At 42.0% G+C, this 136,941-nt stretch overlaps 4 protein-coding genes across 4 annotated transcripts in view; all 4 read right to left on the reverse strand.

The window, feature by feature from the left end:
* Window positions 1–26,268: 26,268 nt before the first annotated feature.
* LOC108443534 lies at window positions 26,269–44,870 on the reverse strand. The gene is made up of 9 exons (XM_037543346.1): window positions 44,807–44,870; window positions 43,639–43,734; window positions 43,043–43,366; window positions 42,223–42,264; window positions 37,179–37,289; window positions 36,754–36,788; window positions 36,199–36,407; window positions 26,946–26,993; window positions 26,269–26,365 (listed from the first exon to the last, which is right to left on the reverse strand). The coding sequence occupies exons 1-9, from the start codon at window positions 44,868–44,870 to the stop codon at window positions 26,269–26,271; spliced, it is 1,026 nt and encodes a 341-aa protein (XP_037399243.1).
* Window positions 44,871–80,019: 35,149 nt separating this feature from the next.
* Window positions 80,020–94,312, reverse strand: LOC108414634 (CMRF35-like molecule 8). The gene is made up of 8 exons (XM_017687526.2): window positions 94,146–94,312; window positions 91,956–92,062; window positions 91,486–91,785; window positions 90,872–91,195; window positions 83,526–83,576; window positions 82,734–82,832; window positions 81,420–81,466; window positions 80,020–80,976 (listed from the first exon to the last, which is right to left on the reverse strand). Exons 2-8 carry the CDS (start codon window positions 91,993–91,995, stop codon window positions 80,479–80,481), a joined length of 1,359 nt encoding a protein of 452 aa, XP_017543015.2. The 5' UTR covers window positions 91,996–92,062; window positions 94,146–94,312; the 3' UTR covers window positions 80,020–80,478.
* Window positions 94,313–107,771: 13,459 nt separating this feature from the next.
* LOC119264704 (polymeric immunoglobulin receptor-like) lies at window positions 107,772–118,444 on the reverse strand. The gene is made up of 5 exons (XM_037543347.1): window positions 118,307–118,444; window positions 114,390–114,499; window positions 110,998–111,303; window positions 110,254–110,577; window positions 107,772–107,935 (listed from the first exon to the last, which is right to left on the reverse strand). Exons 2-5 carry the CDS (start codon window positions 114,460–114,462, stop codon window positions 107,772–107,774), a joined length of 867 nt encoding a protein of 288 aa, XP_037399244.1. The 5' UTR covers window positions 114,463–114,499; window positions 118,307–118,444.
* A 12,138-nt stretch (window positions 118,445–130,582) lies between these two features.
* Window positions 130,583–136,941, reverse strand: part of LOC108416505 (CMRF35-like molecule 8) — a 7,796-nt gene continuing 1,437 nt past the window's right edge. Inside the window, exons 2-9 of the mRNA XM_037543133.1 lie at window positions 135,958–136,052; window positions 135,489–135,788; window positions 134,875–135,198; window positions 134,307–134,351; window positions 133,010–133,054; window positions 132,362–132,445; window positions 131,667–131,707; window positions 130,583–131,077 (exon numbers count right to left, since the gene is read on the reverse strand). Coding sequence (XP_037399030.1) covers window positions 130,733–131,077; window positions 131,667–131,707; window positions 132,362–132,445; window positions 133,010–133,054; window positions 134,307–134,351; window positions 134,875–135,198; window positions 135,489–135,788; window positions 135,958–136,018 — 1,245 coding nt within the window. The 5' untranslated portion in view covers window positions 136,019–136,052 and the 3' untranslated portion in view covers window positions 130,583–130,732. The remainder of the gene's footprint in view (window positions 131,078–131,666; window positions 131,708–132,361; window positions 132,446–133,009; window positions 133,055–134,306; window positions 134,352–134,874; window positions 135,199–135,488; window positions 135,789–135,957; window positions 136,053–136,941) is intronic.

A 136,941-nucleotide genomic window follows, 5' to 3' on the forward strand; every position in this document is an offset into this window, starting at 1 on the left:
CACAATTCTGATAAAAGGAGACAAAGAGACTTCTTTAATTTAACCCGTCGTATTCCTGATGGTTCCCCTCTGCCCTGTGATAATCAGAGATGTCCAGAAAGGCAACATCTCTACATCTCACAGAATAGTTTAACCCAAACCTCTGAAATACCGTTTAGACCATTTCAAGCCTGACAGACCACCTGGGAATTCTGTATACACATTCCATTCTTTTCATTCACTGTAAGTATTTCATTTGATAATGTTCAGGAATGATTCACATGTTCAAATGTTTGTTAGGTTTTCTGTTTCATTTTCATTTGTTCTGATGACTGAACTCACTGTATTTTGCTGCATAATATGCGGAATGCAGAAAAATCAGCTTTGACCTCTTGACATAAGCCCCAAAATGAAAAGCAAAATGCTTCACATTGCTCACGTCATGCAGAGCATGTTTTATAATAAAATAAAAAGTAAATTAATATTGATACTGTGGCACTGGTGAAGACGGGGACGCAATAAAGGCAAATGCTCTTTTATTGAATAACAGCAAAGGAGAACCGCTTCCCAGTGCTGACTAAGCGTCTGGGATAGCAGACAGGTCACTTTTAGCCATACAATTAGACACTAGACCCACACAAACTACCCACAAGCCAAACCTGAACAAAGAAACCGACATTTACACACATTCAGCTACAAACAGCAGCTAAAACAGTGAATATTAAAGTCTCTCCTACAGCGAGCGAAGCACCTCCCGAGAGCCACTCTGTATGGTCACTCTGTATGGTCACTTTGTGTTTCCTGCCCAGCTTGGCCAGTAACAGATGTCAGAATATGACCAAGTGACATTATGAGCAAATCACGTACCAGGAACATCTGCTCATGACGTTAGGAGACGACGGCAGAGCAAAGCTATCACATTATCTACTTCATCACAAAAGTGAATGACAATGAAAATGAAATATGTTATTAATCATTTTCAGATTATGGAGTTTTCAGAAAATGTGTTGATGTTTATTTCAGGTCATGTGTTCTTCAGTGTTTATTCTAGAGGTTGCTCTGCTAAGATCTCTAATTCTGAAGGCGGGGCTATTCAGCCCTGTGGGAATGTATCTGGTACAACGGTGTGAGCTGAGTCAGTGGCTCGGATACAATTAATGAGGAAGTAGCCAGAGAGTCTCTCAGCCTCGGCCTGAGCGAAAGCTTGAACTGGCTATAGGTCTGATGTCCCATTTGTGCATGGTAAAGCTGTGGTCAGTACAGCTGTTGAGAACAGTAGCAATAAAATAATGAATCTCACGTGTGACCTGCAGCTGAATCTCTGTGTAGAAGGACTGATAACTGACTGACTCTCCTCCTCTCCACAATCCACAGTAATAAACTCCTCCATCATCTTCTCTCACATCACTGATCCTCACACTGACAACTTTAGATCTTCTGTCCTCAGAGATGGAGAATCGGCCTCTCTGAGTCTCTGTGGTGTCCATCATTGTAGGAATATGATGACCATCAAGTTTGTAGAAGAGCTTGTTGTGACTCTCAAACTCCTCTGGATATGAACAGCTGATGGTGACATTCTCTCCCAGATAACCAGACACAGTCTTTGACCCCAAACAACACGGATCTGTTCATCACACAAACTGAATTAATATATTAATATATTTACTGATTTGTTTTGTCAAATCTTGACTGCAGGAAGGAATTATGCACAACATGTGAAGGATTGGCAAAATAACTGGATTTCACTGGAAATTTGCTTCAAAAAATGGCTGTGGCTCAGTATGTCTATTGGAATTTACTGACTCTGCTCAGTCTGGAATCATGAAAAATGTACCTTTAATTTTTATTTAATGTGTTTATTTTAAATGGTAGACGCATTTAAACAGAGTCTGAAGGTTCTCACCTCTGACCACTCGGAGGTTAATCTGATGACTCCAGCTCCCAGCCTGTCCACACTGATATGTTCCAGCATCCTCTGAGCTCAGCTGTCTGATGGACACTATAATGGTTTTATAAGAGTCATCAAAGAGCTCAAATCTGTCTTCCTGAATCCACGTGTTACGCTGTTCATACTCAGCAACTATAATATAGTCACACTCAGCTTGTGTTTTCATTTTGCAAAAAGACGTCTCGCTCCATTCGTAGTCACTGTGTTTGAAGGTGATTGTAACTCTTCCCCCTAGGAAGCCGATGACATCAGTACCAGCTGCTGCACCTGCCAATGACATTCAGCATTTCACTGATCTCTCTGATCTTATTAAGAACAGCTCCTCCTCCATCATGTAAATCCTGAATCTAACTCTGGTCAATATGACCTGGAAATATCTCTGTTCTGTAGTTTAACCGTCTGTGGTTTCTACTTTATTCTGAAACAGTGAATCTGACCTGAGATCAGGTGGAGGGTGAAGATGAGGAGAATCTTCATTCTGGTCTAAACTTCAGTCTCAGTGATGTTCATATAAACTCCAGTCCACCGTTTTCCAAGGTCAGTCCTGTACCGTTCAGAGGGAAACGGCTTCTTTCAGTGTTACACCAAGACGGTTGCGTCTCTGGCTGTTGTTGGTCACTTCCTGTTTCTTTAAAATGAGTCATACGTATTCGGCTTCATAGCTCCTCCCACCAACACCACTAACCAGCTTCACAGCTCCTCCCACCAACACCACTAACCAGCTTCACAGCTCCTCCCACCAACATCACTGGCCAAACACCAAGAGTAAGAGATAAGGAGGGGCTGAATGTTGGTGTATAGTGTATAGTGATATATAGTCTTACTTTATAAGGAGAATGAACCTAATGTCCCTTTTCACTGCTCCCTGGTCTAAATAGGTACAGTCCAGCCTCACTGACCTCACCAGTGTAACCAGAGTATAAGACATTCCCACAACAAAAACCTGTCACACTTGGGTAATGAATTAAAAGCACATATAATATTGGTGTGGTCAGTCCACTGCAGGTCTACTGTATATATCCACGATGAATTCAGTACAGTGATTAGACACTGTATGTAAAAACTACAGTAGTTATTATATTTAGCTTTTCTTGCCCTTCTGCCCCTTCAGTAAGTGGTCATATGTCCAATTCACATATTTACACTTCATTTCTCTAATGAACAGGTTTATGGGGCAGTCGTGGGCTGGAGGTTAGGGAACCAGCCTCATCACCAGAAGGTCGCCGGTTCGATCCCCAGAGCCGACAGCACATGACTGAGGTGTCCTTGAGCAAGACTCCTAACCCCCAACTGCTCCCCGGGCGCTGCGGATTGGGCTGCCCACCGCTCCGGGCAAGTGTGCACACTGCCCCCTAGTGTGTGTGTATTCATTAGTGTGTATGTGGTGTTTCACTTCACGGATGGGTTAAATGTGGAGGTGAAATTTCCCCGTTGTGGGACTAATAAGGGTCACTTAATCTTTAATCTTAATGATTGTGAGTATCGTTTAATGGTGCAGCATTCTTGGCCTAATGGCACACAGAGGAAGCAGAGCTGGGAATGACTGTAGTAACCAAAGCTACATGAGAACCGACTAGTATTGATGAATATTGGTGGATTTTCTGCTATTTAAAGGAGACACACAGCTTCCTGCATGACCTATATGCTTTACTAAAGGCTGTATTGGCCACAGCCTTGCTGTACAAATAAACAAGGCACCAGGCTAACGGCTAACGGCTAACGTCTTTCTCTAGCGTAGCTCAGGTCTGCACTTCTTCACATCCGAGCCCTGACTGAGCAGTACTTCCTGCTGTACAGGCATAAACACAGAGCAGGCAGCCCACCTTCAAGATAAGATTCTTTATAGAATAAACTCAGTGAATAGCGATTATAGAACAAATGACCCAAATAAATAAGCAGAAATGTCCTGAATATGTCAGACTACACCTGCCTTACAATAGTCCTCGTCCCCGAGGACCACAGGGTCTTTGGACAGATCTGGGAGCTGCCCTCTTCTCCTGGGCCATGCTGGGGTGGGGGGGTCTATCTAGGCTAATGGCGACAGCTGAACACCAGCTCTGTGGCATCGTCTCCATCAATGCACTGGTGTAGAGATACTGAAGTGGGACCTGTGACTGCTGCAGAGGCTCGTCTGAACCTTAGCAGTACCAGTGGCAGCAGTGGTGCTCCTCACGATCTTAACCTTAGCAGTACCAGTGGCCACCGTTCACCTCCACCTTCAATGATGCTGGATGGGGTGCTGCTCTGCCCTGGAGATCCTACAACCATCACTGACGCTGCATGTTTCCCACATTTTATGTTACAGCCTTATTCCAAAACTGATTAAATTAATTTCTTCCCTCAAAATTCTACACACAATACCCCAAAATGACAAAGTGAAAAAAGTTAGTTTGAATATTTTGCAAATTTATTAAGAATAATAAACAAGCCTAGCGGTAGGAGAGCTGAGGCTTCAGCCGGAAGGTTGCTGGTTTAAATTTCACTACCTGGTTGTGTCGCCTCCCGTTGCTCCAGGTGTCACTGTGCTGGTCTGCTCCTCGATTTGGGCAAAGTTCAGCAGCAGAATGACAGATTTCCTTTGAACATGACGTCAGAATATGACTGATGCCCTCATGTACACCAGCGCATGGAGCTCCTTACTGCACTGCAGCTCATCTCTGCACAGTTGAAGTCTGATGAGGATGTTTGCCCCACCACAGTCCCTGTTTGTTCACTGCTGCTGCTGTTCTTCTTGACGTCCCCCTCAGTGGTAAAGCTTGTCTACTAGCTGGCAATAGTGCTTGCAGTTCTGCCTCGACCACTTCTGCTTAATTAAATGCTGTATCTACAAAAGCCACGCTGCACAAATCAGCAAGGCTTCAGACAGCTGACCGGTACTTCCCGTTCTACTGGCCTACACACAGAACAAAGCGACTAGCCCGTCTTCACATAAAGAGAAACTTAAAGAACAACCAACCCAAAATAAACCTGCTGTTCAATCTGAATAGAGGTACACGTCCTCGTTTCTACGCTCACTGTCCACTTTATCAGCTCCACTGACCGTATAGTTCCACTCTGTAGTTCTACAGTTACAGACTGTAGTCCATCTGTTTCTCTGATACTCTGTTACCCTGTTCTTCAGTGGTCAGGACCCCCATGGACCCTCACAAAGCAGGTGCTATTTGGGTGGTGGATCATTCTCAGTACTGCAGTAACACTGACGTGGTGGTGGTGTGTTAGTGTGTGTTGTGCTGGTATGAGTGGATCAGACACAGCAGTGCTGCTGGAGTTTTTAATTAAAACGAATGAAATCCTAGTAGTGAAGGCGGGGCTCCAGCGTGCAGGTACTGGACAGCACTACAGTGGAATTAGTTTTGAGCTTGTCCTTCATAGTTGTGCCCTATTCATGAAAACAACTGACCTTTTCTTTTCTGTCTGAGTGCAACATTTAAAAGAACGTGAAATCGAGGAGCGTTGACTGCCGTCTGTTTACCAAGAGATATCAACCTGTTTACAGGCAGTACAAAACAGAGCGTCCAATAAAAACACATGCAGACAACATTTCAGTCTGGACGGCTATGAAGGTGACCTGCAAGCAGAGTTGTGGTCGTCAGTTTCAGTTCTTTCAAATTCTGTTTCAGCGCTTTTAGTTATAGTTTATTCATTCTTTACTTAGATCTGTGATGGACTGGAGACCTGCTCCAGCACCTTCCAACAACCCAGTAGGATAAGCGCTTTAGAAAATGTATGTATTCATTACTTATTTACTTCTTCTTTTTTAGCTGTTTGTGTCATGGAAGTTCCATTAAACAGCGGTTTGATCTAAACGTCCACAAAGAACCTTTTTCTAAAAATAAACTCTTACTCAGAAAATTTGAAACGGAACAAAAGTTTCAGCTTCAGTTTTATTTATTAAACTGAAAGTAAGAAATGAAAAGACAGCAAAATTAGAAACAAACAGCTCATAGAAACGTGACCATATAAAAGACCCTGAGATATAGGAAAGCTCATTATTCACCACAAAGTCAGAACTTACTAAAAATGACAGCATCTGACTGACGTTCATTTCAAACAGACACTTCTAATACAGTCAGAGAAAACACGGCACAGTGAATAAGAGCACAGCATGACATCATAGGAGGGTGGAAAGGTAATTCACGTTCTAGCTGGAAAATATTTATAATAAAATAAATCATTAAAAATCTCTAACGTATTAAATGTAATACACTGTGTTTACAGATCTACAGTTGAGTTTAACAGGTTTCCTCTGATTTCCACACGTGGATCTGAGTGGAAAGCCAGAGCTGGAAGGTGTGTCATGTTTTTTTCATGATCAACACAGAACAGAACTGCAGTCTACTGCTGCAGTGATTTGGGATTGAACAGGTTAGACAGTGGAATCTGGAGGAGCTCAGTAAGTGCTGGAGTGTCAGCTCTGGTAGGGTCAGTCTGGCAGCTCTGTGTGAGAGTCTTTTGAAGACCAAATGATTTAACAGGTGGAATCAGGTGAACTCCTGTTTATTTGGAATGAAAACATACAGCCACACCAGCCTGTTGTAGGTAAAGCAGAATACCCTGGTTTATTGTTTAAAATTGACTCAGTATTTGGTAATAGGGTCTAATTCTAGTAGATTAATTCTGGTTTATTTATGTTGGGGTTTAGAAACTGGTAGACTGAATCTGATTGGTTGGTGTTGGGGGTTACACTCTAGTAGGCTGAAACCCATTGGTTGATGTCAGGGTTTAGGGTCTGGTACACTGAACCTGTTTGGTTGGTTTTGGGGTTTAGACTCTGGTAGACTGAATCTGATTGGTTGGTGTTGGGGTCCAGGCTCTGGTAGACGGAATCTGATTGGCTGGTGTTGGGGTCCAAGCTCTGGTAGACTGAATCTGATTGGTTGATGTCAGGGTTTAGGGTCTGGTACACTGAACCTGTTTGGTTGGTTTTGGGGTTTAGACTCTGATTGGCTGAATCTGATCGGCTGGTTTTGGGGTTTAGGGTCTAGTTGGCTGCATTTGATTGGCTGGTTTTGGAATTTAAGGTATGGTAGACTGAATCTGATTGGTTGGTGTTGGGGTTTAGACTCTGGTAGACTGAATCTGATTGGTTGGTGTTGGGGTGCAGGCTCTGGTAGACGGAATCTGATTGGTTGGTTTTGGGGTCCAAGCTCTGGTAGACTGAATCTGATTGGTTGGTGTTGGGGTCCAGGCTCTGGTAGACGGAATCTGATTGGTTGGTGTTGGGGTAGACTGAATCTGATTGGTTGGTGTTCGGGTTTAGACTCTGGTAGACTGAATCTGATTGGTTGGTGTGGTCCAGGCTCTGGTAGACTGGACCCATGCTGATGTTTTTTTGTAGATCATTTTCGTAATCAGCATCAGTCTGAAATCAGAGTAACACACATAGTGGAAAATAACTCAAACCTTTGGCCTCACATCACATTAATGCTTTCATTCTTAATACTTCCCCACATGACCATGACTCCAGGGGCTCCCAATCTGATTAGTTGGTGTTAGGGTTTAGGCCCTGGTAGACTAATTCTGATTGGTTAGTGTTGAGGTCCAGGCTCTGGTAGACTGAATCTGATTGGTTGGTGTTGGCGTCCAGGCTCTGGTAGTCTGGTGTTTGGGTTTAGGCTTTGTTAGAGAAACCCTCATTAATTATTTTGGGTTTAGACTCTAGTAGCCTAAGTGTGACTGGCTGAAGTTGGAGTTTTGACTCTGGTAGACTGAATCTGATTGGCTGGTGTTGGATTTTAGATGCTTCTAGACTGAATCTGATTGGTTGGTTGTGGGATCTGGAGGACTGGACCCATGTTGATGTCCTGATAATCATTATCAGTCTGACATCATAATAACATGTGGGCACTGCTTCCCATTGAGTACACTGACTATGGTTAAAACAAGACCATTATGCATAAAATGACAATGAATTAATAAAGTTTCTGTTCAATAATCATCAAATATATAATCCATGGCCTGATCACAAACCTCAAAAAACACAATTTATAGTTACAACGATACATTTACTGACAAAGGACTGAGCAGCTCTAAGTGCTAAAAAGAGCATTCCTAAACATTCTTTTTTCAAAAACAATGCATTAACAAATCCACAATAGTTTAAAGGTGTATTTCACTTTCTTTACTCACTGTGTTGTTTGTTGGTGGTCTGGTGATGACCGAGGCTGTAGAATGAGAGAAATCAGTTAATCACATCGTTCTTGTGCACCATGAAAGTGTAATTATTCAAAGGCAGAGGTAGACTTTGAATATCTGATGAAATAAAAAATGAATGGTCAGAATCACAGCCAGAATCTTTATCTACCTGGTATTTAATGTGGAAACAGACAGTGCATAAACAGTCTGTGGGTAATATAAAGGATGTTAAACCGTAGTATGGAGTTACAATCACGCAGTAAAGTGAATATAGACAGTATGGCCAGCTACAGCTGAAGATGTGACCAGTACTCTAGAACATCATTTACAAGCGATGTGCATGGGACATGGGCACTTCCCTGGACATTATCATTGAAGGGATTCTGAGGGCCTTTGCTGCTTTGAACTGAAATAATTCTGACATAAATCGGCTGTACATGAATAAAATACATTACAGCAACAATTCTTGTCAGAAGTAAGTAACATTTCCGTCACTGTATAATCTTTTGGTCATGCGACACCAGTGTTTACATTTGAACAAAGTAAATTCAAAGCAATGTTTGTTTTAATGTAACAATTTTCATTCTCCAGCAGAGGGGGCCAATGGAGCTTTCATGTCCAGTTGAGGATTACTGTGACAATCTGCAGCACAGGGTGTTCTCTAAAGCTTAATAATTAATAAAAACTACTAATAATTACTGAAACATCTGACAGCAAGGATTTCTCTATGGTCAAGCAGACGAGGGAGGTGCACTGGAGTGCTGGTTAAACTTCAGCAGCGTGGACTTCACGCTCCGCTCCCCAGCATTCACTTGGCGAATGTTCACTCCTTAGGCAATAAACTGGACGAGATTTCCCTTCTAAACAGGACCACCAAGGACTTTTCTCTCCCTGCTGTGCTGCGCTTCAGTGAGTCCTGGCTCACTGAGTCGACCCCGGACAGCACGCTCCAGCTCCACGGAGCTCTCGGGCAAGAAGAAAGGCGGCGGAATCTGCTTCTACATCAACCAAGGCTGGTGTACGGATGTCACAGTGTTAATGAAAACATGCAGCTCTAACCTGGAAACACTTTTTCTAAACTGTAAACCATTTTACACCCCTGGGGAGTTCACGTCTATCGTACTCACTGGAGTCTATATTCCACCCCAGGTGTGCACGAGGTGCTGCACGCCCTTGCGGACCAGGTCACCAGCGCGGAGCTCAAACACAGATTCTGGTTTTATCATTTTAGGGGACTTCAACAGAGCCCAACTTACCAGCGAACGGCCTAAATACAGACAGCATGATACCTGCCCCACCAGGGAGAGTAACACTTTAGACCACTGCTACACTGTGTTAAAGGGGGCCTATCGCTCTGTTCCCCGTGCTGCTCTGGGCCTCTCCGATCACTCGCTAATCCACCTCCTTCCAACCTATAGGCAGAGGCTCAAGTGTGCCAAACCTGTAGCCGGCTCTGTGAAGAGGTGGACCAACGAGGCTAAAGAAAGGCTTCAGGACTGCATGGAGCTAACAGATTGGAGTGTGTTTGAGGAGCTACAGGAAGTCTGGATGAATATACAGACACTGTGACATCCTACATCAGTTTTTGTGAAGATACCTGTTTTCCCACCAGGACCTGCATAAAATATAACAATGACAAGCCCTGGTTTAATGCGCTGGTCTAAAGAAGCAGCGTACAGGAGTGGAGATCAGGCTCTGTACATTCAGGCTAGGAACACACTTAACAAAAGCAATCAGAGCTGCAAAAAAGAGCTACTCAAACAAGTTGAGTAGCATGGTCTCCACAAACGAGCCATCAACCTTCTGGAAGTGCCTGCAGAACATCACCAGCTACAAAAGGACACCCCCCAGACAATGGGTGACCGTCAGCTGGCTGATGAGCTTAACGCCTTTTACTGCAGGTTTGAAAAGCCCAGCCCCGCACCCTCCTGTCATTCAGCCAAACATTCAATGACTCTTCAGGAGACAAAAAGTGAGGAAAGCACCAGGACCAGATGAAGTTTCACCCTCCTGTCTGAGGGTCTGCACTGACCAGCTCGCACCAGTCTTTACAGCACTCTTTAATAAATCACTGGAGCTGTGTGTTGTACCTTCCCGCTTCAAACGTTCCACCATAGTACCAGTTCCCAAGAAAGCAACCATCACAGGATTGAATGACTATAGACCCGTTGCATTGACCTCTGTAGTCATGAAATCCTTTGAGAGGCTGGTGCTCTCCCATCTGAAGAACATCACAGATCATCTGCTAGACCCCCTGCAGTTTGCATACCAGGCAAACAGGTCGGTGGACGATGCAGTGAACATGGGACTCCAGTTTATTCTTCAACAGCTTGAACACTCAGGAACATATGCAAGAATTTTATTCTTGGACTTCAGCTCAGCCTTTAATACAATCACCCCAGGACAGCTACACAGCAAACTACTCCAACTCAGCGTGCCAAGCCCCACCTGCCAGTGGATCACCAACTTCCTCACTGGCAGAGAGCAGCAGGTGAGGTTGGGAAAGTTTACCTCAAACACCCAGACCATCAGTACAGGCGCTCCACAGGGTTGTGTCCTCTCACCATTGCTCTTCTCTCTGTACATGAATAACTGGACCTCCACGGACCCCTCAGTAAAAATATTGAAGTATGCAGATGACAGTCATTTGTCTCATCCGAGATGGTGATGAGTCTGCTTACAGACAGGTGGTTGATCAGGTGGTCTTTTGAAGCAGCCACAATAACCTGGTGCTGAACACAGCAAAAACAGTAGAGATGACAGTGGACTTCAGCAGGAGCCCTCCAGCCCTGCCAGCGCTCACCATCCCGGAAAGAACTGTGGTGGCAGTGGAGTCCTGCAAGTTCCTGGGCACAACAATCACCAGGGACCTGAAGTGGGACAGCAACATCAGCTCCATCATCAAGAGAGCCCAGCAGAGGATGAAGTTTCTGCGTCAGCTGAGGAAGTTCAACCTGCCCCAGGAGCTGATGGTGTGGTTCTACACAGCCATCATAGAGTCTGTCATCACCACGTCCATCACAGTGTGGGGCAGCTCAGCTACCAAGCATGACCTCCACCGCCTGCAGCGCATCATCAGGTCTGCAGAGGACAACTGGGGTTGAGTTACCTACACTGCTGGAACTGCATGCCACCAGAACCAGGAAGCGTGCAGAGAAGATCTCCACAGACCCCTCTCACCTCAGACACCACCTGTTCCAGCTCCTTCCCTCAGGCCAGATGAGGATCAGGACATCCATGCCACAGAGGAGCTTCTTCCCACAAGCCATCACTCTATTGAACAGTTAAAATATCACACAAAACAATTCCAGCTTCAAACTGCACTTCTAGATACACTCGTATACAGTATCACTCCATCCTCTGGAACTGCTGCTCAAACCAGGGTTTATTCTAGCATCTTCTCACCTGCCGTATTACCCCACCTGTCTGACTGTGACCTCATTGACCCCTTTCTCTACCACCATACACCCTTTAACTGCTGCTGCACTCAGCACTTTAACTTTAGACTCATACATCGCACAATGTAGGGTTTACAGGTATGACCGTGTGTGTGTGTGTGTGTGCGCGTGTGTGTGTGTGTGTGTGTGTCTGAGTGAGTGAGGTAGGAATGCAGGTTTTTATTTTACTTTATTTGGTATTTCTTTTATCTTATTCCTTATATGTGAATGTCTGTCTGATACTGTGCTCTGTGAGCTCCTGTAACCAAAACCAAATTCCTCGTTTGTGTGGCATACCTGGCCAATAAAGCTTGATTCTAATTCTGATCTAGAACCCTTGCCTTCACAAAAGAACCCTTGAAAAAAACTCATCTTTCTTAAGAGTGACCTTGTTATTTCTCTACCCAGAATATAGACAAGTCCTGAGCTAAGCTCCCCCAGTGAGTAAGACTGTTAAAGCGTGGGCTGAAGAAGCAGATTAGTGTGGTTTGGTAGCTCCAGCTGGGAGGTCATCAAAGATGCTGCTGTACAAGAGGATGGTGCTGGAGGAATGTCTCCTCTAGTCCTTGTGTTGAATATATGGGGAGATTGTGAGCGCTGATAGGTGCACGAGCAGTTGTCTGAAGTCATGTGATTTCCTGAAGTATTGTAGACAATGGAGTCCGTCATGCACTCCGAGTCTGAAGGAAGTCGCTCTGTCACGTGATCTCCCAGTAGAGTCTGGGAAATGAAGTCCGTTTCCTTCCGTGAGTCATCCCAATGCGAGACAAAACCCCAATCAATAACCCAGGATAGGCTATGAGGTTCAGTCCATGCTGTGTGCCTGACCCACTGCATTTTCTCAGGCAGCAGTTATGTCTACAAAAAGGCCTGGTATGACCTACGTAGATTCAGTCAAGAGATAAACAGACTTACACTGGAGCATCACTACAACACCAGAGACCAGGCGCATGTAGAAAGGCCTGAAACTGCTCACAGATTCTCAAAATAAACATAGAGGAGTGGCCACAAATCAACTTCCTCTCTGCTCTGCTGGATGAGCTGAATGACCTCTATGCTCACTTTAAAACCCTCAAGACAAAACCACAGAGGAGGTTTCCGGTGGGCAAGCAGACGCAGGGGCCAGCTGCAGCACTGAAGAAGAGTCAGCAGAGTAAACCCACGAAAAGTAACAGGTGGTGGTGCACTCAGGTTATGTGCAGCAGAGCTGGCTGATGTCTTTAGTTCAGACATATTGGACCTTTTTTAGCACATGATCTAATTCACACCTGCTTTGAGACAACAACCATTGTGCAGCAAAGTAAAGCCGTCTTGTCTTAATCCTCCTATCGTCCTTGGGGTCAATTTGACCCCATTCAATGTTTATCATTCAAGAAATAGTAGGTAAGTTTTTTCTTTTGCTTTATATTTCATGACATTTCCTAATTTGATGGGGTCAACTGATAAAGCATAAAATTGTCATGATGATATTTTTTCAATGTGCTGAACACGTATTGCACGCATTGGTCGTCCTCAGGGGTCAATTTGACCCCAAGCTGTTTTAGCTGTTAAAACTTGTCTGTCAGTGTGTGTGACCTAACATGACCACACCTGCAGGTGCAGTTGATACATTTGAGTTGATATATTTCATATTTATATGAATATGTATGAAATATATTGATATCTATCATGAAACGTGGCAGGTGTCAGGTCTGTCCGACCCAAACCGATTGTAAGACCAGCATAACCTGTTCAAAATGCAAAAATTATGTCTGCAAGGAGCAGAAACTCCACACATCCTGTGTACAGCAGTGCAGACGAACAGCTTCACTGTGGGCATAAAGAGCTGTTTCAGGTTTTGACGACTATCAAGTTCACACTGTTTCGCGGAGGACAAGTGTGGAGGGGTGAGCGAGACCTTAAAGTAACTGGCCACAAATATATTACAAAAAATAGTAAATAAAAAATATGTAAATAAAAAAATAAGCAAATAAATATGTTTATGAGAGGAAAGGGGGAGTCACCAACATTAATCAACATGGTCATTCTGTGAGAGTCATGAATGTGCTCTCAACCTGAAAGTTTTACTGATGGTGGCGCTACAGTAAAGGTCCTGTCCACCATCACCAGAACAAGACTTGTGGTCATTAATGTTGAGAAGTAAATTTGAGAAGATTTGTATGAAAAATTCAAGATAAATTAATTCTAATTTAAAGGTTTGGCCTGATGGTGGCGCTAGAGGACAGGTCAACTCACTGATTTGTCAAAGTGCCTGTCACACAAACGTGGTCAACAATATTCTGTAAGTCATTTTCTGAAGGTAAATGTCCCCGGGGTCAGATTGACCCCAAGGACCAAATTTGTTATTATATTTGAGGACGATAGGAGGTTTAAGAACTACAAGCCAGTTGCAGAGACTCCAGTTGTAATGCAAATCTTTGAAAGACACATCTTGGCTCATGAACAGAACAGTGTACTGGATAAACTGGACCACCTCCAGTTCGTGGATCTGTAGAAGGTACTATTTGCAATGCCATCCATACAGCTTGACTACAGCTTGGCGTTCAACACCACAACACACCAGCATGGACTGGACACAAGCTGGGGCACAAGCTTGGACTGACACCCTCCTTGTGCACCTGGGTTTTAGATTTCCTGATGGGCAGACCCCAGTCTGTCAGGAGTGGAAACTACACATCCTGCACATGGATTATGAGCACAGGGTCCCCAGAGCTGTTAAAAATACAAAGGAGATGATTGTGGACTATCCTTCATAGGTGGTCAGAGGACTGATTCTCAGTCCAGCAGCAACAGTGAGGCATCTAAAATCTCCAGCAGCACTGCTGTAACTGATCCTCTCACACCAGTGCAGCACACCACCAGCGTGTCAGTGTCATTGCAGTGCTGAGAATGACCCACCACCCAAGTAATACCTACTATGTGGGGGTCCAGACCACTGAAGATCATGGTGACGAAGTATGCAAGAAAACAGATGGACTACAGTTTGTAACTGTAGAACTACAAAGTGCCCCTGTAAGGTCAGTGGAGCTCATTAGATTTAATGAATGTAGAAACAAGGTAGGTGTACACACACACACACACACACACCCCACACACACACACACACACACACACCCACACACACACACACACACACACACACACACACACACCCCACACACTCTAAGCCGCTTATCTTTCTCATTTGCAGGAGGACCTGGAGCCTACCCCAGCAGTAATTGGTCATAAGGCAGGATACACACTGGACAGGTCACCAGTCCATCGCAGGGCCGACAGACAATTTAGCCAATGTCCAGTTGGCCTGACTGCATGTCTTTGGACTGTGAGAAGAAACCCACGCAAACACGGGGAGAACATGCAAACTCCACACAGAAAGGACCGAGGTCACCCAGCCAGGGAATCAAATCCCCAGGCCCTTCTTGCTGTGAGGCGATAGCGCTACCCACTGCATCACCTTGCCACCCAGGTGTATAACATAATATAAACATACAATATAATCGCCAAAAGTATTCGCTCGTCTGGCTTCACACACATATGAAATTGAGTGACATCCCATTCTTAATCCATAGGGTTTCATATGATGTCGGCTCACCCTTTGCAGCTATAACAGCTTCAGCTCTACTGGGAAGGCTTTCCACAAGGGTTAGGAGTGTTTATGGGAATTTTTGACCGTTCTTCCAGAAGCGCATTTATGAGGTCAGACACTGGTCACTCCAGAGAACTCGTCTCCACTGCTCTAGAGTCCAGTGGTGACGCTTTACACCACTGCATTCCACACTTTGCACTGCGCAAATGAGAGTGACCCATTCTTTCACTAATGTCTGTAGAAGCAGTCTGCAGGCCTAGGGGCTCGGCTTTATACACCTGTGGCCATGGAAGTGACTGGAACACCTGAATTCAATGATTTGGATGGGTGATTGAATACTTTTGGAAATATATGTATATATGTATATATACACAACATAATCATGGCAATTTTGGCACTAACTATGAAAATCAGGCAAAGAAAGATAGAAGAACCACAAACCACATCTTAAGTTAACAAAGTGCAACAACTAATCAACTTAGCCCTGGCTAGCCCTAGCATTCGCGTGCCTAAGCTTTGGAGGAAGACTGAAGACTGGGGCTGTATTTGTTTGGTTGTTTCAGAACAGTTTGCTTCATCAAAATGGATGACCTCCCCTACTCCACTACATTTCAGAGTCTAATATCCGACTTTTTCCTCCTACATTCTGAGAAATCTGTCGTTCCTTTTGGTTTCTGTGTGTATAAAAACGTAAGATGTCAAAACGAAAGAAGCGCAAAGCCAGAGCACCAATCAGGGCCCAGCGGTCACTTTGTTTAGAGCTGGTTTTGACCTGTCGGTCATACCGACCCAGTGCAGCACGCGGTTCAACGTCAGCGCAGCAGCGTAAAACTTTGGGAGAGTCTGTTCAACATAAATGATGAACTAACCTAACTTTGTGTAAATAGAGCTCAATATAGAAATATGTCCACATATGCAGTCGAGACTGACGCGGCTTTTTTCTGAATTTCTACAAACACCATTTCATTTTATAGTAAATGAGTTTGGGCTGGTTTATGTTTATGAACAGAGGCCTACAGATCAACATAGTAAAGGAGCTCATCTGTGATCCTGAGTTTAAAGCCAGTTTTTATTCAACTTAAACTTGGAACTAAGTTGTAAGTAAATCTGAAACTGAAACTTTGCTTGTGTGTAAAAAGTGATTTCAGAGCCACTCGGTTCTCCCTGATGGAAACTGTTTACCTTCAGTGTTTTGTGCTTCTGATCATTTTAATAGACGTCAGCGTCACTAATTAATGACGTTCTATTAAAAGACTGGTTTACCAAGAGAGACGCTGGAGGACTTTCACCTGAAATGAGTTCATGAAGCCAGTCTGGTTATAAAAATGATAACAGGACATCAGAGCCAGAATTACTCTTTTAGTACTTTTACTTTATACTTAAGTACATTTGAAGGTAAATACTTTAGTACTTTTACTCAAGTGGAGGTCTAAAGGGAGGAACTTCTACTTTAGGAATATTTTACCTTGGGTGTCTCTACTTTAACTCAGGTACATGATTTGTGTACTTCGTCCACCTCTGCTTATTGGTGTAGTGTAGGGTGTTTACCCAGGTGGGGGATTGAACCCTAGTCTACAGTGTAGAGGGCAGAGGTGTTATCCACTACACTAACCAACCACTAACACATTTTGACTTGTTTCAAGCCATCTGGATTAGTAAGAGACTGTGTAGCCACCTCTCCTCTTTTGAGCACTGAATGGAAATGCCCTAATTTTGTGGAGAGTTCACAAAGTTTCACAAAAAAAAAAAAAAAGATGTAGTTTTTATGTCATGTAATGGGGTTTATGTTATCTGGGTGGCAAATTCATTCTTCTGTGATAAATGTGGTAAAAAAAAGAGAACTTTGTTTTGATTGTTGAGCATTGATAGGTCAATTAAAACCAATACAGTGCAGTAGAATACCTAAAAAAGAAGAACATTAACTTCATTCATATCAAGGTGAATCGATGTAGTTAACCCAGAATGTGTGTGCAAATGAACTGAACCTTTTGCCTGGATGCATCTGAGAAACATCAGTGTTAATCCTCCAATCAGCAGCAGCAGCAGAGCCACACAGACACATATAGTGATGGTGTTAGAGGAACCTGGAGAGACACAACAGACAGAAAATCCTGGAATTGAACACAACACATATTCCCATAGACACAACAATGACAAAAACAAATCTTCTTCTTCTTCTTCTTCTTTCGGCTGCTCCCTTTAGGGGTCGCCACAGCGGATCATCTGCCTCCATCTTGCCCTATCCACTGCCTTTTACACCAACCATCTCCATGTCCACCTTCACTACATCCATAAACCTTCTCTGAGGTCTACCTCTTCTCCTTCTACCCGGCAGCTCCATCTCCAACATTCTTTGCCCAATATATCCACTATTCCTACTCAACACATGTCCACACCATCTCAACCTGGCCTCTCTGGCTTTATCTCCAAACTGCTCCACCTTCACTGTCCCTCTGATCTGCTCATTTCTAATCTTGTCCATCCTTGTCACTCCCAGTGAAAATCTCAGCATCTTCATCTCCGCCACCTCCAGCTCAGCCTCCTGTCTTTTAGACAGAGCCACAGTCTCCAAACCAGACATCATAGCAGGACGCACTGCTGTCTTGTAAACCTTCCCTTTCACTCTTGCTGCCATCCTTCTGTCACACATCAGCCCTGACATCCGTCTCCACCCACTCCATCCTGCCTGCACCCTCTTCTTCACCTCTTTTCTACACTGTCCATTGCTCTGGATGGTTGACCCAAGATATTTGAAGTCATCCACCTTTACGACCTCTACTCCTTTCATCTTCACCTTTCCACCTGCCTCCCTCTCATTCACACACATGTATTCCGTCTTGTCTCTACTGACCTTCATTCCTCTCCTCTCCAGTGCAAACCTCCACCTCTCCAGATTCTCTTCCACCTGCTCTCTACTCTTACCACCATCATGGTCCATGGAGCCTCCTGCCTGACCTCATCTGTCAACCTGTCCATCACCATTGCAAACAAGAAGGGGCTCAAAGCTGATCCCTGATGTAACCCCACCTTCACCTTGAAACCATTTGTCACTCCAACTGCACACCTCACCACTGTCTCACTATCCTCATACATGTCCTCCTCTCTCTCTCATTTTCCTCATTCATTAGTTCTTCAAAGTACTCCTTCCATCTACTCAACACTCTCTGTTCACTCACTAGTACATTTCCCTCTCTATCCTTTATCAGCATAACCTGCTGTACATTCTTTCCAGCTCTATCTCTCTGTGGATTAACTCTCAATGGATTCTAATAGTCCTCTATAAATGTGGCTGCTGCAGCTTGGTGTATGCAACAACTGAGGACATTAGAAGACTGAATGTTTGTACTGAGTGTTTTATCGTAAAGTTTATTTTACACTAGAAGGACGCCAAGCATGGCCTTCTCAGCTGGCATAGTTGTAACACTTGAGTAACACAACACGGCGTTCATCGCTCCACCATTTCCATTTAAATAAATGTTTTACTATCTTTTATCAGGTCCGATTACATCCCTGGTCAGTTGATTGAAGAATGAGGCCAACTGATTAAACAGCGGAATAAGGTCTGCTCTTTCTTTTTGGAATGGAGGTCTGCATCCACACTTTTTGTGGATAAACTTGGTGAACAGTGAACTTAAAAGCCTCCACATAACACTGACATAGCCATGCCATGTGCTTCATGCTGTCAGGGTTTTTCATGACAGATTATGTCAAGTAATATCACAGTCATTACCAGTAATTGTCATGACAGGTGCTATAATGTTGAATGCCATGAATAGATTTTTTTCACATGCTAAGCTTTGCTCAGTGTACAATCCCATTTCCAGATGCTCTGCAAAATGGAAATACAATCAGAATGCAATGATACTTAAATCATTGAAACCCTGTGTTTGATTGAAAATAGTAGAAAAACTACATAAATGTTTTGTTGGGCACAAGAACACTTCAGAAACCCATTGTGAACATAGTTCACTGCTGCAGCCACAAATGCAAGTTAACACTCTACCATGCAAAGAAGAAACCACACATATACAGGATTCAGAAATGCTGCCGCCTTCTCTGGGTCTGAGGTAATTTAATATGGACTGTTGAAATTCTGTTTGGACACTGTGTCCAGCAGGTTAAAGAAGAGAGGAACCATCCAGCTCATTACCCATGCAAAGCTCAAAAGCTAGCACCCGTGATGGTATGAGGGTGCATTAGTGCACATGGCATGGGTGACGTGTACATCTGTTTTGGAGCCACATGTCCTGCCATTCAGACGACGTCTTTTTCAACAAGAGAATGTCAAACCACTTTTGCCCAACAGCATGGCCCCGTAGTAAAAGAGTCTGGGTACTAAACTGCTCTGCCTGCAATCCAAACCTGTCACCACTGAAATAATTTGCTACTTAAAATCCTACACCTAGCAACAATGGGAAAACATTTCACTTTGAAAACTACTGCAGTTGGTCTCTTCGGTTCCCTGAGTGTTGTTAAAAGAAGAACCGATATAGCACAGTGCCCCAATTTCTCAGTTTCAATCAAACATGTTGTGTTTGTGCTATTTTTATTTAAACATAGGGTTTAAATGATTTGCACATCATTGCATTCAGTTTTTACTTCATCTACACCAATCATGATGGAATTCATTCTAACCATCTCCCTGTGACAGACTGAGGGAATGTTATAGGGAGATTGCTGAAAAATTTTCCTGTTTATTCTGGCTTTCCAAAGATTTCTCCTCAGCTGGCTCACCTCTTCAGACTCACGATGCCAGAGAGCCAGGATGCTATAAAAGTTCACACCATTCAGGATTTTTTGTTGCTGTTTTTACAACAACCATGAACCACACAGCACACCATGGATGGAATTTGCCTGTCGGGGTGCTTTATGGACTAACAGTGTACAAACAGTGGCTCCCAGAACATGTCAACAGTATTTGGGCAGCAACATGTGTGAAGTTAATCAAATACTTTATATTGTTTTTCATATGACTTTTATTTTGACTGTGACAGTAGCGAACTGTGACACTTAAACCATGGCCCTCTGACCCCCCTCCGCTCCTAAAGTACTGCAGAAGTGAAGAAAGTAAAATGAACATGATAGTTCAGCTCTAGAAACCCAATGAACAAATAGCCCAAAGAGGGTTATCAACTAAACAAAACTGCTAATTTCTTGGGCAAAATGAAAATCCTCCTTACAAATAATCACATCCTTGTACAAGTTCTGTTCTGAAAATGCAAGACAGTCACGGCGTCCTACCACGCAGAACCAGCAGCGTTTCATACAAGCCTTCACATCACAACGGCGCTCACAGCAAAACAGCCATGAGAGTCAGAGAGTCAGAGATGACTGCTTTCTCAAATGACCCTCCACATTACACAAACAGTGTCCGTAACGGGCAGAATAAAATCAGCTGGCACGGCGGAGTCATAACAAAGTCCATCCCCCTGTCCTTTTGGTTGGAGTAGTTGATGGAAGGCTCACACAACTGATTCCTTGCTTTTAAATTAATCAACAATTGCTTCCCAAGGATTCTGATAACAATGGGCCGACTTGGAAAAACTTCCTAAATCACACAATCCCTCTCTGGCCCAAGACCCACTCGCCGGACCACACAGCAAGCAATCGCACCCTGTCGTTCAGGGGTATCGTGGTGTAATTGCTGGAGTTCAAATGGATCTCAAAAGCCTCCTTTGTACCAAATTAAGCTATAGTGTAAGTCGTCCTTTCCCGATTAACTCCAACTTTTCGCTTAAAGATGGCAAAGACAATAAATTCACAGTGACATCTTCCTCACTGGCATTAAAGTTCCACCATCATCCAACAAGCTAGCTAGATTTTTTGCCAGCTTCATCTACAAAACCTGCATGTCTCCACATTGGGCAGAACTTGGCATAAAGCTAGCGATGACAAAGCCCACCTCTTCAGAGGAAAGATATGATTGATCAATTGTACTGTCATTTAAAATTGGTCTCTCATTGAATTAATAACGCTTGGCCTTCTGTAAATTTATAGCTGGACCACCAATCACCAGCATTCTTTCCAGCAACAGCAGATACGGCACAATTCTGATAAAAGGAGACAAAGAGACTTCTTTAATTTAACCCGTCATATTCCTGATGGTTCCCCTCTGCCCTGTGATAATCAGAGATGTCCAGAAAGGCAACATCTCTACATCTCACAGAATAGTTTAACCCAAACCTCTGAAATACCGTTTAGACCATTTCAAGCCTGACAGACCACCTGGGAATTCTGTATACACATTCCATTCTTTTCATTCACTGTATGTATTTCATTTGATAACGTTCAGGAATGATTCACATGTTCAAATGGTTTGTTAGGTTTTCTGTTTCATTTTCATTTGTTCTTATGACTAAACTCACTGTATTTTGCTGCATAATATGCGGAATGCAGAAAAATCAGCTTTGACCTCTTGACATAAGCCCCAAAATGAAAAGCAAAATGCTTCACATTGCTCACGTTATGCAGAGCATGTTTTAAAATAAAATAAAAAGTAAATTAATATTGATGCTGTGGCAGTGGTGAAGACGGGGACGCAATAAAGGTAAATGCTCTTTTATTGAATAACAGCAAAGGAGGACCGCTTCCCAGTGCTGACTAAGCGTCTGGGATAGCAGACAGGTCACTTTTAGCCATACAATTAGACACTAGACCCACACAAACTACACACAACCCAAAACTGAACAAAGAAACCGACATTTGCATACATTCAGCTAGAGTCAGTGGCTCGGATACAAGGAATGAGGAAGTAGCCAGAGAGTCTCTCAGCCTCGGCCTGAGCTAAAGCTTGAACTGGCTATAGGTCTGATGGCCCATTTGTGCATGGTAAAGCTGTGGTCAGTACAGCTGTTGAGAACAGTAGTAATAAAATAATGAATCTCACCAGTGACCTGCAGCTGAATCTCTGTGTAGAGGGAATGATAACTGACTGACCCTCCTTCATTCCACACTCCACAGTAATAAACTCCTCCATCAGCTTCTCTCACATCACTGATCCTCACACTGACAACTTTAGATCTTCTGTCATCAGAGATGGAGAATCTGCCTCTCTGAGTCTCTGTGGTGTCCGTCATAGGAATATGATGACCATCAGGTTTGTAGAAGTGTTTGTTGTGACTCTCAAACTCCTCTGGATATGAACAGCTGATGGTGACAGTCTCTCCCACATCAGCCGCAGTCTTTGACCCCAAACAACACGGATCTGTTCATCACACAAACAGAATTAATATATTAATATATTTACTGATTTGTTTTGTCAAATCTTGACTGCAGAAAGGAATTGTGCACAATATGTGAATGATTAGCAAAAAAACTGGATTTCACTGGAAATTTGCTTCAAAAAATGGATGTGGCTCAGTATGTCTATTGGAATTTACTGACTCTGCTCAGTCTGGAATCATGAAAAATGTATTTAAAATTTTTATTTAATGTGTTTATTTTAAATGGTAGACGCATTTAAACAAACAGAGTCTGAAGGTTCTCACCTCTGATCACTCGGAGGTTAAACTGATGCTTCACCCGTCCATTCTCTTCATACTGATATGGTCCAGCATCTTCTGAGCTCAGCTGTTTGAAGGTCACTGTAAGTGCTTGGTGAAAGTCACCATAGAGATGAAATCTGTCTTTCTGAATCCATCTGTTACGCTGATCATAGCTTATTATTTCACACTCAGCAGCTTTGCAAAAAAGCACCTGTCTCACAGGGTCATAGACATTGTGTTTGAAGTTGATTGTGACTCTTCCTCCCAGGAAGCCGATCACATCAATACCAGCTGCTGCACCTGCCAATGACATTCAGCATTTCACTGATCTCTCTGATCTCATTAAGAACAGCTCTTCCTCCATCATGTAAATCCTGAATCTAACTCTGGTCAATATGACCTGGAAATATCTCTGTTCTGTAGTTTAAGCGTCTGTGGTTTCTACTTTATTCTGAAGCAGTAAATCTGACCTGAGATCAGGTGGAGGGTGAAGATGAGGAGAATCTTCATTCTGGTCTCAGTGATGTTCACATAAACTCCAGTCCACCGTTTTCCAAGGTCAGTCCTGTACCGTTCAGAGGGAAACAGCTTCTTTCAGTCCTACACCAAACACTGTTGCATCTCTGGCTGGTGTTGGTCGTTTCCTGATTCTATAAAATGAGTCATATGTATTCTGCTTCATAGCTCCTCCCACCAACACCACTAACCAGCTTCACAGCTCCTCCCACCAACATCACTGGCTAAACACCAAGAGTAAGAGATAAGGAGGGGCTGAATGTTGGTGTATAGTATATAGTGATATATAGTCTTACTGTGTAAGGAGAATGAACCTAATGTCCCTTTTCACTGCACCCTGGTCTACATAGGTACAGTCCAGCCTCACTGACCTCACCAGTGTAACCAGAGTATAAGACATTCCCACAACAAAAACCTGTCACACTTGGGTAATGAATTAAAAGCACATATAATATTGGTGTGGTCAGTCCACTGCAGGTCTACTGTATATATCCACGATGAATTCAGTACAGTGATTAGACACTGTATGTAAAAACTACAGTAGTTATTATATTTAGCTTTTCTTGCCCTTCTGCCCCTTCAGTAAGTGGTCATATGTCCAATTCACATATTTACACTTCATTTCTCTAATGAACAGGTTTATGGGGCAGTCTTAGGCTGGAGGTTAGGGAACCAGCTTCGTGACCGGAAGGTCGCCGGCTCGATCCCCAGAGCCGACAGCACATGACTGAGCTTGTCCTTTAGCAAGACACCTAAGCCCCAACTGCTCCCTGGGCGCTGTGGATTGGGCTGCCCACCGCTCCGGGCAAGTGTGCTCACTGCCCCATAGTGGTGAAATTTCCCCGTTGTGGGAGTAATAAGGGTCACTTAATCTTTAATCTTAATGATTGTGAGTATCGTTTAATGGTGCAGCATTCTTGGCCTAATGGCACACAGAGGAAGCAGAGCTGGGAATGACTGTAGTAACCAAAGCTACATGAGAACCGACTAGTATTGATGAATATTGGTGGATTTTCTGCTATTTAAAGGAGACACACAGCTTCCTGCATGACCTATATGCTTTACTAAAGGCTGTATTGGCCACAGCCTTGCTGTACAAATAAACAAGGCACCAGGCTAACGGCTAACGGCTAACGTCTTTCTCTAGCGTAGCTCAGGTCTGCACTTCTTCACATCCGAGCCCTGACTGAGCAGTACTTCCTGCTGTACAGGCATAAACACAGAACAGGCAGCCCACCTTCAAGATAAGATTCTTTATAGAATAAACTCAGTGAATAGCGATTATAGAACAAATAACCCAAATAAATAAGCAGAAATGTCCTGAATATGTCAGACTACACCTGCCTTACAATAGTCCTCGTCCCCGAGGACCACAGGGTCTTTGGACAGATCTGGGAGCTGCCCTCTTCTCCTGGGCCATGCTGGGGTGGGGGGTCTATCTAGGCTGATGGCGACAGCTGAACACCAGCTCTGTGGCATCGTCTCCATCAATGCACTGGTGTAGAGAGACTGAAGTGGGACCTGTGACAGCTGCAGAGGCTCGTCTGAACCTTAGCAGTATCAGTAGCAGCAGTGGTGCTCCTCACGATCTTAACCTTAGCAGTACCTGTGGCAGAAGTGGTGCTCCTCACGGCCACCGTTCACCTTCACCTTCACTGATGCTGGATGGGGGGCTGCTCTGCCCTGGAGATCCTACAACCATCTCTGATGCTGCATGTTCTACTAGAGTGCATCTGGAAAGTATTCACAGCGCTTCACTTTTCCCACATTTTATGTTACAGCCTTATTCCAAAACGGATTAAATTCATTTCTTCCCTCAAAATTCTACACACAATACCCCAAAATGACAAAGTGAAAAAAGTTAGTTTGAATATTTTGCAAATTTATTAAGAATAATAAACAAGCCTAGCGGTAGGAGAGCTGAGGCTTCAGCCGGAAGGTTGCTGGTTTAAATTTCACTACCTGGTTGTGTCGCCTCCCGTTGCTCCAGGTGTCACTGTGCTGGTCTGCTCCTCGATTTGGGCAAAGTTCAGCAGCAGAATGACAGATTTCCTTTGAACATGACATCAGAATATGACTGATGCCCTCATGTACACCAGTGCATGGAGCTCCTTACTGCACTGCAGCTCATCTCTGCACAGTTGAAGTCTGATGAGGATGTTTGCCCCACCACAGTCCCTGTTTGTTCACTGCTGCTGCTGTTCTTCTTGACGTCCCCCTCAGTGGTAAAGCTAGTCTACTAGCTGGCAATAGTACTCGCAGTTCTGCCTCGGCCACTTCTGCTTAATTCAATGCTGTATCTACAAAAGCCACGCTGCACAAATCAGCAAGGCTTCAGACAGCTGACCGGTACTTCCCGTTCTACTGGCCTACACACAGAACAAAGCGACTAGCCCGTCTTCACATAAAGAGAAACTTAAAGAACAACCAACCCAAAATAAACCTGCTGTTCAATCTGAATAGAGGTACACGTCCTCGTTTCTACGCTCACTGTCCACTTTATCAGCTCCACTGACCGTATAGTTCCACTCTGTAGTTCTACAGTTACAGACTGTAGTCCATCTGTTTCTCTGATACTCTGTTTCCCTGTTCTTCAGTGGTCAGGACCCCCATGGACCCTCACAGAGCAGGTGCTATTTGGGTGGTGGATCATTCTCAGCACTGCAGTAACACTGACATGGTGGTGGTGTGTTAGTGTGTGCTGTACTGGTCTGAGTGGATCAGACGCAGCAGCGCTGCTGGAGTTTTTAATTAAAACGAATGAAATCGTAATAGTGAAGGGGGGGCTCCAGCGTGCAGGTACTGGACAGATGTGATTCATCCATCAGGGCACACTGGTGCATGGTCCAAACAAGAGTGCAGTTTGGATGAAGCTCCAGAGGGCGAGGACAGGAGCGGAGGTGCATGAGCTGTTGAGGTGTCAAGTACTGCAGCTGCGTTAGAAGTGCTGGAACTGCGTAGGGAGACTGTGCCTGGCAGGGAAATGGGATCCAAGGTCTGAGATCTTACATCCTATATGTAGCAGAAATGCAGAGCTGATTGTACTGGAGCTGATCTAAGATGGAGCTGATCCGATATGGAGCAGAGTTTAGACAGAAAGAAGTTGCGGAGCTGAGCTGTGTTGGAGCCGATCCAAGTGGAGCAAGGAGTTATGGAGATGAATTGAGACAGAGCCATGTAGAATCAGAAGGAGTTGCAGAGCTGGGCTGCAGGAGCTGATCTGAGATGGAGCTGCACTGAGATGAAGTTCAGACTGGATGGCATAGAGAAGCCTGGAGGCCTGAGATAGAGGGATGAAAGGGAAGAATGCAAGATGGAAAGGGTGGAGAGTGGATGTGGGATGAAACTATAACAGAGAGAGGCTGGGATGATGAGGGAAGGAGGAGGGATGAATAATAAGGAAGCATGAAGGATGAAGAGAGAGAGAGAGAGAGAGAGAGAGAGAGAGAGAGAGATGGACATGGCAGGGAAATTGAGATCCTAGGTCCTAGATATTAGATCCAATCGTGGACAACGGATTTCAGAAGGATGTGGACTGGACTGCATCTGCAGAAGGAGCGGACAGATGGCCGAAGGAATTTCAGGAGAGATGGTCGAGGTCGAGTGGCTTGTAGCTGCTCTGGCGTCTCACAGCTGATTATGAACGTAACACAGCGCTAACGGCTCAGCACTGATCACAGCAGCTACAAATGAGGAACTTACTAAAACTGTGATCTAAACTGCATCTGTGAAAGGGGCTGTGATGATGTCAGGTTGCCCTGACATGTCACCAAGACTGCAATACACCCTACCTCAATAAACACTGTGGTGACTTTTATTATGACAGGCACTTAATGGTGTTCATTTAAACTTCTACTTACCGGAGGTCCAGGCGGATCCAGGCGAGGTGGGAGCCCGGTCGCTGGCACCTGTAAAAGAAGAAAATGTAATGTTAAGTACAGCTGGCTTAACAGTTCAACGTGTGTGTGTATGAAATGGCCATTGTATGTATAACGGTGATTAATGTGTGGATTGTTTGTTCCATTGTCACCCCTGGTGGTGCGGTGGGTAGCGCTGTTGGCTCACAGCGAGGAGGGGCTGGGTTCGATTCCCCAGCCGGGTGACCAGGAGTTTGCATGTTCTCCCCGTGTCTGGGTGGGTTTATAATTGAACTTCTGGCGGAGGAACGTGGCTGAAACCCCATCTTCTTCCAATCTAGCGCCCTGTGACTTCACATGTGTGATGAAGGGTTCCCCACTGCCACCACATCTCCTTCCTGTTCCTCAGTCCTGCTTCAGTTAGGAGGGTCTGAGACAGACCAGTCTGAGGGCCACAGACAGAAGCAGAGAACTCCAGCCCAGGTTCTCAAAGCTAGCAGTGGCTAACAAAGGTAGCAGGGACTAACAAAGCTAGGAGGGCCTAAAAGCTAGCAGATACTAACAAAGCTAGTAGGGTCTAAAAAGCTATCAGGTACTAACAAAGCAAGCAAGGGCTAACAAAGCTATCAGATACTAACAAAGCTAGCAGGGGCTAACAAAGCTAGCAGGGACTAACAAAGCTAGCAGATACTAACAATGCTAGCAGATACTAACAAAGCAAGCAGGGGCTAAGAAGGCTAGCAGGTACTAACAAAGCTAGCAGATACTAACAAAGCTATCAGGGGCTAACAAATCTAGCAGATACTAACAAAGCTATCAGATACTAACAAAGCTAGCAGGGGCTAACAAAGCTAGCAGGGACTAACAAAGCTAGCAGATACTAACAATGCTAGCAGATACTAACAAAGCAAGCAGGGGCTAAGAAGGCTAGCAGGTACTAACAAAGCTAGCAGGGGCTAATAAAGCTATCAGGTACTAACAAAGCTAGCAGGGGCTAATAAAGCTATCAGGTACTAACAAAGCTATCAGGGGCTAACAAAGCTAGCAGATACTAACAAAGCTAGCAGGGGCTAACAAAGCTATCAGGGACTAACAAAGCTAGTAGGGTCTAAAAAGCTATGAGTTACTAACAAAGCTAGCAGGTACTAACAAATCTATCACGTACTAACAAAGCTATCAGGTACTAACAAAGCAAGCAAGGGCTAACAAAGCTAGCAGGTACTAACAAAGCTAGCAGGGGCTAACAAAGCTAGCAGATGCTAACAAAGCAAGCAGGGGCTAAGAAGGCTAGCAGATACTAACAAAGCTATCAGGGGCTAACAAAGCTAGCAGGGGCTAACAAAGCTAGCAGATACTAACAAAGCTATCAGGGGCTAACAAAGCTATCAGGGGCTAACAAATCTAGCAGATACTAACAAAGCTAGCAGGTACTAAAAAAGCTAGCAGGGGCTAACAAAGCTAACAGGGGCTAACAAAGCTAACAGGGGCTAACAAAGCTATCAGGGGCTAACAAAGCTAGCAGGGGCTAACAAAGCTAGCAGGTGCTAACAAAGCTAGCAGGTACTAACAAAGCAAGCAAGGGCTAACAAAGCTAGCAGGTACTAACAAAGCAAGCAAGGGCTAACAAAGCTATCAGGTACTAACAAAGCTAGCAGGGGCTAAAAAAGCTATCAGGGACTAACAAGCTATCAGGGGCTAACAAAGCTAGCAGATACTAACAAAGCTAGCAGGGGCTAACAAAGCAATCAGGTACTAACAAAGCTAGCAGGTACTAACAAAGCAAGCAAGGGCTAACAAAGCTATCAGGTACTAACAAAGCTAGCAGGGGCTAATAAAGCTATCAGGTACTAACAAAGCTAGCAGGGGCTATCAAAGCTAGCAGGGGCTAACAAAGCTATCAGGTACTAACAAATCTAGCAGGGGCTAATAAAGCTATCAGGTACTAACAAAGCTATCAGGGGCTAACAAAGCTAGCAGATACTAACAAAGCTAGCAGGGGCTAACAAAGCTATCAGGGACTAACAAGCTATCAGGGGCTAACAAAGCTAGCAGATACTAACAAAGCTAGCAGGGGCTAACAAAGCTATCAGGGACTAACAAAGCTAGCAGGTACTAACAAAGCTAGCAGGGGCTAATAAAGCTATCAGGGACTAACAAAGCTAGCAGGGGCTAACAAAGCTAGCAGATACTAACAAAGCTAGCAGGGGCTAACAAAGCAATCAGGTACTAACAAAGCTAGCAGGTACTAACAAAGCAAGCAAGGGCTAACAAAGCTAGCAGGGGCTAACAAAGCTAGCAGGGGCTAACAAAGCTATCAGGTACTAACAAAGCTAGCAGGGGCTAACAAAGCTAGCAGGGGCTAACAAAGCTAGCAGGGGCTAACAAAGCTATCAGGTACTAACAAAGCTAGCAGGGGCTAATAAAGCTATCAGGTACTAACAAAGCTAGCAGGGGCTATCAAAGCTAGCAGGGGCTAACAAAGCTACCAGGTACTAACAAAGCTATCAGGGGCTAATAAAGCTAGCAGATACTAACAAAGCTAGCAGGTACTAACAAAGCTAGCAGGGGCTAACAAAGCTATCAGGTACTAACAAATCTAGCAGGGGCTAACAAAGCTAGCAGATACTAACAAAGCTAGCAGGGGCTAACAAAGCTATCAGGGACTAACAAGCTATCAGGGGCTAACAAAGCTATCAGGGACTAACAAGCTATCAGGTACTAACAAAGCTAGCAGATACTAACAAAGCTAGCAGGGGCTAACAAAGCTATCAGGGACTAACAAAGCTAGCAGGTACTAACAAAGCTATCAGGGACTAACAAAGCTAGCAGATACTAACAAAGCTAGCAGGTACTAACAAAGCTAGCAGGGGCTAACAAAGCTATCAGGTACTAACAAATCTAGCAGGGGCTAACAAAGCTAGCAGATACTAACAAAGCTAGCAGGGGCTAACAAAGCTATCAGGGACTAACAAGCTAGCAGGGGCTAACAAAGCTATCAGGTACTAACAAAGCTAGCAGGTACTAACAAAGCAAGCAAGGGCTAACAAAGCTAGCAGGGGCTAACAAAGCTAGCAGGGGCTAACAAAGCTATCAGGTACTAACAAAGCTAGCAGGGGCTAATAAAGCTATCAAGTACTAACAAAGCTAGCAGGGGCTATCAAAGCTAGCAGGGGCTAACAAAGCTACCAGGTACTAACAAAGCTATCAGGGGCTAATAAAGCTAGCAGATACTAACAAAGCTAGCAGGTACTAACAAAGCTAGCAGGGGCTAACAAAGCTATCAGGTACTAACAAATCTAGCAGGGGCTAACAAAGCTAGCAGATACTAACAAAGCTAGCAGGGGCTAACAAAGCTATCAGGGACTAACAAGCTATCAGGGGCTAACAAAGCTAGCAGATACTAACAAAGCTAGCAGGTACTAACAAAGCTAGCAGGGGCTAACAAAGCTATCAGGTACTAACAAATCTAGCAGGGGCTAACAAAGCTAGCAGATACTAACAAAGCTAGCAGGTGCTAACAAAGCTATCAGGGACTAACAAGCTATCAGGGACTAACAAGCTATCAGGTACTAACAAAGCTAGCAGATACTAACAAAGCTAGCAGGGGCTAACAAAGCTATCAGGGACTAACAAAGCTAGCAGGTACTAACAAAGCTAGCAGGGGCTAACAAAGCTATCAGGGACTAACAAAGCTAGCAGATACTAACAAAGCTAGCAGGTACTAACAAAGCTAGCAGGGGCTAACAAAGCTATCAGGGACTAACAAGCTATCAGGGGCTAACAAAGCTATCAGGGACTAACAAGCTATCAGGGGCTAACAAAGCTAGCAGATACTAACAAAGCTAGCAGGGGCTAATAAAGCTATCAGGGACTAACAAAGCTATCAGGGGCTAACAAAGCTATCAGGGACTAACAAGCTATCAGGGACTAACAAAGCTATCAGGGACTAACAAAGCTATCAGGGGCTAACAAAGCTATCAGGGGCTAACAAAGCTATCAGGGGCTAACAAGCTAGCAGGTACTAACAAAGCTATCAGGGGCTAACAAAGCTATCAGGTACTAACAAATCTAGCAGGGGCTAACAAAGCTAGCAGATACTAACAAAGCTAGCAGGTACTAACAAAGCTATCAGGGACTAACAAGCTATCAGGGACTAACAAGCTATCAGGTACTAACAAAGCTAGCAGATACTAACAAAGCTAGCAGGGGCTAACAAAGCTATCAGGGACTAACAAAGCTAGCAGGTACTAACAAAGCTAGCAGGGGCTAACAAAGCTATCAGGGACTAACAAAGCTAGCAGATACTAACAAAGCTAGCAGGTACTAACAAAGCTAGCAGGGGCTAACAAAGCTATCAGGGACTAACAAGCTATCAGGGGCTAACAAAGCTATCAGGGACTAACAAGCTATCAGGGGCTAACAAAGCTAGCAGATACTAACAAAGCTATCAGGGGCTAACAAAGCTATCAGGGGCTAACAAGCTAGCAGGGGCTAACAAAGCTATCAGGGACTAACAAAGCTATCAGGGGCTAACAAAGCTATCAGGGGCTAACAAGCTATCAGGGGCTAACAAAGCTAGCAGATACTAACAAAGCTAGCAGGGGCTAACAAGCTAGCAGGTACTAACAAAGCTATCAGGGACTAACAAAGCTAGCAGGGGCTAACAAGCTAGCAGGGGCTAACAAAGCTATCAGGGACTAACAAAGCTATCAGGGGCTAACAAAGCTATCAGGGGCTAACAAGCTATCAGGGGCTAACAAAGCTAGCAGATACTAACAAAGCTAGCAGGGGCTAACAAGCTAGCAGGTACTAACAAAGCTAGCAGGGCCTACAGAGTTAGGAGGGATGCTAATAAGACTGTGTGGCTTTTAGGGTCTGCAAAGCTAAGAATGCTAACAGAGCTACGAACACAGCAGAGCAGAAATCAAACAACATAAACTGAACCTGGTGTTTTCACCAGATGCTCAGGGCTGATGACCAACTCTGCTGCAGTGCAGAAAGGACAACAGTGACACCTAGTGTTACTCACTGAGAATCATGATACCTCTGCCAGCATTTCTGTTGTTTGGTAACACTTTATAATGACAAGAGTGTATAAGACATTTATAAGCTTTTACTTTATAACTGACTAATTAACTAATGAGATATTTAGTTAATGAAGATATGAGCTTTTACTTGACTGTGGTTTATACATTACTTACCCTCTCTTGTCTCTTCCCATGTAGCCCCACCTAATCTTTACTCTTTCCACCTGGGTGGATTTAGTGACCCTTCCTTTCCCGGTTGTTTTCTCTTCTCGTTTTATAGTTTATGTCGCTGTCATGTTTGTTTGTTTTGTTTGTCTGACATCGTTTTCTGGCAGTATTTGTTTTTGTCTTAACGAGTATCTACATCCTAAGACCTTGTTTTTCATTAACAGCTGAAAAGCTCTGCTCTGTAATAATAAAATATACCAGCCCTGCTTCAAACAGGAACACATATCATGTTTATCTTGGTCAGTTCTGACTCTGCAGCTCCCCCTCTGGTTCAACTCTGCTATAGTCGTGGATGACGTGTCTTGGTACAATGATGTGTCACAGTAAGACACATCATTGTGTCAGGAAGACTCTACAGACTGACTTGAATCCATGCACCCGTTTTACTCCAAAACACAAAAAAGAGAATCAAAAAAAGTCAGACAGTCAAAACACTAGTAAAGTTCACGAAACAGCAAAAACACCAAAGGGACATCCAAAAGCCAAAAGACTCCAAGAGTGCAGAAAAATGTCAAGGTAATCCAAAATCATCAACAGTAAGGAAACAAGGCTTGGTACGCAGGATAAACTGGCAATATTTTGCAGTGAGCTAGTTTACTGAAGGTCCTTAATTTGGCAGGTAAATGAACTGCAGGTGAGTTACTCCCTGCAACCTGGGAGTAACTCAGTATTCAGGCTGACCTCTGATCTCTTAGTAATCCGCCTAATAGCTCAATCGGGAATAGGATATGTCCATGTGAACACCTCAATCGGAATATTCTAGTCCGATTGAGACCATTCGGAATAGTTTCTATCCGATTGAACGAGGTGGGTTGTCCTGTAAATAGTCCATTAAATAGAAGAATAATATCCGTGTAAACGTCTGTATCCGATTACATTCCCTGTGGGAAAGTTCAAGTCCGTTCTGCATGTGCGTCACGTCACAGTGAGAGTTTATACCGTTCAACACGGCGGAGCAGAAACTGGTCTGCAGAGGAGACGAAGTTCATGCTCTGATCTTTAAAAGACAGCGGTGGGACGGACGTCCAGCTTATGCGTCTCAGAACACGACGTCTTCCTCTCGGCCTTCTTTAATAAGGACATGTGAAGGACGTTTTCCTGAGTCTGACGTCATTTTAAAGCAGTTAAAAACACAAGCACTGCTCACTGCTGCTCATCTCACTCTGACTGGACCGCATGTGATGTTCACTGTAATGTTTGCCATTTTGCATCAGATTACTTGTAGTGAGTATATAAACGAAGATTTTCCATCAGATTGTTGAATAGAGTGAGAATAAATACCTCAGTCTGAATCTGTAATTGGCAAAAATCTTTGCAAGTAAACACAGTCAGCGATGGAAATGCTGTTCGAGTTGGCTACATTATCTTGTAGTGTAATTCCTCCACCGAAGGATGAACTGAGCAGACCTTGTTTTCTTAAGCATTTATTACAAAGGTAAACTGTAAAAAGAACAACCTAACAATAAAAATGGCAAAACATACAGTGTTGCAGCAAAAAAAAATGATGTGGACAAAAGTTTTGCTCTTATTTGACATGTACAAAAAAGAGAAACACAACAAAACAAAGATATTATAAATGCCACATTGTAAGGGGGAGCGAGGAGGCGGACGCACACGCTGAGATAAGCGAAATGTATTATGGGCAAATCCAGGGTCGTGGTCAAAACAGTCCAGGGTCAATGAGCCAATACGTACAGATTGGGGGACAGACATGACAAAGAACCAGAATTCACATAAAACAAAGACCAGATACAAAGATATAATGACTGGCAAACACAGGGCTTAAATACACGTAACAATGAGGGACAGGTGAATACAATCAGGGGCGGAGTAACCAAACAGGGGGCAGGACTGAAACCAAAACAAAGGAGCACATGGACAGGACTGGGAGGGGCTAATCGTGACACACATTTGTGGAAAAGGTACATATCCGGTTATAATGAATAATAATTACAATTCTGAAGAGAAAGAAATCTGGATTCACCGCACCTTATATGTCTCACCATGCGGTGTTAAAGAGTACATGGACAGAATATTAAAATAAATATACCGAATTAATTCACCCTTTAAACTCACACTTCCACCTACATCAACTACATATTACTTTCAAAGTAGATCAATAATAAGAAAAGAGTTCAAGTGTCCTATTTTATATGGTTTGGTTGGTCTGTGTTCACTTAGGGTGGAAACATCAATTTGCATTGTTTACTGTAATTAATGCAAATTGCTACACTCAGCTATGTTATGTCTTATAAAGTGTCCAAACCTGTTGCCAAAATCTATTTTACTTTCCTCAAGTTGGACTAAAATCAAAATACCTTATAATAAACATCATCACAACCTTTTTTAAAAGCAGGTACAAGAGAACTGTAAGTACTTTTTCAGTCTGTTTAAACTTTTTAAGTTTCTTAAATGCATTATAATAATTTTCTATATGAACAAACATTAAGTTCATTTTCAAAAATAAAAATCTAATAATGAAAGCCAAAACTTTGACACAGGCAGAAGCTTTAGCATTAGCTAGAAAACAGTTGCCAAATTAACCAAGAAAGTTAGAATACCACTAATAATACACATTAGGAGTGTATCATTATCAAAAACAGCAGTTAAAAATTTAGTGAAAACATCTGAGAAAAATGTGCGGCAGACTACTTAGAACGTTCACAATGCAATGTTAGATAAAACGAATGAATCAGCCCATTAAAGAAAATATTAATTACTGATAAAGCCCTTTACCTGCCCTGCTTTGCTGAATTTCTGTTTAGAGAAACTTGGTGCACAGCTCAATCTCTTTGTTGCAGTATATTACATGATCAGTTGGCATTAGTGGCTAAAGTGCAGTAGGGTGAATCTCTGCATTGTGTTAAGAGACTGGTAGACTGTGGTAGAAAGCAGGCCGTGGTAGGTTGAATCTGAACATGATCATCCATCTGAACATTATTATATAATATGAATCTGTGTGGTTGTGCTAAGGCTCTGGTAGACTTGCTCTGATTTGTTGATGTTGGAATTTAGGCTTTTCTTGTAGACTTAATCTGACTAGTTGGTTTTGGGGTCTAGGCTCTATTAGATTGAAACAGATTAGCTATAATCAGGGTCCAGGCTCTGGTAGACTGAATCTGATTGTTTGGGGTTGGGATTTAGGTTCTACTTGAATGAATCTGATTGTGTTGTGTTGGTGTTTAGGCTCTGGTAGACTAAATCTGATTGGTTGGTTTTGAGGTTTAGGCTTTGTTAGAGTGAACCTGATTTATTGGTTTTGGGGCTTAGGCTCTCGTAGACTGAATCTGATTGTTTATTGTTGGGGTTTAGGCTCTGGTAGGCTGAATCTGATTGGTTGGTGTTGGGGTTTAAACTCTGGTAGACTGAATCTAATTGGTTGGTGTTGGGGTTTATACTCTGGTAAACTGAATCGGATTCCTTGGTGTTGGGGTTTAGACTCTGGTCGGCTGAATCTGATTGGTTGGTGTTGGGTTTAGACTCCACCAGAGTGAATTTGATTGTTTTTTGTTGGGGTTGTTAGTAGACTGAATGTGATTGGTTGGTGTTGGGCTTTAGGCTCTACTAGACTTAATCTGATTCCTTGGTGTTGGGGCTAAGGCTTTGTTGAATGAATGTGATTCCTTGGTGTTAAGGTTTAGGCTGTGGTAGACTGAATCTGATTGGTTGGTGTTGGGGTTTAGGCTCTGGTAGACTGAATCTGATTGGTTGGTGTTGGGCTTTAGGCTCTAGTAGACTTAATCTGATTCCTTGGTGATGGGGGTCAGGCTTTGTTGAATGAATGTGATTCCTCAGTATTATAGTTTAGGCTCTGGTAGACTGATTCTGATTGGTTGGTGTTGGGGTTTAGGCTCTGGTAAACTGAATCGGATTGGTTGGTGTTGGGGCTTAGGCTCTGGTAGACTGAATCTGATTGGTTGATTTTGGAGTTCAGATTTTGGAAGACTGAATCTTGGTGTTGGGGTTTAGACTCTGGTAGATGGAATCTAATTGTTTGGTACTCGTGTTTTACACATTGATAAACTGAATCTGATTGGTTGGTGTTGGGGTTTAGACCCTCATAGACTGCATCTAATTGTTTGATGTTGGGGTTTAGACTCTGGTAGACTGAACCTAATTGTTTGGTGTTAGGATCTATGCTCTGGAGGACTGGACCCATGCTGATGTTGTTGGGGTTTCCAGATGGGTCATCTTCATACTCATTATCAGTCTGAAATCACAGCAACACATACGGACTCTGTCACATTCACTATACTGATTATACCTAAAATAAAACCATTAAGGATCAAGTAAACACACATCAGGAGTACCTAGTCAAGTGTATACTTAATTAAACCTCTAATCAATGTGACTTTTGATAGAAATCAGAACCTTTAACAACATATTCATGATCTATCATATTACATTAAATGTATTGATGCACTGAGCAATTTTAAGTGTGAGAAATTCCTACCTATTTTTTTTTCAAGAAGTATATAACAATAAATCCTGAATAGTTTCAGAATGTATTTCAATTATGGAAAAGTCTCAGTTTACCCCTGAGCTTCTTTACTCACAGTTCTGCTGGCTGGTGGTCTGGTGTAAACAGAGTCTGTAGAAAGAGAAAAAATATTAGGTATGATTATTCACAAGCTGATGTAGTCTTTGATTATCTTATATGATTAAAATATGATCATTGCTTCTGGTTTAGGTAATGTCAAGAAAGAAATGATTCAATTCAAAACAGAATCCAAATTTCAATCTTCAGAATCACAATCATCTCAGAATCTTTAATGACAACCTTTTGTTACTCATATATATATATATATATATATGTATATCCTCTAGTAGAGGGTATCAGTGGAGCTTTAGCAGCAGAGGATTACTGTAACAATCTACAGAATATTATGTTATTTTACACCATCTGACATGAGACATTAAGTAATTAATAATGAACATATATTACAAAACTTTATAGAGAGACATTTAAAACATGGTCTACCTGACAGTGAAGATTTTTTTATTTTCAAGCAAATGACCAGCAGCAATGCAAAACCAAGCAGTGCAGCACTGAAACCCACAGCAGGGTAGAGTCCTGCTGGTAAAGATGGACCTGACAAAAGTGAAGAAAACATCTGAATAATTTTTGTTAACTTTCAACACATCAGCTGTAGAAGCATGTGATGCAGAAGAAGGTGCAGAAGTTCCAAAAAAGTTTAGGCGCTGTGTAAAATGTAAATAAAAACAGAATGCAATAATTTGCAAATCTCATGGACCCATATTTAATTCACAATATAACATAGAACAAATATCAGATGTTGAAAGTGAGACATTCTCATTTAGAACTTGATGCCAGCAAAACATCTCAAGAAAGTTGGGACAGGGGCAACAAAATCTAGTTTAACTGGTAACTAGTAAAAGTAAGTGGTACTAATAAAATAATAATAAAAAAAACAGATGGAGGAGAAATTTGCAACCAACTCACATGGCTGAGTATAAAAAGAGCATTTTAGAGAAGCAGAGTCTCTCAGAAGCAAAGATGGGCTTCATGGGGTTCATCAACCTGCATAAAACTGCATATGAAAATTGTGGAGCAGAAAAATGTTCCTCAACACAAAACTGCAAAGACTTTGGATATCCCACCATCTACAGAACATATTATCAAAAGATTCTGAGAATCTGGAGAAATCCCTGTACGCAAGGGACAAGGCTGATGGTCAATATTGGATGCTTGTGATCTTTGGGCTCTTAGGCCTCACTGAATTAAAAACATTCATGATTCTGTCCTGGAAACACTTCCAGAGATCATTGTCTGTGAGCACAGTTCGTGGTGCAATCCACAAATGTAAGTTAAAGCTGCATCATGCAAAGAAGAAGCCACATGTATACTGGCATCTTCTCTGGGCCAAAGCTCATTTAAAATGGACTGCAACAAAAAGGAAAACTGGTTTGTGATGAGATTAATCAAAATTTGAAATTTTTGGAAATTCTTTTTGGAAACCATGGATGCTGTGTCTTGCAGTCTCAAGAGGAGAGGACACATCCAGCTTGTTATCAGCACATAGTTCAAAACAGTACAGGGCTGCATTAATGCCTATGGTGTGGGCAGCTGAACAGTATATAGAGGTTTTAGAACAACATCCAAACAGCGTCTCTTTCAGGGAAGGCCTTGCATATTTCAACAAGACAAACATACTGCATCCATCAAAGCAGCACGGCTTCACTGAAGAAGAGTCCAGGTGCTGAACTGACTGCCTGCAGTCCAGACCTTTACCAACAGGAAACATTTAGCACATCATGAAATGAAAAATTTGGCGAAGACCCAGGACCGTTGAGTGGCTAGAATCCTACATCAGACAAGAATGGAACATTCGGAATTCCTCTCCCAAAACTCCAGGAATTGGTCTCTTCCCAGACATTTACAGGCTGTTGTTAAAATAAAATGTCTGCTGTTTTCAGATGATGTTCTTTTTCTCGGTCTACATCCTCACCTTCACTCATGGCCATGAGCTGTGGGTAATGACTGAGAGAATGAGATCACGAATACAAGTGGTGGAAATCAGCTTTCTTCACAGGGAGGCGGGCTACACTTTACTTGATAGGGTGAAGAGGTCATCTGGGGAGCCAGTTGAGGTGATCCAGGCATCTGATCAGGGTGCCCCCTGGATGCCTCCTAGTGGGGGTTTACCAGGCATGGCCTACTGGGATGAGACCCCGGGGTTGTACTAGGACCCGATGGAGGGATTACATCTCTAAGTTGGCCTGGCAGCAGCTTGGCATCCCCCGGAATGAGCTGGAGGAAGTTGTGGGGGACAGGGTCGTCTGGGATTCTCTGCTCTCCCAACTGCTACTGTGACCCTATCTGTACTAAGCAGTTAATGATGCTGAGTGAATGCGTTCTGTTTTTATTTATGTTTATTTACATTTTACATAGCAATTCCTTTTTTGGAATTGGGGTTGTAGAATTAATTTACTTTCTTTGAACTCTTAAATGATCAAGACCTAATGACTAGCGTAGGCTTTTATCCCACACCTGAATAACTTCAGAATAACTCAAATCCACAATGAATTATGGTAATTGCATAAAAAAAGCCACCACAAAGTGTTCGAGTGATGCCATAGAGAAACCACTTGGTTCCCCGAGGTATAACTGTATGTTGCAGTTCAAATGCTACTGTTATGTCCATGTCAAATAAATAAACTAAGAAATAGGTTTGGAAACATATTAGCTTTTCTAAGGTTTAAATAAGTGTCACACAAATAAAGAGGCTCTTTAAGCTTTATTTAGGTTATTTCCATTCACACAGCATTTACAAAAATGGTCCTCAAAAGAAAGATCCACTGAAAGTTTTTTAAGGGACCTGAAGTGGTTCTTCTATGGCACTGCATAAATAATTCATTACTCAATAACAAGCACCAAAATGTCTGATATTTTAGTAATTTATAATAATAAAAATACTATGAATAATAATGTCTCCGTTTCATATTTTTTATATATATATATATATATATATATATATATATATATATATATATATATACACACACACACACACACACACACACACACACACACACACACACACACACACAGTCACTGGCCACTTTATTAGGTACATCTTGTTAGTAAAAGTTGGACCCATTTTTGCCTTCAGAACAGTCTTACAGTCTTAATTCTTTGTGGCATATTTTCAACAAGGTGTTGGAAACATTCATCAGAGATTTTGGTTGGTTATTTGAGTTCTTGTTGCCTTTCTATTGAGGTGTATTTACACTTATCATGTTTTTGTTATATTGTTATATTGCAGTATTCATGTTTTTCTTTGTATTTTTATCTGTCATTCCATATGTAACGTCAGATTTTCTGTGGGAACGTTATATCTTAAGGGTTTGTAATGAGCGAGGGGGCCTCTCTGTCCTTCTAGAAGCTGAGGCCATAATAACAAAAACCAGATGTAAGCCATACCATAAGATGTTTTCTCGTGTGAATGTATATGTTGAAGGGAGAATTGAGGCCTAGCTGCCTTGTCAGCTGTAAGAATAAGCTTTTCCAGTTGTGTTCACATGTTAATGTATGGATTTTGCATTACGTGTGTGCGTTATGTGTGTGTGCGTAAATTTTGTTTAAAAAGCTGAACCATCGTGGACTTGGAGGAGATTCCGCATTGGCTTCTGGGTCTCTGCAACAAGGGCTTTTAGCGCTATCTTTTCATTTGAAATAAAGTTGTTCATGTTTAAATCCAGATAGTGTCTACAGAGCTTTCGTCATCCCACCTACTCAACTGAGAATAAACAACACTATGATCTGGAACCAGTCTGCCCATTCTCCTCTGACCTCTCACATCAACAAGGCATTTTCGTCCACATAACTGACCGCTCACTGGATATTTCCTCTTTTTCAGACCGCTCTCTGTAAACCCTAGAGATGGTTGAGCGTGAAAATCCCAGCAGATCAGCAGTTTCTGAAATACTCAGACCAGCCCGTCTGGCACCAACAACCACGCCACGTTCAAAGTCCCTTAAATCCCCTTTCTTCCCCGTTCTGATGCTCGGTCTGCACTTCAGCAAGTTGTCTTGACCACCTCTACTTACCTAAATGCATTGAGTTGCGGCCGTGTGATTGGCTGATTAGCTATTTGTGTTAACAAGCACCTGAATTAGGTGTACCTAATAAAGTGGCCAGTGAGTGTATATATTAACAAATATACACAGTGCATCTGGAAAGTATTCACTGATCATCCTTCAGTTGTTTTAACAACTTGATTGGGGTCCACCTGTGGTGAATCTAGTTGATTGGACATGATGTGGAAAGGCACACACCTGTCTATATATGGTCCCATAGTGGACAGTACATGTCAGAGCACAAACCAAGCCATGAAGTCCAAGGAATTGTCTGTAGACCTCTGAGACAGGATTGTATCGAGGCACGGATCTGGGGAAGGGTACAGAAATATTTCTGCAGCATTGAAGGTCCCAATGAGCACAGTGGCCTCCATCATCCAGAAATGGACAGAGTTTGGAACCACTGGGACTCTTCCTAGAGCTGGCCGCCTGGCCAGTCTGAGTGATCGGGGTAGAAGGGCCTTAGTCAGGGAGGTGACCAAGAACCTAAGGGTCACTCTGACAGAGCTCCAGCATTGCTCTGTGGAAAGAGGAGAACTTTCCAGAAGGACAACCATTTCTGCAGCACTCCACCAATCAGGCCTGTATGTTAGAAAGGCCAGACGGAAGCCAAGCATCATGTCTGGAGGAAACCAGCCACCGCTCATCACTTGGCCAATATCTAAAACAGTTCAGCATCCTTCTGTAAGCTCCCTGACCAGAGACATGGTGAAAGGTTAGTAAATATCACTGATGCATTTGAAAGATGGAGACGACTTAGAGCCCAGAAGGACTTTGAGATGGATGCCAAGTTGGCTAATTTTCACCCGGATAGGAAAGCACTGAGCTTCCGTTAAAGTTAGCTAACTTGACACCACTGAGGGCACTTCATAAGTGAGATCTACGATGGGCTGCAACAATGAAGAAGAATGGGCTACTCTTCTGAAATAAATGTGAAATGATCTACATGTTGTCTGTTACATTGAGCAGTGTGTTATTGGGGCCTGCAAAGTTAGAACTCCAACTCCAGACTGGGTACTTTCTGGGCAGTGGGCTTTTTTTTGTTTTCTGGAAAACAGGCTTAGCTTTGGCTACCATACACAGCAGCCATGCATCTAGCTAACACTGACACAGATATAAAACATTGGCTGGTTCATAATTTGCAAACAGTTCTAAAAACATTGCAAATATATACATTAACTTATCAACTAACAGTGTAGGACTTGTTGTTGCTATTGTCAGAGCTTTACAAAGTCTGTGTAGGTTTAGTGTCGTCAACCTGCCACCCCATGTCAGCTTCTAGGGGAGGAGGGGGCGGGGCAGACAACTCTCTCCAATGTTTTGAATTTAGACTGCAGTTCCCATTTTAAACACTTGATGTCAGTATTACCTATTCTTCTTGCACACACACACTCTCACACACACACACACACACACACACTTACCAGGATACGTAGCCTGTGTTGAGGTCTCTGTTGAGGTCCTATCTAATCACATGGTGTTCATATATGAATAAGACAAATACAGACACAGAAAAATCAGTGTCAGCGGTCAGTGATCTCACCACGTCTGTGTACAGCTCTGTTTCTGCTTTCTGTAACACTCCCATCATCCTTCCCCTATTTTTTCTGTCTTCTCTAATCTTCTATTTTTCTTATTACACAACTTCTTTGAGTTTAGGACTGAAGATGGAGAAGGAAACAGTGTTGAGAGAGTTAAACTCTGGTTTCCTCTGAAGGACGATGATCTTAGCTGAACAGAGGAAATCCTGAAATAGGTTATCTAGAGGCTCAGCCAATCACAGATCTCCTTACAGATATTGAATCTCTCGTATTTTATAATCACATACAATTATTTGTCATATTTAAACTTCATATGAAAAACACAAATTGAAAATGATGAGTAACTATGATTACATGAACATGTTATATTTAGAGTTTAATGTGCTTGTTTACTGCAGTTCTGTCATAACTGAAGTTTGGGGGGAGGAACATGGCTGAATGTTCTCATCCCCACCACCACCCCATCTCAACACGTTCCTCAGTCCAGCATCAGTCCTGCTTCAGGCATGAGGGTCTGGCCTTCAGGCCACAGACAGAAGCACAGAACTCCAGCCCAGGTTCTCAGAGTTCTCCCCTCCTTCAGTCAGTCTCCCTCATACTACCACCGCCATGTTGAAGGCATGGTCTGAACTCACAAGTGTAGTTTCATGCTCAGTTACACCAGAAACAAGGTAAACAATGGTAATAAAATAATGGATCTCACCAGTGACCTGCAGCTGAATCTCTGTGTAGAAGGAGTGATAACTGACTGACTCTCCTTCTCTCCCCACTCCACAGTAATAAACTCCTCCATCATCTTCTCTCACATCACTGATCCTCACACTGAGAACTTTAAATCTTCTGTCCTCAGAGATGGAGAATCTGCCTCTCTGAGTCTCTGTGGTGTCCATCATTGTAGGAATATGATGATCATCAAGTTTGTAGAAGTACTTGGTGTGACTCTCAAACTCCTCTGGATAAGAACAGCTGATGGTGACGGTCTCTCCCACATAACCAGCCACAGTCTTTGACCCCAAACAACACGGATCTGTTCATCACACAAACTGAATTAATATATTAATATATTTACTGATTTGTTTTGTCAAATCTTGACTGCAGAAAGGAATTATGCACAGTATGTGAATGATTGGCAAAAAAACTGGATTTCATTGGAAATTTGCTTTTCTAAAAAGTATGTCTATGGGAATTTACTGACTCTGCTCAGTCTGGAATCATGAAAAATGCACCTTTAATTTTTATTTAATGTATTAATTTTAAGTGGTAGACGCATTTAAACAAACAGAGTCTGAAGGTTCTCACCTCTGATCACTCGGAGGTTAATCTGATGACTCCAGCTCCCAGCCTCTCCACACTGATATGTTCCAGCATCCTCTGAGCTCAGCTGTCTGATGGAAACTATAATGGTTTTATAAGAGTCATCAAAGAGCTCAAATCTGTCTTCCTGAATCCACGTGTTACGCTGTTCATACTCAGCAACTATAATATAGTCACACTCAGCTTGTGTTTTCATTTTGCAAAAAGACTTCTCGCTCCATTCGTAGTCACTGTGTTTGCAGTTGATTGTGACTCTTCCTCCCAGGAAGCCGATCACATTGATACCAGCTGCTCCACCTGTCAATGACATTCAGCATTTCACTGATCTCTCTGATCTTATTAAAAACAGCTCCTCCTCCATCATGTAAATCCTGAATCTAACTCTGGTCAATATGACCTGGAAATATCTCTGTTCTGTAGTTTAACCGTCTGTGGTTTCTACTTTATTCTGAAGCAGTGAATCTGACCTGAGATCAGGTGGAGGGTGAAGATGAGGAGAATCTTCATTCTGGTCTAAACTTCAGTCTTAGTGATGTTCATATAAACTCCAGTCCACCGTTTACCAAGGTTGGTCCTGTACCGTTCAGAGGGAAACGGCTTCTTTCAGTCCTACACCAAACACGGTTGTGTCTCTGGCTGGTGTTGGTCAATTCCTGTTTCTTTAAAATGATTCATACTTATTCTGCTTCATAGCTCCTCCCATCAACACCACTAACCAGCTTCACAGCTCCTCCCACCAACACCGCTAACCAGCTTCACAGCTCCTCCCACGGACACCACTGACCAAACAACAAATGTAAGTGTATTCATAATAAGATTCTTTATAGATTAAACTCAGTGAACAAGAGTTATAGAACAAATGACCCCAAATAAATATGCAAAAATTTCCAGAATATGTCAGACTACACCTCCCTTACAAAAGTCCCTGTCCCCAAGGACCACAGAGTCTGTGGACTGACCTGGGAGCTGCCCTGTTCTCCTGGGCCATGCTAGGGTGGGGGATCTCCCTTGGCTGATGAGTCATCCATACTGACTGTTGCTGGCAACAGCTGAACAACAGCTCTGTGGCTTTGCCTTCATCGATGCACTGGTGTAGAGAGACTGAAGTGGGACCTGTGACTGCTGCAGAGGCTTGTCTTAACCTTAGCAGTACCAGTGGCAGCAGTGGTGCTCCTCACGGCCTCCTTGCTGCTCTGCCCTGGAGATCCTACAACCATCTTTGATGCTGCATGTTCTGCTATAACCTGGGTAACTAGTGGCCGCTCTCTAGGTCCTCTTGGCATCTGGTTTTCAAAGAGTCTGGGCCTAGAATGCTCATCTTGGACTTCAGCTTTTCAAAATCTTCTTACCCTCGACTGTCAGCATCAGCCTTCCCCTCCCAATATTGGTGCTAACTTATCGGTCACTGTGCAGAGGTGAGCTGCCCCCAGTGGGCTGAGTAGCTGATAGGATTCACCTGTGCCTTATTTGTGCCAGCCTACTTATAACCGTATAACTTCTAATCTCTTTTCTCAGTACGTGGCTGAGAATGGAGAGATAAGGAGACTTGTGAAGACAAAAGAAATGAACAGAGAAGAAAGGAAAAGACTGAAAAACCCCTGCAGGCCTGCCCTTTAGTTTCTTATCTTATCTTCTCAAGCTTGAGATTTTGCATAACCTCTTTGATCCATTGAGAGAAAGTAGGGGGATGAGGAACTTTCCACCTGAACAGTATCAGTCGCCTGGCTAATAAAGTGCAGAAGGCTAACATATTGCCTTTATATATGCTCAGATGAGAGTCTAATGGTAAGACACCAAATAATGCAGCATAAGAAGAGTAGTCTATTGGGGTTTCTAAAGTTCTTGAAAGAGTATTGAAAATAGACTGCCAGAATTGATATGGTTTTGGACACGTCCAAAACATGTGTAACAAATTAGCAGAATCTTGTTTGCACCTATCACATGCTGTATCCAGACTTGGTTTAAACTTAGCTAGTTTTACTTTACTCCAATGAAGTTGATGAACTACCTTAAACTGCATTACAGAATGTCGTTGACAAATAGAGGATGAATGTATTATTCGAATAATTCTATGCCACATGTCTTCTGGGATTTGGTCATTCAGATCCTCTTCCCACCTGCTTTTGAGATAATTTAAAAAGATCTGGTTCTGTGAAATAAGGAGCTCATATGTCCTACCTATAGCTTGTCTAGAATCTATCCCAAGTTTTAAAATGAGATCTAGTAGGGAAATAGGAAGGTTTAAGGGGAAGCAATCAAAGAGTGTTGTTACAAAGCTTTGCAGCTGTAAATAACTGGAAAAAATGTGTCCTAGGGCTATTAAATTTATTCACCAGCTGTTCAAAGGATGCAAAATGTTTATTTATATATAGATCCTGTATTGATGAAATTCCATTCCTAGACCAGATATTAAATACTCCATCTGCTACTGAGGGGGTAAACCTATGATTTTTTAATAATGGAGTATGAACTGAGGCACATAAAAGAGCGAAAGCCCATTTAAACTGGTTCCAAATTTTAACTGTTTGTATAACAATAGGATTTTTGCTGTAGTAAAAGATAGGCTTTTCCCACGGGAGCCTGGAGCACAATAATGCTGACAAGGAGGTGGAGTTACAGGAGGAATTTTCTAAGATTACCCACTTAGGGGTGTGAGACTCCTCTATTCTCTCCATCCAGTACAGCAAATTTCTAATATTGGCTGCCCAGTAATAAAATCGAAAATTCGGGAGCACCATCCCACCCTGGGATTGAGGCTTTTGCAATATACACTTCTGTATACGTGGAGTCTTTTTATTCCATATGAAGTCTGAAATTAGTGCATCCAAAGATCTAAAGAAAGAACTGGGTAAGAAAAAAGGGAGGCTCTGAAATAAATATAAAAATCTAGGTAGCACATTCATCTTAACTGTATTGATCCTTCCGCGTAAAGAGAGGGGTAGCAAATCCCACCGTTTGAAATCCTGTTTTAAGCAGGATATCAGGGGAAGAAAGTTCAATTTATAGAGATTTTTGAAGTTGTGTGTAATCCATATTCCCACGCACCTGAACTTCTCTTTACTAATTTTGAAAGGGGTTCATCTGTAGTGAATGCCTTTGCCAGTGTCATTAATGTCATTAGAAGGATTTATCTTGCAGCCCGATATTTTCCCAAATTCACCTAATATTTCTAACAACCTAGGAAGGCTCTCCATAGGATCAGAGATATAAAGTAATAAATTGTCTGCATAAAGTGATAATTTATGCTCCTGGTCCCCACAATAAATACCTTTTATAAGAATATCCTGATGCAAGGCTAGTGCTAATGGTTCGATAGATATATTGAACAATAAGGGGGATAGTGGACAGCCTTGTCGCGTGCCTCACTGTAGATGAAAGTGAGCAGACAGGTTGTTATTCATCCGTACTGCAGCCAAAGGAGAGGAATATAGTGTCTTAATATAGCATATATATTTTGGTCTGAAACCGAACTTCTCAAGCGTACAAAAAGATAACCCCACTCCACCATGTCGAAAGTTTTTTGGCATCGAGTGATAGTAAAATCTCTGGGGTGGCAGTGGAGAGGGGTCAAATAATATTAGGAAGATGCCTAACGTTAAATAAAGAGTGTCTATTCTTCATAAAACCTGTATGGTTTGTAGAGATAATGGAGGGTAAAGGCTGTTCAAGATGGAGGGCTAAAAGTTTTGCAAGAATCTTTATGTCTGTATTCAAGAGCGATAATGGATGATGTGAACTGCATTGAAGAGGTTTTTTGTCCATCTTTAATATAAGCGAAATGGTTGCTTCACACATAGTAGGGGGGATGGACTGAGAGGCAAGCAATTCCTGAAATACTGATAAAAGGAGTGGAGCAAGTTGTTCTGAAAATGCTTTAAAGAATTTGGAGGGATAGCCATCTGGCCCAGGAGATCAACCATTTTGCCTACTCCTAATCGATTCTATAATTTCTTCAACTGCAATGTCTTCCTCTAAAATTTCAAATAAATCTGAGTCTATTTTGGGGATTTCTAGATTCTGAAAGAAATTATCTAAAACAGTATCCTCAGGTGGTTCCGATTTATAGAGGGAGGAATAATAGTGATAAAAACATGAGTTTATTTCTAAATGACCGCTGTGTTTTGACCCTTGTTCATCACATATTTCAGATATAAACTGACTCGCTGTTCTCTGCTGTAATTGATGTGCTAAAATTTTCCCGGGCTTCTCCCCAAGCTCATATGAGGTGTGTCTAGATTTTACAATTAGATTTTCCACTTCACGTGATATGAGAAGGTCAGAATCAAACGTTGTCCGAAGGCAAGTGACTATATTCTGTATCCAGTTTTAAAATATCATCTCTCAGTTGCTTGATGCACTCAGTATCCATTTTCTTGCACATTGCAGAGTATGAAATAATTTGGCCTCTTATGTGTGCTTTTAATGGTTCCCACACGATGGATTACGAAATTCCTGGGGTTTGATTGTGGGTAAGAAAAAATGTTATTTTAGATTTAATGAAGTTTACAAAGTGTTCAAGAGAGTAAGAGAGGACTAAGTTTCCATGGGCGATAACTGGGTACTAAATCCAGAATGTGAATACTCATTGTAAAGGGGCTATGGTCTGAAATGACTATGGACTGATATTCACAGTCTCTTACCATAGGGAGAAACTTTTTGTCAATAAGAAAAGGCAGGGGCCTACAGAGACAAGCAGAGAACATCTAATCTAACTGGTACACTATGATTCATGAATATACACTCACAAGCCTTGCTAGTAAAAGGTTGGACCCCCTTTTGCCTTCAGAACTGCCTTAATTCTTCATGTCACACTTTCAACAAGGTGTTGGAAACGTTCCTCAGAGATTCTGGTTGGTTATTTGAGTTCCTGTTGCCTTTCTATCATCTGGAACCAGTCTGCCCATTCTCCTCTGACCTCTCACATCAACAAGGCATTTTCGTCCACACAACTGACCACTCACTGGATATTTCCTCTTTTTCGGACCGTTCTCTGTAAACCCTAGAGATGGTTGAGCGTGAAAATCCCAGCAGATCAGCAGTTTCTGAAATACTCAGACCAACCCGTCTGGCACCAACAACCACGCCACGTTCAAAGCCCCTTAAATCCCCTTTCTTCCCCGTTCTGATGCTCGGTCTGCACTTCAGCAAGTTGTCTTGACCACCTCTACATGCCTCAATGCACTGAGTTGCGGCCGTGTGATTGGCTGATTAGCTATTTGTGTTAACAAGCAATTGAACAGGTGTAGCTAATAAAGTGGCCAGTGAATGACCTGGAACTGATTGGCTGGTGTCAGGGTTAAACTCTGGTAGACTGAAGTTGATTATATGGTGTTTGGATTTAGACTTTGGTAGACTGAATCTGATTGGTTGATGTTGGGGGTAAGACTCTGGTAGACTGAATCTGATTAGTTGGTATTTGGATTTAGACTCTGGTAGACTGAATCTGATTGGTTGGTGTTGGGGTCCAGGCTCTGGTAGACTGAATCTGATTGGTTGGTGTTGAGGTCCAGGCTCTGGTAGACTGAATCTGATTGGATGGTGTTTGTATTTAGACTGTGGTAGACTGAATCTGATTGGTTGGTGTTGGGGTCCAGGCTCTGGTAGACTGAATTTGATTGGTTGGTGTTTGGATTTAGACTCTGGTAGACTGAATCGGATTGGTTGGTGTTTGGATTTAGACTCTGGTAGACTGAATCTGATTGGTTGGTGTTGTGGTCCAGGCTCTGGTAGACTGGACCCATGCTGATGTTGTTTTCTAGATCATTTTCGTAATCAGCATCAGTCTGAAATCAGAGTAACACACAAAGTGGAAAATAACTCAAACCTTTGGCCTCACATCACATTAACACTTTCATGCTTAATACTTCCCCACATGACCATGACTCCAGGGGCTCCCAACTCTGTCTCTAAACATTTACTTCCATGGTGGTTTAATCACACCTGGCTCTAATATTCAGATGCTCCTGAACATCATCATTAACTGGAGCTGAGTTTGGCAATCAGCAAACAACAAACTGCGCATCCAGACGGACTTTTTATTGTTGCGGGGGACTTCAATCATTCCAACCTGAAATCTGTACTGCCAAAATTTAATCAGAATGTCTCCTGCCCAACAAGAGGAGACAAAACCCTGGATCATGTCTACACAAATATCGCAGAGGCATACAAGGCTGTACCCCTCCCCCACCTGGGGCAGTCTGATCACCTCTCATTGTTCCTGCTCCCGAAGTATGTGCCACTCATCAAACGTGTGAAAACATCAACAAAGACTGTTAAGGTATGGCCAGAGGGGGCCATCTCTACACTACAGCGTCAGTTTGAAAACACTGACTGGAGTGTGTTCTCCTCTCAAGCCACCTCAGAATCACACACAGATTTGGACACGTACACTTCAGCAGTCATGAGTTACATCAACTCATGCATAGAAAACGTCACTTCTGTCAAACAACTGAAAATCTATCCTAATCAGAAACCCTGGATGAATGCAGAGGTTCGCCTACTGCTGAAAGCACGTGATGCTGCTTTCAGATCTGGTGATGCCGAGGCTTACAGCTCAGCCAGGGCTAACCTGAAAAAAGGGATTAGGAAAGCCAAACACACCTACAAACTGTCTGTTGAGGAGAACTTCCACAACTCTGACCCCCACCGCATGTAGAAGGGCATTCAGGCAATCACCGGCTACAGGCCTCCATCCCTGACCCCCTCAGCCAGCAGTGCCTCTCTCCCAGATGAGCTTAATCAGTTCTATGCTCGTTTCAACCAGAGGAATGACCAACACAGCACATGGAGTGGTCTTCCCCACAATGAAAGCCCCCTCACACTTTCCACTGATAATGTACAGTCTGTACTGAGCAGGGTGCATGCCCGCAAAGCTGCTGGTCCAGATGGCGTTCCTGGATGTGTCCTCAGAGCGTGCGCTGGACAGTTAGCCAAGGTCCTCACCGATATCTTCAACCTATCACTGGCCCAGGCTGCTGTTCCGGCATGCTGGAAGACATCCACCATCATACCGGTGCCAAAGTGCTCATCTGCTGCATGTCCTAATGACTTCCGCCCAGTCGCAATCACCCCCATTGTGATGAAGTGCTTTGAGAAACTGGTCCTCAGCCACCTAAAGACAGTGCTTCCACCATCCCTGGATACCGTGCAAACAGATCGACTGAGGATGCAATTTCCACTGCTCTTCACTCTGCCCTCACCCATCTGGATGAAAGGAACACCTACATCCACATGCTGTTCATCGACCTCAGCTCTGCTTTTAACACAGTCATCCCGACTAGGCTGGTCACCAAGCTCAGCGACCTGGGAATCAGCACCCCCATGTGTAACTAGGTTTTGGAATTCCTGACAGACCGACCCCAGTCTGTGAGATTGGGCAGTCATATGTCTACCACCATCACCCTGAACACTGGTGTGCCGCAAGGCTGTGTGCTGAGCCCTCTGCTCTTCTCCCTGTTCACCCACGATTGTGTTCCTCTGCACACATCTAACATCTTCATCAAGTTTGCAGACGACACCACAGTGGTTGGCCACATCAGGAACAATGATGAATCGGCCTACAGGGAGGAGATCCAGCACCTGACTTCCTGGTGCACCACCAACAACCTCATCCTGAACACAGGCAAAACCAAAGAACTCATCGTGGACTATCGGAAAACCAAGGGCTGCACACACTCTCCTGTCTACATCAACGGAGCAGAGGTAGAACGTGTGTCCAGCTTTAGGTTCCTGGGAATCCAAATTTCGGCAGACCTTTCATGGTCCTTCAACACCTCCCATCTCATCAAGAAGGCACAGCAGCGTCTTTACTTCCTGAGGAGACTAAAACAAGACCGGCTGTCTCCTCAGATCCTCACAAATTTTTACAGATGCACCATCGAGAGCATACTGACCAACTGTGTGACCATGTGGTACAGTAGCTCCACTGTGGCGGAGAGGAAATCCCTGCAGAGGATAGTAAGGACTGCTCAGCGCATCACAGGCGTGCAGCTCCCTGCCATCAAAGACATTCACCACCATCATTAAGGACCCCTCCCACCCCAACCACAAACTGTTCAACCTACTTCCATCCGGGAGGAGATACAAGAGCATCCGGGCCAGAACCAGCTTCTTTCCCTCCACAATCACTCTGCTGAACTCCACACCTCGCTGATAACACTACCACTCATACTGCACACAGCGGACTATGAACACTGCCTTTCATACTACACTCACCAATCAGAGCTGTTGTTTTATTCATTATTATTACCATCGCACAAATTTAACATTCTACTGCCATGTAAATAACACATCGCAACAGTTATTCAATACAGTGTACATCTCCAACATGTTCATGTATATATCTACACACCTATAATCTATTTTTTTGCATATCTATAAGTAATTTATTCTATAAACTGTAATTTGTTGCACTATGTCTATTTATTGCACACTTGCACACTCTCTTTTTGCACTATTTGCTACTATTTGCACTTCTGGTAGATGCTAACTGCATTTCGTTGCCATGTACTTGTACTGAGTAATGACAATAAAGTTGAATCTATCTATCTATCTATCTATCTATCTATCTATCTATCTATCTATCTATCTATCTATCTATCTATCTATCTATATTACATTAAGATTGTAACTAAACCGTCTAGACACAGCTGCACTACTCCTAGAACACTAAAGATAAATAAAATCAAATAAATTTGTGATGCATGGCACCTGCCATGGGCTCAGTGTTACTATGGGGCTTAAGGGGTGTGGTTGTTGTTGTTGTTGATGATGTGTAGTGAACTGTGTCTAAGGAGGGTGGGTTTTGATGTTTAAAGGGTGGTAGATTGGAGGAAGGAGAACTTCCAGGCATGGTCCTCCCTCAAATTTCAGTTATGACAAAACTACATGGAGTGACTGTTCACTATCCTGAGCGACAGGTCACATATATCACAGTAACATCATCTGCTCAGATGAAGTGTTTGTAGCGAACCAGAGCTACAAACAAGTAACACAACGCTAACGGCTCAGCACTGATCACAGCAGCTACAAATGAGGAACTTACTAAAACTGTGATCTAAACTGCATCTGTGAACTTGGCACTAACGTTAATGCACAACCTACAAGAATCTTCACCAACAAAAGCCAAAAGTGAAACCCAGACAATTAAGGCAACTCCAGCTAGAATGTGCACACACACACACACACACACACACACACACATACACAAACACACACACACACACACGCACACACTTTCCAGGATACGTAGCCTGTGTTGAGGTCTCTGTTGAGGTCCTATCTAATCACATGGTGTTCATATATGAATAAGACAAATACAGACACAGAAAAATCAGTGTCAGTGGTCAGTGATCTCACCACGTCTGTGTACAGCTCTGTTTCTGCTTTCTGTAACACTCCCATCATCCTTCCCCTATTTTTTCTGTCTTCTCTAATCTTCTATTTTTCTTATTACACAACTTCTTTGAGTTCAGGACTGAAGATGGAGAAGGAAACAGTGTTGAGAGAGTTAAACTCTGGTTTCCTCTGAAGGACGATGATCTTAGCTGAACAGAGGAAATCCTGAAATAGGTTTTCTAGAGACTCAGCCAGTCACAGATCTCCTTACAGATATTGAATCTCTCTTATTTTATAATCACATACAATTAATCGTCATATTAGAACTTTATAAGAGAGACACTGAAAGTGAAAATGATCCGTAACTATGATTACATGAACATGTTATATTTAGAGTTTAATGTGCTTGTTTACTGCAGTTCTGTCATAATTGAAGTTTGGGGGAGGAACATGGCTGAATGTTCTCATCCCCACCACCACCCCATCTCAACACGTTCCTCAGTCCAGCATCAGTCCTGCTTCAGCTATGAGGGTCTGGACTTCAGGCCACAGAGAGAAGCCCAGAACTCCAGCCCAGGTTCTCAGAGTTCTCCCCTCCTTCAGTTAGTCTCCCTCATACTACCACCGCCATGTTGAAGGCATGGTCTGAACTCACAAGTGTAGTTTCATGCTCAGTTACACCTGAAACAAGGTAAACAATGGTAATAAAATAATGGATCTCACCAGTGACCTGCAGCTGAATCTCAGTGTAGAGGGAGTGATAACTGACTGACTCTCCTTCTCTCCCCACTCCACAGTAATAATCTCCTCCATCATCTTCTCTCACATCACTGATCCTCACACTGAGAACTTTAGATCTCCATCATTGTAGGAATATGATGAGCATCAAGTTTGTAGAAGTACTTGGTGTGACTCTCAAACTCCTCTGGATATGAAAAGCTGATGGTGATAGTCTCTCCCACATAACCAGTGATGGTGTTTGGTCCCAAATAACACGGATCTGTTCATCACACAAACTGAATGAATATATTAATATATTTACTGATTTGTTTTGTCAAATCTTGACTGCAGAAAGGAATTATGCACAATATGTGAATGATTGGCAAAATAACTGGATTTCACTGTAAATTTGCTTCAAAAAATGTCTGTGGCTCGGTATGTCTATTGGAATTTACTGACTCTGCTCAGTCTGGAATCATGAAAATTATTAAATAATTTTTATTTAATGTGTTTATTTTATATGGTAGACGCATTTAAACAAACAGAGTCCGAAGGTTCTCACCTCTGACCACTCGGAGGTTAATCTGATGACTCCAGCTCCCAGCCTGTCCACACTGATATGTTCCAGCATCCTCTGAGCTCAGCTGTCTGATGGACACTGTAAGTGCTTGGTGAAAGTCAGCATAGAGCTCAAATCTGTCTTTCTGAATCCACGTGTTACGCTGTTCATACTCAGCAACTATAATATATTCACACTCAGCTTGTGTTTTCATTTTGCAAAAAGACGTCTCGCTCCATTCGTAGTCACTGTGTTTGCAGTTGATTGTGACTCTTCCTCCCAGGAAGCCGATCACATCAATACCAGCTGCTCCACCTGCCAATGACATTCAGCATTTCACTGATCTCTCTGATCTTATTAAGAACAGCTCCTCCTCCATCATGTAAATCATGAATCTAACTCTGGTCAATATGACCTGGAAATATCTCTGTTCTGTAGTTTAACCGTCTGTGGTTTCTACTTTATTCTGAAGCAGTGAATCTGACCTGAGATCAGGTGGAGGGTGAAGATGAGGAGAATCTTCATTCTGGTCTCAGTGATGTTCATATAAACTCCAGTCCACCGTTTTCCAAGGTCAGTCCTGTACCGTTCAGAGGGAAACGGCCTCTTCCAGTCCTACATCAAATAGGTAATGTCTTTTGTGGTGTTGGTAATTGTTTTGTGGTGTTGGTAATTTCCTGATTCTTTAAAAAGAGTCATATGTATTCAGTTTAATAGCTACACCCACCAGCATCACTGACCAAACATCAAGTTTAACACAGAAACAGGGGCTGATTGTGGGTGGGTGGGCTGTAGTCTTACGCTGTCGATGTCCCTTTCGCTGCTCTCCGGTCTAAACAAACTAAACCCCAGCCTCACTGATCTCACCAACCAGCCTGAAAGATCCTCCCACAATAAAGATCTGTCACACTTGAATTATGAAAACATTTGACTTTGAGGTAAAATACCTACTAATATATCACTGTTGTTGGAGGAAAACCTTGTATCTCCAAAACAGTAACTTTACAGGAGAAGGAAAGAACCTACTTTACTTTTAATGTAATTCTGGATCACTTCTTTGCGTCCATTCATCATGAGATGAGAACTTGTGTCTGGCTGGCCTTCCTGTTTGCCATTAGGCCCTTTCAGACAGCACAGAGTGCAGCAGCATGACCTCAACCCTCTCAAGTTCACACACATCTAAATACAGACCGGCTTCCTGTAGTTTCCTGCACCTACAACTGACATAAACCCCTCACTTGGAGCCAATGGTGACATCTAACACCATAATTCAAGCCCTTCCCTTTGATTTATTCCTCGAGAGGACAGAACAGAATCTATAGAGACCACCAGTACCATTATAGAGACTATCAATACCATTATAGAGACTATCAATACCATTATAGGGACCATCAATACCATTATAGAGACCATTACTAATGACTAAATTATTATTACCTATTACTAAATACCAGTATTACTTTACTAAACTGGTTAGAACTCTCACTTCTCGACAGTGAAAGACCTTGTAGCCCCCCTCATTCTGTCTCCCTGGCTGGCGCTATTAAATCCATGGACTACATCTCCCAGGATTCTGTGGGAGATCACATGACAACCTCCACCAATCAGAAGCCAGTTCATCATTACAAGTCACCAGAGGACTGTCTGTTTGCACCTGTAGGTCAGTTTCATTATTAATACTGTTTTGGTTCAGTCACTCATGTTGAAGAGTGCAGGGTGTTCTGGGCTCTTCTGGGTTTCCTAGTCGCTTTGATTTTGTTTTTGTTTGGTCTCTTTCAGATTTGGTTGCTGGTTTTGGGCTCTTTGTTTGGCTCTTTGACCTCTGCCACTTGTTTACTTCTCTTCTTCTCATCCCCACGTATTCTGAGTTTATTCTTTCAGTTTTGACCTTGGCTTGTTTTTTTTTTTGCATCACATTTTGGCCGAAACTAATTTAAAAGATATTGAAAATCTAGCAGGGCCTAAAAGCTAGCAGGGACTAACAAACTAGCTGGGACTAACAGAGCTAGCTGGGACTAACAGAGCTAGCAGGGCCTAACAAAGCTAGCAGGGCCTGACAAAGCTAGCAGGGCCTAACAAAGCTAGCAGGGCCTAACAAAGCTAGCATGCATTAATAAAGGTAGCAGTGCCTAAAAGCTAGCATCTACTAACAAAGCTAGTAGGGCCTAAAACCTAGCAAGGACTAACAAAGCTAGCAGGTACTAACAAAGTTAGCAGGGGCTAATAAAGCTAGCAGATACTAACAAAGCTAGAAGGGCCTAAACAGCTAGCAGGGCCTACAGAGTTAGGAGGGATGCTAATAAGACTGTGTGGCTTTTAGGGTCTGCAAAGCTAAGAATGCTAACAGAGCTACGAACACAGCAGAGCAGAAATCAAACAACATAAACTGAACCTGGTGTTTTCACCAGATGCTCAGGGCTGATGACCAACTCTGCTGCAGTGCAGAAAGGACAACAGTGACACCTAGTGTTACTCACTGAGAATCATGATACCTCTGCCAGCATTTCTGTTGTTTGGTAACACTTTATAATGACAAGAGTGTATAAGACATTTATAAGCTTTTACTTTATAACTGACTAATTAACTAATGAGATATTTAGTTAATGAAGATATGAGCTTTTACTTGACTGTGGTTTATACATTACTTACCCTCTCTTGTCTTGTCTTCTGCCTCTGCAGCTCCCCCTCTGGTTCAACTCTGCTATGGGCGCGGATGTCGTGTCTTGGTATGACGACCTGGCACAGTATGCAAATCAGTCAACCAATGTTGACTGATGACTCCCTACTCATGCACACCACATACACACTAGTGGGCAGTGAGCACACTTGCCCAGAGCGGTGGGCAGCCCTATCCACAGCACCTGGGGAACAGTTGGGGGTTAGGTGTCTTGCTCAAGGGCACTTCAGTCACGTTCTGTCATCTAAGGGGATCGAACCGGCGACCTTCCGGTCACAAGGCTTGTTCCCTAACCTCCAGCCCACGACTGCCCCCCACGACCCCCCCAAATAAAGCATCTAAATGAGCAACATGAAACCTGACAAATTAATTTGTAATTATAATGGACTTTGATATTTTCTTCATCAGTGATTAGTTCTTACTGTCACAATTACTGGGTCACATTAATTAACACATTAAAAAAAAGTTGAGATGTCATCATTACTACCATTAGTTAAGGGTTGAGATATTATTGAACCAAGTAATGATTATAATTTATTAATGATTATAAACTATTTAATAAAGTCTAATGTAGTTAGTTCCTGTTTTAGTCATTAGTTGTGGGTTAGTTGCGACTGGGCTTAACAGTTTAGTATTGCTTATTAATCTCTTAAGCACTGATGGCAACGTGTTACCACTATTTGTAAATGGCTACTTCTGGATTTTTACAGCTGAGTGGTTACATAGAAGACAGAAGGAAAAGGCCATAAAAGCCCAGAAAGTTTTAGAAATGAAATGAGAATTTACAGGATGTTGCTCAGCTCAGTAGCCACGTTTATATGTATCCTAATAATCCATTAGTAATCCGAGTAATAGCTCAATCGAAATTGAGATTTAAGGCTATTCGGAATACAATTTTTAACATATTGAATGAGGTGGGTTGTCCTGTAAATAATCAGTTGAACAGAAGAATAATATCCGTGTAAACGTCTGTATCCGATTACATTCCCTATCAAAAAGTTTACGTCTGTTCTGCTTGTGCGTCGCGTCACAGTGAGAGTTTAGACCGTTCAACACGGCGGAGCAGAAACTGGTCTGCAGAGGAGACGAAGTTCATGCTCTGATCTTTAAAAGACGGCGGTGGGACGGACGTCCAGCTTATGCGTCTCAGAGCACGACGTCTTCCTCTCGGCCTTCTTTAATAAGGACGTGTGAAGGACGTTTTCCTGAGTCTGACGTCATTTTAAAGCAGTTAAAATCACAATCACTGCTCACTGCTGCTCATCTCACTCTGACTGGACCTCACGTGATGTTCACTGTAATGTTTGCCATTTTGCATCAGATTACTTGTAGTGAGCATGTAAATGAAGATTTTCCATCAGATTGTTGAATAGAGTGAGAATAAATACCTCAGTCTGAATCTGTAATTGGCAAAAATCTTTGCAAGTAAACACAGTCAGTGATGGAAATGCTGTTAGAGTTGGCTACATTATCTTGTAGTGTAATTCCTCCACCGAAGGATGAACTGAGCAGACCTTGTTTTCTTAAGCATTTATTACAAAGGTAAACTGTAAAAGAACAGCCTAACAATAAAGATGACAAGACATACAGTGTTGCAGCAAAAAAAAAAAGATGTGGACAAAAGTTTTGCTCTTATTTGACATGTACAAAAAAGAGAAACACAACAAAACAAAGATATTATAAGTGCCACATTTGTGGAAAAGGTACATATCCGGTTATAATGAATAATAATTACAATTCTGAAGAGAAAGAAATCTGGATTCACCGCACCTTATATGTCTCACCATGCGGTGTTAAAGAGTACATGGACAGAATATTAAAATAAATATACAGAATTAATTCACCCTTTAAACTCGCACTTCCACCTACATCAACTACATATTACTTTCAAAGTAGATCAATAATAAGCAAAGAGTTCAAGTGTCCTATTTTATATGGTTTGGTTGGTCTGTGTTCACTTAGGGTGGAAAAATCAATTTGCATTGTTTACTGTAATTAATGCAAATTGCTACACTTAGCTATGTTATGTCTTATAAAGTGTCCAAACCTGTTGCCAAAATCTATTTTACCCTCCTCAAGTTGGACTAAAATCAAAATACCTCATAATAAACATCATCACAACCTTTTTTAAAAGCAGGTACAAGAGAACAGTAAGTACTTTTTCAGTCTGTTTAAACTTTTTAAGTTTCTTAAATGCATTATAATAATTTTCTATATGAACAAATATTAAGTTCATTTTTAAAAATAAAAATCTAATGATGAAACCCAAAACTTTGACACAGGCAGAAGCTTTAGCATTAGCTAGAAAACAGTTGCCAAATTAACCAAGAAAGTTAGAATACCACTAATAATACACATTAGGAGTGTATCATTATCAAAAACAGCAGTTAAAAATTTAGTGAAAACATCTGAGAAAAATGTGCGGCAGACTACTTAGAACGTTCACAATGCAATGTTAGATAAAACGAATGAATCAGCCCATTAAAGAAAATATTAATTACTGATAAAGCCCTTTACCTGCCCTGCTTTGCTGAATTTCTGTTTAGAGAAACTTGGTGCACAGCTCAATCTCTTTGTTGCAGTATATTACATGATCAGTTGGCATTAGTGGCTAAAGTGCAGTAGGGTGAATCTCTGCATTGTGTTAGAGACTGTTGGGGTTTAGGCTCTGGTAGACTGAATCTGCTTGGTTGGTGGGGTTTAGGCTCTGGTAGACTGAATCTGATTGGTTGGTGCTGGGGTTTAGGCTCTGGTAGACTGAATCAGATTGGTTGGTGTTGGGGTTTAGACTCTGGTTGACTGAATCTGTTTGGTCGGTGTTGGAGTTTAGACTCTGGGAAACTGAATCAGATTCCTTAGTGTTGGGGTTTAGACACTGGTAGACTGAATCAGATTGGTTGGTGTTGGTGTTTAGGCTCTGGTAGACTGAATCTGATTGGTTTGTGTTGGGATTTAGACACTGGTAGACTGAATCTGATTGGTTGGTGTTGGGATTCAGATTCTAATAGACTGAATCTGCTTGGTTGGTGATGGAGTTTAGACTCTGGTAGACTGAATCTGCTTGGTTGGTGTTGGGGTTTAGACTCTGGTAGATTGAATCTGCTTGGTTGGTGTTGGGGTTTAGACTCTGGTAGACTGAATCTGATTGGTTGGTGTTGGGGTTTAGACTCTGGTAGACTGAATCTGATTGGTTGGTGTTGGGGTTTAGAATCTGGTAGACTGAATCTGCTTGGTTGTTGTTTGGGTTTAGACTCTGGTAGACTGAATCCGATTGGTTGGTTTTGGGGTTTAGGCTCTCGTATACTGAATCAAATTGTTTATGATTGGGGTTTAGACTCTGGTAGACTGAACCTAATTGTTTGGTGTTAGGATCTATGCTCTGGAGGACTGGACCCATGCTGATGTTGTTGGGGTTTCCAGATGGGTCATCTTCATACTCATTATCAGTCTGAAATCACAGCAACACATACGGACTCTGTCACATTCACTATACTGATTATACCTAAAATAAAACCATTAAGGATCAAGTAAACACACATCAGGAGTACTTAGTCAAGTGTACACTTAATCAAACCTCTAATCAATGTGACTTTTGATTAGATATCAGAATCTTTAACAACATATTCATGATCTATCATATTACATTAAATGTATTGATGTACTGAGCAATTTTAAGTGTGACAAAGACCATTAATACATATTTTTTCAAGAAGTATATAACAATAAATCCTGAATAGTTTAAGAATGTATTTCAATTATGGAAAAGTCTCAGTTTGCCCCTGAGCTTCTTTACTCACAGTTCTGCTGGCTGGTGGTCTGGTGTAAACAGAGTCTGTAGAAAGAGAAAAATTATTAGGTATGATTATTCACAAGCTGATGTAGTCTTTGATTATCTGATTAAAATATGATTATGGCTTCTGGTTTAGGTAATGTCAAGAAAGAAATGATTCAATTCAAAACAGAATCCAAATTTCAATCTTCATCGTCATGTTTTGAACAAAGAAAATCAGAATCACAATCGTCTCAGAATCTTTTGTTACTCATATATATATATATATATATATATATATATAGAGCTTTAGGAGCAGAGGATTACTGTAACAATCTACAGAACATTCTGTTATCTTACACCATCTGACATGAGACATTAAGTAATTAACAATAAACATACACCATCCATCACCAGCCACTTTATTAGGTACACCTTGCTAGTAAAAGGCTGGACCCCCTTTTGCCTTCAGAACTGCCTTAATTCTTCATGTCAGACTTTCAACAAGGTGTTGGAAACGTTCCTCAGAGATTCTGGTTGGTTATTTGAGTTCCTGTTGCCTTTCTATCATCTGGAACCAGTCTGCCCATTCTCCTCTGACCTCTCATATCAGCAAGGCATTTTTGTCCACACAACTGACCGCTCACTGGATATTTCCTCTTTTTCTGACCGTTCTCTGTAAACCCTAGAGATGGTTGTGTGTGAAAATCCCAGCAGATCAGCAGTTTCTGAAATACTCAGACCAGCCCGTCTGGCACCAACAACCACGCCACGTTCAAAGCCCCTTAAATCCCCTTTCTTCCCCATTCTGATGCTCGGCCTGCACTTCAGCAAGTTGTCTTGACCACCTCTACATGCCTAAATGCAGTGAGTTGCGGCCGTGTGATTGGCTGATTAGCTATTTGTGTTAATGAGCTAATAAAGTGGCCGGTGAGTTTATGTTAGAAAACTTTATAGAGAGACATTTAAAACATGGTCTACCTGACAGTGAGGATTTTTTTATTTTCAAGCCAATGAACAGCAACAATGCAAAACCAAGCAGTGCAGCACTGACACCTACAGCAGGGTAGAGTCCCACTGGTAAAGATGGACCTGACAAAAATGAAGAAGACATCTGAGTAATTTTTTTTTGCATTCTGCATATGAAAATTGTGGAGCAATTTCAGAAAAATATTCCTCAACATAAAACTGCGAAGGCTTTGGATATCCTGCCATCTACAATACATATCATCAAAAGATTCAGAGAATCTGGAGAAATCTCTACACACATGGGACAAGGCTGATGGTCAATATTTGATGCTTGTGTGCTTTGGGCCCTGAGGCAGCATGATTCTGTACTGGAAATCACTGCATGAGCTCAGCAACACTTTCACAAGTCAATGTCTGTGAACACAGTTTGCCAAGCAATCCACAAATGGAAGTTAAAGCTTCATCATGCAAAGAAGCCATGTGTCAACATGATTTAGAAACACCCCCATCTTCTCTGGGCTAAAGCTCATTTAAAATAGACTGAGGCAAACTGGTCTGAGTTAATGGTTAATGGTTTTCATGAAATGGTAAAATGTCTCATTTTTAACATATGATATGTGTTCTCTGTACTATTGTGAATAAATATGGGTCTATGGGATTTGTAGATCATTGCATTCTGTTTTTGTGTGAGTTGTATCTGTGTACTCAGCATTAAGTCAAGCTGGTTCATTGTTTGGGTTGGACTCCACAAAGGTTGTGCATCATGCCCACTCCTCTTTGTGATGTTCATGGACAGGATCTCAAGGTCAGGACGGCATTATGTGTGGAGGTCAGAGGGTGGTGTCTCTGCCATTTTCAGATGATGCTGTTCTTTTGGCTGGATCGCATGGATGCCTCCAGCACTAATTGGAACAGTTCGCAGCTAAGAAGCGTTCGGTATGCGGATCAACACCTCCAAGTCCATAGTTCTAGTCTGGAAAAGGATGGCATGCCTATGTTGCGGTCTATGCAATATTAATTTTATTATTGCTCAAACCTTTAGATGAGGGTGTGAGGAATTATGATCTATGAAATAGATGAGGATTTATGCGAAGTCCACAGACCAGGGCAAGAGAGAGAGATGCTTGCATCGAGGAGGCGTCTATAAAATGTTTTTTGGCTAAATATTAAACTACTTTGGACTACATTCAATGATAGATGAAAGAAAATAGATCAAAACACAACAAAAAGGACAAGAGTTAAAAGGACAACAGCTCGCATGGAGTGGTTCAGTTAAATGATATGAGGCAGGGTGGTTCTCGGGAAGATGCGGGAAACTTAAACTTGAAAGAGGCTCTGTAAAGAGCTAACCTAAGTATGGACGGGAGTAACTACCTATGGCTGAGTTAGATGAACCTATTAAACGCTGTATTATTGAATAAATTGGCGTCAGAGCCCTGACTGTCAATTGATGGAACCGGCTTACGTGGGAATCAGCTGACTTCCAAAGGGCCATCTTTGAGGCCGGAGCTCACGCATTGCTTTGTCTCCTTTGTCTCCTTTGTCTGCTTTGTCTTTTTGATGCTGTGTCGCTGTGCGGGCATGCACCTTCCCGTCAGTGACTGGTGAAGGCGCCTCGTGGCTGTCTCAGGGTGGCGTCTCGTGGCCGTCTGAGGGTGGCGTCTCATGGCCGTCTCAGGGTGGCGTCTCGTGGCCTTCTGAGTTTGGCATCTCATGGCCCTTCTGAGGCTGGCATCTCATGGCCTTCTCAGGGTGGCGTCTCGCAGCCTTTCGCTGGTTAATCTGCTCACAGATTAGTGCCTGGCTCTGGGTGTGCTGCTGGGTCTCTGTGGCGTCCGAACCGCTTGTTATTTTCCTGTGTCCAGTTTGATTGCAGTCAAGGTTCTGAGGCTGGTGATGCAAACTTAACTAACTACCTCTCTTTAGCAGACAAGAAAAATCTACCTTCCTTCTCTGAGGGTGGTCTAAACTGAAGGTCTGTAGACGGACTGATCTAAGCAGGTATGATCTTGGAGCATTCCAATTCTGGCCTGTCTCTCTGACTAAGACTGGCACAAACTTAGGAGTTCAGCTATCTTCTGGTTGAAAACGCTGGCTCCTGCTCACTCTGTCTCTCTGTCTCTTTTTCTGTATAACAAAAGTTCCATGCCCTGGGGTTTTGCTCCAACTCCTGACCCTTCCCCTTGGGGTGGAATCAGAGTGCTGATAGGTTTTCCTAAACTAACACTTAATTAGCTATTCATTGTTTCCAACCCTGATTGGTTATGCATAATTTTAGGAACACCTTCCTCAAAATCACTGCCTTCTTTGTTTCAGTTAGGTTAAACAAAGGAACTTTCTTATATCATCAAATTGCTTAAACTTTCAGAATCAGTGAATGAACAGAATATTCAGATATGTTTATAACAGAGAGTTTAACCCTCAGTCCCTGATACACAACACATGTTAAAAAACATGGGTAATGCTTTTCCTTTACTGTAGACTGTATAAATGTTGAAGAAATAAAATTGACCACGAAAGGAAAGGAAATAAAAGAAAACCACATTCCCGATACATATTGGTTACTGGTCTAACTCATTACAACTTAGATGGTTGTTGCTGTTGGTTATTAAAGTTGACACTCCGTATTTCTAGCACTCAGTAGTAGAAAGGGATATAAGTACTATTTAGATAATACACATAATACTAATAACAAGTAGTATTGCTCATAGATTATACTGTATAAATGTTTATACTCAAAACAGACAATGTCCAAATCCCTTGGATTCTTTATAAGCACATAGTGGTGGTGTGACGTATCTCTTTTTCACCACTTGAGTGTGGTGGTTCTATATCTAAATTGTCAATGAAATCTAAAAAGGCTAGCTTTGTTATAGATTCTCGTAGCAACCCATTTCTTGATATCATTCAATATCATTCAAGCCAATGACCAGCAACAATGCAAAACCAAGCAGTGCAGCACTGACACCTACAGCAGGGTAGAGTCCCACTGGTAAAGATGGACCTGACAAAAATGAAGAAGACATCTGAGTAATTTTTTTTGCATTCTGCATATGAAAATTGTGGAGCAATTTCAGAAAAATATTCCTCAACATAAAACTGCGAAGGCTTTGGATATCCTGCCATCTACAATACATATCATCAAAAGATTCAGAGAATCTGGAGAAATCTCTACACACATGGGACAAGGCTGATGGTCAATATTTGATGCTTGTGTGCTTTGGGCCCTGAGGCAGCATGATTCTGTACTGGAAATCACTGCATGAGCTCAGCAACACTTTCACAAGTCAATGTCTGTGAACACAGTTTGCCAAGCAATCCACAAATGGAAGTTAAAGCTTCATCATGCAAAGAAGCCATGTGTCAACATGATTTAGAAACACCCCCATCTTCTCTGGGCTAAAGCTCATTTAAAATAGACTGAGGCAAACTGGTCTGAGTTAATGGTTAATGGTTTTCATGAAATGGTAAAATGTCTCATTTTTAACATATGAGCTTTGTTATAGATTCTCGTAGCAACCCATTTCTTGATATCTCTGGACTTCTTAACCAAATCCCATTGAATGGTGGAAATTCTGTATTGGTGCAGTCTAAAGAATGACTTCTGTTCATTCATAGCTTAGTTAAGGTTTGGGAAGATCTGCAGCTGGATTCCAGGCCAGGATTTATGGCCTGGTATGGTATGCCATATGGAGCAAAGGGGGTTGCAGGCCTTTCACTGTGTCCATATTCCCAAACTTACATCCTTTTAAGTCATAAAACTTGTATGCACCCTAATCCTGTTTTGATGACATCTGCTTGACCTTTGAAAAAGTCCTGAGCTCAAAGTTCAGGAATGTGGAGTCCTCCTAAGCAGTGTGATTCTGGCTCACCTAGACTGGGGGTGTCCGCTACACCTACTCCAGGTAAATGGAAAGGACTTGCCCCAGGTGGAGGAGTTTTAGTATCTTGTGTCTTGTTCACGAGTGATGGTAGGAGGGATCGTGAGATCGGCCGCAGGCTGGGACAGGCGGCAGCAGTAATGCGGTCACTGTAACGGACTGTAGTGGTGAAGAAGGAGCTGAGCCATAAGGCAAAACTGTCTGTTTATCGGTTGGTCTACATCCTGACCCTCACTTATGGTCATGAGCTGTGGGTAATGACCGAAAGAATGAGATCGCGAATACAAGCGGCGGAAATGAGCCTCTTCACAGGGTGGCGGACTACACTCTACTTGATAGGGTGAGGAGGTCATCTGAGGAGCCAGTTGAGGTGGTCCAGGCATCTGATCAGGATGTCCCCTGGACGCCTCCTAGTGGGGGTTTACCAGGCACGGTCTACTGGAATGAGACCCCAGGGTTGTCCTAGGAACCGCTGGAGGGATTACATCTCTAAATTGGCCTGGGAGCAGCTTGGCGTCACCCAGAATGAGCTGGAGGATGTTGCGTGGGACAGGGTTGTCTGGGATTCTCTGCTCTCCCAACTGCTACTGTGACCCTATTTGTACTAAGCAGTTAATGATGCTGAGTGAATGTGTTCTAGTTTTATTTACATTTATTTACATTTTGCATTGCTTCCTAACTTTTTTGGAATTGAGGTTGTAGAATTTAATTTACTCTTAAATGATCAAGACCTAATGACTAGTCCAGACGTTTATCCCACACCTGAATAACTTCAGAATAACTCTATTATTTCATTTTAATTATTATTTAATTTCATTAAAAAAAGCCACCACAAAGTGTTCGAGTGATGCCATAGAGAAACCACTTGGTTCCCCGAGGCATAACTGTATGTTGCAGTTCAAACGCTACTGTTATGTCCATGTCAAATAAATAAACTAAGAACTATGTTTGGATTTTTTTAAGGTTTAAATAAGTTTCACAAAATAAAGAGGTTCTTTAAGCTTTATTTAGGTTATTTCCATTCATAAAGCTCATTTACAAAAATGATGCTCAAAAATGATGCTCAGAAAGTTGTTTAAGGGACCTGAAGTGGTTCTTATGCACTGCATAAATAATTCATTACTCAATAACAAGCACTAAGATGTAACATGCTATTAATAATTAATAAAGTCTGTGCTTCAAATGTATCATATATACACACACAGTGCCTCCGGAAAGTATTCACAGCACTTCACTTTCACTTTATCCACATTTTTAAATGTTCAAAAAAAATTATTTAAAAAAAAAATCATTTTTTCCCCCCAAAATTCTACACACAATACCCCAAAATGACAAAATGAAAATGTTTGTTTCAATATTTAGTAAATTTATTAAAAATAAAAAACAAAAAATAACATGTGCATCAGTATTCAAAAAATGTGGGAAAAAATGCTGTGAATACTTTCCTGATGGACTGTAAATCGCTGTTGTTGGAAGAAATCCTCTTGAAAATGACAACTTTATAGGAGAAGGAAAAAACTAGTTTACTTTTAATGTAGTTCAATGGAACCAGACTCCCTCCCCCCACCAACCCAAGTCATTTTAGTCCATTCATCATGAATTTACATATAATGTAAAGGGCAACAGGCATTTTCAAATTATGTCAAAAACTGAAACTGAAAAATGACAAAAATTAGATTTTTTTACTCACTATTTATCTTGAGACTTATGCTCATGGTCAGGGAAGTGTAAGTAATGTCTCCTTCACTGGTCTCCACTCCACACCAGTACACTCCAGCATCACTGAGGGTCAGATTACTGATGGTCACAGTGAAGAGTCCTGGTTGACTGTGGTCAGATAAGGAATATTTCCCTGCAGCTCTGATGTCTTGGCAGATGAGATTCTCGTCCTCTTTGCAGAAGTGCTTTAGACTGGCTCTGAGTGTCGGTGGGTGCTCACAGCTGATTGTGAGAGTTTCTCCAATATAACCAGCCTGTGAGATGATCTTCCCACAACAGGGATCTGAAGGAAAATTATTTCAAATATCACATCATGAAGATTTTCACTGATGTGGACATAGTCGTAAGATATGGGAGGCAAAAAAAAGGAAAATGAAAACAATAAAATGTAAATGCAAGCCTTTTTCTGCCATTTCTTTTTCCAAACATCTGTGCAAATATCCTGCCAAAATTGAAAATGAAATGAAATGCCTTCATTTGCAATGCCATTTTTCACATGAGCTCGAGCCAAAAATAAAAATAAATTGAAAAGGCCTCTCTGTCATTTCATTTTAGTCATTATTCTGGTTTTTCACGGCCAAATCTAGAATGAAAAAGCTAACAGACAAAAGAAAACACAAACTTTACTTTGGCTTTGGCCTTTCTTCATGAAATGCAGAACATGTGTCAAAACTAAAATCAAAATGCGAAGTTTACTTTCTTATTTCTTTTTCATAGCGATCGGCTGCAAATCTGACAATATTAAAATGAAAATGCTAATTGAATAAATCAACAGCAAAGTGACAGTTCGTGATTCCGTTTTTGGCGCTGATGCTCTTTAAGTGTCAGAATGAAAAAGAAAATAAAAACGAACATCAGCGCCACCTGCTGGAGATTCACTTTTCATTTTCCAGTTTACTATTTCTTTTTCTATCTGACCAACATGCAAATATATGTTAATTAGCACTAGGCGGGGCTACAGGGTACAGTTTAGGACAGTCCCAGCCGTCCGAGGAAAAACATGTCATGTCTCAGATCTGGCGACCAAACGGCCCCAGAGAAAAGTTATCAGACCAAACGGCCTCAGAAAAAACTGAAAATGTTACACTGGCATTTATATCGAGATACACCACAGCTTTCTAAGTCATATGAACCAGTCTATGCTTGACCAGGCTTGTGTTTGGTCCAATACCTTTTCTCTGAGGCCGTTTGGTCTCATATTCAGTTTCACCAGATCTGAGTCATGACGGTGTTTTTTTCTGGAGACTCGAAGTCTTTTATCTTGAGGAATGATGGCGATTCTGACCCAGACGGCTGAGGATGTCCTAAAATGTACCGTAGCCCCGCCCAGTGCTAATTAACATATATTTGCATGTTGGTCAGATAAAAAAAGAAAACGAAAACTGGAAAATGAAAAGTGAATCTCCAGCAGGTGGCGCTGATGGTCGTTTTCATTTTCTTTTTCATTCTGACACTTAAAGAGCATCAGCGCCAAAAACGGAATCACGAACTGTCACTTTGCTGTTGATTTATTCATTTTGCATTATCATTTTAATTTTGTCAGATTTGCAGCTGATCGCTTTGAAAAGAAACAAGAAAGTAAACTTTGCATTTCGATTCTGCGTTTGATGAAGAAAAGCCAAAGCCGAAATGAAGTTTGTGTTTTCTTTTGTCTGTTAGCTTTTTCATTCTAGATTTGGCCGTGAAAAACCAGAATAACGACTAAAATGAAATGACAGAGAGGCGTTTTCAATTTATTTTGATTTTTGTCACAAACGGCTTGTGCTCATGTAAAAAATGACATTGCAAATGAAGGCATTTCATTTCATTTTCAATTTTGGCAGGATATTTATGCAGATGTTTGGAAAAAGAAAGGGCAGAAAGAGGTTTGCATTTACATTTTATTGTTTTCATTTTCTTTTCCTTTTTGGCTGGATTTGCCTCCCATAGAAACAGATCATTTCTTACCTTCCTTTATCTCCACGTTCACCTCTATGTACTGCTCAGTAAACTCTGATACGTCCACTCCACACCTGTAGGTTCCTTCTGACAGATTTCTGAAGAACACTATTAGGGACCCCCTGCTGGTGTTGTCATACAGAGAAAATCCCTCATTCTGCTGCCATACATTCTGCATCTTGGCATATGTCCTTTCTGGACATTCCCCCTCTGATTCCTTACAGATGAATTTGGCCTTAGTTTCCTCCACTGGATGTGTGCACTCCATGGTTGCACGGCCTCCTAAGAATCCCACCACTTTGACAGATCCAACTTTTTCTGTCAATTGAAAATTGAGATCACATGAACAAGCTTGGGACAACACTTTATTAGCCAAACTCAGCATATCATGTATATATATTTAAAGGTGGGCTGACACTCAACTTTTAAGTCAGAACACATTTTGTAATATTGGTAAAATCTTCTTGTCTGTCGGCTGTCAAAACAATTTGAGTTCAGAGGAAAAATCAATAGATGATAGGAAATAAGTGGACCAATCACGATAAGCAGGTCTATCAACATGCCTGTCAATCGGGTTGTACTTCCACAACACATAGTGATGCACTATAGCTTGGCAAGCAAGCTACAAACCTGTGATCTGATTAGTTCTTTTAAGATAAAATAACACCAAAATGGCAATTATGACACTATCTAGGATGGATGGTCCACTGTGCCTTAGAAACCAGGAAAAGAAAAATGGAAGAAACAGAAAATGAAAACATGGATGTGATGAGTGATGCTGAACTTGCTTTATATCTGCTAGACAGCTCATTCTTTTGCAGCTAACAAAGTGCAACAATCCATTCAACTTAACTTGAGGCCCAGTGGTGGACAGTAACTGAGTAACTGAGTAAATGTAATTAGTTTCTGTACTTTAGTATTTTTGGTGTATCTGGACTGAAGTTTCTCCATTCTGGACTTTTTCCTTTCACTCCACTACATTTCAGAGTCTAATATCCGACTTTTTCCTCCTACATTCTGAGAAATCTGTCGTTCCTTTTGGTTTCTGTGTGTATAAAAACGTAACATGTCAAAACGAAAGAAGCGCAAAGCCAGAGCACCAATCAGGGCCCAGCGGTCACTTTGTTTAGAGCTGGTTTTGACCTGTTGGTCATACCGACCCAGTGCAGCACGCGGTTCAACGTCAGCGCAGCAGCGTAAAACTTTGGGAGAGTCTGTTCAACATAAATGATGAACTAACCTAACTTTGTGTAAATAGAGATCAATATAGAAATATGTCCACATATGCAGTCGAGACTGACGCGGCTTTTTTCTGAATTCCTACAAACACCATTTCATTTTATAGTAAATGAGTTTGGGCTGGTTTATGTTTATGAACAGACGCCTACAGATCAACATAGTAAAGGAGCTCATCTGTGATCCTGAGTTTAAAGCCGGTTTTTATTAAACTTAAACTTTTACTGGAGTAATATTTTACCTATCTCTACTTTAACATGATTTGTGTACTTTTTGTTTCTTCTTCACTTAGCCTCGGCCTTCCATGACAAACACTTTTGTTTTCCTTCTAAAAGTGCCTTGTCATCCTTCTTTTTCCATTTCAGTTCTATTGATTGAAATACCATCACATAAAATAATACTCACTGGCTTTAAGCTATTGCATTAAATTATACCATTATCTGTAAATTGAAACACACTTTAAGGGATTATGCTCTTGATCAGCTCACATCAGTTCACATATCCCACTTTTCCCTTTTTTCATTGATCAAGAGAGTATAAAATACATTACAATCTATTGATCATCCCCTATTTCCTGGCCTAGCCTGCACATAGTCCTTGGAACTGGCTGTGGGAATAGTTAATCCTGCACCATCCACGCACAACAGCTCTTAGAAGAGGCCATATCTGTGAGTAATCTTGTTACAGACAGCTACGTCTTTGTTTCTGCCATGTTATGTAGACTTGATAAATATCTTGATAGATGCTTGCAGTATCTTTGGATTACAAACTGTACTGCATAGCATCTGTAGTTTCAGTTGCAGCTTTGCATATAAACAAGCAGCTTTCTTTGCACTGTTTTAGTGTCTAATCTGGTGCAGTTGTTTGAAGCAAACTGTAATTTTATACATGGAAATGTATTTTAAGTTAAGTGATACTTTTTTAATCCCACCTCCTCATTTAACCCATCCATGAAGTGAAACACTACATACACACTAGTGAATACACACACTAGGGGGCAGTGAGCACACTTGCCCAGAGCGGTGGGCAGCCCTATCCACGGCGCCCGGGGAGCAGTTGGGGGTTAGGTGTCTTGCTCAAGGACACCTCAGTCATGGACTGTCAGCTCTGGGGATTGAACCGGCGACCTTCCAGTCACAGGGCCAGTTCCCTAACCTCCAGCCCACAACTGCCCATTTTCTTTTTCCTGTTCTCTTTTACATTTAACAGTTTCACAAGAAACATCTGAGTAAAGCCTCAAGCAAAATGGCACACTGTTTACAGTGGATTTATTTGGATGATTAGTTTAGCTGACTGGATAACTGAATACATTTAGAGTCAATAAGGCCAGTGCACCTTAATAGTCGTTAAACATGTTATTCATAATTGTGGCTGAACAGGGTGTTAAAATGTTCGTTTTTGTATAGGAAATGGGTGAAAAATGTAGTTATGATCCATGATGGGTTTCTCTAGCTGTGCTCCAAAGCCTAGGTTGCATTTGTCGGCTGCTACATCATAGCAGGCTGTTCCAAAGTGAAGGACCCTTCGTGTACAGCCTAGAAATGCAGTCTATGTTCTGATAATTTTAAAGATGCATCTAATGTTTCCTCCCAGGCTTTTGGCTACCCACAGTTCTCTGCACATGAACGACGCGAAGGAAAAAAAATCTAGCACCACGGAAATCACAGAAAACGAAGCCGTTGGAGCAGAGCTTGTTTTAAAATGTAAGTTGTTCACGTCCTTAAATGCATCTTCGTTACCTTATAATGTGTAAAATGATTAATTAAAGCATTCATCCATAGCATATGACCCATATATCGTACATCGTCCATATATCGTTGTTTAACCACATAGGATCAGAAAAAGCAACAAACTCAATGCAGCAGCTCCATTTTCTCTCACCAGTTCCCTCAAGTTTCATGTCACTCTGGTGACGTCACCACACAGCCTCATTAGGACTGTTCCATTTGTGTGACCAAGGATGAGACTCCATAGGACAGTCCTACTGAGGACCTGCAGGACCTTGGCTGCACCAGAAGCTTTGAAAGACAGCTTGTGTTTGCGCAGGCCGAGGTTAAAACTAGGTGTTGGTGTATGTATTTACAGGCCAAGGCTCCCAGACAATGGCCAAGTGTTTCTATCGTAGTTACAGTTTATGTTCGGGATGGGACTGAGCAATGTTTCCCAGGCCTGGATGAAACACAGCAATAAAGTTTGTAGCACTCCAGGACAAAGCCTAGCATGCACACACAGAGGCCTGCCTCATCAAAGACGCTAAATCTGTTGATGTGTTTCTGCGAATTAGTGCTGTAGACTGCTTCTAGGGAAATGGCATGGCCTAGTTTATTGAAAGACTTTGTAAATATGTGTGTATATATACACACACACACATTATACTTCCAAAAGTGCCTGCCTTCACACGCATATGAACTTGCCTGACATCCCATTCTTAATCCATAGGGTTTAATATGATGTCAGCCCACCCTTTGCAGCTACAACAGCTTCAGCTCTTATGGGAAGGCTTTCCACAAGGATTAGGAGTGTGTTTATGGGAATTTTTGACCGTTCCTCCAGAAGTGGATTTGTGAGGTCAGGCACTGATGTTGGATGAGATTCAGCATCCGCTGACCCCGCTCTGTCATTTTACATGGCCGACCACTTCGTGGCTGAGTTGCTGTCGTTCCCAATCACTTCCACTTTGTTATAATCCCACTGACAGTGGACTGTGGAATATTTAGTAGTGAGGAAATTCCATGACTTGACTTGCTGCACAGGTGGCGTCCGATCACGGTACCACGCTGGAATTCACTGAGCTCCTGAGAGCGACCCATTCTTTCACTAATGTCTGTAGAAGCAGTCTGCAGGCCTAGGGGCTCGGCTTTATACACCTGTGGCCATGGAAGTGACTGGAACACCTGAATTCAATGATTTGGATGGGGGACTGAATACTTTTGGAAATATAGTGTAAATGCAGTAAGTCAGTGTGGGAGAACTTCACCTTTGATTTTCTATAAATGCTGAAGTCTTGTGTATAAACTTGCAGACTGACTTCTACAGAAAAACGAGTCAGTACTGAAGCATTAATGGCTTCAAACAGCTGAAAAACTTTGCACAGCTACTTTGTGTTTAATGTGTTAATTGACCAAATATTCTCTATAGGGTTTACATCTGGACTCTGACTAGCCAGAATAATCACTGGATATTTTGGGCTTGGCCCATTTTTTTGCACTAGAGTATAGTGGGTAGAGTGCAGTGTGAACAGGAAACTCAAGCAAACGCGAAAGCTTGTTTGTCGAAGAGGCAAAACAACTGGACATATTTGGCCGATCTTTAGTTTGTATAATATGTAAGCTAATATGTTACCTATCATCACAGCTAATGCAACTGAAATGTAATACCCTGTAATTTTCCTCAGTAACGCTCAATCCCACTGACACTGATACCAGTGTAGCATCTGGTGGGAAAAGGAGCACTGAGAATCTCATGAAAGCTCATGAACTATACCCTCCTTTAAGAGGTAAACAATGCATGGTGACCTCACTTACACACTCCTGTGACCACTGGTCATGTGACAGGTGTGTGGCTATTTCCTGTTTCTCCAAACCAAGATATATGACTTCACAGCTCCTCCCACCACACTCAAACTCTAGCACAAAGGAACGGACATGAGTGGAGGGCTAGTTTCACTCTTACTCATACGTTTCTCATCATGAAGTGTTACTGATGTCCCCTTCAGTGGCCTTTACTCTAAACCAGTAAAACTTAAAATTGAGACTTGAAATAAAATAAGACTCAAAGTAAAAAGGCTTAAAGTAAAAGACTTCAATTAAAACAAGGAAATTTGCCACAGAATTTTCACATTTGTGGCCGTATCCAACCATTATTTGGAAAACTTAACAACCCATATGTTTCATATCTCTAACCATAAAGTTGGAATTTTGGGAAAAAAAAACAGGACGAAATCGCAAAAATAACTTTCATGTAATCATTTCTGTGTAAAATCTCACGTATATCCACATTACCCATATTTTATTGTAATTTGATTTGATCTGGATTGAATCATACTGTTCTGTAGATTTTGTGCATCAATTTCTAATGGTTCCTTTAAGGCTTTGGTCCAATAAGGATCCGTTTTTTGTAAGTGTAACATATTTTCATTAAAATGTAATGTTCTGTTTATATTTAAGTTGGTATTTTGTCATGAAACCTAACTCATGATGCCTAACTCAACTAATCATAACATTTTTATGATCACCTTACACACACACACACACACACACTGCCTAAAAGAATATAATGTATACAAGTCTCATTTTAACTCACAAGTAAGTACAGGCAGAGTCCCAGTTCCTAAACACTGAGTCTAAACAGCAAATTTACTGCTACACTATATTTCCAAAAGTATTCAGTCCCCCATCCAAATCATTGAATTCAGGTGTTCCAGTCACTTCCATGGCCACAGGTGTATAAAGCCGAGCCCCTAGGCCTGCAGACTGCTTCTACAGACATTAGTGAAAGAATGGGTCGCTCTCAGGAGCTCAGTGAATTCCAGCGTGGTGCCGTGATCGGACGCCACCTGTGCAGCAAGTCCAGTCATGAAATTTCCTCACTACTAAATATTCCACAGTCAACTGTCAGTGGGATTATAACAAAGTGGAAGCGATTGGGAACGACAGCAACTCAGCCACGAAGTGGTCGGCCACGTAAAATGACAGAGCGGTCAGCGGATGCTGAGGGGCATAGTGCACAGAGGTCACCGACTTTCTGCAGTCAATCACTACAGACCTCCAAACTTCATGTGGCCTTCAGATCAGCTCAAGAACAGCGTAGAGAGCTTCATGGAATGGGTTTCCATGGCCGAGCAGCTGCATCCAAGCCTTACATCACCAAGCGCAGTGCAAAGCGTGGAATGCAGTGGTGTAAAGCGCCGCCACTGGACTCTAGAGCAGTGGAGACGAGTTCTCTGGAGTGACCAATCACGCTTCTCTGTCTGGAAATCTGATGGACGAGTCTGGGTTTGACGGTTGCCAGGAGACGGTACTTGTCTGACTGCATTGTGCTGAGTGTAAAGTTTGGTGGAGGGGGGATCATGGTGTGGGGTTGTTTTTCAGGAGTTGGGCTCGGCCCCTTAGTTCCAGTGAAAGGAACTCTTAAAGCTTCAGCACCAAGAGATTTTGGACAATTTCATGCTCCCAACTTTGTGTGAACAGTTTGGGGACGGCCCCTTCTTGTTCCAACATGACTGCGCACCAGTGCACAAAGCAGGTCCATAAAGACACGGATGAGCCAGTTTGGTGTGGAAGAACTTGACTGGCCTGCACAGAGTCCTGACCTCAACCCCATCGGACACCTTTGGGGTGAATTAGAGCGGAGACTGTGAGCCAGGCCTTATTGTCCAACATCAGTGTCTGACCTTATGGCGTGGGGTTGTTTTTCAGGAGTTGGGCTCGGCCCCTTAGTTCCAGTGAAAGGAACTCTTAATGCTTCAGCACCAAGAGATTTTGGACAATTTCATGCTCCCAACTTTTGTTTGTCTTAACGTAAAAGTCTGAAAACAGCATTTTCATGTTGGACAATCATAAAAAATGTAAACTATCAGCAATTGGTGATACGATCAGCTCAAACTTGCTCTGTTTCTTTTGTTTAACTGCCATGAGGAAAATGGTAAGTTAGTCTGGTAACTTTCTCCGGTAAGACTGGGGTTTGAACACTGAGCAAGCGCTTATTGAAGCTGTCGATGCTTCACGTTTCAAATTCATGAAAAAGCTTGATTTTTCATGCTTTGCTTGTTTTCTGAAATTAAAATAGCCAAGCAGGAATGCTGTGCAGTATAAGAACTTATGCAGTTTTGACAGCTATTGGATGTGGATGTTATGTGCCAATGCTAGGCAACCAACTGTATCCAACTGTAGAGAGGGCCGAGTCCAATGCCTTTCAAGTCAAGAGTCAAAAGTCTTATTTGATGCTATCAAGTGGAGACTTAAGTCATCAAATTAGTAACCCAAGCCATGTGACATGAACCCACTCCCCTGCTATACACAGATAGCTTAGTGTCATATGAGGCCCTTTTAAAAATATTTATATAGGCATTGCCAGAAGGTACACCTACACCCCTCTACACTCACTGTCCAAGCTTCACCTACTTTATGGTCCACTCCTTAGGTGTACACTTCCAAGCTGTAGCCCATCTGTTGCTGCACTGTTTGTCAGCCCTTTTTACCTTATTCATCATTGGTCCGTTTCTGACCAATTCCAATGGTTAATGGAAAAATGAAGGCCTTAACCTTAAACTACAAGTTTTGTCAGATTAATTGTAAGTGTAGCTACTGACCTGAGATCAAGCAGAGGGTGGAGAAGAGGACAGTCTTCATCTTGAATTGAACTTCACTGATGTTCCTACGATATGTATGTTTCATATATTACACCATTTCCTCTTTCTGTGGTTAGCAGCAGAGAAAGCCAACCTCATATCTCCTCCCACTACCTTCCGTGGCCATCAGAGGGTGAAAAAAACAATACAAGCAAAGCAACACGGCTGTGCAAGATCTTGTCACCTGGAACATCTTGACATTTTTGCTTCACTCACCCAAAAGGAATTTCATTAACAAAGTGTATGGCAGGAGTGCCTCTGCTGAGATTTTACTTCTAGTGAGTCAACACTTATGCAGCATAAGTAATACGATGGTGAAACCCTTCATCCTGGGCTAGTTAAAGAAAGGCTGAGCTGAGCCTGACTGACAGACTTAATATCTTTTTCAGATTCCACACAGAATTTAAGCCCTTCATATTCCTTTTATTGTCCTATAGGTAGTGGAGAATTACGCACAGAAAACCAGAGGCAGCATAAATCCTAGATGTATTATTTATTGAAGTTTTTCTGAAAAATGTACTGTTTCACAACACTGACGTTAGAAGGTTTAACCTTAATAATGAGTGTGGCAGCCAGTGAAATATTCCACCTAACTGTCACAAGATCAATGTGATTAGTTTGTGTGTCTCAGTGTTGTTTGGCACAATTAAACAAAAGGTTATTAAGAAGGGAAAACCTGTTTTGGTAAGAAACTAAAAAAACTGTTAGAGAATATCAAAACACCATGTCTATTCAGCACCAATCTTTCGAATCATTTGCATACAGAAAGGTGACAAATTAAAGGAAAAACCTGACCGAACGAGTGAAGAAACATAACGACTGTAGATGCTTCTAGACAGGTGTTCTGAAAGATACAGTGAAGCAATTAATATCCCATCATGCTGTGTAACATGTATAAAAAGCTGAAGAGGCCCAGTTGACCTTGATTTTGGATCGAGATGACGAGAAGAAAAGACCTGTGACTTTGATACAATTTTATGTATTTGCTGGGTTAAAAATATTGGTAAAAGCTTCTGTGAAAGAGCAAACCATGATAGTGGTGTAAGGACAGAACCCATAGTCCAAAGACTGTGGAGGTACTCGAGGTACTCCAGTTACACCTACCAAGCCCTACATCAAAATAGGTAACTCAGGAGCTCCTGAGCGATGCAACCGTCTAAGCGTTGGCCATGTCATCAGGAGATTGTCAGTTCGATCCCTGGTGATGCTACAGCCATCCGTGGCGGGAGTTCAAGAGAGCACAATTGGCCTCGCTCTCTCTGGTTGGGTCTCCTTCTCCCCCATCACTCAACGTGATGCTAGTCAGAGGAGGTGTCCGTTAGCTGACGTAACAGATCTCGCGGTTGGCGCTTTCCTCCGAGTGTGTTCGGCTGTCCAGTGAGCATCGTGTGATTGGGGGAGTCCGAAGTAGCAGGTGGAATTGGAAATGACTAAATTGGGGAGAAAATAGGGTGAAAAAAAAAAAGAAGGGGTAAGTTCAGTGGGGGTTCTCTGTGCTCCATTAGCCACCTCACCTTGGGCTAAACAATTCATCTGGCTTTTCTAGCTCTGCTTCAACGGACTGAAATAGCTCTCCCCCAGTGTGATAAGGGGCAAGCGGTGGGGTGGGAGCTGCGGTCAGTGCACAACTTCTCCTAACCTTTTTAGGACTCAGCATGGTCCTACAAAGTGGCTGTCTAATTGACCTGCCTTTCTTTCGATTTGGGCTGTATACCCATACAAGCTCTGTTGTGAAGTGCGAACTATGATTGTGCAAGTCATAGTTCCTTTTCTGTTGCTTGTTGAAGCTCAACAAGTGCTTCCTAGAATATCCATGTGCTGCATCTACGTGGTCTTGAGCTTGTGGCTGCACATGTGTAAATGATACTGTGACCAGAGACTCGCAGGTCTGTCAGAGAAACACAGCCCTGTACATTTTAGAGCTTTCACTGCTTCACAAACCCATTACACACAACACATGCCAAGCTGGGCAGCCAGTTTTCCAAAATCATGTTAGGTTCCTCAAGGAGTAGGTTGAGAAGCATTGGGCAAGTGCGCAGGAACCCTGTGCCTCCTTAACAAAAATATTGCACAGAAATGCAACTGTAAGAACAAAATTGAATTCATACTTTCAAATTTCCATTTCAAGACCATAATATGCTGTCATGCTGCCAATATTCCAATCATTCAATAAAAAAGTTGCATTAATCATCGATGAGGTCCATTATTTTGATCTCAACTGTATATTAATCTGAATTAGTAATGGGTTGAGTAAATAGCAATCAATAATGCAAAATGATCTATATTTAAACAAATTTAAACCAAGATTTCATTTATAAAATTGGACAGATATCTGCTTTGGGGCCTAAGGGCTTAATCAACTCAATCTGGGTAGTCAGATTTTTAGATGGCCTGTAACTACAATGTAAAAAGTTCTGTTGAATTGTGATTGGCTAAAGAGGCAATCTAGGCATTGGTAGAATTATTTGTACTGGTTTGTATTGTGGGTAATCTTCTGGTAAAATAAACTGAATCTGGCTTTTTGGATTTGGGGTTTAGACTCTGGTTAGCTGTCAGGTGTAATACCCGTCCTCGCCACCAGAGGTCAGCCTCACCTTAATATGCACATACTCCCTAGTTGCACCCTGACCCCTCACCTACAGCTCACTTCACCTGCCTGTTTAAGGACTTCAGTACATTGACTCAGTGTGAAGTATTGCCAGTTTACCTGCATACCGAGCCTCGTCTCCTCATTGTTTATGGTTTTGGATTGCCTTGACCCTTTTCTGTACTCTTTGACTGCTTCTGGATCTCCCTTTGGTGCTTTTGCTGATTTTGAACTTTTGTAGTGTTTTGTTTTAGGACAGTTTTTGACTCCGACTCTGCTTTTTGTGTTTTGGATTAAATGGGATTATGGGTTCTCATCAGTCTGGAGAGTCTTCCTCACATTAGTGTTGGGGTTTAGACTCTTGTAGAATGAATCTGATTGTTTAATACTGAGGTTTAGACTCTAGTAAACTCAACCCGATTTGTGGGTGTTGGGGTTTAGACGCTGATAAACCCAGTCTGATTTGTTGTTGTTGAGGTTTAGGGTCTGGTACACTAAAACTGGTTGGCTGTTGGAGTTTAGACTCTGCTAAACTTACTCTAATGGGTTGTTGGGGTTTGGTTGGTGGAGTTTCATTTGAAATGGGTCTTTAATAATTACTCAAAAAAATACCATTATACACGTAGTGCCTTTTGTATTTCTTTATTGGTCACAAAGCAAATTTTAACAGTAAAAATGAAACTTTGTAAGCAATTACCACTTTAGGTCTGTTACATTTTGCAGTATTTACATAAAAATATGCAATTCCATATGAATATGATGGCCTTTTTACCAGCGTTACATTAAAAAGCAGTGAAAGTTCAGACAAAGTCTGAACCTCACAGACAAAAAAAAATCTATAATGTCTTACAAATTTGACTATCAGCTTTAAATAAAGTACTTATCTGTAGAGAGAGACCTAGAAGCTCTGAAATGTTCTTAGGAGGTAGGTATGTGCTACAGTTCAAGGTAACATGGCTAAAGTTCAATGGATCAAGCAAAAACATTATTAAAGTTATTTATAATGCACTTGGTGGTGTCGGTCCTATTAGCATAAACAATCAATTGGAGATCACTCCATCTTCACTATAGGCTGGATGACATCTTCAAGCTATAAATTCATATATTGCACCTTTTAGCTTTTCATCCCATTGACATGATGAGTTAGAGCCAGTAGGACTATCAGAAGGATTTTGAGAAATTGTATCAGAGGGGATTTTGGGGGACTGATTGGAGGGCATTGTGGGTAGTTGGGCAGTTGCATACACAGTGTTGGGAGGATCATAGGGGTTTGTGGGGATTTTGGGGGACTGTGCTGTGGCATATACTGTGCTTGGTGGATCAGAGGGCATTGTGGGTGATTGGACAGTTGCATAAACAGTGTTGGGAGAATCAGAAGGGTTTGTGGGGAACTGTGCTGTAGCATACACAGAGTTTGGGGGACCAGAGGGGGTTGTGGGATGTTGTACAGTGGCGTATACAGAGTTCAGCGGACCAGAAGGAGCTTTAGGTGGTTGGATAGTGGCATAAACTGGAGTAGATTCAGAGTCTGGTTGTGGTCTGATATCCGTAATGTCTTCATAGTCACACACTGCAGGAGACATCTGAAGAGAGAGAGCACAACTTAGTAAGGAGACCCACACAAGTCTAATTGTAATTCTAAGAACAAATATTAATGTGACTTTCCACTCAAATATTCAGTGATCAAGTTAAACGATGCTATCATTTAAAATTGTTGCACTAGATGTAATGAGTGTAGCACTGGAATTAGATCAGAAGTGCCCAAATCTGTTGTGCATTGTTTTGTGTTGGATCAGGGGCAAAGCAATACAGATAAAAAAGACAAGTGATGGGTCAAATCAACCTTTACAGGCCAAATTAGGCCTGTGTCCCACACTATGAACAGCCCTAAGTTAGATAAAGTAAAATAGAAACATAAGTATTAAAAACCGGACTGTGGCAAGCGGAGTTGAGGTGAGGTTAATTCAGTGTTTTTTTTATTTTATTTTGCCCAGAGACGCTACAACACACACATTCAGGTACTCACTTCTGAATCGCTTCCTTTCTCTTTATTGTTTGATGAAGAGGTGGAGCCTATGCAAAGACAAAGTCATGTGTCAATAGATAAAAAAAAAAACAAATGTGAAAATATCAACAGTCATAAAATGCCCATAAGCTGATTTTAGGGAATAATATACATCAGCAAAACGGTCTATATGTTCCTCCCTTTTTCTGATAATAAATGCCACTTGTCAAGCTGTCTTACCAATTTTGCAAATCTGTTATTTTACTGCTAAGACATAACTCGGAAATTATTCTTCCCTTGTACTTTTACTCGTCATATGAAGTTCAGATTAAACTTATGAAGTAATGTCTAATAGAGGTTCAAAAATTAACAGTAGATGGATGACAAGAAACTTCCTTCATGTTCTACCAATTGTCCAGTCATAGCTAAAACTAGGCCGAAAACAAGGCTTATTTCAGTTACGGCCAACGAGGCTTCTCTCATAACTAGTCTTTAGCCCACATTGTTTTCGTGGCAGGGCTGTTGAACTCCAGGCCTGGAGGTACATGGCATAGTATCACTTTACTTGAAAGGTGTCTGCATAACACATTTATAACATCTTATATGAACCCTTCATAACATGTTCATGAATGTTTAAATTAACTACTTTTACATGACATTATGATGGGCTATTAGGTCGTTTTCCTCATTTTTTATTTTAAAAAGGTCTATTAGTATTTCAGTAAAATGCCTCATTTCTAGACAGCCAAAAATAAAAATGACCTCACTTTATTCCTTTGGTCCTTGAGTGCTTTGACACTCAGGCATATTTCACCGATACTTTATTTTTCTTTTTTTGTTGTTTTTTTCTTAAGCATTTGTTGCTTTACATGATACATCTTAAGGATTATGAGTAAGTAGATTAGGTGACCCTTATTAGTCCCACAGCGTGGAAATCTCACCCCCGCATTTAACCCATCTGTGCAGTGAAACACCACATACACACTAGTGAGCACACACACACTAGGGGGCAATGAGCACACTTGCCCGGAGCGGTGGGCAGCCCAATCCCCAGCTCCCGGGGAGCAGTTGGGGGTTAGGTGTCTTCCTTAAGGACACCTCAGTCATGTGCTTGAGCAAGACACCTAACCCCCAACTGCTCCCTGGGCGCTGTCCCAATATGGACAGTAAATTACTCATAAATATCCTGGAACAATCATTTGACCTAGTCTTAGTATTGTGATAGAACTCATTACGTGAACTTTGCAGAGCCCTAATTCTCATCTTTTCCCTGTAGATGCTGCACTATGGGTGTATATATATATATATATATATATATATATAAGTGAACAGCACCTTTTGCCTTCATGCGTCTGCAAAACATCAGTGCTAATCCTCCAATTAGCAGCAGCAGCAGAGCCACACAGACACACACAATGATGGTGTTAGTGGAATCTGGAAAGACACAACAGCCAGAAAATGCTGGGTTTGATCACGACCCATATTCCCCTAGACACAACAATGACAAATACAGATCCTAATCAAAATTACTGATGGACACCCAAGATCACTATACTCTATAGCAAGGGTCTTCAAAGTGGAATCTAGGAGGCCTCTGTCCAACAGCTACTGTGAGCGTTGCATCACATTCAGAGACGTCTGACACATTTCTTAAAGTTTTGTTTCTCATATGTATTCTAAGTCTGGATAGACATAAATAGTTGTTTACATGGTTGACCTCATCGCCCAGTCACCGAAACACAGAAATGCCATTGTCTATTACCACAATTTATCACATTACTGCAACACTGTTATTTTGAACAGAAGTACTATTACTGAGGGAGCTCTGGGGTCAGCCAGTTACAGAGGGTAATTCTCAACAGATCTGACTTCTCAAAAGTAAAAACTTTGCAAAATCATACAAAAATAATTGTAAAGATCTTGTTGGAAATCACTCAAACTACAGCATCTCCACAGGTAAAAATAATTTAGCTCAAACAGAACTAGAGAAAAAGAGAATGGACTGGACAATGAGTGGATTTCTTCATAAAAGGGGAAACATATAACATGTTAGAATGAATGAATGTTCAAATACACAGGTAAGAATAGTGTAGATACACAAGAAAGCAAAGAGTGGAAGTGTCTTACCGGTCTGTTCACTATCTGTTGGGCTTTCTGGATTCTCTTGGGAGGATTTTTCTTCATTATTATGATGCAGGAATTCATTGTGTCCAGTGGTTTGTATATATCGACAAACATCCAAACAATAAAAACATGTTAAACGTGTTAATATCCACTGTAACCTAAAGTAGCAAAGCTCACACATCATATCTACATTGTGATACAGTCAAAGACATTGCAAGATCATGCTATAACCATGTCTTGATGGAATTCATAACCTGTGATTAGGAATTACAAATTGCTCTAATGTCTTCTTTTGCAAAGATGTGATGGAAGTTCAGGTTAAACTTTACCTCATTGATTTTGTTTTGCTTGCATTCAGGGTGTTTGGATACAACTGATGTATCTGTCTCAGTTCATCTAAATCATATGAATTGTAATGACACAATACAACTGTAAATGTCCCGTGAAGATGACTAGAGTAAAATCAATGAACCATTTTGTGCCTTAAGTGTTCTTTATTTTGCTGTTGCAGTTTCTAAATTCCTATTGCTTTTCATGGGGCTTTTATTTACAAAGACAACCCAGAGATGTCAGATTAGTTGATTAAGATCATTTCATTTTTTAAAACAACCAGCATTCAATACACATCAAAAAAGACAATGCATATATTTAAAAATAAAAAGTCTGGAATAACACAAAAAACAGTCTGAAGACTTCCACTGTGGTCCCTAAACTACCAACCCAACAGTAGGCAGCAAATGTAGCATAGCAAGCATGGAACCGAAATACCAATTCACTGTACACATCAATGCAATCCTTTAAAATGAACAATAAAACTGCTCAGTTTTAAAACTAACTATGGAATATATTGCTGTTGTCAGAACAAAACCTTGTATCTCCATTTTTGTTGTTTTTCAGTTTTTTTTAAATAAATTGAAAATACGTGCTGTCCTTAACATTTGTGTATAAATTTCATGATGAATGAACCAAAAGAAACGGCTTGGAAAAATGACAAATGGAAAAAAAAGGAATTTTTTTTCCTGTAATGTTACTCTTTTGGAGATACAAGGTTTTTTCCGATAGCAGCGATATATTTTTCTCCCTTAACTTAGACATTTCTTTATGGCATGTCTGAACCCTCAAAAACATTTTAAGACTTTCTGGTAATCAGGTTCCACAAAGATATCAACAAATCCTGCCATGATTGAAATGGGAGATTCTGAATTGTTGAGTTTGACTGTAGGATCACCGGGATTTCAATTTGCAATTCAATCCCCGGAAGTTGCGCCCATGATTTAAAGACTACATGGCATCTGGTTCTACAGAGTCGCTGCTACATACTTAAAGGGTCACTTCCCGCTTTTAAAACAAGGAAAAACCAAATTTATGGACCTTCTTCTGACAGAATAACTGTGAAAATTGCTCACCTGAGTAAAATGATTTTTAAGATACTGAGGAACAGCCTCATGTTCAATCTTACATACATTACACAACTCTATCAAGGCGAGTCACTCCTGAATGTTTAACTATCTAAGCATTTCACATTGAGAAGATGCCAGGTGAGTTCTCTTAGGAAGGTTTAAAATAATCCGCACTAATTTGTATTGAGAGGTTTGGAGCCTATTATTTAATATACTTGGGAATACCATCATGCCATGAACAACAAGCATAATCAAATAAGGCTGAACTAAAACTCCCACAAAGGTAACCATTTTTAAATTGGTTTAAATGTTAAGCATTTTTAAATTTACAATTCTTGTGAGAAAATGAATACTTTGATTAACCTCAGTCAAAACTTTATCTGACTACCCCTCCATCTAACTGGCCAACAAATATCCTAAATAATTAACTGAATTTTTAGCTTATAAAACAGTGACCCCAACAATTACATTGAAAACTAAAGATTTTTGGAATTTTATCCTCCGTTCTGCCCCAAATTGAGTGACACCTCCTCAGACGTCCACCGGTTAACTTTTGTAAGTTCTTCACTGAATATATGTTCTACAACACTCTTGTTTTTTATGGAGAAATGAAATTGCAGAATCATTACCATACAGAAAAAGTTCACATGAGCATATTGATTTTAAAAGGAAAAACAGTGGCCCTAAAATACTTCCTTGAGGGATCCCACAACTAATATATCTAGGCAAAGATCAAAGTCATCTCCTATGCCCACCTGTTGTTTCCATCCTTTCAAACATAAAGCAATCCGTTTGACAGCAAGATCATTAAAACGTGTAGCTTTTAACTTTGTCAACAATATATTGAGGTCAACAGTATCAAAAATCTTCTGCAGACCACACAGGTTCCTTTTATCTAGTTCAATCTTAAATAAAATCACTTAAATAAATAGATTTTCTGAAATCACAAATGTGATATTTTAATACAGTATTAAGGTTATGATACTACATGAACTAAAGAGAACAGCAGCTGGGTATGCTGAATTGTTGAGATGTGTTTGTTTTCATTGCTGAAGACTAGTGAGGGTAGCCTCTTAAACTCCTCGGGACCACCGGTGGGTCCAAACCCCACTTCATGTTCTTCATAACGTTCATACTCCATAAGCTCCATTCAGAAGCTGGGCGTCGTGTGAGGCTGTAGCTCTTCTCTCCAGTCTAATAGACGGTGACGTCATTTTAAACCCTTATAATAAAAGAAGCTGAACTCAGTTTGTTTTTCTACTGAAAGTCGACCCGTTTTTCCCCAAATCTGGGCTCTAAACTATAAACAGACGGCGTCTCTTCAGTGATCTGCTCTGGAAACATCACTTTTAGAGAACAACACAAAGAGCGGCGCAGATTTTTGGGCTTTCGGCTGTAAATTGTAAGCGTATAATGATTTGTGGAGATCATAAAACACACGTTCTGTTCATTTGAAGGCACCTTTTACAAAATACAAATAAAGATAAAAAAAAAAAATTGCATTTATTTCATGCAGTTACTGAATAATTTGCCTTACAATTTGGTCACGTAAATTCAGAGGGACAAACCAAAATATACCCTGGAGAATATGAGGTTAAATAGGGTTGCTTTACTTTGACTATAGAAAAATGATTAAATTGACTAACCTTGTGTCTGTAAAAGGAGACACAATTATAAAGAACAGATCTTATTTTAACTATAACAAGGACACACTGACTGAATGATTTAAAGCTGTACTCTTCCATAGGAGGAGTTTTTGCCAGCTTAATTATAGTTAATCTGATATGGATACTTTGAAACAATGTTTTCCATATTAGTAAACAGTTTCCTGAATGGTTTGACTAGCAGTGATGCAAATGGAGAGCTAATGACTCACATTTCCAGCCTGCAAAACATGAGAGAATTGACTACGAGGAGGTTTGACGTGAGTCACAGCTACAAACATTTGTAGAAAATTATGTAATGAATGAGTAATATCTATAAAAGGCTATTCCAAGCATTCACTGGTTACAGTGCTATGTATGTACATATGATAGTTGTTGATAATAGTAAAATATTGTAAAACCTTGCATATGGCATAGACTGACGTTGTCAAACGTAATGGCTGTGTTTGATGATAATAATTACATATCTGTAAACATGGATCTTTAAATATGTACGGTCCCTGATGCAAATGTTGGTTCAGTCATTGTTTGTTGATTGCCCTCTGTTTTTCTAGATTATGGCTGAAATAGTTGGGTGAAAATGATCCACAGACCACTGTTTTTAGGGAACGCCTCCTGATGATACTGCACACACTCGAGCTAGAACTACTCACAATACATTGAGCTCTTCACATATTCTTGCTTACAAATATTCATCATAGGCTTCTAACAGCCTTTTTTGACATTCATGAATTTAACTCTGAACAGAATCGCTGTTTTCCAAAAATTTGTTTCTCTAATAGGCCTCTAAGGCTGCGTGTACACAGCAGGTAAAAGTGGCCTGAATCTGATTATCTCACCAAATCCATTTTTTGTTTGTCTGGTCACGTTATCTTTTAAATCTGATCTGTACGCGACATCAGTCTGAACAGACCAGCTCCTAATCTAAAGAACTGAGCTAAAGGACAGTGCTCCACGTGACTCTTCCAGAGATCAACAATCATGATGCCAGTCACTCCCGGAGCTTCAGTTTCGTCTTCGCCAGCAGCACAAGAGCCATCATGAAGTTCCAGTGGTTGACAGCTGGGCTCATCACAGACAGTGTGTTAGAGTCCACCGTAAAAAGGCTGCATCATTCAGCTGTGGCCACTTCTTTGGCTCGTGTCCTCGGATTCTTTCTGTTCTTTGATGCTGCAGCCTCGGGCTCCTCCCGCCACGTTCGGTCGCTTTGTTTGAAACCTCTTTCGAACATGGAGGGTTTTGGATCAATCTCTTCTCATTTTTTGGTCCAGAAACATCAGCCTAAATGTTTGAGTCTCAGTGTAAAGTTATGACAAATGATGTAAAAGTTGCAGGAATTCCAATCAGGCTGTTCAGACTGAGTCGTGCTGCCCCAGATTGGATACGGATCGGATTTCAGTACCACATATAAAAGCACCTCAAATAAGAGCTGAAAATGTCAGATTCAGTGTGTTTGTCTGTTCGCACTGACAAACAGACACACATCTGTGGCACATATGAGGGAAAAGATCAGATTTGGGCCACTTTCACCTGCTGTGTAAACGCAGCCTAAGAGTAGTTATTGGTTTTCATTGGTTGATCCACTTCTGTCCAATGACAAGCTGGTTTATTTTCTCTTTCTGTAGGTTCACTTATGTAACTCGTTCACACTTTACTCTCATTCTATATTCATAGCGCTGATATGTTGTTGTTTTAGAATCCGATGTCGACCAGAGGAGGACAGTTTCCTCTTTTGAGTTTTGGTTCCTCTCAAGGCTTCTTCCTCTTGCTCTTAGATTTTCTTGCCTTTGTTATCCTTAACGATGCATGTTGAGGCTCGGACACAGAACTTCTGTAAAACTGCTTTGTGACTTGCCTGTTGTAAAAAGCGCTATAAATAATAATAAATAGATTTGACTTCACAAAAGCTGTGCTGACTTTTTAAGTCCTTGGTTTATGTTCTATTAAAAGTCTCTCAGATGTTTTATCTATTAAAAGCCTGGCGCTTCATAGAGCGTATGAACGTGACTTCATAATCATTTCTTGAAAAAGCCCTCGGTGCAGCAGACTGGGGTTTAATTTCTGGTCTGGCCACGTTCTCTGTATTATAAGAGTCCTTAGGCAAGACTCCTATTGCTACATTCACCTACATCTGTAACGTGATCAATGCTGTCGATAAGACACTTTACTGGAAACGAATGTAATTTAAGAAGAATGTGTGCAATCTTTGAGTTTGTGATTCTTCATGCTCAAGTTTAGTGTTTCTCTGTTGAAAGCTTAACGAAAGCTTTACAACATTAAGTATTTATATTTTGAATTTTTCTCAAATTTCTATCATTTAAGGTTGTTATTAGCATTTAGCATTTAAACTGCAAATGCTTTGTCGTTTTTCAGGCCTAATTTTATGTTTCCAGGTCAGTAGGACAAAATATTTAAAAAACAAATGTTAGTACCGTACAATATATTTGCAAAAATTTTCATCCACCCATCCAAATCAGTGAATTCAGGAGTTCCAGTCACTTCCATGGCCACAGGTGTATAAAGCCGAGCCCCTAGGCCTGCAGACTGCTTCTACAGACATTAGTGAAAGAATGGGTCGCTCTCAGGAGCTCAGTGAATTCCAGCGTGGTGCCGTGATCGGACGCCACCCGTGCAGCAAGTCCAGTCGTGAAATTTCCTCACTACTAAATATTCCACAGCCAACTGTCAGTGGGATTATAACAAAGAGGAAGTGATTGGGAACGACAGCAACTCAGCCACAAAGTGGTCGGCCACGTAAAATGACAGAGCGGGGTCAGCGGATGCTGAGGGGCATAGTGCGCAGAGGTCACCGACTTTCTGCAGAGTCAATCACTACAGACCTCCAAACTTCATGTGGCCTTCAGATCAGCTCAAGAACAGCGTAGAGAGCTTCATGGAATGGGTTTCCATGGCCGAGCAGCTGCATCCAAGCCTTACATCACCAAGCGCAATGCAAAGCGTGGAATGCAGTGGTGTAAAGCGCCGCCACTGGACTCTAGAGCAGTGGAGACGTGTTCTCTGGAGTGACCAATCACGCTTCTCTGTCTGGAAATCCGATGGACGAGTCTGGGTTTGACGGTTGCCAGGAGACGGTACTTGTCTGACTGCATTGTGCCGAGTGTAAAGTTTGGGGGAGGGGGGATCATGGTGTGGGGCTGTTTTTCAGGAGTTGGGCTCGGCCCCTTAGTTCCAGTGAAAGGAACTCTTAAAGCTTCAGCACCAAGAAATTTTGGACAATTTCACAGAGTCCTGACCTCAACCCCATAGAACACCTTTGGGATGAATTAGAGCGGAGACTGTGAGCCAGGCCTTCTCATCCAACATCAGCGTCTGACCTCACAAATGTGCTTTGTGCCTAACCCAGAAGAGCTGAAGCTGTTATAGCTGCAAAGGGTGGGCCGACATGATTTTAAACCCTATGGATTAAGAATGGGAGGTCACTCAAGTTCATATGCGTGTGAAGCCAGATGAGCAAATACTTTTGGAAATATAGTGTATATTAACGCAATCATATAATACATTAAACAGAGCAAACAAAAAAGGTGTTGAACCAACAGTGCAATAAAAAATCATCTCTTAAATTAAGTTTTATTGGTGCTTGATGAAACCACACTGAAGATCCTTTTTTAGTTCTGAAGTATAATGTGGTGACAGAGCATGTCTGGTTCTATCTAGTTTAATAAATGTTTTAACATGTTGATTTTAGGCTGCTCCATAGCAGTTGTTTCACTTGGGTAGTTTCATTATTCTGGAGAGCGAGTAAGCTTGCGGTTAGGGATGTGAACTGAGGCTGAGAGCATATTTGTGTTCTTGTAGTCTGTTGAAGATCAGGTTCTTAATAAAGCTGCTTAATCTTTATCTACTAATGCTTCTAGAACCCAACACAATACAATACAATACAAAGGTAATTCTCACAACAAAATTCAAAATGAAACGGAATTTATTTTTAAATTAGAATGAAAATAAATAAATCAATACATTTAATAAAGCCTACATTTACAGCATTTGGCTGACGCTCTTATCCAGAGCAACTTACAGATTGATCATTTTACACAGGCGAAGGTGGTGTTAGGAGTCTTGCCCAAGGACTCTTATTGGTATAGTGTAGGGTGCTTGTCCAAGCAGGAGATTGAACCCCAGTCTACAGTGTAGAAGGCAGAGGTGTTACCCACTACACTAACCAACCATGAGTACCAAGAGTAACTATTTGTTTATAGATTCAGTGAATATTGACATCTGTAGAGCTGTAATGATGAAAGCAGTGGTATTAAATGATATGGCTCACCTGTGACCTGCAGCTGAATCTCTGTGTAGAGGGACTGATAACTGACTGACTCTCCTTCATTCCACACTCCACAGTAATAAACTCCTCCATCATCTTCTGTCACGTTACTGATCCTCACACTGAAAACTTTAGACTCTCTGTTATCAGACATGTAGAATCTGCCTTTCTGAGTCTCTGTGGTGCCGATCATGATATTAAAACGAAGATCATCAAGTTTGTAGAAGTACTTGGTGTGACTCTCAAACTGCTCTGGATATGAAAAGCTGATGGTGATGGTCTCTCCCACATAACCAGTCATGGTGTTTGGTCCCAAACAACACAGATCTGTTCATCAGACATCAGACAGAATTCATACATTAATGTATCTACTGTTTTGTCACCTCCTCGACATCTTCACTGCAGAAAAGAATCACAAGGGATTGTTCACAATATGGGAACGTTTACTGGGTAAAATATCTGGTTAGCTGTTGTTTTTCCTTTAAATATATTTCAGGACTTCTCCAGATCTTTAGCAGCTGCTCAGGTTAAAACAATAAAAGAGTTATTTTAATGTTAAAATCTATTAAATGTAATTTTTAGATGCATAAAAACAAACAGATTCTAAAGGTTCTCACCACTGATCAGTTGGAGGTTAAACTGATGCTTCAACTGGTTATTCTCTCCATACTGATATGTTCCAGCATCTTCTGAGCTCAGCTGTTTGAAGGTCACTGTAAGTGCTTGGTGAAAGTCACCATAGAGATGAAATCTGTCTTTCAGAATCCATCTGTTACGCTGATCATATATTATTATTTCACACTCAGCAGCTTTGCAAAAAAACACCTGTCTCACTTCAGGGTCATAGACATTGTGTTTGAAGTTGATTGTAACTCTTCCTCCCAGGAAGCCGATGACATCAGTACCAGCTGCTCCACCTGTCAATGATATTCAGCATTTCACTGATCTCTCTGATCTTATTAAGAACAGCTCCTCCTCCATCATGTAAATCCTGAATCTAACTCTGATCAATATGACCTGGAAATATCTCTGTTCTGTAGTTTAACCGTCTGTGGTTTCTACTTTATTCTGAAGCAGTGAATCTGACCTGAGATCAGGTGGAGGGTGAAGATGAGGAGAATCTTCATTCTGGTCTAAACTTCAGTCTCAGTGATGTTCATATAAACTCCAGTCCACCGTTTTCCAAGGTCAGTCCTGTACCGTTCAGAGGGAAACGGCTTCTTTTAGGTCTGTAAAAACACTTCATATAGACTACATGGACAAAAGTTTTGGGACACACCTCTAAATCGTTGAATTCAGGTGTCTCATTGCCACAGGTGTAAAAAATCAAGCACCCAGCCATGAAGTCTGCCTTTCCAAACATTTGCCTAAGAATGGGTTGCTCTAAAGAGCTCACTGAATTCGAGCTTGGTGCTGTAATAGGATGCCACCATTGCAACACGTCAGTTCGCAGAACTTACTCCCTCCTAGATTGCACAATCAACTGGAAGTGGTATGACTGAAAAGTGGAAGTGTTTAGGAACCACAGCAATCCCCCACCAGTGTCAATAACCCAGCTTCACAGCTCCTCCCACCAGTGTCAATAACACAGCTTCACAGCTCCTCCCACCAGTGTCAATAACACAGCTTCACAGCTCCTCACACCAGCGTCAATAACCAGCTTCATAGCTCCTCCCACCAGCATCATTAACCAGCTTCATAGCTGCTCCCACCAGCACCACTAACCAGCTTCAAAGCTCCTTCACCCAGCATCAGTAACCAGCTTCATAGCTCCTCCCCCCAGCATCACTAACCAGCTTAACACCTCCTCCCACCAGTGTCTTTAACCAGCTTCATAACTCCACCCACCAGCATCAATAACCAACTTCATAGCTCCTCCCACCAGTGTAATTAATCAGCGAAACAGCTCTTCCCACCAGCATCCATAACCAGCTTAAAAGCTTCTCCCACCAGCATCTTTAACCAGCCTCATAGCTCCTCCCACCAGAATCTTTAACTAACTTCATAGCTCCTCCCACCATAATCACTGACCAGCTTCACAGCTCCTCCCACCAGCATCATTCATCAGCTTCATAACTCCTCCCACCAGTGTCATTAACCAGCTTCATAGCTCCTCCCACCAGCATCAACTAGCTTCATAGCTTCTCTCACCAGCATCATTAACCAGCTTCATAACTCCTCCCACCAGCTAATTTACCAGCTTCATAACTCCTCCCACCAGCATCCCTAACCAGCTTCATAGCTCCTCCCTCCAACCAAGTTTAACAGAGAAAGAGGGGCTGGATGTTTACTCTGGATGTAAGGAGAACATATCTAATGTCCTTTTCACTGCTCTCTAGTCCAAATACTTGAACTCCAGCCTCACTCATGTCACCACTTTACCCAGCCAGTGGGATCGTCCTCTCAGTAAAGACCTGCCCCCCCATGAACACTGAAAATATCTGACTGTGATGAAATCTCCCTGCACTGCATGGATACAGTGATCTCAGTCCAGTGAACTGAGGCTGTATCCACACTGTGTAACAGTTCTACAGTAGTTGTTTATATGGGCTTCTCTGAACCTTCACCTTTACTTCTGTGTCCACTTCACACTTTTACACATCCTTTCTTTTCTTTAAAGTATGTTTAAGACTCTCATTCTGATTTTAGAGGTTTTAGAGTTTGATATTCTTTATTGTGTTTCTTACTGGTTGGTCGTCCTGTGAGCAGTTAGACCCTTTCTGATGATCCACAATGCATCTGTATGGCCTCTGTCTTCTCAAGTTCTCGTAGCTGTGTGTTAAATTTTAATGACTAACATCCTGATGCCCACCTGCAAATGAAGTGACCAAACCACCTAAACGAAGTGATGAAGTACAACAAAACACTTCAAGCCCTTTGAGCCCCAGGACCAGCTCTGCTCAACCTTCTGCTTCTGAAAGTGTGATTAATGATCCTGGTTCATTTGTTCCTCAACAGTTTAGAACAGACTCTAAATCTGTTGTAAAACTAAAGAAGAGGCAGAAACAGACGTCAGTGCTGACTCATAAATATACTGAAATCCTGGAGGTGGAAGATATTTAGATCTTTCAAAGTCAACATTTATGTGATGCAAGTCTTAAGATCTTAAAACAGCTCCATCATCTCAGAATCATCTCACGCTCTCTGAATCTACACAACAGCAGCACTTCATAAAGACTGTAAAAGCTCTGAGCTGACGCTGCACAATATGACCACAACGTGACCTGTGAGAAAAATACAAACATTCTGTAGTTTATTTTGAGGTAGAATATCTGACCTGAGATCAGGAAGAGGGTGAAGATGAGGAGGACCTTCAGATTCACAGATGAACTTTTCCGTCTATTATGGTTAAACGTCTGGTCGTTTTCTTTCTTTCTTCTAAGAGTGACTTCATTTTCAGGGTGCGTCACACTCGTTTTTCATGTGTCTCTGCCTCCAGATCTGCTCCAGGTTCCTCTTTCTGCTGAAAACCTCAGAGACGTTTGACTTCAAAGCTCCTCCCGTCACTTACGACATACTGATCACCACCTCCTGTAGCTGAATTGCCTCATTCTGCTCTCTCTCTCTATCTCTCTCCTACTCTCTCTCTCTCTCTCTCTCCTACTCTCTCTCTTACTCTCTCTCCTACTCTCTCATCTATATATATATATTTAGAGAGAGAGAGAGTGGAGTGTGGTGAGCGGACTGCGAGTGGTTGGTGTTTTGCCAAACTTTTTTCTCTGTTTTTATGTTGTTGTCAGTCTGTTTCTGTAGTTTGTTTGAGTGTGTTAGTGAGTGAGGGTGTTAGTGTGTGAGTGGATGTGTGCATGTGAGGTGTGAGGTGTGGTGGGGGTGTGCGGGTGTCAGTTACCGGCGTTTTGCTGGGAGCATGGCGTCCCAGAACCCCAGGCTGTATGAGAGCCTCTCTCGCCGGCATGGTGTGAGGGTGGAGTGCTGCGCTAGTGTGGAGGAGTGCTGTTTGGTGGCCATCGGTGCCGTCAGGTATAATAATGTAGTCTCTGCTTCACGCATGTGCAGTGCGGTGGTGATATTCCTGTCCACGGAGGACAAAGCCAGTCAGCTGGTGCAGAGTGGACTTGTGATTAATGATCAGTTCATGCTCATCTTGCCCCTCAGACATTTTGTCCAACGTCCCCCCGTTTATCTCTGACAAGCTGTCAGGAGCTGTCCCGGTTCGGGAAACTTGTCTCCCCCATTAAGAAGATCCCCCATTGCCCCTGGTGAAGCATTTAGTGTCGTTCAGGAGGCTGGTGTTCATGGTTCTGAGGGATGGTGTTGAAGTTGAGGGTGGAGGGGTTTGAGTACACTGTGTTTGTGTCCTCTGACAATAATATGAAATGCTTCAGGTGCGGCCTGACCGGACATCTCGTCCGAGCCTGCCCTGAAAAGCTCAACGACAACGCTGGTGATCCCGGGAGCGTGGAGCGGCTGGGGCATGCCGCGGCTGAGCCCACAGTGGCTGCCCTCCCCTGCAGGGGGAAGAGCCAGCTGGGGCTGCGCCAGCCACAGACGAGCCTGTCCCGGCGTTGCTGACCGTGGGGGAGCCGCCGTGAACCAGTCTGGTGGCAAGGAGAAGGAGCAGGGGATTCCTGACCCAGGGAGCCAGATAACGTGATAAATGACAGTGGTACTGAGGTCAGTCTAGCTGGTACAGCAGTGGAGGCTACAATGGAGGTGGAAATGGACGAATTAAAGTTCCTCATAAAAGAAGGAAGCGTAACTGAGGGAAGAGCACTAAACAGGACAAGACAGACAGCAGTGCAGTGAATGAGGTGGAGTCTGAGACCGACGGCTCTCTGTCTGACTCGGGCTGGTCAGTGTGCTCACAGGAGGAGAACATGTCTGTAGTTTACACAGTTGATGAGATAAGAAAATTCTTGTGGGTCACTAAAGGCCAAAAGGGAGTCCGTGTTGAAGAGCATTTCCCAAATAGTTTACTGTTTGTACATGATGTCAGACATTTTAGGAGGGAAGGGTCTTTCATGGCCTTGCAAATCTACAGGCTGAAGAAGATCCTGACCAGGCTGAGTAAAGTGAGCATTGAGGATTATGCCTGACCCTTCCTGCCCTCCCTGGTTCAGACTCGACTCAGTTTTACAGTTTTTTATCTATTTTATGCTGTGATGGGCGAGGTTAGAGTGGCGAGTCTGAACATTAACGGGGCAAGAGACCGTGGTAAATGAGCGAAGCTGTATGAGGTGGTGAAGCAGAAGAGGCTTGATGTTCTGTTTGTACAGGAAACGCACAGTGATGTCAGCAATGCTGCTGACTGGGCTCGAGAGTGGGAGGGGCTTGCTTTGCTAAGAAATGGACAGAAAACGTTTATACATGCTGTGCATATTGACTCAGGGGATCTCTTGTCTGAGCCTTCTGAAATTCGCCAGCAGACAGTCAGCTTTTTCTCAAAGCTCTACGAGAGCGAATGGGCAGAGGCACAAGAGGTGGAGGAGAGATTCTCACATGAGCGTCTGCTACAGTGCTAGTTGCGGATCTGTCTCTGGAGGAGATGCATGTGGCTCTCCAGGGCATGGAGAATGGTCGGGCGCCAGGTATCGATGGTCTCCCTGTTGAATTTTACAAAGCATTTTGGTCAGTCTTGTGTCAGGATGTGCTGAGTGTTCTCCTGAACAGCATAAGTGAAGGGACACTTCCACTGAACTGTCGGAGGGCCGTTCTGACCCTGCTACCCAAGAAGGGGGACCTTACTGAACTGAAGAACTGGTGCCCCATCTCTCTGTTGTGCACTGACTGTAAGCTGCTCTCAAAAGCGTTAGCCTTGAGATTGGGGAAGGTGATGGAGCAGGTGGTTCACCTTGACCAGACGTACTGTGTGGCTGGAAGGTCAATCAATGACAATATATATATTTGTGTATTTTGGAAGTCTCCAGACTTGTTCTTCTTTCGGCTGCTCCCTTTAGGGGTCGCCACAGCGGATCATCTGCCTCCATCTTGCCCTATCCACTGCCTCCTCTACTTTTACACCAACCATCTCCATGTCCACCTTCACTACATCCATAAACGTTCTCTGAGGTCTACCTCTTCTCCTTCTGTCCAGCAGCTCCATCTCTAACATTCTTTGACCAATATATCCACTATTCCTCCTCAACACATGTCCAAACCATCTCAACCTGGCCTCTCTGGCTTTATCTCCAAACTGCTCCACCTTCACTGTCCCCCTGATCTGCTCATTTCTAATCTTGTCCATCCTTGTCACTCCCAACGAAAATCTCAGCATCTTCATCTCCGCCACCTCCAGCTCAGCCTCTTGTCTTTTAGACAGAGCCACAGTCTCCAAAGGATACATCATAGCAGGACGCACTGCTGTCTTGTAAACCTTCCCTTTCACTCTTGCTGCCATCCTTCTGTCACACATCAGCCCTGACACCCGTCTCCACCCACTCCATCCTGCCTGCACCCTCTTCTTCACCTCTTTTCTACACTGTCCATTGTTCTGGATGGTTGACCCAAGATATTTGAAGTCATCCACCTTTACGACCACTACTCCTTGCATCTTCACCTTTCCACCTGCCTCCCTCTCATTCACACACATGTATTCCGTCTTGTCTCTACTGACGTTCATTCCTCTCCTCTCCAGTGCAAACCTCCACCTCTCCAGATTCTCTTCCACCTGCTCTCTACCCTCACCACAGATTACAATATCATCTGCAATCATGTATCAGATTACAATATCATCTGCAACATCATGGTCCATGGAGCCTCCTGCCTGACCTCATCTGTCAACCTGTCCATCACCATTGCAAACAAGAAGGGGCTCAAAGCTGATCCCTGAAGTAACCCTACCTTCACCTTGAAACCATTTGTCACTCCAACTGCACAACTCACCATTGTCTCACTATCCTCATACATGTCCTGCACCACCCTAACATACTTTTCAACTACACCTGACTTTCTCATACAGTACCACAGTTCCTGTCTTGGCACCCTATCATATGCCTTCTCTAGATCCACAAAGACACAATGCAGCTCCTTCTGACCTTCTCTGTACTTCTCTACCAACACTCTCAATGCAAAAATTGCATCTGTGGTACTCTTTCTGGGCATGAAACAAAACTGCTGCTCACTGATCTGAACCTCTCACCTTAGCCTTGCTTCAACAACTCTTTCCCATACCTTCATGGTGTGGCTCATCAACTTTATACCACTGTAGTTACTGCAGCTCTGCACATCACCCTTGTTCTTAAAAATGGGGACCAGTACACTGCTTCTCCACTCATCAGGCATCCTCTCACTCTCCAGGATTTTGTTAAACAACCTGGTTAAAAAGTCCACTGCCTTCTCTCCTAAACATCTCCATACCTCTACAGGTATGTCATCTGGACCAACTGCCTTTCCATTCTTCATCCTTTTTAAAGCTGCCCTCACTTCCACCTTACTAATTCTCTGCACTTCCTGATCCACTATCTCTCCCCCCGTTGTCCTCCTCTCTCTCTCGTTTTCCTCATTCATTAGTTCTTCAAAGTCCTCCTTCCATCTACTCAACACTCACTGTTCACTCACTAGTACGTTTCCCTCTCTATCCTTTATCAGCCTAACCTGCTGTACATCCTTTCCAGCTCTATCTCTCTGTTTAGCCAAACGATACAAGTCCTTTACTCCTTCTTTACTGTCCAGCCTCTCATACAGCTCATCACAGGCCTGAGCCTTTGCCTTTGCCACCATTCTTTTCGCTATGTGACTAGCCTCACAGTACTCCTGCCTACTTCCTTCATCTCTCTGGTTATCCCACTTTTTCTTAGCTGCCTTCTTCTTCTAAATACTCTCCTGGACTTCCTCATTCCACCACCAACTTTCCTTGTCTTCTTTCCTCTGACCAGACGAAACACCCAACACATTCTTGCCAGTTTCTCTCACCACCTTAGCTGTAGTTTCCCAGTCCTCAGGTAGCTCCTCACTGCCCCCAAGGGCCTGTTGCAATTTTTCCCTGAACTGCCTGTAACCATCCTCCTCCTTCAGCTTCCACCATCTAATCTTTGGCTCTGTCTTCACTCTCTTCCTCTTCTTTGTTTCTAATCTCATCCTACAGACAACCTCCCTATGCTGCCTTGCTACACTTTCCCCTGGCACCACTTTAAAATCTCCAATCTCCTTTAGTTGGAATCTCCTGCTAAGGATATAATCCACCTGTGTGCACCTCCCTCCACTCTTGTATGTCACCCTGTGTTCTTCCCTCTTCTGAAAACACGTGTTCACCACAGCCATTTCCATTCTCTTTGCAAAATCTACAACCATCTGACCTTCTGCATTTCTGTCTTTCACACCACACATACCCAGCACCTCTTCATCCCCTCTGTTCCCTTCACCAACATGTCCATTGAAGTCTGCACCAATCACTAATCTCTCCTCTCTAGGGACACCATCTTGGATCAGGAAAAGGCATTTGATTTGTTGAACATGGCTCTCTGTGGAAAGTTCTGGAGAACTTTGGTTTCAACCCAGGTTTTATAGCCATGATCAAGGTTTTGTACAGTGACATTGAGAGTGTACTCAAAGTTAATGGTGGTTTATGTGCTCCTTTCAAAGTGCACAGAGATATCAGGCAGGGCTGTGCTCTGTCTGGCATGTTGTACTCTCTGGCCATTGAACCTCTGTTTTGCAAACTGTAAGACTGTATCTCCAGTTTGTCTATACCTGGCTGTTCTACTCCACTGTGTGTCTCAGTATATGCAGATGACCTTGTTGTGATAGCAAGCACCCAGACTGATGTAGGTGTTTTAGCTGGAATTTTAAACGATTTCAGGTTTTTATCGTCTGCAAAAGTCAACTGGGCCAAGAGTGAAGCAGTTTTAGTTGGCGTTTGGGATGGTGGGGAACGCACGCTTCCAGATAGATTGATGTGGAGAAGGGGTGGTTTTAAATATCTGGGGGTGTATTTGGGGGGCAGTACCTGTAGTGTACAGAACTGGGATGGCGTGGTTGAAAAGGTTAAAGGATGCCTCAGTAAGTGGAAATGGTTAGTCCCCCAGGTGTCCTATCGGGGAAGGGTGCTTGTTATCAACAACTTTGCTGCATCATCTCCCTGGTATAAACTGGCGTGTGGACCCCCCACCGAATCTGCTGGCGAACCTGCAGGCCGTGGACTTCTTCTGGGATCGACTGCACTGATTTCCAGGGAATTTTACATCTGCCAAAAGAGGAAGGGGGGCAAGGACTCATCCACTTGGCTAGCAGAACCGCTGCCTTCTGACTCCAGTTCATCTAGAGACTCCTCGCTGGTCCCAGGGGGCTGGTTTGGAGAGCGATGTCATGCCAGAAATTGCAGGTGGTCTGGGGTTGGACAGAGCTTTGTTTTTAATGAGCACTAAAGCGCTGGACATTGCTGGGTTGCGAGGACTTTTTGATTGTAAGTAAACAGGCTGGCTCTTCTTTGCACTGGCTCTTAGAGGAGGCTCTTTTCCACGGCACGCGACTGAACTTGGGGGGCACGATCACTCCTGACCAGAGTCTTGCTGTCCTTGGGAGTCACAACCCTCCGCCAGCTTTATTTCTGTTTTAAACCCTGAGATTTTACCACACTGTCCGTTTTGTCCTAAGAGAGAGACTGTGTTTCATGCTTTTTTACGCACTGTTTTAGGCTTTGCTCTTTGTTTGATGTCTTAAAGCATGTTTTTATGTCTCTTAATGTGACTTTTACACGGCCAACTTTTATCCTTGGTTTTAAGTACGTCAAGAGACAGAAATCCTCCTTGGGCAGGCAAAAATAGCCGTATACATCAGTTATTAGTGCAAGGCCTCTTTCTGCCTCTCTCTGTCTCTCTCTCTCTCACACTCTCTCTCTGTCTCTCTCTCTCTGCCTCTCTCTATCTCACTCTGTCTCTCTCTGCCTTTCTCTCTCTCTCTCTCTCTCTCTCTCTCTCTCTCTGCCTCTCTCTCTCCGTCTCTCGCTCTCTCTCTGTCTCTCTCTGTCTCTCTCTCTCTCTCTCTCTCTCTCTCTCTCTCTCTCTCTCTCTCTCATGTCACTCTGTGGTTGTTTCTGTAAAAGCTTATTCTGCTCAGTGGTCAGCGATGATGGGAAAATCATGCAATGTGTTGTGAAAGACTTTTTGTCACACTAACAGTCACACTGTAGTGACCCACGACTGACTCCCCCGTGTTTTACTCTACAGCAGTGTGTGTGTGTGTTTACTTAGGAACGTATTCTATAAATAGAAATAAACAAATGACTAACCTTTTAAATGATAATTTAGTTGTTTTATTAGTTTTATTGCTCATAACATGTGAACAAACTACTGCTTATTATACTGCTAATAACTGATGAATGTGTTTTATTTATGAATAAGTAGCACAAATTTATTACTTATGTGTTTGTGCCTTTAATTACTTATTGACTAAGCTACTGACTTTTCCTCAATCTTGTGCACACACAGCATAGTACTTAATTAATAACTATAACCAGTAGATTAATTAATAGATAATTAATGGGATTAACTCATAGTGACTAGCTAGTTTTTAGGAAAATAAATAAAATCTGCAATCACACATGGAGGATCATTATGGGAGGCAAATCCAGCTGAAAAGGAAAAGAAAATGAAAACAATAAAATGTAAATGCAAACCTTTTTCTGCCATTTCATTGCTCATGTGAAAAATGAAATTGCAGATGAAGGCATTTCATTTCATTTTTAATTTTGGCAAGATATTTGCACAGATGTTTGGAAAAAGAAATGGCAAAAAGAAGTTTGCATTTACATTTTATTGTTTTCATTTTCTTTTCCTTTTCGGGTGGATTTGCCTCCCATAGATCATTGCTCTTAAAACGAAATATTATTTGCTTTGTATTTTTGGCAAAATGGTGAGCCCTGACCCATCATTGCAGAAAAGGAACTAGACACTCTTCCTGTATTCACTTTTACTCTGCAACCGTGCCTATAATCAAATATTTCAGGTTGTTTAAACTTACATTTTTTGGCAAGTGTTTCACATGTAACAGGTTAAAACCTGTTTTTCTGTTGTTGGTAAAGTTGGATAATTGTTAGTCTCCCTTATACATGTCTGATAAACATTGCATACACTTCTATACAAAAGCCAAATGACATAGTAATGAATTACTGTAGTTAAAAAATGCTCATTTAGTTACTTTATATTTGATTCAGTAAAAAAAGAAAAAATACTTGAGGCTTGTGCAAAAGTTTGGACGCTACAAATTCTGTACTTAATAACACCTCTTTTGGCAGATTTCACAACATATATTTACCACTCATACTGCACACAGTGGACTATGAACACTGCCTTTCATACTACACTCACCAATCAGAGCTGTTGTTTTATTCATTATTATTACCATCGCACAAATTTAACATTCTACTGCCATGTAAATAACACATCGCAACAGTTATTCAATACAGTGTACATCTCCAACATGTTCATGTATATATCTACACACCTATAATCTATTTTTTGCATATCTATAATAGTAATTTACTCTATATACTGTAATGTTGCACTATGTCTATTTATTGCACACTTGCACAGTCTCATTTTGCACTATTGCTACTATTTGCACTTCTGGTAGATGCTAACTGCATTTCGTTGCCATGTACTTGTACTGAGTAATGACAATAAAGTTGAATCTATCTATCTATCTATCTATCTATCTATCTATCTATCTATCTATCTATCTATCTATCTATCTATCTATCTATCTTTATGTGCCAGCTAGGAGTCTTCATACTCTTGTTTAAGGAATTTTCACCCACTACATGAAATGAAAAGATAAGATAAACCAGCAGTATTTGAAATTCAGGCCAAATTAGATTTGCAAATCACTGCTGTAAGTTTTTAATTGCATTTAATCCAAATTTTTTGGCATTGAGCGTTGAAATTTTAGGGCTTTCGATTCTAAACTCCAGTGCCATAAACAGTTTTAAATTTACTGTAAAACCAAATAATCTGATCCAGCTCATAAACGCATTGATAATATCCTTCTAGAGGGGGGCAGTATTCACGCTGGTTTCAGTGCTTTTCTTGTCAGTTTTTAATTTATTCTTTTTAAGTGTTGAAAACTTTACCGAAACATCAATACATACATGCAGAAAGACCATTTTTCTAAAGAGAACTTACTATTCAGCAGATACAGCTTCAGTTTTCTTTATTGAACTGACAATACGATTAACATGAGTTCAGATCCAGTTAGAATTGCTCAAGCAAGCACAAATATTTTGAAAATTCCATCCATCCATCCATCCATCCATCCATCCATCCATCCATCCTCAACCACGTAACTGATCCGGATTGTGGGGGCAGCAGCCTAAGCAAAGAGGCCTAGGCCTCCATCTCTCCCCGGCCACCTCCTCCAGCTCTTCCGTAGGGATACCGAGGCGTTCCCAAGACAGTTGAGAGATATAATCCCTCCAACGTGTCCTGGGTCTTCCACGGGATCTCCTCCCCATCGGACATGTCTGGAACACCTCCCCAGATAAGTGTCCAGAGGCCATCCTTACCAGATGCCCAAATCACCTCAACTGGCTTCTCTCAATGTGGAGGAGCAGCGGCTCTACTCCGAGCCTCTCCGGAATCGCCAAGCTTCTCATCCTATCTCTACGGGAGAGCCCGGAAACCCTGCAGAGAAAGCTCATTTCAGCCACGTCTATCCACAATCTCGTTCTTTCGGTCACTACCCAAAGCTCGTGACCATAGGTGAGAGTCAGAATGTAGACTGACCAGTAAATTGACAGCTTCGCCTTCTGGCTCAGCTCTCTCTTCACCATGACGGACTGGTATAGGGTCCCCATTACTGCAGACGCTGCACCAATCTGCCTGTCAACCTCTCGCTCCACCCTTCCTTCACTCGTGACCAAAATCCCAAGATATTTAAACTCCTCCACTTGGGGCAAGAATTCACTCCCTACCTGGACAGAGCATTCCACCCTTTTCTGACTGAGGACCATGGTCTCAGATTTAGAGGTGCTGATTTTCATCCCAGCTGCTTTACACTTGGCTGGTCCAGAGAGAGCTGGAGATCCCGGCCTGATGACGCCAACAGGACCACATCATCCAAATAAAGCAGATGTGGAATCCTGAGGCCATCATACTGGACACCCTCCGCCACTTGGCTGTTCTGAGAAATTCTGTCCATAAAAGTTATAAAAATTCCTTGAAAATTCCTGTTGTTCTTTACATTGTGTTTAAATGTCATGAAGAATGGACCAAAAGAAACAGCCCAAAATTGCTTGGAAAACATTCTGGTTCCAGTGACTTACATTAAAAGTAAAGTATATTTCTTCCTTCTCCTGTAAAGTTACCATTTCGGACATACAAGGTTTTGTTCTGACAACAGTGATATACTTGTTAACCACCTGGTTTTATTTAGACTGACTTAAATGACAGCAAATTAGTAAACAGTGCAGTAAATAAAACCACATCATGACATGATGGAAGGACTGATATGTAACTGGGATTAAAATAAACCTGTTTAGTAAAAAAAAATCTTGACAGCAATAATCTAATACATAATGAATCGAATACAAACATTGCGTTTACAGAACTGCTGTTGAGTTCAACAGGTTTCTTCTGATTTCCACGCATGGATCTGAGTAGAAAGCTAGAGTAAGAAGGTGTGTAATGTTTTTATCACGATCAGCACAAAATAGAGCTGCAGTCCATTGCTGCAGTGATTTGGGATTGAAGAGTTTATAGAGCTGAATTTGGGTTTAGCTCTGTAAGTGCTGGGGTTTCAGCTCTGATAGACTCAATCTGACTGGTTTGTGTTGGAGTCTAGACCAGCAGTCTAATCCTATGAACTTGAATCATACACATTTAATTGTTTAAAGACTGAAACCAGCTGATCAAATATAGTGACTCAAGTGAACTCCTTGAACTTGCAGCTACACCAGAATAAGACTGGACATCCCCTGGTCTAGACTTAATCACTTTATTTATTTGGGCTTGATATTTAGGTTCTGGTTGGCTGAATCTGATTGGTTGGTGTTGGGGTTTAGACACTGGAAGGCTGAATCTGATTGAGTGGCATTGGGGTGTAGACATTGGTAGGCTCAATCTGACTGGTTGGTGTTGGGGTTTAGACTCTGGAAGGCTGAATCTGATTGAGTGGCGTTGGGGTTTAGAGTCTGGTAGGCTCATTCTGACTGGTTGGTGTTGGGGCTTAGACTCTGGTAGACTGAATCTGACTGGTTGGTGTTGGGGTTTAGACTCTGGTAGGCTGAATCTGATTGGTTGGTGTTGGGGTTTAGACTCTGGAAGGCTGAATCTGATTGGTTGGTGTTGGGGTTTAGACTCTGTTAGGCTGATTCTGATTGAGTGGTGTTGGGGTTTAGACCCTGTTAGGCTGAATCTGATTGAGTGGTGTTGGGGTTTAGACTCCGGTTGGCTGAATCTGATTGGCTAGTGTTGGGGTTTAGACTCTGTTAGGCTGAATCTGACTGAGTGGTGTTGGGGTTTAGACTCCGGTTGGCTGATTCTGATTGAGTGGTGTTGGGGTTTAGACTCTGGTAGGCTGAATCTGATTGGGTGGTGTTGGGACTTAGACTCTGGTAGGCTGAATCTGATTGGTTGGTGTAGGGGTTTAGATTCTGGTAGACTGAATCTGATTGGCTGATGTTGGGGTCCAGGCTCTGGTAGATTGCACCCATGCTGATGTTATTCTGGTTTCGAGATGGATCATTTTCATAATCAGCATCAGCCTGAAACCAGAGTAAAGAAAACACAGTAACATTAGTCCATCACATTCAGCATGTGTAATATTCCCCAGTATGGCTGTGATATCATAGGTTCCCAACTCTGGCCCTGAAGATCTACTGCCATGGAGATGTTAGTTTAAACACACCTGGCTGTAATATTTAAACACCCTGATCATTAACTGGACCAGACGTGAGATTGAAGCTGTAACTAAACTCTCCAGAACAGGGCTGGACACCCCTACATTGCATCTAGAACAAAATCAAGCTGTAATAATCAAGTGAAGTTGAACTGTTTGCTTTAAACATCATAATTAGTTCAACAATATAAGTTCTTCCCACTGCACTCTATAAAGGCTGTGGTGTAAACAGTCAGTTGTTTGGTTCACAGCAGTATTTTATTACTTTAATAAAGAGATGTCTTTTTCTTCTTTTCTATATACATTTCTTATTTTTATTGGTGATTATTTGTATAATATTGAAGAGATACTAACACTGTAAGTCACTTTGGCTACAGCTATAAATGAAATGGACCTGTAAACAGTAAATATATCAAATACCTTTAGGCCCTGTAGCCATTTGACCACTTACTCTGTTAGATGTTCTTGTCTGAGTGTTTGTAGAAACAGATCCTGCAGAAAAAGAGATGTTGAAGAAAAAGCTTTATTCCACAAGAAGCTGAGGAAATCATCATTAACTGTGATCTAATTTAAACTTCTATGAAAGTATTACATTTCTACACTTCAGTCCAAATCTGAAGTGAGTGAAATTTTTAATGGTGAAACCCTGACACTACAGTTTTGTTCAAGACTCAGCTGAGCCCACGTCCATAAACCCAACCCCATATTGATATTCTGACTGCTGAGACAGAATTATTCTGTAAATTGTAGTCAATCTGGCCCAATATGGATCTAAACATCTATAGATCTAGATCTATAACAAGTTTCTCAGAGTAGATCCGAAATTTTTCAACAAATAAATAATGAAAAAATGGAAATACTGATACTTGATACTAAAACTCAGAAAAGGCTGATTTATGAGAAGCTCAGTTCTTGATCATCATATACTAAACTGGGCAGGAAACCTGGGTGTGATCTTTGACTCTGAGCTCTGTTTTATCCAACATATAAACGCAGGTTTTTAAAGTTGTGCTACTAGTTTTTAAGGGGCTAAATGACCTCTAAGTTCCCATTTACATCACAGAATATCTGTCTGTTTATATTCTAACATGTGATCTTAGATCTGCTGATACTGTTCTTCAGCAAACACCTACTGTAAAATACAGAAAACATGGAGAGAATATTTCAGTTATTCTGCTTCTAAACTGTGGAGCTCAGTTCACCTTTTATTAGACAGTCAAGCTCACTTTTAAGATAGATTTGAAAACATATCTCATTAACTCATCATTTGATTAAAACTCTTTGTCTCTTTGGTACATCAATGATATTTGGTATTATTTTAAATGTGATGTGTTTCATTTTCTTTTATGATTTTAAATGATTACTCATAGTCTTTTTTCTGTTAGCGGTAAGCTTTATCTCTAAAGCACTTTGTCTCTAAAGCACTTTGAGCTGAAACTGGTGTGAAAAGTGCTCTGTAAATGTTATTATTATTATTAGTAGTAGTAGTTGTAGTAGTAGTTGTAGTAGTAATAGTAGTAGTAGTAGTAATAGTAGTAGTAGCAGAAGTAGGAGTAGTAGTAGTAGTAGTAGTAGTAGTAATAGTAGAAGCAGTAATAGTAGTAGTAGCAGTCATAGTAGTAGTAATAGTAGTAGCAGTAATAATAGTAGTAGTAGCAGTAGTAGTAGTAGTAATAATAGTAGTAGTAGTACTAATAGTAGTAGTAGCAGTAATAGTAGCAGTAATAGTAGTAGCAGTAGTAGTAGTAGCAGTAATAGTAGTAGTATTAGTAATAGTAGTAGCAGTAGTAGTAATAGTAGTAGTAGTAGTAATAATAGTAGTAGCAGTAATAGTCATAGTAGTAGTAGTAGCAGTAGTAGTAGTAGCAGTAGTAGTAATAGTAGTAGCAGTAATAGTAGTAGTAGTAGTAGCAATATTAGTAGTAGTAATGGTAGTAGTAATAGTAGTAGCAGTAATAGTAGTAGCAATAGTAGTAGTAGCAGTAGTAGTAGTAGCAGTAGTAGCCATAGTAATAGTAGTAACAGTAGTAGTAGTAGCAGTAGTAGCAGTAGCAGTAGTAGTAGCAGTAGTAGTAGTAGTAGCAGTAGTAGTAGTAATGCACAAAAAGGTAAACTACAGTGTTTTTGAGTGACATGTGTGAACTATGTTTATGTCCATGTATAACAACTTGTGTTTACTGTCTCTCAGTTTGTAGTAGATCTGAGTTGATCCTCCAATCAGCAGTAAAGCCACACAGACACACACAGTGATGATGAGGATTATGTTGACAGAAGACTCTGCAGATGAAAGAAACAGATTGATCATGAAGATCATATTCCAGTCATATTCAGACCACTTTCACAAATAATACAAAGAAAACCAGAAAATTTATGAAAAAACACATCTGAAAACTTTGACATGTTTCTGATCTGACGAAAACTGAAAACCCCAAACTCTCGTAGCTTTTCCTGCTCTGAAAGAGACTCAGCTTGTACAAGTCACTGTGCTTTATTCAGCTGCTGTAGTTGGCCACAGTTACACTGTACAGGAAGAGAATCATATACATACAGTATCTCACAAAAGTGAGTACACCCCTCACATTTCTGCAAATATTGTATTATATCTTTTCATGGGACGACACTATAGAAATTAAACTTGGATATAATTTGTGTGTTGAATTATTTTCAGAGGACAGTAAATCTGCACTGCTATACAAACTGTACACTGCCGAAATATGAGATTAAGATTAAATGACCCTTATTAGTCCCACAACGGAGCAATTTCACCTCTGCATTTAACCCATCCGTGCAGTGAAACACCACATACACACTAGTGAGCACACACACTAAGGGGCAGTGAGCACACTTGCCTGCAGCGGTGGGCAGTCCAATCCACAGTTGGGGGTTAGGTGTCTTGCTCAAGGACACCTCAGTCATGTGCTGTTGGCTCTGTTTATTGAAACGGTTACCTCCAGCCCATGACTGCCCCAGGGGTGGAGATATATATATTCATGCTGGAATTCACTGAGCTCCTATAAACACACACACACACACACACACACACACACACACACACACATATATATATATATATATATATATATATATATATATGTAGGACCTCAGTGAATTCCAGCATGATACCGTGATTGGACGCCACCTGTGGAACAAGTTGTGAAATTTCCTTACTATTACATATTCCACAGTCAACTCTCAGTGGGATTATACCAAAGCAGATCAAAGGTGATTTGCAGCAATACAATTTAATTCTTAACAGAATGGAATTCTTGCAACTTTTACGTCAGTCCAACTCAACATTCATCAAAATTTCATTTGGCTTAAAGTTTTCGTGCAAAAAGTTTAGAAGGATTTATTCAAACTTCATGCTTAAAGGTATTTAGAAATAAATGTCTGAACACGGCCACGGGAGAACGAGGCTGCAGCGTCAAAGAATGGTTAAAAGTCTGAAAGCAAAATGTAAAGAATCCAATCATGTGAACCAAAGAACAAGACTTTGGAGAGTGTCTGTGGGAATGTTTACTCATTCATCCAGAAGAGCATTTCTGAGGTCAGACTTGTGTGTTGGACAAGAGGGCCTGGTCCACAATCTCCGTTCTGGTTCAACCCAAAGGTGTTAGTGGGGTTGAGGTCAGGGCTCTGTGCGCCTCAACCCCTGAAAAACAGCTGTATCATCATCCCTCCTCCACCAAACTTTACAGCTGGCACAGTGCAGTCAGGCAGGTAACGTTCCCCTGGTATTTGCCAAACCCAGATTCGTCCATCAGACTGACAGATTGAGAAGTGTGATTCCTCACTCCACAGAACTGTTCCAGAATCCAGTGGTGGTGCTTTACACCACTCCATCTGACGTTTGGAATTGAGTTTGGTGATGTAAGTTTTGGATGCAGGTGCTCGGCCATTGAAACTCATGCAGTGAAGCTCCCGGCGCTCAGTTTGTGTGCTGATGTTGATACCAGAGGAGGTCTGAACTCTGCAGTTATTGATCTACAGAGCGTTGGTGACTTTTTTGCTCTGTGCTCTTCAGAACTCAGCAACTCGCTCTGTAACTTCTCTTGGTCTGACACTTGGTGGCTGAGTTGCTGTGGCTCCTCAATGCTTCCACCTTTCAATACCACCTCTAACAGTTGAATGTGGAATATGTAGCAGGGAAGAACTTCACAAACTGACTTGCAGCAATGGAGGAATCATATTAAAGCACCACGCTCAAATTCAGTGAGCTCTTTAAAGCGACCCAATCACAAGTGTGTAAAGGCAGGCTGCCTGACTAGGTGCCTGATTTTGTACACCTGTGGCAAAGCGACTGAAAGAAACACCTGAATTCTGTGACTAAGAGGTACGACCCAATATTTTTGTTCATATAGTGTATGATAAAACAGAAAATATGCCATAATGTTTCATTCAGAACACATTTTATGTTTTTATCCTGATTTTAAATTAAGTGAAAACAACCATAATTGTACATTAAGATGAGCGTCAACTCTGTAGGGAATGTGTAAAATATGACTTTTTCATACTGAAACATTAAATAAAGAGAGTATCTCTTAGTAAATGTTTAAGGTAACTGTGCTGGGAAGAATAATGAGCAGTAATCTCACCAGTGACCTGTAGCTGAATCTCGGTGTAGAGGGAGTAATAACGGACTGAGTCTCCTTGAACTTGCACTGCACAGAAATAAACTCCTCCATCATCTTCACTCACATCACTGATTCTCACACTGAGAACTGCAGCGCTTCTGTCCTCAGAGATGGAGAATCTGTCTCTCTGAGTCTTTGTGGTGTCTATTAGTTGAGTATAATCAGGACCATTCATTTTGTAGAAGTACTTGGTATTTGTCTCAAACATCTTTGGAAAGGGACAACTGATAGAGGCAGTCTCTCCCACATCAGCAGTTATAATCCTCGGTCCTGTACAACAAGGATCTGTCATCCATAAGAAGTGAATTAGTATATCTGCTCATTTGTCTGGTCTATTCACAGAATGATTTCAGCAATATCTCAGCTAGAATGGCCATAAGCCTTCCCTAACCTCAACCAACACCTAATCCCAACACTAATCCCAATTTGGCCATAATGCTAACTCTAGACAACTCAAATTCAACAAAGGAAACACTGAAGAGCAAAATCTCTGAATCTAATTAACCAAAGTTGTTCTTTATTTGGCAGTCAATAGCACATTAGTGCAGGAATCTACAGTTAAAAGCTTAACCAGAGTAACAGCAAGAGTTGACAGCTCCTTTGTTGATATTTCAAGGTTTCTTGTGTTTGAAAAAGTATTAATTTTTGGAATAAGAACAATATGTATTTCTAATAATTTTGAAGGAAATGTTACATTCATGTCACCTGAGTTCACTATCAGGTTCATTTCATTACTCCACACTCCAGTTTCTCCACACTGATATGATCCAGCGTCCTGTGAACTCAGATTTCTGTAGAGCACTGTGAATTCTTTACGGGACTCTTCATACAAATAAAGTCTGTTTTGCTGAACCCATTTGTTAGATTTTTGAGTCTGAGTGTGCACCATAATTTCACACTGAGATGATGGTTTTCCTTTGCAAACAAATTTTGATCCCACTTCCAAGTGTCTGCATGTCATTATAATGCTTCCTCCGGCGTAGCCAATCACATCAAAGCAGTACACTGGACCTGACAAACAAAGCAAAGGTTCTCATTCATTTCATGATGACAGGTGCTTTTTATATTCTTGAACTTCTGTAGTTCTACATTAAAAAGCAAGTCCTTCATTAAATCTTACACAGTACAATTTAGCTTATAATTCAAATACTGTGGTAAGAAAAAATACATGAACCCTTTGGAATGACCTTCATTTATGCATAAAGTTGGTTTATGATATGGTCTGTTCTACATGTAAGTTGTAACATAAAACAAACATAATTTCATTAAACTAATAACACCAAAACGAATGCACTGTTCTTGTCCATATTGAATGCATCATTCAAACATGCATAGTGTTGGCTGGAAAAAGTGTGTGAACATGACTTCTACAAAAACTGGAGTCAGGAGTTAGCAAATGTGGAGTCCAATTAATGAAATGAGATTGGACATGTGGGCTGGAGCTACTTGATAAAAACCACTCAAACATTTTGAGTTTGATGTGAACAATGTGAACAAGGCATCTATAACAGGTTTTATTTTGTTCCATAAAGTTTTCAAATGTAGGTGTTCATCAGTCTACAAAGGCATGAATGAATCATTGGAACTGGTTTAACATCTCTGTTCACAGTCCACCATATGAAAAACATTGAACAGGCATGGAATCAATGGCAGGACACCATGGAGGATGCCACTGCTCTCTAAAATACATCACAGTATGCCTGAAGTTTTCTGAGATTATTGCAAAAATGTTTTGTGGATCAGGGCCTTGCCATGGCTTGTGTGGTCATCAGGAGCAATATGCTCCTGGTAGGGTCTCCAATCCTCCATAACAAAAGGACACTGAAAATCATGTACCGTGCCCAGGAGAGCGTTACCGGAACCTACCTCTGAAGCTGGGCCTGGGGGTAGTGTTCCTCGGCAAGTACCTGATGGCCGGGCAGCCCAAGGTAACCCGGCTCAGCCTGAAAAGGCAATATGGCGGAACCATGTGGGCTCACCACTTGCAAGGTCCAGGATGGGGGATCAGTGCAGTGCCGTATAGGCAGTGAGAAGTGTTGGGGAGGCCCTTGGCAGCACAGACCCCTGCAGCAGAAACTGGCTCTGGATACATGGAATGTCATCTTACTCGGGGGAAGGAAGCTTGTGCAGGAGGTTGAGAGACACCAAGTAGATATAGTTGAGATCACCTCCACCCACAGTGTCAGCTCTGGAACCAAACTCCTTGATAGAGTTTGGTCCCTTTCCTACTCAGAGGTGGCACAGGGTGAGAGGTGCCGGGCGGGCATGGGCATGGCTGGCTGCTTGCACAGTTGGACTTTTTCTAAGAGGACGAGAGGGTCACCTCAAAGTGAATTACAATCGCAGAGAGAAAAACTCTGACTGTTGTGTGTGCTTATGCACCAAACAACAGGCCAGAGTATTTGGACTTCTTGGAGCAAGTGGGCATGGTTCTGGAAAGGACCCTGCCTACAGAATTGAATGCTCATGTTGGCAATGACTGGGAGACCTGGAGAGGTGTGATTAGGAAGAACAGCTTGCCCGATCTAAACTCGAATGGTGAATCCTTATTATACAAAAGAAAATTGTGGGTGCCTGTCAGGGCGGTAACCCAAGAACCCCTGGTGAGGGAACAAGTTGAAGAAAGAGGCCTTTTGGGACTGGATCGTAGGACTCCCAACTCAGAATATAGGTATCAACAGGCAAAAAAGGTGGCAGCAGCAGTGGTGGAAGCAAAATCCAGGGTGTGGGAGGAGTTCAGTGAGGCCATTGAAAAAGACTTTCAGTCAGCCTTAAAGAAGTTCTGGACAACTATCTGGCGACCCAGGAGCGGTCAGGGTTGCTTCGCCCAAGTTGTATTCGCAGAGGTGGAGAAACTCTGACTTTAAATGAGGATATTGTCAATTGGCTACACTCTACTTGAAAGGGGGAGGAACTCGGTCTTCGAGGAAGAGCTCGGAGTAGAGTTGCTACTCTTCCACATTGAGAGGAGGCAGTTGAAGTGGTTCAGGCATCTGATCCAGATGACCCCTGAACATCTCCTGGTGGTGTACCAGGCACAGCCCACAGGGACATGATCCCAATGTTATCCTAGGACCCGATGGAGGGATTATATCTTGGTGTTGGCCTGGGGGCAGGTCCCCAGGAATGAACTGGAGGAAGTTGTGGGGGACAGTGTCGTCTGCTCTCCAGACTGCTACCGCGACCCAATCTGGACTAAGCAGTTAATGATGATGATGATGATGATGTTTTGTGTACTGATGAAACTAACCTTGTGTTGCTTGGGAGCAACACAATGCACTACCTATGGTGTAAAAAGGCCTCTATGTGCCAACATGAAAATCATCTCAACTGTGATTTAGGTAGTGGGAGCATCATTAATTGGGCTGCTTTGCTGCCTCTGGGCCTGGACCAATTGCACTAATTAAGGGAAAAATGTACATGCAATTATCAAGTATGAAAGCAGACCCAAAGACCCCGCCTTTGCACACCAAATTAAGCCAACCCAGGAGTTCCGGGACTTCTCCAAGGTTTCAGCACTAGTGTTGTGGATAGCATGGTACATATGGCCAGGAATCAGTCCTGCCCTCATTCAGCACAGCTGGGCCATAAAAACGAGAACCCAGCTACATGCCCTGAGACTACTACTACTACTACTTTTGCCTTCCCTACAGACAACTAGACTTGATCAGGGAAAATTCATCATGTGCCTGCTGCCTGAGCCCTGTACTTAGCCCTGAGTTATTTTTTTCTGTAATGTGGCAAAACACCCACATTACCACTGATCAAGGGACCCCACTGATATTTTTCCTTTTCTGCTTTTTTTACTTTGCTGTAATCTTTTTTGTCCCTAAACAAAATTTCAAAGAATCACTTTTTTCTTCACCAGCACTGTGAATGCTGAATTGGTGTGCATAGCAACAAAATGCAAGATAATAATTAGTGTGTAATAAGCTGAGGCACATTCTGTTTGTCTATATTTGTGATGTATGTGAAGAACAGATCATATTTACCGAGCAGTTCATCAAGACTAATTCCAAAGGGTTCACATACGTTTTCATGTACACATTCCTGGAATATACTGCCACTGTATTTTATTTTGAAGTTGAAAGCCTGACCTGAGAAGAGGTAGAGGGTGAAAATTAGAAGAATCTTCATTCTGGTCTGGACATTTGCCTCTGGTGTTCCCATAAGCTCCAGTCCACTACTCTCTGAGATCGTTCCTATACTTTTCAGAGATGTGCATGTCAGTCTTCCACACAACACTTGATAACACTGCTAGTTCTCTATTTGATCATTTGCTTTTTCTCACATATATATCAGCTTCACAGCCCCTCCTACCAGCATCAAGATTAGAATGATTCCAAGGGCCCTGAGGACACAACTTAACTTATTGCTTATAACTTATACTGTATTAGCTGGCTTATTTAAATATATTTAACTAAAATGCATAATTTATTAAATCAATAATTAAAATCTGGTTTTAGATTCAGTCTGAACAGCAATGAGTAATGCATTCTGCAATCAATTACCCCTCCAGTTGCCTCCTCTGTGTTAAGGTTGAGTGTTTTAGCCTGGTCATGGTCTGTACAAAGACATGCTTTGATATGCATTTATGCAACTAATATTCATATTCACAGTTTTCTGTGTGCAGGAGATAACAGTGTGGTGAAAGTAGCAGTTGGAATTATGGAGCTGAAACAAAATAGGTCATATACCCCAGCACAACTCTTCAGTAAGCATGCTAATGACCTTTAAGGCTTCTTCATTGTTTCATATTAACATAGTTACAAAATGCACAGATTTACAATTAATTCTCATTGTAATCTTTGATGCAACATTAAATAAAATAAGAAAGAGCAAATGGGCTCTCAGATTATTTACTTTCCCCAGATGTGTCATATGGATCAGCTATGGGAGTTCTAGGGGTGTTATCCAATATTTTACATACTTATGGCAGAATAAAGGCACAAAGAATTATATATTATATATTATTATTATAGAATAGTGTTGCAGATGCCACGGGGTGTGCTACCTCCCAGGTCTGGCCATGCAGATGGCCATGCAAAGAGGCTCACGGGTGGCGCACAGCCCTGTTAAAAGGGACATGTTGTTCAGTCACTGATATTCTCTTAGTCTGTATGTGTGTTAATTTATGTTATTTTATGTCCGAGCTGTGGGTCATTTCATGGGGGTGGGGTTACCAAGGAATGAAGGCATTTTGCTGGTGGTGACCTGTGCTGTTGCTTTTGCTGTCTTTTGCTTACATCATTAAAGAGAATTTTCCTGAGCAGAAACACAGTGCCCTCAGAATCCCCTTCTCCATGACTGTACAGGAGTTTACTGAAATGTCTCATAAACAGATTTGTTCATAATTTTTTTGAAAAACAAAATATGCCAGTTTGCAAATTCTGCTGACAAAGTTCACACTTGTAATCTTTTGATCTCTCACTTCTATGAGAACGCTGCGTAAACATCCTGCTCTTCTGAAAAAAAATAAATAAATAAATAAAAATAATATATATATATATATATATATATATATATATATATATATATATACATATCCATAATTATTGGCACCCCTGGTTAAGATGTGTCAAAAGCCTTAAAATAAATTCAGTTTTTATTGTGGAAACATACTGTCACACTGAAAATTGTAGAAAAATGTAACCTTTAACTCAAGTAGAGTTTTAGGGGGAAAATAAAATCCCTGACTAAGAAATAATTTTTCTTCATAAAATCACCTGTTCCACAATTATTGGCACTCCTAACAATTCTTAGGAAATAAATGTAATTAAAGAATTTCTGTCACTTCTACAGTAGTTTACGAAGTTAATCAAAGTATGTAGGAACATTTAATTAGCAATTCACAACTTCCTGTTTCCCTGGGGTATAATTATGACGTGACACAGAGGCCATTTCTCTTCAACATGGGAAAGACAAAGGAACATAGCATTCAAGTAAGGCAGATGTGTGTTGACCTTCACAGGTCAGGCAATGGCTACAAGAAAATAGCCACTCACCTACACCTGTCCGTATCTACTGTCAGAGGAATTATTAAGAAGTTTAAAACAACTGGAACAGTGGTAAGCAAGTCTGGACGAGGACACAAGTTTATTTTGCCACCACGCACAGTGAGGAGGATGATAAGAGAAATAAAAAGTTCTCCAAAGCTCACTGTTACAGAACTGCAACAAATGGTAGCATCTTGGGGTCACGAAGTCTCCAAAACAACCATCAGACGCTATCTACACGCCAACAAGCTGTTTGGGAGGCATGCACGGAAAAAACCTTTTCTCACTCACAATCATAAACGTAAACGTTTGGAGTTTGCTAAGCAGTACTGGGACTTCAACTGGGACCGTGTGCTTTGGTCAGATGAAACAAAGATAGAGCTTTTTGGCAACAAATGCTGTAAGTGGGTCTGGCGTAACACAAGAGCTGAGTATGCAGAAAAGCACCTCATGCCCACTGTGAAATACGGGGGAGGATCAGTGATGCTGTGGGCCTGCTTTTCTTCCAAAGGCCCAGGGAACCTTGTTAGGGTGCATGGCATCATGAATGCTTTGAAATACCAGGACATTTTAAAACAAAATCTGGTGGCTTCTGCCCGAAAGCTGAAGATGGGTCGTCACTGGGTCTTTCAGCAAGATAATGACCCTAAACATATGGCAAGATCTACACAGAAATGGTTGACCACACACAGAATCAAGCTCCTCCCATGGCCATCTCAGTCCCCAGACCTTAACCCCATTGAAAACCTGTGGGGTGAGCTGAAGAGGAGAGTGCAGAGGAGAGGACCCAGGTCGCTGGATGATTTAGAGAGATTGTGCAAAGAGGAATGGTCGAAGATACCTCTTTCTGTGTTCTCCCATCTTGTGAAACATTATAGGAGAAGATTAGGTGCTGTTTTGTTGGCAAAGGGGGGTTGTACAAAGTATTAACATCAGGGGTGCTAATAATTGTGGCACACATTATTTGATGTTAAACAATTATTTCTTAATGTGGGATTTTTTTCCTACTGAATAAATGCACTTGAGATAAAGGTTGGATTTTGCTCTTTTTTCCATCGTGGTCCTATATTATTTAAAAAAACCCTCAATTTATTAGAAGCTAAAGAACACATCTTAACCAGGGGTGCCAATAATTATGGAGGGCACTGTATATATATATATATATATATATATATATATATATATATAAATAAACAAATGTCTTGATCTCAAATCATTGTTATGACACTAATATTTAATAAAACAATAAAATACTTATCTGCCAATAGCGATATTATTGCAATAATCCTCATCACAGAAACATTTAAGAAAAGTCCATTCAGAGTAATCCAGTGCAGCAGAATGCAGTGGAACATAGAGCTAGTGCTCTAACCTAACAAACATGAGCAGTTAAACTGGTGACCTAAGCAGAGGCCTGGATAATAATGAACAGTGGTGAACTACTGCTCTTATAGAAGAAACAGGAAAGTGTAGCCCAAACCCTGAGCGAATGTCACCAAGACTGAAATAATGATCAATTACAGTGCAACTTCATGAAATTAAAACCTAACAAAGAAATAAACATTAACGACAATATAAATCTAAGCTTTCATTGTGTATGTTTTAAACAGTGCACCTAGCATCAAAACATCAAAGCAAAAATCAAAGAAAGACAGCAAATTAAAATTCACAGGACGTACAAAGGTGCTATCAAGCCATAAACAGATCACAAAAGAAAACAACAACTTCTCATTGACAGCTTGTTAGGTCTTATTTGCATCAGGCCATTTCAGCATGATTACCGTTACATCTTACCAGATAAATACAGTCTGAGTCTGAGTTTGCATCGTCACATTGCTCAGCATAAAAAATGCAAGAAACAAAATTTAGCAAGACTAAATAAGACTTAAAAGAACCCAAACAGTACAATAATAGTTAACGAATAGTGTAGAACTAACCAGTGTGTAATCTCACTTTCCCCAAAAGTTCAAATCCGTGTCATTTCCAAGCAAGTTTTAAGTTGAAGTAGAATTTCTGACCTGAGTTCAGGACGATGAGGACGAAGGTGAGAGTGATCTTCAGCTTCACTGATGTTCAGATTAACTTCAGAAGTCCAGTTAAAAACTTTGCCTGGAGTGATGTAATTCTAGTTGTGGTGATTTATGTTAGTTAATCAGTTTGTGACTGCAGACTGCATCTGTCTGTACCTCCACGTATATCTGATCTGGCTGGTTCCTCTTTCTGTGTAAAAGCATTAGAGTTGCACAACCTCGAACCCCCACAGCTCCTCCCACCAGTTAAAGTGTTTTGTGTCCTGTGTGGTTAGACATATTCTGGTAAACTTAGAGGGGAAAAAAGAACTGTTTTGGGCTTGCCGATGATGGAAAACTTCATGCAGCAGGAACTAACAAATATATTTACTACTTCAGATCTGAAACCTAAACAATCCTTTTTCAATGATCACCCCAAAATATGCAATGACTCTTTATTGGATGACTCCTGTGATGCTTGATGCAGCGCAGGAGGACAGAGAGCAACATGATGAATGATCTCTTTCAGATGGGGTGGCTGAAGTCTCTGAGATAGTTCCTGTACCTTTCAGAGGTTTCCATTTCAGTCTTCCACTTTCACCTGTGTTTGCACAAACAAAGAACTCCAGTCTTCTGTATGCACAAATTTGTTCTCAGAGTGAAATTCTGCTTTTTCTAAATTTGTAAGCCTCTGTCTCTGCATGTCAGCGTCTCTTCTCTCTGGTTTGGTTGGTTCCTGATTCTGTGGTAAGAGTCAGAATTGCTCAAGCACACAGCTCCTCCCAGCAGCATCACAGACCGAAATACACATTACTTTTTGGGCACTGGTGGGTGGAGGATTAATTTTTGAATCATGACCTCAAAGATGGATGTGTGGACAGAAGGCAGTAAAATTTAAACCTAGACTACATTTCCAAAAGTTTTCACTCACCCATTCAAATCATTGAATTCAGGTGTTCCAATCACTTCCATGGCCACAGGTGTATAAAGCCGAGCCCCTAGGCCTGCAGACTGCTTCTACAGACATTAGTGAAAGAATGGGTCGCTCTCAGGAGCTCAGTGAATTCCAGCGTGGTACCGTGATCGGACGCCACCTGTGCAACAAGTCCAGTCGTGAAATTTCCTCACTACTAAATATTCCACAGTCCACTGTCAGTGGGATTATAACAAAGTGGAAGTGACTGGGAATATGGCTGAGCACCAGTGCACAAAGCAGGTCCATAAAGACACAGATGAGTGAGTTTGTTGTGGAAGAACTTGACTGGCCTGCACAGAGTCCTGACCTCAACCCCATAGAACACCTTCATGATGAATTAGAGTGGAGACTGTGAGCCAGACCTTCTCGTCCAACATCAGTGTCTGACCTCACAAATGCGCTTCTGGAAGAACGGTCAGAAATTCCCATAAACACACTCCCAACCCTTGTGGAAAGCCTTCCCAGAAGAGTTGAAGCTGTTATAGCTGCAAAGGGTGGGACGACATCATATTAAACCCTATGGATTACATATGGGATGTAATCCAACTTCACTCAACTTCATATGCGTGTTAAGGCAGACGAGTGAATACTTTTGAGAATATAGTGAATATTATTTTAGTGTTCATTAAATTTTGCTTATTACAGTAACTTACTATATGAATTAATTAAAGATCAACCTTTTAACTAATAACTTCAAATCAGTAGATTAGTTAACAGGTAATTAATAGTAAATAACTCATAGTGACTAGCAAGTTTACAGAAAAATCCAGGTCCAGGGAAAGGAAAAACTCCTTCAGAGCAACAGGAAGAAGCCTTGAGAGGAACCACTCCAGTCGACACATTAGTATCGACGTTGGTAAACAATGTTAGTATAAAATATTCAAATATAGATGGTACCACCCAGTGGTCTGGAGAGGAGTTGCACTTCCACTAACTTCAATGGAGTCTGATTACTGCCATGAACCGACATTGTATGTTTGGGAGGTGGTTTGCCCTGCTGTCCCAGTGGCATTGTCTCCCCTGCTGCTGGGTTAAATTACATTTACGGCATTTGGCAGACGCTCTTATTCAGAGTGACTTACAATTTTATCAATTTTTACACAGGTAGGTGAAGGTAGTATTAGGAGTCTTGCCCAAGGACTCTTATTGGTATAGTGTAGGGTGCTTGCCTAGGTGGGGATTGAACCCCAGTCTCCAGTGTAGAAGGCAGAGGTGTTACCCACTACACTACACCAAATTAATAGGCAATCAAGCTGTTGAAATGCGCACAAGCGCCTCCTCAACATCGTCAACCATCTCAAATTTGAGAGTGCACTGTTCGGTCAGGTTAGTCAGCCATGGCCAGTGTGGCCACGAAAAAGAGAAGATGCGGTTTCAGTAGCGTATAGACTACAACACTGAATGGCGAAGCAGTGAGAGGATTTTTCTGTTGGGTATGGTGGAGAATATGATGTGAAGTGACATGGTGCATGTGAGTCTCACAGGAAAAGAGCACAACAGGAAACATGCAAATTGATGCAATAATTTTTCATTAAACCAAATCAAGTGGCGAGCATTTATCATGCAGTACAACATACTCATTCATATCGCTCTACCGAATGCAATAACAAATTAAAATTTTTCCAGACTCTGAGATAGCAAAGAAAATGTCGTGTGGCTGCACCAAAGCAGCATCGTAACCGATGTTCTTGCTCCAGTCTCAGTGGAAAAATGTATACAAGGACTGACATCACCTATATCTATGCGGGTGGAATGCACACACTGTTTTTTTTTCAGTGGTGTCAGATGCTTCCAACCACGGCAGCACCAAGCTTTTCCCACTGGCAGTGAGACACGGGACCCCAGAGCTTGGGTTAAAGAACAGCGTTGTTGATTTTTACGAGGATAGTGCTAGTGTGAATTATGGAAAGTATAAATCTGTTTATCAAAAGCTGAAGGCAGGCATTATTAAGCCTAACTGTATGGCTCATATCATGTTTCGATTCTTATCAATAAAAGATTTTTTTGTTGAACTTTTAGTTGCATAATGCCTGGTCCTTTGGACAGTTGACTAATTTGATAGTGCAAATAAAGACAAGATGTTGCAAAATTTGTGTTTTGTCTTGTATAGGCCTATGCCTTAAACTGTAGCAACTTCAAGCTATTTTTTGGGTCAGGTAGTGTCTTAATCTTTTGGTTGGTGGGGTTGAAAGGCAAAAATAAATGTTTCTTGGTAAATTAGATAGACATTATATCTTAAGCTTAAAGTTATTACATATGTCCCACATTGTCCCACTTAAACTTTCTACTGGTCCCACATTTTGTCTGTCTGGAGGTGGTCACCCTAATTGAACCCAAAGAAGTTGGTGGTGTATTACTTAAACATTTATTCAAAGGTTTGGGGACCCCTGGCCAAAGGACAAAGAAAGGACACAACCAGAGCAACCATCTGTTTAAAAATATTGTAAATATTAATGCACAGCTACTTAATATTTTATGTCATTTAAAAAAGAGAATAAGTAATTGAGGAATGTGCAAAACTGATTTCACAGCAAATATATTCTTTATGTGCCAGCTAGTCTTCATATTCTTGTTTAAGGAATTTTAACCCACTCATATTTACAGAATGCTTCTTGTTCAGTAATATACTATGATGGGTCGTCACATGATTCAAATTTACCAACAGATTATTTTGTATGGATAGGGTTGTTACCACAACCTAACCTATTGTTAGGTGGCGGAGATGAAGATGCTGAGATTTTCGTTGGGAGTGACAAGGCTGGACAAGATTAGAAATGAGCAGATCAGAGGGACAGTGAAGGTGGAGCAGTTTGGAGATAAAGCCAGAGAGGCCAGGTTGAGATGGTTTGGACATGTGTTGAGGAGGAATAGTGGATATATTGGGCAAAGAATGTTGGAGATGGAGCTGCTGGGTAGAAGGAGAAGAGGTAGACCTCACAGAAGGTTTATGGATGTAGTGAAGGTGGACATGGAGATGGTTGGTGTAAAAGTAGAGGAGGCAATGGATAGGGCAAGATGGAGGCAGATGATCCGCTGTGGCGACCCCTAAAGGGAGCAGCCGAAAGAAGAAGAAGAAGAAGAAGAAAGGTTGTTACCACCTACTTAAAATAAGGTCTCACATCAAAACATAAGGAACCTAGGGGTAACCTGCATCTACTGGCTTCAAAAAGTGAAGTTCTTGAGTCCAGCTTTACTATACTGCCCATTTCTTAAACAAGGCAGTCTTACTGGGTTTGTGAAGTCATGGAGCAGATTCTTGAGGAATACAGAAATGAAAAATGGTGAGGATGCTTCTTGAAAGAGTATAGTCCAGGTGAAAGGTGAAACTGTCCAGAGAGATTCTTCCTGATGTTTTTGGTGGAATGTCCTGAGTAAATTTGAAGGTAATTGACAGGAAAATAATTTTAAAATCAGCCTGAGATTTCCGATGTCTTTGAAGTTCTTATTCTTGCAGCAAGGGATCAGTTACACACAGAACATCGTCTAGATGCAAATGCTCAAAGTATTTTTGGGGGCAGTCGTGGGCTAGAGGTTAGGGAGCTGGGCTTGTGACCAGAAGGTTGCTGGTTCGATCCCCAGGCTGACAGTCCATGACTGAGGTATCCTTGCGCAAGACACCTAACCCCCAACTGCTCCCCGGGTGCCGTGGATAGGGCTACCCACTGCTATGGGCAAGTGTGCTCACTGCCCCCTAGTGAGTGTGTGTTCACTAGTGTGTATGTGGTGTTTCACTTCATGGATGGGTTAAATGTGGAGGTGGAATTTCACTGTTTGTGGGATCAAAAAAGTATCACTTATACATGGCACTTTTTTGCTTATATGCTTTCCTTAGTGGTTAGAGCTACACCCTGTTTTATATTACATTCCTGACTGACACATCCTGCTTCACCATGCTAAGCTAAAGGTCCCTCTCCATCAGGATTCCAACATGTACCAGCCTGTCAATGCTTCTGTCTTTTGGGGGTTTCAGTTTCTTATTATAGTCTGTGATAGTTCCCTTTCTGAAATTCTGTTTCTCCTACTGAGACAGAGTGCTTGGTATTGGAAAGCAAAATCATATATGATTTTATTGATGTATTCATCCATTCACCAATCCTTGGCTGTTCCCAACTATCATGATTGGCCCCTCCCAGTCCTTTCCATGTGCTTTTGTTTACTTTCTAGTCCTGTGCATGTGCTTTTGTTTTCAAGGAATTTTTCCATTTCTGCCTCCTTCTTTTCAGATCCTGTTCTTGATGGTTCTCACCTGTGTTGTCTACCTGTTCATTGTTAATCCTTGTAGTTTCCCCGCATTTAAGCTTTGTGTGTTGTGCGCCGTTGACCATCAACCATAACAGCGACGGTTTGACTCTCCGTCTGGGCACCTCATTAATAGTGACGGCAACTGCATATTCCGTTGCCTTTTTGTTTTTGCTGGGTTTCAGTTCTGCACTTGGGTCCACCCCAGGGAGCAGTTATTGGCAGGCATGAGCAGCTGTTGCACGACATGATGCAGTATCTGACCCTGCTGGTCAGAGCACAGACAGGGAGCTCAGCCTGCCAGTGCCAGTGTCAGTGCTAGTGCTGCTCCAGTTTTGGCCTCTCCTTTCCCCCACCGACCCAAACCCTATCCGGGTTGACGCTTTGGTGCCCTACCCAGAGAGATATGCTGGGGACCCAGAGACCTGCAGAGGTTTTTTCTTGCAGTGTTCCCTGGTGTTTGAATGGCAACCCTCCCAGTTCCCTAAGGAGAGGTCTAAAGTGGCCTCTATGATCTCTCTATTGACTGGCAGGGCTCTGGCTTGGGCCAACTCATTGTGAGAGCTGGATTCTCCAGACACTGCCTTGGGGAAGAGCTTTATAAAAGCAATGCAGACCACCTTTCACAACCCCAGTGGGGGTCTTGAGGCAGAACCCTGCCTCCTGGCCCTCTTCCAAGACCCCAGTTCGGTGGCAGATTACGTCACCAAATTCTGCTTTTCAGCAAGGGCTTAATGGGAGGCTCAAGGATGAACTGGCCACATGACGTGTGCATTCACTTGGACACTCAAATGCGTCAGAGAGACCTCGACTGGAGAGGTGGTTCCCACGCTCCTGCATCCTGTCCCTTCTGTTGCCCCTCTCCAGCTGGGCCACCACCTATTAGGGAGCCCAGGCAACTGGGGGGTGTGGGCTTGCTGGGTCGCAGCTCTGGATCTCATGCTGTCGAGGCCAGATACCCTAGCAACATCAGTTGCATGGTGGGAAATGCCTGGGCCCGCTCCGGTCAGGGGGATAGGTGAAGTGCCAGTCGTTATTTTCCCCCACCTCAGGGCTCTTTTTAGGGGTGCAGCTTTCATGGGGGCCCACCCATCATACCACCCTGCAGGTCTTTGTTGACTCAGGAGCTCAAGGTTTCTTGACGTCATGTTGGCCGCAGAGCTGGGCCTACCCATCGAGCCCGTAGAGCGCCCATTCCCAGTCATGGCCATTGACAGCTATTCTCTGGGGTCTGAGCCTATCACTCACCAGACTAGGCTGCTCACCTTTATTTGATTGGTTGAGGCAGCACAATCCCTGCATTGACTGGTTCACCCAGTCTGAGTATGTGATGGGCATTGCCTGGCCAACCCTTGCCACCCCCCCAATAGGGCGCCCTCTCCCATGGGTCACATGGAATTTGACTGCACCATCAACCTGCTTCCAGGTGCCCCACCACCCTGCGGCCAGTTGTTCACGCTCTTGCCCCCTGAATGGGCTGCTATGGAGGGGGTTCATATGCGTGTCATCCTCTTCCACAGGTCTCTGCCTCTGCGTGGACTATCATGGCCTCAATGCCATTACCATCACTTCCTCCTCCCCCTCATGTCAACAGCATTTGAGGCATTGCAGCAGGCCACAGTTTTCACCAAGCAGTCTTGGCCAGGTCCATACGGAGGGTGCATGTGGACACCACAAAGCACAAGAAGGATATTTATGAGGCATGGAACACTGATTTCTCCAGCTTGATGTATAGGCAGTTCTCCAAAAACATGCCCGACATGTCCCTTTAGGGACCGGCTGTAGATGAGTATGTCGTCGAGGAAAGCATACACATAGAGACCCAGTGCTTCTTGGAGGACTTTGTTAATGAAGTGCTGGAAGGCCGCCGGGGCATTCATTAACCCAAAGGGCATAAAAAGGTGCAGATGATGCCCCATGGGAGTGATGAACACCATCTTCCTCTCATCCCCCTGCCAAATGGACCTGGCCAAGATCAGTGCCGTGGTGGACTGGCCATGTCCTACCTCTTTCCGGCTGGTCCAACAGTTCCTGGGGTTTGCCAACTTCTTCGGGCACTTTGTGAGGAACTTCAGTTCCGTGGCGGCACCCCTCACCGCCTTGAAGGATTGGAGGCACTGGCTCAAGGGGTCCAAACATCCCTTTGTGGTCTGGACTGACCAGAAGAACCTGGCCTATATCCAGCAGGCAAAGTGGCTCTACTCTCACCAAGCCCAGTGCAAGGCACCTCAGTCCCGGCCCCAAGATCTCCTCCACCCGCTGCCTGTTCCTGTGTGACCATGGTCCCATGTCTCCCTGGACTTTGTTACAGGCCTGCCTCCCTCCAGGGGTAACACAACCATCCTGGTCCTCATGGACCACTTCTCCAAGTCATGCAAGTTTGTAACACTGCCCAAGCTTCCATCTGCCAAGTAGACAGTGGAGCTCTTTTTCCAGCATGTGGTCAGGGTACACAGGATGCCTAGCGATCTGGTATCTGTTCAGGGACCCCAGTTCACTAGCTGCTTTTGGAAGGCCTTCTGCCGGCTCATGGGAGCCTCTGTGGGCCTCTTCTCCGGCTTCCACCCAGAGTCCAACGGTCAACCAAGACCTAGCCCGGACTCTGCGGTGTTTGACCTCCACCAACCCCTTCTCTTGGGTGGAGCACTTACCCTGGGCAGAATATGCCCACAAAACCCTTCAGCATTCGTCCCTGGGCATGTTGCCTTTCGAATGCCAGTTTGGAGTTCCTCTGCCCATGTTCCCCGAGGAGGAGTGCAAGGTCGGGGTTCCTGCTGCCAAGCAGTTCATGCAGCATTGCAGGAGGGCATGGCAGAAGTCCCATGCTTCCCTCCTGACCAGCACCGAGGCCAGGAAGCAGATGGCAGACCGAAGGAGGGATCCAGCACCCACCTTCCGGCCTGGCCAGGAGGTCTGGCTTTCGGCCAAAGATCTTTCACTACACGTGGAGTCCAAGAAGTACATGGGTCTCCTAAGTACATGGGTCTTATCAAGGTCAACCAAAGGGTCAACCTGGTCTCCTACTGGCTGTGCCTTCTGCCCTCTTTGTGGATCCACCCATGTTCCACGTCTCCCACCTTAGGCTGTTTCTTTGTGGGACCCAGCCCCCTACGCTGCATCTTGCGGCTGCCTCCCCGGCTTACGCCATCTGCTGCTTCCTGGACTCCTGGTGTGTACAGAGCAGTGTCCAGTACTTGGTGGACTGGGACGGCTACAGGCATGAGGAGTGTTCCGGCATCCCATATTCTGGACCTGGGTTTCATCAAGGAGTTTCGGCGGGCTCGGGCTGGTAGTCTGGGGACTTCTGGGGCTGTCCCTCAGAGGGGGGGTCATGTAAGGGTTCAGCCTGCGCCATCTGCTGCCAGCAGAAGGCATCGGCAGCAAGCCGCCCAGCCCACACCACCTGCTGCCGGCAGAGGGTGATGGCAGCAAGGTGTCATGGATCAATTAGATTAATGCAGCACACCTGGACATTTCCTTATATAAGGAATATATGTTTGTCACACCTTTGTAGAGGGGTGACCGGTATGGTACTTAGTCTTCAGAAAGGAAAGAAAAGAAACAAAACTGCCCCAAAACCAAAAGAGGGAAAAGAGGGCTGAGAGAAGAAATTGCCCCCAAAAATATAAAGAGAAAAGAAGAGGACTGGAAAAAAAAAACAAAAAAACAAACAAAAAACCCCCCAAAAAACAAAATAGATTAATTCCTCCAAATTACTTACAAGAAACAAGAATCCAAGCCATACTAAAAGTCTTTGCTTCTGGAAGAGCAAACCAGCTGGACCTAAAGCTGACCTTCCTCTTACAACTGCAGAGGAAGTGCCTTGTTTTTTTCACCTTTCTCTAACTAAGCCTTTGCTTGAGCACGCCGGATGTGGCATCTCTTTTGTTAGTCATTCGTTCCCATGCTTTTTACCCCACCTTCCTTGAGGTGCGTTGACCATCACCACTTGCACACTCTTGTGGTGCAGTGGTAGCGCTGCAGACCGTCGACCATAACAGCCACAGTTTGAACCTCTGTCCAGGCACCTCATTAGTAACACTGGCAACTGCATATTCTATTGCCTTTTTGTTTTTGCTGGGTGTCAATTCTGCACTGGGACCGCCTCCCCGCCATCACATATCTAGCTCATAAAGGACTTGATAATATCCTTTGGGAGGGAGGCGGTATTACCAGGGAGACCCTTTTTACACCAAAACAGGCAAAATGTGGTTTGACTACAAAAGGTTTCATCACAAAGAGACACAGCTAACTAACAATACATGAATGTCGCATTTGTGTACTTTTCCAGTGCAGCTGGAATGGGGAACATGCCTGAGTTTAAATCATGATTTTTACCAGTTTCAGTGCTTTTCTTTTTGCTTTATTCACATTGTTTTTTTTTGTTGCAGAAATTATCCATAGTTTTTCAGAGCTTGTGTCATTGAAATTTCATTGAAACAGCAGTTTAATATAAATGAAGAGAAAGAACCTTTTTCTAAAGAGAACCTAAAATAAAAAAAAATGTAAAGAGAATAAAAGGTACAGTTTCTGGTTTCTTTATTGAAACTGAAAAATTGTTAAAAAGACAACATAATGAGATTCTGTTAGAATGGCTCATACAAGCTCAACCACACAAAATAGAGAAAAGATATACAAAAGTTAATTTTTCACTAAAAAGCCAGCGCATCACGCTGAATAATTACATTAAGAACATAATCTGACTGATGTTTCTTTCAAACACATATATTTATTAAACACCTTTTTTTATTCAGTGATGTAAATAACAACAAGAGAGTAAACAGTGCAGTAAATAAAAACACATAATGACATCATGTGAGGACTGAAATGCAAAAAGTTCTACCTAAAAGAAAAAAAAGTTAACCAAAAACAGCTAAAAGTGGTAAATACGTAATTAATTTAATGCAAACATTGCGTTTACAGAACTGCAGTTGAGTTCAACAGGTTTCTTCTGATTTCCACGCATGGATCTGAGTAGAAAGCCAGAGTAAGAAGGTGTGTAATGTTTTTATCATGATCAGCACAAAATAGAGCTTCAGTCCATCGCTGCAGTGATTTGGGATTGAAGAGTTTATAGAGCTGAATTTGGGTTTAGCTTTGTAAGTGCTGGGGTTTCAGCTCTGATAGACTCAATCTGACTGGTTTGTGTTGGAGTCTAGACCAGCGGAGTCCAGTCTAATCCTATGAACTTGAATCATACACATTTAATTATTTAAGGATTATTAAGGATTATTACTGATTAAACAGGTTGAATCAGGTGAACTCCTGTTTATTTGGAATGGAAACTTGCAGCTGTACCAGCCAGAATAAGACTGGATGTAACGGGGAGCGAGGTAGCGGACGCATGTGCGGAGGTAAGCGACTTTTATCGAGGGCAAATCCAAAATCAGGGTCATAACGGTCCAGGGTCAAAGAGCCGATACGTACAGATCGTGGGGCAGACATGACAAACCAGAAACAAACAACAACAGATATTCAAACAAAGCAAACTTCCAACAGCGCAAGGACAAAGACCGATACAAAGACCAGCAAAGACAAAGTGCAAACATAGGGCTTAAGTAACAAAGGGTAACGAGGGACAGGTGAACATGTAACCCACTACTGGGTATGTACACGTCGATGGTAGGCCAGGTTCAATAGGCTAAAGAATAAGAGACACTAGGTTCTGAGGAGAGAGTGGAAAAGACAGTGCAATTAAAAGACACCACACAAGGATCTAAGTTTTTTCTTTCTTTTAGTAATAAATTGAAAGGTTGAAATATTTACAATTACCCAAAATAAAAGATCGGACCCTTTAAAATAAAATAAAAATGAATTGTCTTTCAAAACTTGGGAAATGGTCCTTTAAATCCTCAAAGAGAAAAGTTAGAGAGTTCCTTTCCAGTAGTTCAGTTCAAGGCGTTATTCCTTGGTTCAGTTCGTAAAGTGTTAATTCAAGTCAATAAGTCAAGTCAGTCATAGTCAGTGATGTGACACGAGCAGGCCACAATCCTACCAGATATGCCATGTGCAATGACATAGAACAGGATCACACTCGAATGGGTGGGTGGCTCGCCATCTAATGTGGTCCACGAATCCTCAGGGGAATCCAGATCCAGCTCAAAAACTTGACCTGTGTAACCACACCCTTAGTTAAGCTACACATACAGGCCATAGTTCAATTCCTATCAAATATCATCAATCAGTTTAAACTTAAAGTAGTTGTACAACATTAATATCAATCTTCTCAAAAGAAAAGCTATGCAAACTGCATACATTTCATTTATACTGAAAAGCATTGCATACCATTCAGTTAAATTAGCATTATCAAGTAAACAGGATGAATACTATGAAATAACAACATTGTATACTGAATCGCGATAACCTTGCAATTATACACAACATTACCCTGTACAGAGATTATCATGAGGACACATTCAGCCCCCTCACCTTGCACGTGCTGGGTGCGGTATTACAGCATGTGAAATACAGTCAACTCACTCCGAGCATTAAACTTACTCATTTCAACCAAAATATACCCTCTCAGATTCCTTACAACAAATATTAACAAAACAAAATACAATTCTCAAGTTTCACCTAAGTATTTAACAATGATAAACAAAATATGACTTAGATTCCATCAGTAAGGGAAAATAGACAAGTTGCCTTACCGAGACGATTCAAACAAAAGAAATACTCGACGAAACGAAGCTTCTGGTCTTCAAACATACAGCATTTACAGAGCTGGTCGCTCAGTACTCCAAAGGAAACTTGAACTTCGTAAACAACTTAGAATTAGTTTCTTTCAATTGTTTCTAGCTCTGAAAACGTGGAGTTTCCAACTCTCTGGCTCTCATCAGCTCAACAGACTGAATGGCTCCATCGGAAACCGATTGCTTGCAAAACAGCATGTCAAAATAAAAGAACCAGATCGTAACTGTCACAGTAAAAGTACTGCTATATCAAATACATTCAAATCGTGTTTTTAACAATAACAACCCATCATTCATGAATTGATTCACTAGGATTATCACTATTTATTATCCCATTTTACTATTTATGCTTTTTATCACTAATTATTGTACCTTTTTATTATGCATTTGTCAACTGGGTTACAAACACAATCAGGGGCGGAGTAGCCAAACAGGGGGCAGGACTTAAACCAAAACAAAAAGGCACATGGAGTGGGAGGAGCCAATCGTGACACTGGACATCCCCTGCTCTAGACTTAATAAGTTTATTTATTTGGTTTTGATGTTTAGGTTCTGGTAGGCTGAATCTGCTTGGTTGGTGTTGGGGTTTAGACTCTGGTAGGCTGAATCTGCTTGGTTGGTGTTGGGGTTTAGACTCTGGTAGGCTGAATCTGATTGGTTGGTGTTGGGGTTTAGACTCTGGTAGGCTGAATCTGATTGGTTGGTGTAGGTGTTTAGACTCTGGTAGGCTGATTCTGATTGGCTGATGTTGGGGTTTAGACTCTGGTAGACTGAATCTGATTGGCTGATTTTGGGGTCCAGGCTCTGGTAGATTGGACCCATGCTGATGTTATTCTGGTTTCGAGATGGATCATTTTCATAATCAGCATCAGCCTGAAATCAGAGTAAAGAAAACACAGTAATATTAGTCCATCACATTCAGCATGTGTAATATTCCCCAGTATGGCTGTGATATCATAGGTTCCCAACTCTGGCCCTGAAGATCTACTGCCATGGAGATGTTAGTTTAAACACACCTGGCTGTAATATTTAAACACCCTGATCATTAACTGGACCAGACGTGAGATTGAAGCTGTAACTAAACTCTCCAGAACAGGGCTGGACACCCCTACATTGCATCTAGAACAAAATCAAGCTGTAATAATCAAGTGAAGTTGAACTGTTTGCTTTAAACATCATAATTAGTTCAACAATATCAGTTCTTCCCACTGTGCTCTATAAAGGCTGTGGTGTAAACAGTCAGTTGTTTGGTTCTACACAGCAGTATTTTATTACTTTAATAAAGAGATGTCTTTTTCTTCTTTTCTATATTCATTTCATATTTTTTATTGGTGATTATTTGTATAATATAGAAGAGATACTAACACTGTAAGCCACTTTGGCTACAGCTGTAAATGAAATGGACCTGTAACCAGTAAATATATCAAATACCTTTAGGCCCTGTAGCCATTTGACCACTTACTCTGTTAGGTGTTCTTATCTGAGTGTTTGTAGAAACAGATCCTGCAGAACAAGAGATGTTGAAGAAAAAGCTTTATTCCACAAGAAGCTGAGGAAATCATCATTAACTGTGATCTAATTTAAACTTCTATTAAAGTATTACATTCCTACACAAGCTCCTTTCGTTATCTCAGGCTGGTTTCCAAGTCTGGACTGAGTGGAATTTTTAATGGTGAAACCCTGACACTGCAGTTTTGTCCAAGACTCAGCTGAGCCCACGTCCATAAACCCAACCCCAGTAGTGATATTCTGACAATATAGTCAAACTAGCCCAATACGGATCTTAAGATCTATAGATCTAGATCTATAACAAGGTTCCCAGAGGAGATCGGAAAGTTTTCTACAACTAAATCATGAAAAAGATGGAAATACTGCTACTTGATACTAAAACTCAGAGAAAGCTGCTTCATGAGAAAATCACTAACTCAGCGTTTAATTAAAACGCTGTATTTTTGGCTATTTTTGCTCATGATTTTAAATTAATACTCATAGTTTCTTTTGTTTTTAAGCTTTATCACCTGTCTGTAAAGCACTTTGAAGTGCTCTATAAATAAATATTTTATTATTATTGTTATTATTATTATTATTATCAAATAAAATGTTGTCCCTTTGTTTTTAAACTGTGTTTTTGTGCATAAATGGTGCCTTGTGTTTTACTGTGTTTGTAGAAGATCAGTGCTGATCCTCCAATCAGCAGCAGAACCACACAGACACACACAGGGATGGTGATGAGATAATGACCTTCAAAAGAAGGAAAGAGATTAAACACAAAGATCATATTCAGGACATTCAGAGCGCTTTCACAAGTACTGCAGTCTAAACAAACAAACAAACAAAACGTGTAAACTTTATAAAAACACATTTCTGACAATTTACAGTACGTTATCAAACACACACACACACACACACACACACACACACACACACACACACACACACACACACACACACAACACTACACTACAGTAACACACACACACTACAGTAACACACACACTACACTACAGTAACACACACACACACACTACAGTAACACACACACACACTACACTACAGTAACACACACACACTACACTACAGTAACACACACACACACACACACACTACACTACAGTAACACACACACATACACTACAGTAACACACACACACACTACACTACAGTAACACACACACACACACACACTACACTACAGTAACACACACTACACTACACTACAGTAACACACACACACTACACTACACTACAGTAACACACACACACACTACACTACAGTAACACACACACACACACACACACACTTACCAGAATGATGTGTGGCTGGTCCTGAGGTCTCTGTTGTGCTTTTCTCTGACCACACAATGTTCAGCGGTGTTCATGTATTAATAACACAGACACAGAGAAAAACATGTTAATAAACACTATTAGCGGTGTGTAATAACACCACGTCTGTGTCCAGCTCTGTAAGGATCTCTGTTTCTGCTGTTATCACTACACTACAGTAACACACACACACACACACACATACACGCACACACACACACTACAGTACAGTAACACGCACTACACTATACTACAATACAGTAACACACACACTACACTACAGTAACACACACACACTACACTACAGTAACACACACACTACACTACAGTAACACACATACACACACAACACTACAGTAACACACACACTACACTACAGTAACACACACACTACACTATACTACAATACAGTAACACACACACACTACACTACAGTAACACACACATACACACACACAACACTACAGTAACACACACACAGTACACTACAGTAAAACACACACACACAAACTACAGTAACACACACACAAATGCACACACACACATACACACACACACTACAGTAACACACACACACTACACTACAGTAGCACATACACACACACACTACACTACAGTAACACACACACACTACACTACAGTAACACACACACTACACTACAGTAACACACACACACTACACTACAGTAACACACACACACACACAGATACACACATGCACATACACACACACTACAGTAACACACACATTACACTACACTACAGTAACACACACTACACTACACTACAGTAACACACACACACTACACTACAGTAACACACACACACACTACACTATACTACAATACAGTAACACACACACAAACACACACTACACTACAGTAACACACACACACTACACTACAGTAACACACACACTACACTACAGTAACACACACACACACACAGATACACACATGCACACACACTACAGTAACACACACATTACACTACACTACAGTAACACACACTACACTACACTACAGTAACACACACACACTACACTACAGTAACACACACACACACTACACTATACTACAATACAGTAACACACACACAAACACACACTACACTACAGTAACACACACACACTACACTACAGTAACACACACACACTACATTACAGTAACACACATACACACACACACAACACTACAGTAACACACACAACACACTACAGTAACACACACACACACACACACACACAAATACACACACACACACACACACACACACTTACCAGAATGATGTGTGGCTGGTCCTGAGGTCTCTGTTGTGCTTTTCTCTGACCACACAATGTTCAGCGGTGTTCATGTATTAATAACACAGACACAGAGAAAAACATGTTAATAAACACTATTAGCGGTGTGTAATAACACCACGTCTGTGTCCAGCTCTGTAAGGATCTCTGTTTCTGCTGTTATCACTCCCATCATCCCTCCTCTATTTATTCTGTGTGTTCTCTTCCGTTCTTCCTTTCTTACTACACAACTTTTCTGAGTTCAGGACTGAAGATGGAGAAGGAAGCAGTGTTAAGCTCTGGTTCCTCTGAAAGATGAGGATCTGAGCTGAACTGAGGTTTTCTAGAGGCTCAGCCCGTCACAGATCTCCATACAGATTCTGAATCACTCTTAGTTTATAATCACATACAATTATTCATCGTATTAAAACTTCATATGAAAGTGAAACTGAAAGTGAAACTGATGAGTAGCAGTGAGTAAATGACCACATTATAGAGTAATTACAGGGTTATGTAGGTATTTAATACTCTCACCTGAAATTAGCTAAACAGTGGTAAAGTATCTCACCAGTGACCTGCAGCTGAATCTCTGTGTAGAGGGACTGATAACTGACTGACTCTCCTTCATTCCACACTCCACAGTAATAAACTCCTCCATCATCTTCTGTCACGTTACTGATCCTCACACTGAAAACTTTAGACTCTCTGTTATCAGACATGTAGAATCTGCCTCTCTGAGTCTCTGTGGTGCCGATCATGATATTAAAACGAAGACCATCACGTTTGTAGAAGAGCTTGGTGTGACTCTCAAACTGCTCTGGATATGAAAAGCTGATGGTGATGGTCTCTCCCACATAACCAGTCATGGTGTTTGGTCCCAAACAACACGGATCTGTTCATCAGACATCAGACAGAATTCATACATTAATGTATCTACTGTTTTGTCACCTCCTCGACATCATCACTGCAGAAAAGAATCACAAGGGATTGTTCACAATATGGGAACGTTTACTGGGTAAAATATCTGGTTAGCTGTTGTTTTTCCTTTAAATATATTTCAGGACTTCTCCAGATCTTTAGCAGCTGCTCAGGTTAAAACAATAAAAGAGTTATTTTAATGTTAAAATCTATTAAATGTAATTTTTAGATGCATAAAAACAAACAGATTCTAAAGGTTCTCACCACGGATCACTTGGAGGTTAAACTGATGCTTCAACTGTTTATTCTCTCCATACTGATATGGTCCAGCATCTTCTGAGCTCAGCTGTTTGAAGGTCACTGTAAGTGCTTGGTGAAAGTCACCATAGAGATGAAATCTGTCTTTCAGAATCCATCTGTTACGCTGATCATAGATTATTATTTCACACTTAGCAGCTTTGCAAAAAAACACCTGTCTCACTTCAGGGTCATAAACATTGTGCTTGAAGTTGATTGTAACTCTTCCTCCCAGGAAGCCGATGACATCAGTACCAGCTGCTCCACCTGCCAATGACATTCAGCATTTCACTGATCTCTCTGATCTTATTAAGAACAGCTCCTCCTCCATCATGTAAATCCTGAATCTAACTCTGATCAATATGACCTGGAAATATCTCTGTTCTGTAGTTTAAGCGTCTGAGGTTTCTATTTATTCTGAAGCAGTGAATCTGACCTGAGATCAGGTGGAGGGTGAAGATGAGGAGAATCTTCATTCTGGTCTCAGTGATGTTCATATAAACTCCAGTCCACCGTTTTCCAAGGTCAGTCCTGTACCGTTCAGAGGGAAACGGCTTCTTTTAGGTCTGTAAAAACACTTCATATAGACTATATGGACAAAAGTTTTGGGACACACCTCTAAATCGTTGAATTCAGGTGTCTCATTGCCACAGGTGTAAAAAATCAAGCACCCAGCCATGAAGTCTGCCTTTCCAAAGATTTGCCTAAGAATGGGTTGCTCTAAAGAGCTCACTGAATTTGAGCTTGGTGCTGTAATAGGATGCCACCATTGCAACACGTCAGTTCGCAGAACTTACTCCCTCCTAGATTGTATGATCAACTGGAAGTGGTATGACTGAAAAGTGGAAGTGTTTAGGAACCACAGCAATTCAGCCATGAAGTGTAAGACCACGGAAAGACACAAAGCCGAGTGCTGAGTCCTGAGGAGTGTCAGTAACCAGCTTCATAACTCCTCCCACCAACATCACTAAACAGCTTCACAGCTCCTCCCACCAGCGTCAATAACCAGCTTCATAACTCCTCCCACCAACATCACTAAACAACTTCACAGCTCCTCCCGCCAGCCTCATTAACCGGCTTCATAACTCCTCCCACCAGCATCAATAATCAGCTTCATAACCCCTCCCACCAGCGTCATTAACCAGCTTCACTGCTCCTCCCACCAACATCACTAAACAGCTTCACAGCTCCTCCCACCAGCATCACTAAACAGCTTCACAGCTCCTCCCACCAGCATCACTATACAGCTTCACAGCTCCTCCCACCAGTGTCAATAACCAGCTTCACAGCTCCTCCCACCAGCGTCATTAACCAGCTTCACAGCTCCTCCCACCAGCATCTCTAAACAGCTTCACAGCTCCTCCCACCAGCATCACTAAACAGCTTCACAGCTCCTCCCACTAGCGTTATTAACCAGCTT

The sequence above is a fragment of the Pygocentrus nattereri genome, chromosome 12, assembly GCF_015220715.1.
Source record: "Pygocentrus nattereri isolate fPygNat1 chromosome 12, fPygNat1.pri, whole genome shotgun sequence".
NCBI lineage: Eukaryota > Metazoa > Chordata > Actinopteri > Characiformes > Serrasalmidae > Pygocentrus > Pygocentrus nattereri.

Coding starts and splice junctions, on each gene's coding strand:
- LOC108414634 (XM_017687526.2), bottom strand. CDS start 91,995: ATGAAGATTCTCCTCATCTTCACCCTCCACCTGATCTCAG. Junction 82,833..83,525: donor AACAGATAGTGAACAGACCG/GTAAGACACTTC, acceptor GTGTCTTTCCAG/ATTCCACTAACACCATCATT. Junction 80,977..81,419: donor AGAAAGGAAGCGATTCAGAA/GTGAGTACCTGA, acceptor CTCTCTCTTCAG/ATGTCTCCTGCAGTGTGTGA.
- LOC108443534 (XM_037543346.1), bottom strand. CDS start 44,870: ATGGTTGTAGGATCTCCAGGGCAGAGCAGCAAGGAGGCCGTGAGGAGC. Junction 42,265..43,042: donor GATTCAGCTGCAGGTCACTG/GTGAGATCCATT, acceptor CCATGTGATTAG/ATAGGACCTCAACAGAGACC. Junction 26,994..36,198: donor TATCAATGTGTAAAACACGA/GTACCAAACAAT, acceptor CTTCTTTTACAG/GTGCCAGCGACCGGGCTCCC.
- LOC119264704 (XM_037543347.1), bottom strand. CDS start 114,462: ATGGGAACACCAGAGGCAAATGTCCAGACCAGAATGAAGATTCTTCTA. Junction 110,578..110,997: donor GAACCTGATAGTGAACTCAG/GTGACATGAATG, acceptor TATGGATGACAG/ATCCTTGTTGTACAGGACCG. Junction 107,936..110,253: donor GATTCAGCTACAGGTCACTG/GTGAGATTACTG, acceptor TTTCATCTGCAG/AGTCTTCTGTCAACATAATC.